The sequence below is a fragment of the Perca flavescens genome, chromosome 21 (genome assembly GCF_004354835.1).
Source record: "Perca flavescens isolate YP-PL-M2 chromosome 21, PFLA_1.0, whole genome shotgun sequence".
NCBI lineage: Eukaryota > Metazoa > Chordata > Actinopteri > Perciformes > Percidae > Perca > Perca flavescens.
The window spans coordinates 9481742-9585023 of record NC_041351.1 but is presented as its reverse complement, the minus strand read 5'-3'; the positions used below and the strand labels follow the sequence as shown (position 1 = coordinate 9585023).

Below are 103282 nucleotides of genomic sequence, written 5' to 3'. Positions count from 1 at the left end.
AGTGTGGGCCTCAAGATGGCGCCGTTATCCCAACAAAGTTAATTATACTGAACATGAACTCTGACAAATATCAAAATGCTCTGTTCCGATGTAAATCTGGATAGTGGATACTTAATAGAAATTAATACTAACTCGTGTCATTTCAAAACTGTAGCTATTTAACATAATCCAATGAATTATAATTAGCTCTTTTACTTTTACATACTTAAACATTGTTCATATTATTTAGACTTGGTAAATTATGAGGCTGGAGTTTCTTGTGGTAGTGTTGCACTGGACTGAATTACTTTTTAAAAGTTCCAGAATTAAATCAACTTCTTGTGGACACATTATAGGCTTCACAAAACTATTTTTTTTGTACTGGATCATATTATACTGTACAGGTGATCATTTTATATTTATATATTTTATATGTGTCTACTAGGGCTGAAAATAACAATTATTTTATTTACTGATTAACCTGTTAGTTGTTTTCTCAATAATCGGTTATTGCTTGTCTCCAAAACATCAGAAAACTATTTTTACTTTTAACGATAACAATTAATGACAAACCAATAACGATTATTTGATGATCCAAACAGGCGATTCATTTTCTTTACTTATTTAAAGCATTGGTGTACAGAAAACGTCTTTCATGAAAAAATAGGAACAATCTTTTCATGTGTGGTTTTCCTATCAGTGTTGAATGCTGAACATATTCATATTCACACAGATCATCTTGCACTATTATGATGGCTATCTGACTCTTTTCCCTCAAAATATTCTCAGACACATTCCCCTACTTTTCCACAATTGTCTTCAATCAGAATACGTCATGTTTTATGTAGAGTACGTTTTTAACTCTCACGTGTCCTGCATTCATCCACCCCAGTGAGTGAGGCATGCATGTGCGTAAATGTATTTCTGTGTGTGTTTGTCTGTCCCTGTCCCAGTGTGTATGATGTGTTGTGGCCATGAATGCTCTGAAATAACTGTGACACCCTCAGATTCTTCACGGGTCGCAAACCTGCTTTTGGCTTGACCTTTATCCCTACGCTGAGCTGTAAAGCTAATTCTACTTAGCTGTCACCTATCACCCATTTATCTTACTGTAGCGAGCGAGAAAGGAGGTGGAAGCATACCCACAAAATCCCCCCCCCCCCCCCCCCTCCCTACGCACACATACACAACATGATGGGGCTATAGGCTCAAGCCCAAACTGTACTGGTTATATCCAGCCCTATCCTCTATTATTTTCAGAAATAAAGCCCCAGGTCCCTCATGTCAATATTTGGAGGTGACGGCTTGTGGAAATTTATCTACCGTAGACTGAGCTTGGGCAACGAGGGAGGTGTACTCATTACAAAACAATTCCCTCCTCCCTTTTTTCATTTCTGGCCCACAATTGCTACAACTACATCCACAGCTCTCTCCCCTCACACACATTTCCAACTCCCATGCATACTCATGCTGTCTTGTCTGATGTTAATCACTCGATAAGTGTCCTAGTGTGTGTTATCATGACCGCACCACACTGTAGTTAAAGTTGATATTGCCAGTAACAGAACCAGGTTTTATGAGCCATAACAAGTCGTCATTAAAAGTCATTAGCAAACATCAGCATCGTAAAACGGCCACAGTCGGTCCCGAGAGCCCCACAAGAGCCGTGAACAGAGAGAGATAAAGAGGCATCTGTAAGCAACACAGTGCAGCGATGGGGAACTGTGATAAGCTGGAGAAAGTGGGAGACATCCTGAGAAGGAGTTTTTCCGGGATCACTGTTGGCTTCTGTAACATTAGCCTACACTTTTGTCTGTGTGTGTGTGTGTGTGTGTGTGTGTGTGTGTGTGTGTGTGTGTGTGTGTGTGTGTGTGTGTGTGTGTGTGTGCGTACGCTTGTGTGTTTTGTTTCTCTCAAATGCCTTCCAGCATTCCTTGCCTGTGCATGGAGAGGGGAGAGTGGTGTTTTGGAGAAAATATTGAATTAGAGAAAAACAGGCAGAGAGGGAGAAATGAAGGAGAGGGAGAAATATTGACTCCTTCTGGGAAGTAGCGAGACGGCAACGCCTTTCCAATAACCATAAACCCACTGGGCTGAAAATAGACGGGCCAAATGAATAAACGAATGTGTTCATCCCACATGAGCTCTTCTCTTTCACAGAAGGAGGGGAATAGAGGTGACCCCCCCCCGCACCCCCCTGTCCCCCGTCCCTCGTCCCTCTCCTCCTTCCCCTCTCTCTCTTTCTCTCCTCTTCACTGAGGCCATCATTTTTTCACCATGACGAGAGATATTAACCGGAACAAAACAGGTGTTTATGGGAAGCCTTCCCTCAAATGAGGTTTCTCATTCACACACACACACACACACACACACACACACACACACACACACACACTTGCACTTCCGTGGGCTGTGTAAAGGTGTCGACATCAGTGCCTGCGAAACTAGAGTAACATCTGTTTCACATTTCACATTATATTCCCCCCGTCACTTCATCTGTCATGGGACATGTGGACATGCTTTAGCACACGCGCGCACACACACACACACACACACACACACACACACACACACACACACACACACACACACACACACACACAACACACACACACACAAACACACACACAGATGGATTTCTCTTAAGATGCAGGGGAGTCTAAATTCTTTCTTTTCCTTTTTTTCAAAGCAGAATCAGGGTACTTCTCTGCCACTATGGCCAAAAGTATGTGAGTAACTGAACATTGCACCCATATGCAATTGTTGATCATCTCATTGGCTGTGGCTACAGGGATTTGTTCTCATGTCAAGTCAAGACAATTTTATTTATACAGCCCAATATCACAAATCACAAATTTTCCACAAGGGGCTTTTCAGTCTGTACAGCATACGACACCCTCTGTTCTTAGACACTCGATTCGGATAAGGAAACTCCCTAAAAAACCTTTAATGGGGAAGAAATGGAAGAAACCTCAGGAAGAGCAACAAAGGAGGGATCCCTCTAGCTGGATGGACAGACATGCAGTAGATGCCGTGTGTACAGAATAGACCAACATAGTAAAATTACAGTACAGACAATCATGATGACAAAATTAGAGATAGATTGTAAACGTTCCCATACAGCCTCAAGAGCATTATTGAGGCTGAGCACGGATGTTGCACACAACGCTCCAGTTCATCCCAAAGGTGTTTGATGGGGTTTAGTTTTGAGAGCTCTGTGCAGACCAGTCAAGATCTTGGAAACCCATTTCTTTATGTACTTCACTTTGTACAATATGGCCATTGTCGTGCTGAAACAGGAAAGTGCCTTCCGCCAACTGTTGCAACAAAGATGGAAGTACACTCTAAAGTATTGTTTGCTGTAGCACTAAGATTTCCCTTCATTGGACACCTAAAACTCAAACCATGAACCCTAGACCAAAAGCTTGCGTCCACATACTTTTGACCACATAGTTTAGTTGTGGTTGTGTTTACAAAGCTTTTAGATATTATTTTGTTTTTACCCTGAATCTATGGAAGTGGATTAAGTTTGTTAGTGGTTCTCTGAGTATTGGAAAATGACGTGTGAAAAATCACTTCACTTGCTTCCACTGAACTTGCTGTGAACAATTTTCATTGGAACCACTTTCTACCAAGTAAAAGTCCCAATGAAAACAAATGGCTTATAATAAGTAGAAAATTGCCTCTGGAAAGATAAAGGATTTTAAAATGCTTTGAGTGCTCAAACTAAATTTAACTATTCCGAACCTCTGCACATTAATTATTTACCAGTTTTATTTTTTTTGTAATTTGGGTGAAGTGTCCCTTTAAGCATTGTGGTTCAGATAGTTATTGTATGAGAGTATGAGGCAGGGTTAACCAGACCATCAAGATTACCCGCTGTAGTAATCAACTGCGACCACTATCGCCTGTGTGCACTTATTCATTTCATCCTTCATTCATCCACTCACTGACTTCTCCTCTCTCAGTCACTCATTTTGTTCATTCAGCTGTAATTATAGACCATCAACCGTCTGTACAATTTCACTTCCGAGAACAGTTGCATCTGTCTTTTTTTACCTCCTTTCTCCTCCATTCATTTACCAGACCTTCAGTTCACCCCTCACAGCGTTCCTGTCACCCTCCTGACCCTCTTTTCACTCCTCCATCCTGCTTTCCTACATTACCCACTCCTCTCTCTCCTTTCCCCCTTTCTCTCTCTCTCTCTCTCTCTCTCTCTCTCTCTCTCTCTCTCTCTCTCTCTCTCTCTCTCTCTCTCTCTCCCTCCCTCTGGGAAGTCATGTGACTTCTCTGAAGCTGAGCCCTATAAACCAGCAGTACTTGGGGGGCTCAGTGTCTATATAGCTTTCTGATTGGCTCTTGCATTTAGATGCTGTTCACTGCTTGGCCACGCACACACTCACACAAACACACCCACACACACACACACACACACACACACACACACACAGAGCGGACCCCCTGTTTTCTTCTTTTAGGAACAAATGTGCACATTAAAAACAGAGATTGTGTGTGTGTGTGTGTGTGTGTGTGTGTGTGTGTGTGTGTGTGTGCGTTCGTGCGGGGTGTGTGTGTGTGTGTTTATGTGTTGAAATGCCACCTATTGCAGGAAATGGAGTATTCGAATGAATAGTTTTTATTCTCACAACCACTTAAGTATGCACACACACATACACACTGAGCCTGAGAAGTGCCATTTGTTTCATTTGGGGGGATTCATGCCGTGGCAGGTCACTGGCTGAATGGACTCGGTGCAGAGGGCTCAGCATTGAGGCTTGTTGCTCTGTTTTGTTGAGACGAAACAGAGCAGCCTGTCGGTTATTGGCAGAAAAGCACCGCTTTTTCAAAATATTCAAAATGTCATGTTTGGATTGAAGGCTTCTGTAGGTTTTAATTTGCATTGTAACCCTTTTAAAATCGAATGTATAATTTTAAACAAAACTCAGAAAGCTGTTTTGGTTTTTATCTGACTCTGATCTTCCACCTGGTGCTGTATGTGTAGCTTCAGGGACGAAACAAGCTGGTTAATGATTTTGTCAAATGTGGAAACCACTATGGAAGAGCATTGATAAAGAAACGCCAAAGGGCAGTGGAACCGCTTTGATGTTAGTTGCCTCTTTGTTATGTAACTGATTCATGGCCAGAGACCAACACCCTCCCACATACTTTTCCTACTGGTGTCAATTCATACTCGGTTAAATAGACAATGTGTGTGTGCGTGTGCGTGTGTGTGTGTGTGTGTGTGTGTGTGTGCGTGCATGTGCGCAAGTGTGTGTATGTGTGTGAGTAACTACTATGTGCTTTGATTGAATATTTACTTATCAAAAGAGTGTTCTATAAATGCAGATGTTTTCAATTTGTTTATCTTATATTCCATTATTTTAGATTAGGGATGCACCAAACCCAGATTTTTTGGGGTTCTGCCGAATACCGAACCCACTGGTTAAGATTCTGCCGAACCCCGAACCGAACCGAACCCTACTCCCATTCTTAACACAGTAAACACGTTAATGAAGTAAACAACGTCCACAGCAGTGCATTTTTCATTGTATTTTAACTGTAAAAAATAAAAAAGAATAGGCAACATTATGCCTGGCACACAAGTGGGAAAAACTATTTTTGACAAGGCCTATGTTTACCCTATCTCAAGATCCAACCAATATCCAAAATATTAGCCTTTTAGATTTATAATCCCATAAAGTAGGCTGCCCCCACGCTCTATTCACATCGTAGGAAAGAACATCGCTATCGTCAGAAGAGTGACAATTTTAACTAACCAGTGTATGATGAAGGCATGTTGGGTGGGTGAAATTAGAAAGCTACCGTTAGCTAACGAGCAGCAGCCGGCCGTTCGGTCGCTCCGCACCCGCTGTAGGAAGACTCATTTACCGAGAGAACAGCTGACAGCCCGGGAGAGGAACTGTCTGGTTAACACCAGTTTTTAGCTGAGACTGTCCTTCCTTTGCCGTACCTGAAGTTGCTGTCTGTATATTCTTCCATGCACAACTCGTATTCTTTTGGATGTTTCATACGCAAATGTCTTAACAGCGGCGATGTTGTGTATTGTCTAGGGTCCTCGCCACCACGAGACAAATCGGCATTGCAAATTGAACATGTAGCTCGACTTGAATGGCCTTCTTCTGACTGAAAATACTGCCAAACAACACTTTTTCTGAACTATAGTTCCCGGTTTGTTTACAGTTAGAAGATGGCTGTGTCTCATGTTACGTTGTTTTTTTGTACATGCTGTGACTCTATAAATCACAACATGTAAATAGGAACATGTTGGCGTTATTTTGTCACTTATTCGGAGCAGTAGGATTACTGGAACCATTCACCTGCATGTTCTGTGCTGGCCTGATGCCGCTGGAGCCGTCAGACAGCATTACAGCACACATGGAGATGAGAAAGGTATGTATCGACTTGTCTAACTCTGGGGGTTACGGTGAATAAGCTAAATTCCCAATAAGTCGGCGTGTTCCTTTAAGTATTGCAAGTAGTTTATTTTAAAATGTACTACTCAAGTACTAAAAGTAATAGTACAAGTATTGTGTTATGTAGTTATTAAAGAAAGCAGTCAAATTTGGAATATCATATTGTTGGAGTTCAATTTACTTGGTATTAAGACGGTGTATACATGGGTTTCTCGGCAACGTCATCACTGCTTGCGCACGCAACCGGGGGGCAGAAAGAAGACGTGTTTTGTGCTTTTGTGTAGCTAGGTAGTAGTAGCGGCATAGCGTACAGTAAGTCAAAATGCCAAGGAGTTGTTGAGTAGTTAATTGTACAAACAGAGCCGGTGATGGGTGCCTGATGTTTAACATACCTAGGGGGAAGCATGCTTTTGCCAAAAACAGGCAGAGGTTATGGCTTCAAGCCATAAGAGGGGCAGATTGGGGTCATATGCAAGAGTCAGGCTCCCATTATATCAATCAGAAAAGTTGCAGCTTGTTGTTGTTCAGCTAAGTGATATCCAGGGTGTGGTACTCGAGTCCGCACCATAGACCGTTAAAGATCCGGACTCAAGACAAGTTTAGACAGCTAGCTAAAGCTACGCAGATGTTTTGCCAACGTTAGCGCAACAGCGTTAGCCTAGCCTACTAGGTACATATTACGACTACCTTCGGAGTTTACTATACTGTATCTGCTAGTGATGGTACAACCGACTCTTTTACGAGAGTCGGTTCAACCGGACGGTTGTTGGTTGGCCTACCGAGTTAATAGATTCGGTCACCGGTTCGCGTGCCCTCGGCGGCGGCGGCGGGGGGTGATCGCGTTTAACTTTACATATCTATCAAGATAACATTACGTGTATTTGTATGTGATATAGGCCTAATACTTTCCCCTTGGTAATGTAGCATATGAAGAATTTCCATGAACACAATTCTAAAATGCACGAGACATAAAGGCTTCTGCTATCGGTTGATAACTCATACTTGCCGAGAACCTAGACACCCGCTTGATTACATTAGAGTCGAGCGGCCTTTTCCCAGAAATCCTGGCTATTATTTTAAGGCATAAACCAACCATAAGGGTACACTCAGGAATAACCCTGCTGCTAACACGGGCTATTACATTAGCCTAAAATGATAATTATAGCCATACATATTTATCACAGTAACACTGCAAAATTAAAGACCGACAAACAGATGCTACTAAAATCATGTTTTATTTGAGTCAGCAGTTATATACAAACAAAAGGAATACGCCACCGGAATGCATGTCGACATTCTAGCAGCGATGTTTCCCCATTGGATGAATAGCAAACAGAGCTATAGCTAGCTTCCTCGTAACAAGACCTCTCCAGCTCACAAAAATTGATTAAATTGTAATCGGTCAAAAACGTTAGCTTTGTAAGACCATAAAGTATGTGTTATATAAATGCCATGACAAAATTCAAAGTGTAAATATATGCAATGTATGTCGAAAGTCTAGCCACGATGTTTCCCCATTGGAATGAATGGCAAACAGAGCTATAGTTAGCTTCTCATAAGAGAGCTCTCCAGCTCACAAACATTGATTAAATTTTAATTGTTAATTTGTAAGAGCATAGAGTATGTGTTATATAAATGCCATGTCGAAATGAAGTGATTAAGACATTATGTGCACTGAGACAAAAATGCGTTTGCATTATCGGACCAGCTCACCAATCTGGCTTTCTGCCCCTGGTATGCGCACGCACCCTGTAATGTTTGTAAACAGGAAACCCATCTATTACAGGCATTGACATATATACAATGGACCAATAGACCCTGTTGCTCTGGACGGACACCAGTGAAGGCTATTAGAAGCACTTTTCCGGTGATCACTTGCTTTACTGCGCAGCCTCCAACTGACAGAGACAACGTAAATGTGACGTGAGCAACGTGTCTGAAAGTTGTAAGTCTTCTGGTAGCTGTGACAAGAGAAATCTCAATCATTTCCAATCTTACAGAGACGGAGAGTGTAGGTATATAAAAAAAAAATGGCGGTCAGTGTAATCAAAGAATTTCTAATAAGGGAAGAAGTTCCCTTGTTACTTCCGACTTCTGAACTGGTTGCAGTTCCACGAGAGTTCCATATAGGGGGCGCTCACAGGCCAGTGCAGAATGAATGGGACTCTATGGAGCTATACCCCTCAAAACCCACTTTTCTCAGGATATAATTTTTTGTCTAGTAATTGAATGTTGCATTCGAAAGAGGAGGCTAAGAAAATACACACTGCTGGGTGTTAGATTTTTTTAAAGTGGCTTTTTTGTTCTAAAAAGCCTTTTAAAATGTCAATGACGTCATACACATATACGGCCAGAGATACTGCTTTACGTTAAGCTCTGAGTCGCTTCCTTTGTTCTCTCGAGGCATCGACAACACAGCTGACAGATTAGGCTCTCCCTGTCAATATACGTGTTAGAAAGAGGTTTGCTAATGTTTTAAAGACCACACCAAAATATTCACTCTGATATTCAGGTTCTGCTTCGGATGCCGTCAAGCGGGATCTCCGATCGTAATCAGTCCTTCACTGACCAATCAGCATTCATTAGCAGAATGCTAGCGTGTTATGGGCTACAACGACTCACCCTGTAAGAAATCAAAAGGACATAAGTACTCGTTCATTCAACTTTCGACCTATAACCCATGTTGAACTTGCAAAAACTACAATCAAATCTGAGGTTTCTCAACGACAATCGGGCGAAAGAGACACATTTAGCCATCTAGCTCCATAGAGTCCCATTCATTTTGCACTGGACCGCGATCACCCCCAGTGGAACTCTGGTGAAACTGCAACCAAATCCGGTACAATGGGGCTGGATAGGGAGTGGAACGGCTTTCCGTAGACCGGCTTTGGTGTAATGCTAACAAGAGGTGATCGCTTTGTAGCAACAAAATGGCGCCATCGGAGGTTCGCGTTCTGAAGCGAAGCTTACCCCCTTGATTACAGGCAGTCACAAGCTGTACATTGCTGGATATGAAGGAAGTATCTGAAATAAACCCCCAAAAGGTACATTAATGTCACAGCTGTTATAACTACTATTATCTGATATAACAGTGGGTTATTAATCACTTATGAACAAATACTGAAATAAAATGTGTGATGTAGTGGAAAGTTAGCAAGCTAGCAAAATACAGATAAACTAGCAGCTTCACATCACAGGGTGAAACGATTAACATTCAGTACTCATTACAGACTAAAAAACAACTCAGGAATAGATTCATCTGCTGCAACAATAGCTAAATAGAAAGAGTACAAACTTACATCGTCTCTGACTTCTGAACGGGCGACTGTAATGAAAAGCAACATGACGCGATCTCGGGGATTTCTTACGTAACTAGCGTAGCCGTAACTATGCACGTAACCTACACACTCTCCGTAGCGTGAGGAATTCACAACAGTAACGAGTACGTGTCTGTGCAGCACATAAAAAATGGATCGGAGTAACAGTATAGAAAATATGTACTCAAGTAAAAGTGGAAGTAGGAGAAAAAAATAATACTCCAGTAGAGTACAGATAGGACAGCTTTTTAGTACTTAAGTACAGTAGTGAAGTAGCTCTACTTCGTCACTATACAGCTCTGGTGCTGACAATCATGTGCTGTGTTGAAAGTCCTTCCTTATTTAATATGTAGTGCATGATATTTACTATCCACTATTGTAATGTAATGTTACTAGTAGGTTAACATATATATATATATATATATATATATATATATATATATATATATATATATATATATATATATATATATACATGTGTGTTAATTGAGATGAGATTTGTATATATATGGCCAAGGTCCACCTACTCAAGCCAAGGTCCACCTACTAGCTTTTTCTGGATTATTTAACTGCAGTTTAAATCATCACTGAAAAGATTTCCCGTAACACCTGGAAAGTCTAACGGATGGGTGTGCCTATATTGTTACTGGCTGGAAGAACAAAGACCTGGGGATGACCTGAAAGTGTAAAACAGGTTGTGAAAGGCAGTTGTAAGGCATGTTATAGTAGATACAGTTGAATTGTTTGTAGGTGGATTTTGCTGCTGTTATCGCTCTCTATTCACAGCTGTGCTGCGCAGAGATGCTCGGATGCCAAATGGCTTACTGTAACAGCATGGACTCAGACCAAACCCTCTAGTACTCTCAGGTGTCACTGTGTCCCCTCAGCCAGCAAACAGAAAGACAAACTTGAGACTGCAACACACACACACACACACACACACACACACACACACACACACACACACACACACGTAAGAGCACTAACAAATCCACATACATATGTGGTGAGTAAGGGGTTTGGTCATGGATGATACAGGCAACACCCATGAGGTACCTACAGTGATGGAAGAAATACAAATATAGCAGTGTTACAATGAAAATATACTACATTCTCAATTTAACTGTTGTAGTCGTACCATTATTAGAAGTAAAATGTATTCAAGTAACAAAAGTAAAAGTACTTATTGTGACTGAAGAGTCAAGTTGAGTTGCATCTCCAGTCTGGGGGATTTTCATTCTTTAAGATCAGCTGACAAAATAAATGTCAATCAAATAAAATAAGGAAAGATATGGAAAAAGCAAGGAAGAAATTAAAGAGTAAAGGAAGGAAATAAGATAATTGTAATTACAAGCTTTATCTAGAGCTTTCAACCTTGGCATAAGTTGGTTAGTTAAGTTAGTCACAATGAGTTTCAAATGTTGCAGTGTGTGTGTGTGTGTGTGTGTGTGTGTGTGTGTGTGTGTGTGTGTGTGTGTGTGTCGAAATACCACCAATTGCAGGAAATAAAGTATTTAAATAGAGCAATGAATAGTTTTTGTGTGTGTGTGGGGTGGGTGATGCTGCAGTCAGCTTAGAACAATATTGTGGTTTTAATGTGTCACAATGAGTGCAGGTCAAGACTGTGTGTCTTTACAGGCTCACACACAAATACACGCAGGCGTCTTTGAGTGCATCTGTATGCTTCCCATATGTTTTTTATTGATCCGTGTCCCAGTTCTACCCCTCCTGCTCCCTCTTTTTCTCTCTGTGCACTGATGGTAGAGGAATGATGGAATGCTGGAGGGTAAATCTCTGGTTTCCTGGAAGCTTGTCTGGCTTTATCAGAAGCGGCTGTGACAATACTTGAGCTGATGGGCCAACCAAACGTCTTTCCTATAAGCACAGATCAGCCAACAAAAAGCCTTCCTGGAAGAAATAATCAACAAACCGGAGCTCCTTCCTGGAACATCGCTGTGGATTGCTCGTTGCAGGGTATACTCCTAACCCTGTAATATTCTTTCCACCGGCTAGACATCGTTGACATTGGCATGAACTAAAAAATTAAATTAAAAAAGAAACTGTTATAGTTTTTAATCAGACTGCAAGCATGTTACCAATCACTTTAAAAACATTCTCCTTGTTTCTTAACTTCACATTTCCTCGAGTTGGTTTACAACACAATGTTGAAGCTATGAGGGGCAGTGGCCAAACTTTAGTGTGAATGTTTTGATTGTTGAAAAAAAAAAAAGAAAAGACTCCAAACCGAGCTCAGTTGTTTGAGAGCTGGGGTGTTGCGCTTGGCCGAGGACACTGTTGACAACTGTTGAAACACGGAAAGTCATTACCCGAAAATGAATCATGGTGGAAAGACTATGAGTGTGTGAGATTCACGAGAGAAGTGAAGGATACAGGCAAAATATTCCAGCCCCACTAACCAGGCAACTATGGGGAACATAATATGAGTCATAGTGAGCTGAGCTGGCTTATTTGGACTGTGTGTGTGTGTGTGTGTGTGTGTGTGTGTGTGTTAAACTAGATTATTCTGGTTGGATTTTGGGAAGAAGGCTCACTCATTCCTGTTTGTTTCATTTTTGTCTATAATTGCCCACTCAGTCTTCGTCCCATAGACAAACGCTGTCACATGCACGCACACACACAGACAGACACACGCACACACACAACTTGCGACACATTTTTTCCTGTAAGTGTCATAGCAAAATAAGGAACTATGGAACTGAGCTTTTGAATTATTGTTATTACCTGTACTGAGGTAAGCTGTAAAAACAGTTGTTAAACATTGTCCTCTCAATCCCTGTGGCGGTCTGTGGCTCTGGATACAGTGTGAGTGTGTGTGTGTGTGTGTGTGTGTGTGTGTGTGTTTGTGTGTGTGTGTGGAGGGGAGGGGGGGGTGGTATAATGTATGTATGTGTATGTGATGTATATGTATTTTTTTTAACCTTATCTACCTTAAAATAGTCAACAATTCAGTTTCACATCACATTTGTGAGCTGAACTTAATGCTCTTTCTGCTTCAGGTGGAGTCCCCATCACTCTCTCTCTCTCTCACACACACACACACACACACACACACACACACACACACACACACAAAGACACCTCATTCGCTCTCTCGTTTATACACGCACTATCACCAGTCAAGCCGTAAAAACTCAACTCAATTAAAGTGCCTCATTTCCTGGAAGCCAGCCCCAGACAGAACACTAGGTATGCAGGGAATGGGTACTGTGAGTGAGTGTGTGTGTGTGTGTGTGTGTTTGTGTGTGTGTGTGTAATATAGAAATGAAGAAACTCACCTCCTGCTTAATTTTACCAACAGCAATCTACACACACACACTGCATCGGCTGCACACTAAAACCACAGACCGTCATAAATCTCCACCACGTGGACCCTTTCACCTATTTGACCTCTCACACACACACACACACACACACACACACACACACACTCTAGAGGACACCATCCTCACTCAGACCCTCAGGATGTATAAAACCCCAGCTGCATTCCTTTCCAGTTAGGTCCAGCCCAAGTGAGCTCTCTACACAGTAACTGCTGTGTCAATGTGTGTGTATGTGTGTGTGTGTGTGTGTCATGGTGTTAACATAACTACATGCTTCTGGGAACCCTTTTGTTACTATGTGTTGTGTACATCTGCAGGGCATGACTGGCACTGTCTGAAAAAATCATGACCACACCCCTTCCTATATGTTCTCTGATGCCTATGGAATTTACCCACAATGCCCTAGCAGAGAAAACAAGAAGTGATGATTTTATCCCTATATGAATGCTTGAGCTCATAGCGACGGTCCAGCTGTTTAAAGCCTGCCGACAGAATAAACACTGCTTTGTTTAACTAGGAAATCCCATTTGACAGGTAATAATGTGGTAGTGAGGCCAGGCTTTGCTGGAATACAGACTGCCTAACAATACGTTACGGTAAGTTTATATCCTATCCAGTTAATATTGACTCAGTAAAGGAAGAGAGGCAAAAGAGAAGGAGGCAAAGAAACAAACAGTGAAGGAACACACAGGGCAAATGCATTGACTTTTCTAAAAATAGTGCTCTTTAATATAAATTATTGAAATATTTTAGAAATATAAATATGTGCAAGGTTTCCTTTTCATTTGTTTTGTTGTAATGCTTGTCATTTTAGATATTACAGCTTGTATTATGCCAGACTAGTGGCCAGCCTTTTGCGAGAGTCTTTATAAAAGACAAAATGATTCACATACACGTGTGGTCCAAATGGTGCAACACACACTAAAATTGATGTTAGAAAATAAGACTGAGATTTGACCCAAAAACTACTAGGCTATTACTATTTTAGCGCTCTTGTCTCAAGTGGCCACATGAGATCACAATATTGTATGATGTGAAAAGGCTACCACTCCAATATGGATCACAGGTAAGTATGAGCACTAGTCAAACACAGACAAAAACAATTCTGATCAAATCTTGTTTTACAAAAGGCTTTCTTTTTTTTTTTTTTTTTTTTTTTAAGAATCGCTTTAAGGAAGCGTTCCCTTAAAATTCAAACAGACAAACCCAACTGTCCGCTCCTGCTTCAGAGGTAACAATGGAAGGTAAGATGGGGGCGAGAAACCTTTCAGTTGCAGGGATTAAAACCGTCCAGTTCGTTTTCCTCTTTCATGAAAGGCAATGTAAGGAAATCAGGAGGGAGGGCGCAGATGCTCAAACACACAAAAAGAAATACGCTTGAGATGATCACGTTAAAGACAATCACTGTTAGAGGTTCTAAAAGACAGAATTAAGACTCAGCCAAAACTTCCTTATTCACATCTTCTTAGCGAACCTGGCTTTATATTTACAGGAGCAGCTTCCTGTTGAGCCTGTTGATCATTTCCTCTAAGCCTGGGACATCCATCACATCAATGTTTTTGTTTAGCTGTATACCAGTATGTCTCCTCCCCCTTCTCCCCTACCCTAGCCCCCCCTCCCCAGTTCTCTGTCCTTTTCAATTTCCCTTTCCTAATCCCATTTCCCGCTCTTCTTTTTCCTTCTCACCCCCACCCCCTAAATTTCTTGGATCATCATTGTCGTCATTACCAAGGAGCTTTTTACAGTGTCGCTGACATTTTTCCAGCCAGTCTGGATAAAAATAAGTTTGGCTGTTTTGTTTGGTGTTGAGCCAAGGCTTTTGTCTCAGTAACAGCAGTCTGTTTTCTGTTACTGTCAAAGCGCACATGCAACACAAAGGGTTGCAGGAGAAGGTAATGGAGGAGAACCATGAAACAAACGGAGAAGGAGAAGATGCTTTGCAAAGCTTTTTTTTTCCCACGCTAACAAAAACCTACATGCTGGCCTGTACCTGTGTGTGTGTGTGTGTGTGTGTGTGTGTGTGTGTGTGTGTGTGTGTGTGTGTGTGTGTGTGTGTGTGTATGTGTGTGGAGCTAGCGTGCATTACCACCCCTCTCGCTCGCCTCTCTATGAGGCAACATTTGCGGGAAGCAGCAATGGAAATGTGTGTGCCACCACAACACACAAACACAACACACACACACACTCAGACAAACAAATACTGTATGTTCTCTGTCTTGGGCCCCTCGTTTGGACTTTGCCTTTTCTCTGTAACTCCTCCTTCATTCACCCCCTCTGTTCTTTGTTGTCTTTCTTTCTGTCCGGTGATCCAAAGAGTTGTAAATGTCAGGCTGACAGAGGGAGAGGTTTCTTCTTGAGCACATTAAAACCACAGGGATCACTGGTGGCGTATTGATCACATCGTCACTGTCGTCGTTAATATCGACCAATCGGGTTAATCTTCTACGAGGCTCTGCTCTGCGTCAGTCATAGGAAACATTGACCTTTGACCCCTGGCTTTATTTGTCACTCACATTAGTGGTCAGTTTATACAAGGCAGGACGGACGAGGTAATCGTTGGTTACCTAAAATCACACTCCTCATCCCAGACCCCAGGTCAGTGGGAGACTCTAGGTAGGCGGTGTCCGTCAGTGTTGAAGCAGATCTGGGTCACAATTAAAAACTGACCTCACGTTGGCATCTAAGGCTAACTCTGGTCAGTATCTGATAGGGCACATATTCACGTATGCGCTGAGAGCTGGTCTGCAGTCCACCAGGCCCTGGTCCGTATCGTGGAACCTCTGCAGTTCCTGTCAGTCATATTGGAGCGTCGTACTCCTCCAGGAAGTCTCTAAGTGTGTGTGGGAGCTGCTCGGTTCGCTCTGACCCCCCCAGATTGTTCAGGGTCCTCCTGCACATGTGCTGCAGGGATGAGAGAGAACTTGAGAGGGGCCGGTGCAGTTCCAAGGGAATCCTCTCTCCGCCGGTGTGGATCAGATAAACGCTGCACCCCTTCTTTTCTGCCTCTCTTGAATTGCCCCCACATGCCCCTTCTCTGCTCCTTCCAGCATCTGGCCCTTTCCCCATGTAGTGCGTTATGAGTTTCAGCACGCAATCAAACTGCGGGGGCTCTTGGGTGTTTTGGGGGTCCGGCTGTAAGAAGAAGCCGCCTCCCTCGCTGTGGATGCGCAGGTTTTTGGTTCCTCGAGTCGTCTGGACAGAGAGGGTGAAGAAGTGGTGGTGGTCTGAGGAATCGCGGATTAGGAAGGTGCCTGGCGGTTCAGAGCGCAGCAGGGAGCTGGCCTCCCGGCCCCCCACAGCCCCCCAGTAAAACCCACTCTCCTGTAGCTTGCGCAATGCACGCATCACCTGAAATAGGTAGAAAAACCTGCCATTACTATGTGGTATCAGCCAGGGGGATTTTATTTCAGACTTCAATAAAACACAGCAAATTCTCTAAAGACTCAAATGTGACTGACCTGCTGGTAGTGTGCATGCGAGCTGAAGGGCTTGTAGTGATGCGGGGTAAAGTTCGACCCCTGAACCCTGCCCTCCGGAGGGGTCACGCTGCTCATGGCGAGGAGGTTGTGACCGTTGAAGGCTACCATGGCGCCATGGCCCCCTGCCTCTGCCCGTTGGTTGAGAGGCAGGGGGCCCAGAACAGGAGCGCCGGGGTGAACAGGTGGAAGGGAGTCTAGGGTAGAGGGAAAGGAAAGAGAGGGGGGATGGGGTGAGGGTGGCGGGGTCACACACCGGGTCCAGGTCCCGGGGGCAGAGGAGTCTGATGCATCCAGAGAGGGGCTGGGAGAGAGCACCTAAACACAGCTGGAGACAGGGAGCACAGATTATCTATCTATATATAGACTGATGCACACAATCAGGCTACAGTCTCCTCATTCATAAGCATGGGCATAAATACAGGACCACTTTTCCACGCTGGAGCTCTCGGTTTACCTCCATAAAATGCAGTTATGGCGACTGTGACAAATGCATAAAGCAAGACTGGGCAGGCAGGTTATATTTAGTTTGAATGAGTCCTCGCTTACTCGCGCTGAGCCGGCTGCTGCTGCTGCACCGTGCACCCAGACAGCAACTGGATCCTGATTGCTTTCAATTGTCTTCGATCGGGCGTACCGCAACAAGGGATTTCAAAAACGGGGTCACTGTGAAAGAGTCCGGCTCCCTTTTTCTCTCCCCCCTCTTTCACTGAATAACTCCTATTCCCTGGTCGGTCGCACTACAGAGGCCCCGTTCTCCGGTTTCACTGGGACTAAAAAAGGTGTCCCGGCTGGTCTAGTATGCTCTGATCCCCTGAAGGGGAACTAAAGGCGGCTTCACCGGACAGTGCGGGACAGAGGGAAGCAGGAGGCGCCATAACAGAGAACCGCTAACAGAGCCTCTGCTTTGGAAGTCGGTCCACTATATTCACAATATTGCAACAACCCAAAAATCCCACGTCCATCCCCCTCGGCTGCACTGCAACGGGAGTCCAAGCAGCTAAAAACAACTGCTGTGCTTTCACCTGCATTATAACCTCCCTCTTTTCTGTCATTTTGTCTGCTTGAATGATGCGTAAAGACCCTGCTTTTGATGTCTTTTCAGTCTTTTAACTTACCTTGCGGATATGTTCAGCCCCGCACCGCAGCCACTCGTCGCCAAAGGAAAATATATGCAAACTACCCGAGAGTAGTGCTAAATTAATTATTAACTCAGGCATTAAAATCCAAAAAAAAGGATCCAAAACGTGTGTGGGGTTCTTTCCTGAGCGGAGGAATGTGGTGGCGGCGATATCTGCCGTAAAGATCGTGTCTGTGTGTGGAGGAAGGTTACCGGAGGTTGTTTCCAGTGAGTTAAGCCGATGTTCGTAAGGCTCCACCTCCTCCGTTCAGAGGTTCTTCCCGTAAACACGCACGCTCGCGCACGCACACACACACACACACACACACACACACACACGCAAAGAACACACGCACGTGTGCGAGCTCTTTCTTGGCAGATTGCCAATAAATAATCAGCGTGACCTTTGCCGGGCTGTTTCCTGGTACTGGTGGGTTCCCTTCTGCTAAAAAGCTCCACATATGGAACAATACAGAAAAATATGTTAAATAATTATATGCATGTTACAGACTTTAGTGGCAGATATAGATAGGAGTCTAAATATTGTGCAACATGATAACTCCATATAACCTACATTGAGAAACGAGACACTATTATTATTATTATTATTATTTTTATTATTATAGGCGACTATATGACCCTATACTATATGAACCAACGGACTCATTATGTTTGCACGTGTTCATTCGCACAACTATTCAAGGGGAGAATATTGGTCTGATTTTGATCCTCTATTTAAGTAAAACCAGCAATACCACAATGCAAAAATACTAGTGTGATTCCTGCATTCAAAATTATACAGAGGTATTATCATTAAAATGCACATTTGCATCAGGCGTAAAAGTAGGTATACACATTAGGCATTATGCGTGATATATTAGCCTAATATAAATATCTTATTAAAGTTTCAGCGTTGCAAAATTAACGTATTTTAATGGCTTTATTTGGGTAGTTTAATCCATAACATGGATAGCATCATATTTTATAAAGATGATCATGTGTCTAGTAAGTCTAGTGGAGTAAAATGCTCAGTCTGTAGTGGAGTAGAAACATAAAACATAAAATGGAAATACTCAGTAGAGCTCAAGTACCTATAGAATTGTAGGCTTCTTATACTTGCTGTTGTAATGTATTGTGCTGCTGTAACATGTTGATTTCTCACTGAGGATCAGTGAATAAAGCCTTACCTTAACATCAGGCTTTAGAAGTAGAATTCACTTTCTTTCTTCACGACAGATGGTTTACGGGATACCAGCTTATGTTTAAAGATAATATCCCTCAGGCCCTCATATCGTGTCAGGAAGCAACTGACTTACCATAAGTGCTCTTGAGCAACAACCAGCTAAACAGCTGACATGAAGTACACTCTATTACAAGCAAAAGTCCTGCATTCAAAGTCTTAAATGTATTATCAGCAAAATGCACTGAAAGTATCAAAAGTAAAAGTACTCATTATGCAGAATGCTCTCTGTCAGCATTAAATTATCATATATTGTATTGTTTGATTATTTTTACTGGTACCTTCATGTGTACACAGTATTTTAGGCAGTGAGCTATAATTAGGTACTTATAATTATTGGGTTGCGGTTATTATTAAGTAGCCCACTTTATATTCTGTTGGGTAGTTTAATACACTGTATACAATACAATGCTTAGTATGCCCATTAAGATTTATTAAAACGTTAGCTGTCAAATACATTAGTGGATAATGGAACCTCTTAATTTGACTTTTTACTCATGACTTTTCTGACACCAAAACATTCCTGCACTATCAAAGAGGAAGATGCCTGAAAGTAAACAAAAATAACAACTATCTTGCTCTTACTCCTCTGTGTGGGCATCAATAAAATAACTATTACACTATAACAACAACATTAATACTAGTAATTAATGTGCATACAATGCTAACTATTATAACTAGCCTAACATATAGTTTCATTATAAATAATGAGCATCAATTGGGTGCTAAGTCTCATTCCTGGAACAAACACCTGTACACTTTAAACTCTGTAACGCATGACTGAAAACATGTAGTTAGAGCTGTGGTCACACCGTCAGTAGGTTATGCAAAGTGCAAAGATCAAGCAAGTGTTACCACAAATGCATTTGGAAGCCATGAATACATAAATCAGGGCTGGTGCTCACTCTACGCTGGGTGCCACTGAAGAGCTGTGCACCCATTTTTAGGTTAACTTCAAGGTAAATGTGATGAACAAAACTTTAACACTGAAAGGGACTGTGTCATACATTTTAGGCGCACCACATTAGGACAAACTGTTTTGTCAGTAAAGGGAAATAAATATTGGAATAGCCTGCCCCCCACAATAAGGGACCGTCCCACATCCATCCATTTTAAAGCTCATTTAAAATTCTGGCTTTTAGAAAACCAAAGCTGCACTCACTTTTAACTGCCTCACACATTTCACTATGTGTGACAATCACATGTTGTGTTGTATTTTGTCTTGACTGTTGTTGTTAGTGTTTGTCTTGCCTCTCAAACTATGAGGGTGTTGCATGCTTGTTACTGTTTTTATGTTTTTCCTTTTATGTATCTGCCTAGGGTCAATAGATGAAAATTAGCTGTGGTGCTAACTCTAGCATATTTAGATTGTGTACTTGTACTGATATCCATTAATATGCACTGTCCCTATCTAAATAAACATTAAATAAATAAAATAAGTTACAATGCAGTTTGCAGGTTGACCACTAGAGGCGATTTATAAGCATCACCAAATACATACAAAGAGATAACAACCGGTTATATATTATTTCTTTGATTTATTTACTTGTTGTTGCAGGTTAAACATAATACTTAATACGCTTCTCGGTGCATATCACGTTCTATCACAGCATACAGTTACAGCCAGTGTCTGCGAACATGGTTGTGTCAATAAAGTTTATTTAAAATCTCTTTGCTGCAGCAATGGCGGCTCCCATGTCCTGGAGAAGGCTGGTGTACTCCGTGTACTCTCCGGCCATCGCCGGGGTTTTCTCTCGAATATCTGACCGGGTCTTCCGCGCGCGGGACAGAAGAAGAGGGTAAGGGACAAGGCTCGTCCACGAAGACACAGACACGAGGATAAAACCGCGTTTTCTTCCTTTCGTAGTTCAGTGTGAAGCGTTCTATAATGAAGATGCTTTGCTAATGCGTCCATTATCGGACTTATTCTGGTGATTTTTGTTGTTTTTTTACTCAAAATCTTTAGCTACCAACTTGTAGCTCATTTGTGGTAAAACTAACGTTTTCACAGCAAAGTGTAAAATCAGATTTAGCTCATTTCCTCCCAGTAATGCGCCTCAAAAGAGAAGCTAACCTTCAGGGAAAGTAGTGGTTTCTATAACTGAAGGCTTGTACATGATGTTCTCCCTGATGTTTACCTAAGCTGAAACCCGACACCTATCCTGACAGCCTCAACTTCATGTGACACTTCCAGTCGATAACTACCGGCGATATATCACTCAATAACAGAACTCACCTGCGGCTATACTAGTTAGAGGAACTCATTTGTGTCGATGTAAATCAGCAGGTGGAAAAAGATTGTCACTTGTCTGAGCAAAAGAAGCTGTGGAAGCCCAGTTCCGCGTATTTGATGAAAGAAAAAAAAATTCTTTAAGTAATTTATAAGGACTTAGTTTATCAGAATAATGACGTAGTATGTCAAAATAATGAGAAACCTTCTCAAAATAATGAGATGAGATAGTATCTTAAAAAAAAAATGAGAAGCTTTCTTTAAATAATGACTTAGTATCTCAAAAATAATAACCCAAAATAATGACTTAGTATCTTTAATAATGATATAATTTCTCAAAATAATGACTTAGTATCTTAATGAGATAGTATCTCAAAGTTAGAATGTCAAAATAATTAGAAACTTTCTCAAAATAATGACTTAGTATTTCAAAATTAATAAGGATTTCTTAATTTAAGTTAAAATAGGCGGTCTGCGATAGGATAGGGCACAGCCATGAGTGTAGGAATTGCTTCTGTAATAGGAAGATAGACTTTTCCATATCTTCCAAAAGTAGTACGAGGCAAACTTTGGCATTTGTCAACAAGTAGGATTTGATATTAGCATCACAGTAATGAAGTAATAAGACTTCTTTATATCACCATTATCAGAGTATGGTACAGTATATGTCCAAAAGTAGACCCACACTTTCATGTATTTTTTTGTTTTGGGGCTCTTTTTCATGGTTTCACAGCTTTGTTCTGAAAAGATAAATCTTAATGCTCAAACATTTTTGGACAATAGTTTGCTTCCAACTTTGTGGCAGGCGTTTGAGGACAACCCTTTCCTGTTTCAACATGACAAAGCCACTGTGAACAAAGCTAGTATGATGTGAGCTCTGACCTCTCCTCCATTCAACACCTTTGGGACAAACTTGAGTGCCAGGACCTCTTACCTAAAATCAGTGGTTAGCCCCACAAATGCTCTTGTGGCTAAATGGGAACACATATTTGCAGCCAGGCTCCAAACTCTTGTGGAAAGTCTCCCCAGAAGAGATGAAGCTGTGTATAGCAGCAGATTAATGCTCATGGTTTTTAATGATGTAATATTTGGATGTCCACATACTTATGGCCATAGTGTACATGTGTGTCTTATTAACATCACTATTCAAATACGCTTGTAGCGTTAGGATATTATTGTACCTCCTGTGGATTGTACTAATATTGAATTATTGCTTGTATCTAAATGTTAAGAACCATAAAAGAAGACAAAGGGACGCTTTAACAATTTACTAACTGAATCTAGATTTGTTGAGATAAATGAGAATGCATATCTATTAAGGAAGCAAAGACATTTCCACCCTGGGAATTTTGAATTGTGAGAAAGACAGGCCAACAGCATTGTTTCCTATCACATGCTTCAAATTAAGAGGGATGTGGTGCGGTCACATACCAAAGTAAACAACTCCTCTATTCACTGAAGTTATTTGCAAGAGCCTTGCATTATTATCGTAGCCTCTTACCTCATTAAATATAAGGAAGTTAACTTCATCTCAGTTCCATGAAATCACTGTTCTTCGAAGTGAGCTACACTGCTCGAATAACGCACTTTATTTAGACCATATTACAGTATGTTGATAACGCCACCCTTCTTTGGGATTAAACATCCTCTTTGACTATGTTTTATGGAGGCTTTTATTTCCCTGTAGGTTCACTGCGGTTATAGTTGATTCTTTTATATTGTTCCACTCAGTCCCGAAATGAAAATCTGAAAAAGTCGTACATTATTTAAAAGTTTTTCTTATCTCCTGTCACACTCTTCTCTTTTACCATGTACAGAAAATTGTAAAGGCTGTAAAGGGACAGCTGAACGGTCACACATAAGCCTACTTTTAGATAACGTTAGTAATTTGCACTGCTGTAAAAAAAAAAAGAGATAATTCAGCATTTAAGCTGAATGGACACAAGGATGTTCTCTTTCATGATACAGTGGTTTTATGGCTCTTTGAATGATATGCGTGTTTATGATAGGACTCAAATCCTGAACCATGGGGAAACCCCTTTGCTGCAGAAGTTCTAACTCAGCAAAGTGGCTTTGGAAAGAAGCCCCGCGACTTCTCGTAGATGGTTTTTGTCGGTCAAATCCAAACCAAAATGTAAACGGTGTGTGTATGTGTCTGTGTGTTCTGGTCGTATTGAATGTAAAGGAATTCAGTAGACTTCTGACATTCAGCCTCCTGAGGGTCACAGTCATGTCTGTGGTTCACACTCCACCATGTCTTTATTTAATGTGGTTGCATTGTCAGACCAAGATAGTGAGATTATATGGCAGAGACAAAGGGGATGCGGTGTTGGGGGGAATTTGAGGACACTGAGGAAGAAGATCCAGACATACTGTTAAATCTTATAATGGATCTGTGTCCTTAAAGTTCAATGCGAACACTTAATCAATTAGTAGATCGACACACAAACATCTTTTTTTTGGGGGGGGTTGTCAGACAAAACGCAACATTTGAAGATGTGACCTGGAGCTGACAAATACTGATCATTTACAAAAAGATTAATCAAGAAAATAAAAATGTGTATCTTTGCAGCTCTAGTTTGAGGACGCTTAAATATGTCCCCTCGGACTGCAGAGCTTCCCTGTCATGGTTTGTGTTTGAGTCTGGTTCACCTTGGTAGACATCTTGTCACAGTGTTTCCTACATGTTGATAATTATATTATAAATAATGTGCAACGTTGGAGGTTAGTATTGTGGTGCAATTGTGTGCTGGTGGGGAGCTCTGACATCTGCCACTCGAGAGTCCGCTGAAGGGTGGCACAAAAAGACGATACACAGGAAACTAAATTTTTTCCTGTGATGTATGGCACACATGACCCGTTTTTGTTTGACGTAGTCTTCTCAGGCAAGACACTTCCATAGAGTCGTGATGTGTCTCATTTTCCACTGACGAGGTCTGCTGTTTCTCATGAATGCATTATTCTGGAAACGCACACTTTCAGATGGATTTCCATGCAGACTTTAAAAAAGGGAATAAATAAACATAGAAATAGTTTCAAAACCAAACAAACAAAACCATCCGTTTCAGTGGGAGCAAATCTATCCATTTTCGATAAGGGAAACATGGGCACATTCTCTCACGACTTCTTATTTGTCTTGACTTTAAAGTATCTCAAATCCAAGGACAGAATAGGAGGAACAATAAAAAGCTCAGTTACAAAAGCCAGACTAAGTTAAGTTAACCTCCGTGACAAGTACTAGCTGGGGCTTCATGAATGGCTGAAATCGTTACCACTATATTAATGGGAATATTTGTATAAGTGTATCATGATGATCATGATGAGAAACATTTTATATAAAATAATCAGAATGACGAAATTCAAAGTTCAAACTTTACCTTGGAAACAGCACAACAACAACCTCACCACAAAGTCATTGGCGGCGGAAGACTGTGTGATATGATCGAAAGCTCCAGAGCAGCTACTAAACGAACCTTCAGCTACTAAACAAAACTTCTCACGCATGTAAAACAAAAAACTAACAACAAATGTTAGTTTTTTATTCCAATTTGCTTCAAATAACAAACCAATCACCAATTATACAACAAGTACCCACCAATAATTCCTGTGTCTTGTTAATGTACTAAAAATGCAGATTTTGGCCGAAAAAACACAAAGACTTGTTGAAAACTTGTTTCCTCCAGTTCCTCGGTGCTGCTGTTGGCTCCCCTCCTGGCCGAAGCCGACCCGGCCCCCCGACATGTCTCTAGGCCCACCGGGTCAGCCGGAGCTCAGGGTACAGACGGCCTCTGCAGCCACTTCCGATGGATGGCAGAGCACGTACCCGCTTTCCGGGTGCCGGGCACCCATATCCACATCCTCACCTCACCTGACCAGTTCTACCAGACTATGAAGGTCGGTGTCACTGTGAAAATAAACATTTGTTTTCTGCTGTAACAGAACTATTAAAAAAAAAAACAACCCCAGGGCAGACAGCCAACATTTTCTTTGCAAAGATGTTCCATGTAATTATGTATTGTGGAGTAACCAACGAGGCAGAGAAACCGCTTGAGGTATTTGAGGAAGTATTTTTTTCCCAGCACTTATTCTGCAACACCTGAGTTGGCAGAGAAGCGAACTGCAGCTGACAGGAGTCAGTTGTTCAGCTCTATAGTTATTTGTCGCCTCTACATAATTGTGTTGAAACTAATCTGCGTTTTAATATATAATCAGCTTGAAAACGCAACCCAAAAAATGACCTTCCAGAAATTTATTTTTTCCCAGTTAGAACAACTCACAACTTTTAGAACTAAATCACCCTGCACATTTCACTTAATTTGTGGAGCATTCAAAAACAAACTGGGTTATTTCGTTTTTGGTTCTTTACGTAGTCCCACAACTGCTGTGTGTCACCACATTGGAATCCGTTCATGTTTCCTCTAACTTAAGCTTATTCAGCCACTCCAGGAGCAAATAAACTGAAATCTGCTGCAGTTTATATGCTGCAGTTTCCCTCCATACTAAGACATGGTTTAGCTTTAAGAGTTGACAAGCAAGAAATGGGCTCCTTGATGCTAATTTTGGAAGAATTTCTCCCCCAAGTTTTGACCCCTGGTATATTTATGTCTAAAAATACAGCATATTACACTCTTAATGCGCATGTGAATCACGATGTGTTATATGAAAAAAAAATGTTATGGGGTGTGATTCACAAAAACATGTCATGCGTTTTCTTTTTTATTGACACTTCCACATAACATCGAGAGCTGGGATGTCTCCATCTGAATGGCATTGTTGTATTTACAATAGATCACATTCCACAACACACACACACACACGCACCCTGAGCAAAATGGAAAGAAAATGACTGGTATTAAAACGACACAAAGAACGGGATGAAATATATAATGAAAAAAAAATGCAACCGCTCCTTTTGATCTTGTTGCCGTCGGGTGAAAAACTAGATTTCTAATTTTGAGGATTTTCATGCTTTCCATCAATGTGAAGGATGTCTTATTCCTTCATGGAGCAAAAAAATGCTTTAATCCCTTAAAAGGACAGTTCCCCAAAATAACAAAACATTATAGTATCTCATTTACTCTACAGTAAAGGTGAATGGCATTTTGTTGTGGTGCTCAAAGTATGGAAAAATTATATTTAATTTATTAGCACGTCCCTCTAGAAGCTAGATCTGCTTGATGGGAGATTAAACGGCAACTGTTTTAATAATTTATGTAAAGTCAATTTCAAGTGAAGGTACCAAACATACACAAACTTTGTATCGTAAGGGTTTGCGGCTAGTTTCTGTTCTAATATGATTGTAGTTTTTGGACTGTTGGTCAGCGAAAAAAAACAACAAATTTCAAGACGTCACCTCATGCTTTAGAAAAAGGGTTGTTACTATAATGTATTGTTTTATTGACCAAAACGATTAATCAACAATGAAAATAAAATTACTTACTTACTACTTTGGAAGATATAATTGCTGCCCTGCTGAAAAAACAATGTTCTGGGTACTCTTGATCATTTACAGACCTTCCTGTTAACTGTTTTCATTGGAAGTACTTTCTATTGAAGAAGCAGTCCCAATGAAAACTGTTCCATGTTATGTGGATTATCCAGAGTAACCAGGGCATTGTTCATTTTTCAATCCTGTGAGAACCTTTTTAAACTAAATGTCATTCACCTCTATTGTATTAGGGTGGAGGTAGAAATCTCACGGAGGGATATTTCAAAACTTGAGCAAATAAAACCCAAACTCCCCACGTTAAATAAAAGTTTCCACCTCTGTTGAACATACAAGAGGTAGGTGAGAAAATATGTTTCTTCACAATCTGTGGGTCACGCTCTACCCTTAAATGCCAGAAATGTCTGTCATTTCACAAAAAAAAGCACATTTTCTCACTTTTTGAAATGTTGATTTTGAGTGTTTTTTCTTTTGTTGTTGCTACTTGTGAGTTTGGGACGCTCTGGTGGCCACAGGAATCTGGGTAGTTTGCGTGTGCAGGCTGACAGTGGGTGCTCGTGACTGGGCAGAAAATGTACCTCTGTTGACAGTTAATCATTTCATTGTCATCTGATATTTGTGACCAGATTCCTGACACACACAAACACTCGCACATTCATTCACTGTGCGTGTTTTGTTTTTATCTTTCCAATTAGGCTCGCATCAAGACTGCGAAGAGGCGAGTGGTGATGGCCTCGTTGTATCTGGGAACAGGCCAGCTGGAGCAGGAACTGGTGAGGTGTGTGTGTGTGTGTGTGTGTGTGTGTGTGTGTGTGTGTGTGTGTGTGTGTGTGTGTGTGTGTGTGTGTGTGTGTGTGTGTGTGTGTGTGTGTGTGTGTGTGTGTGTGTGTGTGTGTGTGTGTGTGTGTGTGTGTGTGTGTGTGTGTGTGTGTGTGTGTGTGTGTGTGTGTGTGTGTGTGTGTGTGTGTGTGTGTGTGTGTTGTTCAAGACTTGGAGTTTTGGGCAGGTGACAACAACAAAATCAAACACAGGCGTGTGCCAAATAACCAGATGCCAGAAAATGTAAGTCAGAGTAGTCTTCCAAACGAACCAGTGTGGTTTGTACACAATGAAAATGTACTCCAGGCCAGCTACAAGGAATGACCCCAAATTGCAATGGTTTATGGTTATAAGGAGACCAGTGTTGGCATGTGATATCCTGCTGTTCTTCATGCTTGGAAGGCCTAGCATAACAACATTAACCCAGAACAAACCACAGTCTGGACTGATGCTCGTGTTTTTTTTAAACTGGTTTGAGCAGCAGAGAGGGTGAATTACAGAAAAAGGTAGGGACAAGTCAAAAATGTTTAATTAGAGGTAAAAGCATTTGAATCACTTGTGATTGCTGCCAAACTCTGGAACCTCACAGGATGATGGATTACTAGAAATGTTGAGTCCGTAAGGTACATTGAGTCCGTGTGAGTTTTATTTTCAAGCCCAGGTTTGCTTGTAATTGGATACAATGAGCTGAACTCCAACATGTGAGTGTGGTTTAGACTGAAGAAAGCACAGTGCGGGTGAGTCTTTATTGACAGTACTTACACAAGCTCGATCCCAGGCTCAGCACAAAAGGTGCTTGACTGATACGGAGTATCACACCTGTGCAGCGTGTTTACTTAAGCGCAGGTGTGGGCAGCAAGAATGATCAGAAATTCTAAAGAAATGTCTGGTTAGTACGCCATATGCAACGGTAATTCAAAGTGCTTCATTATTTAAAATTATTACTTTTTAATTGTTTTTTCTTAAACTGTACATCGTGAGTCCTACAGTGTTATATTAGTGCGGTGATAAATCAGCGGAGTACTCTTTAAAAGAAATTATTAACAAATACATTAAACACACAACATCGGATACGGATAGAAACAAATGCAAACAAGACGTGGGTAATTACCAAGGCGCCACTGGCCACTTTCTCCTAAAGGGCCGTTTGAACACTTGGAAAAACACATTTTTAAACGATAATTTATATAACTATATGTTCACTCTGAACACGAGCAGCTCGTCGTTTCCTGTCCTCTCCCTCGTACCTAGCGTACTTAGCTCTGCATGTTTAGTAGGGTAGTGCAGCTTGAGGTTGTATTCCTGGAGAACGTCAGCTTTCTCCGTACAGATGAAGGGGGAAGCAGACGCATTAAACTCCATTTAAAAGAAAAAAAACATCAAATGTCCACCTTGAATCTATCTGTCCTGTGGGTCAGTGTTTCCTGTCTACAGTAAATCAAAGAGCTGTTGGTTTGTAGCTAAAATGTTTTATAAGCAATGGAGAACAAATATTTCCCCCTGGATTTGTAGGTGGTTGAGCTGATTTGACATGACATAATAACTAAATGCTGCTTCTTTGCTTTAAAGGATAAACCATTTTTTTTAGTGTCCCCCAGAGATCCAACTCATGATCACATTTCTCCCCAGAGCTGAGATGGAAGTGTAGCTGGTGCACACATCCCCAAAGAGCTCTCTACTGGAACGAAGAAATGTTTTACAGGCATGTAAACAGGCACTCTGGAGTGACGTATAGTGAAAGCATTTGGGCACCAGATGCACAAATTAGCCAAAGTAATTTGATTTTTTTTAAATCAGGTGGGAAACAAATGCCAAGCTTGTCACGAATAAAGACTTTACGCTGGCTACCAGTGGTGCCCTCTGAAGAGAAGTCATTTCGTCTTTGTGCACAAAGAGTTTCATTCATGCTTTCACAGGCTCAGTTAACGAATAATAAAAGGCTGCCAGTGTTTGATAAATGCTGTCTGCTTCCAATTAATCAATAATCATTCATCTACTCCTGTATTTTGCGGCCACATCTTAGAACATTCACAAATGCACATGCAGTAGGACAAAGTGTAGAAAAAACAAGGATGCTAAGATCAGAGTCGTGCGTTCCACTTTGTGTGGTCTTACGTAGCTGAAACAGCTGTTTCAGAAAGAAATGTTCGACTGGTCTACAAACTGAAGTTAGCTTTAATTTAACATGTATACCAGTCCAAGGCAACTTATTTTAAGTCTAAAACTACCCAACCCCAGACTTTCAAAAAACAAGAGTAACAACAAATGGGACCTGCTGACAAAAAAAAGAGGAATACAAACCTCAGTTTGCTAAACAATGGCACGGATTGAGAAATGAAAACCTGACTACAGACAACAGGAAACCCTTTTTGTCGCTGGATTTATAAGTAAAATGTCCTTAACAGAAGTTTTCTGCTGCAGTGAAAAGAGCTGAGCAGCTTGAAGCTGTATCCCAGTTGCAGATGTTCTTCAGTTTGTTCAGTCTTAGTTTGTCCCAAATTCATAGAAAATGAAGAAGGGCTGCAACTAATGATTATTGTCATTATCAATTTAAATCATTCCTTTTCTTGATGAATTCTTCAGTTTTTACAGAAAATAGTGAAAAGATCCCAATGTGACGTCAGGCGAAAAGACCACAACTCCAAAGATATTTCATTTACAGTTACATGAAATAGAGAAAAGCAGTCAATCGTCACATTTAAGAAGCTGAAAACAATAAATGTTAGGATTTATTTTCATAAGAAATTACTTAAATTGGTGCTGACTACTTTTCTCTCCATCGATTAATCGATTGGTCGTTTCAGCTTTTCAAATGAGTCCTAATTAAAGGTGCTCTAAGCAATGTTGGGTGACATCACTTCTTGTTGACGTTCAAAGTATTTTCAAACAAAACAAGGCTAACTCGCCCGTCCCTCCTCCTCCTCATCCCGTCCCCTTCCCTTTTGTGCTTCCGCGCACTAACCCCCCACCCCCAAATCCTTGGCTGGAGCGCTGGAACACTGTTTGTTATGTTTCGTGGTGCAGGTTGGCACAGTTTGTTTTTGTTGCCGTTTGCGGAAACTGGGCTGTCTACAGAGACCGTGTTTTTTTTACAGTTTGTTCAGGGGACAGGCAGCTCGCAGATAGTGGAGGTGATGTTTGCTGTATGTGACAAAAAAAATTTGTAGCCTAAAAAACGCATGACATCACTTAGAGCACATTTTTAAGAGTGCTTTGTGCAATGGACGGTTAAACACTTGCCTGAAGGAACTGTCCATCGTGAGTCCAACAGTGTTGCCCACTGCAGCCAAATCGGTGCATTACACTGTGAATCATGTTTTGAGGTTTGTCCACTGCTTTCTTTTTTTCGTGAAGGTGGACTGCATGGAGGAAGCTCTACAGCGCTCACAGGAGAACCGCGATGCTCCTGACCTAAAAGTCTCCATATTGCTGGACTACACTCGCGGCTCACGAGGTTGTTGGCATTATCCACGTGATCTCTTCTGTTCGCTGGTTAGCACAGAGCACCGCGCTCATCATCCTGATGTGGTCGTGTTTTACGTGCAGGACAGGTTAACTCGAGGACCATGCTGCTGCCGTTGCTGCAGCGCTTCACCTCTCAGATGAGGGTGTCTCTGTACCACACTCCGGACCTGAGGGGCCTGCTGCGGCTGCTGGTCCCTCAGCGCTTCAACGAGACCATCGGAGTCCAGCACATCAAAGTCTACCTGTTTGACGACAGCATTATCATCAGCGGGTATGGTGATTACCGACTGTTCGCGTTTGTGTCAATGTGTGTGTCCTCCTCCTGGAAGCCCTTTCTCTTGTAAAAGCAAAACATTATACACAAATAATACCTGCAGAATAAAGCAGATTTCACATTAGTGTAGCTTGTCATACACTCACACACTCTTGGAAGCAGGATCAGAATGATTTTCAGCTTGTCTTTTGTTTCTTCTGGAGCTCTACGTCATCTGTGACAGCGTTAATTCTTGGCTGCTTGACCGGATGATTCAGCCCCTGTTAAATTTCTGCAGTAAAAACATTGGGACATTGAATTTATTTCCTCTGTGGCAGGGAAACACAGAATCTTCTGTAGCTTAAACTGGGCTAATGACAGATTTTTTAACAGACTTGAAGACCACATTAATGCTACAAATAATGCAACATCCTCTCTCAGTAGGAGGTGCCGGTACACTCTCTCTTTGTTAAAGGTCCCATGACATGGTGCTCTTTGGATGCTTTTATATAGGCCTTAGTGGTCCTCTAATACTGTATCTGAAGTCTCTTTTCAGCCTTGGTGCAGAATTACAGCCACTAGAGCCAGTCCCACAATGAGCTTTCCTTTGTATGTGCCATTTCTGTGTCTGTAGCTATTGAGGAGAATAGAGGGGGGGGGGCAAGGTGGAGGGTGGGGGTGTGGCCTTGACCAACTGCCACTTTGCTCGTTTGAAAGCCATCATGTCTCTCTATCATGGGTGGGCCAAATTTTCTGGGCGGGCAAAGCAGAGAAAGGGGAGGTAACCTTGCTCCTTATGACCTCATAAGGTGAAGATTCCTGATTGGCCCATCTGAGCTTTCATTTTCTTAAAGGCAGAGCAGGATACCCAGGGCTCGGTTTACACCTATCACCATTTCTAGCCACTGGGGGAACACATATTAATGTTAAAAAACCTCATAAAGTGAAGTTTTCATGCCATGGGACCTTTTTAAAAAAGACCATTTGATGTTGTGAACGGATATTATGCTTCGCGTCGGGGTCCTTAATCAGCCTGTCTGGATTCTAATTTGCAATAATGACCGGCTTTCTCTACTCTACGGTATCTGATGTGAACAGAGAACAAACTTTTCATTTTATCCGTTGCAGAGTTCATTAGCTATGGCTGATCTAATCTGAAAATGAGAACCCTGCTTCCTTTATGTTTTCCATTGCTCTTTTCTAATAAAAACTGAGGAGAGATGAAAGGTTTGATAACAGATTTGTTAGCATCTGAGCTTAAAGAAACCAAGTGTTTTGTAGACCTAGAACCGGATCCAAAATGACTTGGCTATTGGAACTTGTTCTTACACTTAGGTTCATATGACCAAACAAACCTTCTTTTTCATCTTTCCTGTGTTCTATCTCTCTCTCTCTCTTTCTCTCTCTCTGTCCCCAGGTCTCTTAAAAACAGTCTCTCTCTCATTTTTCAGGGCCAACCTGAGCGACTCATACTTCAGCAACAGACAGGACCGCTACGTGCTGCTGGAGAACTGCAGCGAGATCGCCGACTTCTTCTCCGACCTGGTGGGAGCCGTGGGAGATGTTTCCCTGCAGCTGCAGCCCGATGACTCGGTCACCATGCTCGAGGGCATGGTGCACCCGTACAAAGGTAGAAACCAACGTGTGTGTGTGTGTGTGTGTGTGTGTGTGTGTGTGTGTGTGTGTGTGTGTGTGTGTGTGTGTGTGTGTGTGTGTGTGTGTGTGTGTGTGTGTGTGTGTGTGTAAAAAACGCATGACGTGTTTGTGTATCACACGCATAAAAAAAATGTTTTTTTGATGTGTGTGCGCGCAGTCACATGTTTACCCTCTAACATGTTTTGACACTGTTTGACACTTCATGCTCAGTTACGGTGGCAGCAGCCCGGTTTTCAGCTAGAGGAGCCGATGGATTCCGCTAATGGAGCTTGAAAGCTTAGACAGGCGAATAGATGATTGTGTTTTTGTGTGTGTGTGCGTGTGTGTACATGTACAGTGAGAAAGATGGAGAGAGCTCTTGCGGTTGGCTAGTCATGCAGCCGGATGTGAAATTGTCAAGGTTTTCTATATACACACACACACACACACACACACACACACACACACACACACACACACACACACACACACGCTGGAACTATGTTTCCGTAACTGAAGCGCAGACTGCCAGGATGTTAGTTTGAGGGATGAATGACATCATGTCTGCAGGACTGGGCCGCCGTTGTAACGAACACCAGGAATAGAGTTATGATATCATAGTGTTGCTGGAAGACGATATGGAGTGGGAACTGACACACACACACACACACACACACACACACACACACACACACAGTTATTCAGAAACACACACACACTTGTGAAATTCTAATGAAAAAAAGTTTGCCAGCTGATAATATGTTATGTATCCTGACATACAAAAATAACAGACGATGAATTATCGTATTATATTTTCTATGGGACACGAATGAATCGCTTCTCGAGGCATTATGGGATTTACAGTGATGTGGGACTGACAAGCGAAGTAGAAAATTTCGTTTGCATTAACTTGAAAACGTTTATCATCAAACTTTATGCAAATGAGGGTAAAAATGTGCCTGGAAACCGACAAAGAAAAGTGACGTAGCGACATGGCTTGCGAGCGTTGACAAGATTTGTTTGCTCCCGATGGTTCTTCTTTGTTGTGCTGGGGGAAAATTTCGCTTTGCTTCTTCTGTCTGAACACACCTTTTTAAACTGATGGTTGCTATACAATATACAATTTTAATGACCGTTTGCCAGCCAATCAGAAACAAGCATTTTCCAAAAATAGCATGTTCATTCCCATCAACATCCTCCTCTCTCATCCTCCTTGCTCGTAAGTGGCAGTAAATTCTCTCCCAGCCCAGATCACCGTGACCCAGAGATCAGGTCGACCCGCCTCCCACTGCACCCACTTAGCTTTGTGTACGCTCACGATTTTGTATCTCTCTCCACCCCCCCCCTCCACCTTGGCAACCAGGCAACAGGCAGGACTTCTCGGCGGCAGCGAGGATGCGGATCATGGAGGTGGTGAACACGGCGCGCGTGAGGCAGCGACTGTTGAACGGGTCGGAGTTCTCTGAGGACGAGGGGATGAGCGAGGGGGAGGAGGACACCTGGGTGTTCCCTCTGGTCCAGATGAAACCTCTGGGGATCCAGGTGGACGAGCAGGTCACACAGGTGGGCTGCCACACCGGGCTGTATAATGACACTGACCTCTTCTGATTGGTCATATTTGAACCCAAAACTTACACAAAACACACATTTGGCTGCATGATGCCAATTAAAAAAAAAAAAAAAAAAACTATTTAAAACTAATATAAACTTTTACCATGCTGTTATTTAATATTTTCTTTTTTTTTTTTAATATACTAATGTCTTCCATGCTTTGTTAAACTTTTGTTCTTCTTCCTTAATAACAAGTGATAAATACAGTTAGAAGGATGTTCTCCGTAGTCATTATGGGATGTTGCGTGACTAATAAATTACCGCGTGACTAACTGACCCTGAAGAAACATTTGAACATTTATTAGTCACATCTTCTGGGAATGAAACCAATAAATTGATCATCAGAGTGATATACTTGATATTTAATGAAACCGCTAATACTGTGGGTCCATAAAAAGTTGAATCAACACGGTCTCCGTTAACAAGGAGGGACTTGTTGCAACGAGTTGTATTTATTGCATGTATACATACTTCGATGTGGCTCTTGTGCAGGTTTACTTCTAGTAGTGCACATAAAAGACTTGTCAGTTTAGACCGACTCTTACTAAGACATACTGGCCTTTCTTCACCCAGATGTTATGTCCTCATGCACCCACAAGTTGTAAGGGCTTATCTTATCTTGATTCCTTCTGCAAGAAGAAGCTGACAGTCAACAAGGTTTTCTTGCATCAGCCACAGAGAATATTCAGAAAAATAGGGAGGATTATGCACCAGAAAATGCATGAAATCATTTTTAACTACAGAGCGGTTGCATTAAAAGTTTTTGTTTGTTTTGAATGAGAATAAACACCAATATATTCCAGATTTGAATAAAAAACCAAACCGAAATAATAAGATAGGGCTGGACAATAAACAAAATATAATTCCTGACGTTATGACTCTTTTACAGACCTAAATGTACTTGATTTGCAATAAATCCAGTTCAACCAGTAAACCCGCCCAAACTCCAGTCAAGAAGTAAAGAATTTTAAACTAGTCATACAGCAATTATTAAAGACCAAATCATCAGACATGAGCAAGCATGAGGAAGGAAATATAATAAACCACATGTTATCATATGGTTACATTTATGGTTATCAAGATAAATGGGACTAATCATCCTGACAGATTTTAGCTCTATAATGAGCCCTATGTGAACAGCAGTAATAAAACACTAATAACAAGCTCTTTTAATAGCATAGCAACCAGTTTTATTTTTTCACAATGTCAGGAAATAGAAACGCGACTTTCTTCACTTTCCGTTTGTTATTGAACCTCCAGCGCCTGCTGACCGACGCCGGGCCAGACTCCACTGTGTTTCTAACATCGGGTTACTTCAACCTGACCCGGGCGTACATGCGGCTGGTGCTCGGGGCCGGAGCCAGCTACCGTATCCTCACCGCCTCCCCCGAGGTCAACGGGTTCTTCGGAGCCCAGGGCGTTGCCGGAGCGATCCCTGCAGCTTACATCCACATCGCCCGGCAGTTTTACAACCAGGTGTGCCGGCTGGGACAGCAGGAGAGAGTGCACCTGCACGAATACCACAGATCACAGTGGACCTTCCACGCCAAAGGTGGGGTGAACTAAAAGCACATGTACCCGTCTGTATGCCATTAGGGCCGCAACTAACGTATCGTAGTCTTCTGTTGATTACGTTTTCAATTTGTCGTCCGACAAGAAACACACGGATAAAATCGCAAGTGGTCGATAGATAACGTTACGCAGACCTGTTGGAAAGAAGGGGGAAAGTAGCTTGTAGCATTACAACCCGTCAGGAAAGCACCATGGACGGTGAAAGCGCGTCGCCAAGCAACACTGGCTCTTAGTTGGGAAACGCCCACTCAGACACCAGAGTGCTTTCAAAAATGTATAATTGTCGCTCACATTTCAAAAGATTTAAAATGTCTGTTGTTCCACTTTCTGTGGAGCGAGTGTTCGACTAATAGTTCCATCACTAACTCTCCCATCAACATGGCTCAGAAGAGGTTGCGATCTAATCCAGGGCTCAGCGTCCCAGACTAGCTTTGTTTGGCTGGGTGAAAATAATAAAAACGCATTACTCTCCCTGCTCTGCTGCTCTTCTTGTGGTCACAGCGGTATGTAGCGTGAGAGAAGAGGTCTCGTACAGTCATTCTGCCGTAGCCTCGGGACATGGATGTACAGTACACTCACTCTCTGTCATGCTTTGGGGTTTTGGATCCACGCTGGGGATTTCTGCATGTGCTTCCTTTTAGTTGTGGTCTGCGCCGACAGCAATCCCTGCTGGAAACGGCTTTCTGAAGCATTACCTCCGCGCCGGCTCACATCCCTTTTCCCCTCCTGCCCAGGTCTGTGGTATTACCTCCAGGGGCAGGATCGGCCTTGCCTCACTCTAATTGGCTCCCCTAATTTCGGATACCGCTCCGTTCACCGCGACCTGGAGGCCCAAATCGCCATAGTGACGGAGAACGAGGAGCTGCAGAGCCAGCTGCAGGAGGTGAGTTAACCGCAGCCACAAATGATGATGAATGAGTGTGTAACTCTTTACTGAACACACACCTGCGTGTTAAACCGTGTGCCTCTCAGGAGCAGGAGATGTTGTACCAGCGGTCCACGGAGGTGTCCGACTCGACGTTTGAGCAGCCGGACCGCCACGTCAAGCTGTGGGTGAAACTAGTCACTCCCCTCATCAAGAATTTCTTCTGAGACGCCACAAGGTGGTCCCCACACAGACATGTACACACTCACGACACATTACATGTTCTCATTTGTTTAATTCTGTTAAAGGATCATTTCAGTTTGTTATACGTACAGTTTTTTTTTAAACATATCTTTTTCTATGCAATATGGCCTTTTGTCCACACAAACTGTGTTTTGGAAGAATCCTCCTTTCCAGGGTGAAGATTTTCAGAAACTCCGTTTTCAGTGTTGTCGTGTAGATGAGGAAAACTGAGTTTTTTTGGCGTGTAACATCAGAGTGTGCACCGTTATCTCTCATTGTGAGGCGTCACAAATGAGGCGACATTTGGTGCAAAGGTGGAAGTGGGGACCAAAATGGTACTGGTGTGAACTGTTAACACTTTTTACATGTTTACACATAAATGCACAGTTACTCTTCCACTATATTGAGGAACAGAGGTGTCCGAATGTGCTACGGAGCGATCAATGAGATCAGCTGGCTTCTGACTGACCAACATAGCTTTACGGTTAGGGTTATATTGCCGCCTGTTGGTTTGGCATGCTCTTAACAGCGATTCAACTGTGCTTTTGCCTTTTCATTTAGACAAGATTTATTATTGATTTTTTTTTTTAAAGGAAGATTGGAAAGACCTGTTTTTAAGAAATATCCGTAGACTGGGCCATCTCTTAAAACCCACTGTACACTACCTGCTCAGCATCAAACAGCAGATTATCTGGTGAACATAGTGGAGCATTTAGAGTCGGATGTTTCCCTCAAGAGTTGAGAGTGACCAAAAACAGAGTTAATATTGGACTTACATTAATTAGGTGGACAGAAACTCATTATTCATCAGAATAATAATGTTGCTTTTTTGTCTGCTGGATGTGTACATCTGCAACTGTTTGCTAACCAGTTCAGTTCATTTGTTGCCTTTGCAGCTCATTCCGCAGCTCTGCGTGGCCAAAAAATGAATTATCGCTGCTTCAAACAAACCTCATGGTCAGCCAAACATTAGAAAGACGAAAGGCAAAATTACAGATTCAGTTGTGCTCACTTTTGGTTCTTCTCTCCAATGAAAGTGTGGTTTAGATTATCTGGCTGAATTTATTACAACCCGTCTGATCGGCTGACGCCCTCGCAAATTTGTGTCATCAGTACTTTTGCAGAGTACAATGCTATTGTAGAGGTCTGCTAGTTTGCCTGTATTCATGTAATAGAATATAATGCATGATATATTAACACAATATAGTGTAATATGATACATTATGATATAGTGAAGGATATGAGACATTGTATAAGGTGAAGTGTATGTAAATGTCTGATAAACTCAGCATTGGAAGAAGTACTAAGATCTCTTACTTACGTAAAAGTAGTATAATTGCATTTAAGATTTTCCTTCAGTAAGACTTTAATTGAAGGTATCTACATAAAAGTGACATGACACTGTCATGAACGTGTGATAAAAATTATAAACGGTCATAAACATTTATGACATAACGCTTCTTTTAGTAAGAGTCATTCGGTTTTTGTCATGACAAGTTAGGGTTAGGATTGAGTTAATGTGTCATGACAGTGTCATGTCACTCTTATGTAGATACCTTCAAGTAAAGTGTTACCATACAAAATTATTAGCATCAAAATATACTTAAAGTAGGCAACTCATTTTGCAGAATGATCCATTTTCAGAATTGTGTGTGTGTGTATGTGTATGTATATGTATATATATATTAGGGCTGTCAAAATTAACGCGTTCATTTTTGCGTTAATTGTTTAATATTTAACTCGTTAAAAAAAATTAACGAAATTAACGCAGCTGTGTTTGTTTACTTCATGTGGCGGCTGAGAAACGTAATACGTCTCCATAACACCAGGCGTCTGTATTGTTGCCCAAGTAATGAAAACCGGCAGCTGATTGGACGAACGCGTCACATGGGTTTGTTTTCTCCGGATATTGAGAGCCAGACTGTTATGCCGGCCGTTCAGAATACGATCTCATATTGTACTAAAATAGTTCACTGAAACATGTTTCTGAAAACATTTTAAGAGAGAAATAGGCCGTGCAGTTACTGAATCTGTCTTCATTTCAGCTCAACAAAGGTCAGTTTAGAAGATTTTCGTCAGATTTTGAGAGACTAGTCACCTCATTCCGCTCGCCATTTCCGGGTGAGTCCCGACTGCCCTGCCGCCGACTGAACTCTCGGCTCGTTGGAGATGAACTGCGCCTCGCCTGTAAAGTGTTTATTATTAAAGGAGAAAAGCAGGCGACAGCAGCCGTGGGACGGTGACAAAAATCTGCTCTCAAGTCAGACAGTTTCTAGCCGTTTCAGCAGCCTTCAGCAGGACTAAATAAGCCAAATTGTTGCTGCTGTTGTTGTGAAAGATATTAAACATTCTGAACTTAGCAGAACCTTTCCTTGTTTGGTTTGTTCTTCATATTTGCAAAGTTAAGTGATTTAGCATTTAAATATCCATTATTATAAGCTTCAGTCTCAATTTTAAAAAGCGATTAATCGCAAGTCCACCACCGAATGGCTGAAGAAAAACAAAATGAAGACTTTGGGGGACTAGCCAAAGTCCTGACCTGAAACAAATTGTGCAATTATGACCTTAATTTTTTGCTTAATTACAACAAATTGTGCAATTAATTAGTTAATGAACATCAAACCAATTTAAACAAAAGTCAAGGACAACACAAGTAAACACAAAATGCAATTTGTAAATGAAGGTGTTTATTATTAAAGGGAAAAAAAAATCAAACCATTGATTGCCCCCCTTGTTAAAACATACTATAACTGTGGTTGTAACCTGAGTTCAATTAGCCACACCCAGGCCTGATTATTGCCACACCTGTTTTTTTTAATGGAACCACAGTGAAGCCGATTGACAGCCTTTAATATCATATATATATATATATATATATATATATATATATATATATATATATATAATATTATTATTATAGCCTAGCATACACACACACACACACCCTTACAGATAGAGTAAAACAGGCTGTGGCTTCTTAGAAATGCCTGCAGTCATTGTGGCATGTGCCCAAATCGCAGGTCCCGTCCTCGTCTTCCCAGCAGCCCAACTCACCAAAGTGAGAGCGGGGAAAGCGTGTCAGCTGATTCACTCCTGTCAAGAAGTGAGTCAGCGCTGTGTTATGGTGATGACCTGACAGTGTGGTCTGTGTTACCAGGAGTCCTGTCAGGACTTGGCGAGGTGAGGGTCAGAGGGTTCTTCCTTGAGTCAACTGGGAACATTTTTAACCGATACTCAGAAAAAGAAAAAACCAAGATATGTTCATTTCATAAACCCAAAGTCGAGCCAAAAGGAAACCTGTCAAGCAGAAGATTGAGGTTGTTGTTTTTTGGTGGTTCCTCAGAACGGGAAGTGTCATGGCTAAATAATGACTGTAAATGGGTGGCGTCTTATTGCTACCTGAACAGAGACAAGAAAAGAAGTTTGTGTGATCTGCTGCCAGAAGGAAGCAGCCGTAAATAGATCATCTTGCAGAGCTTGAGTGGTATTCACAAGTATGCACGCAGTAGATGTGAGAATACCTCTCAGACAATGATGTGAGCAGCAACCCATTCTGGCCTATTGTTGTAAAATGTTGAAAAGACGTGTGGAAATCCTTGTTTTACCGGCACAGTGACGCATACACACACAGTTTTGGCCACAGGAGGTTTGGCCTGCGAGTCTTCCGTGACCTCAGGCTAAAAGTCCTATTGAACTCGAACCATATTTAGATACCAACAAATAAAGGCTCTTTAGTGTCATATGATACAAAGAATGTGAGCTGGGAATACAAAACGCCGCGAGATTTGATCATAAATCTTATCAGAATCAGTCCGGACAAACAACTTATTATGTAGAAGCACAGTGATTTTCTTTATTTATATCCCACATGGCACCAGAGTTTGTCTCCCAGTTTTTTTTTTTTTGTTTTCCTAGTTGGTGCAGCTGCAGTTGGTTAGTATGCTGCAGCAAGATAACACAGTATATAGTTTAAGTTAGTGTTGAACTTATTAGAAAGCTGTTTTTTTGGGGTAACACTTTACCTGAAGGTATCTACATTAGAGTGTCATGACACCGTCATGACACATGAAGCCTAAAGGCCCGGACACACCGAGCCGATAATCGGCCGTCGGACAGTCTGGCGAGATCGGTGACTCGAGTTTGTTTCGGTGTGTCCCGTGCCGCCGTCGGCCTTCATTTTGGCCGATTTGACATGTATAATTGGCGGGGCGGGCACTGCCGGCAGTCGGACTCAAATGACCCATCTGATTGGTGGAGTGCTAACCCGGAAACGGGGAGCGGAATGAGCGTGACTAGAGTCTCTCAAAATCTGAATCCCAAAATCTTTTAAACTGACCTTTATCGATCTGAAATGAAGACAAATTCAGCAACTGCACGGCCTATTTCTCGCTTAAAATGTTCTCAGAAACATGTTTCGGTGAACTATTCTAGTACAATATGAGATCGTATTCTTAACGGCCGCCATGACAGTCTGGCTTTGAATTTCCCACGTGACGCGTTCATCAAATCAGCTGCCGGTTTTCATTTTTGGGGCGACAATACATGTGTGTTACGTCTCGTCGCTTTGGTGTGTTCCGAGGCACTGTTTTGACCAATTTGAGGAGACTGATCAGCCCAACTGCCTTTTCTGCCGACGTTTGGCCGTCGACTCTGTGTGTCTGGGCCTTTACTCTAACCCTAACCCTAACTCTAACCATAACATAACCATAAGAATAATGCTTGCCTCATCCTTCATGGATCAGATCCAGCAGTTTAAGTACATACTAAAATACATGTTTCTATGTCTCTAAACTTTGAGAAAGCACATCTATTGTATTTTCAATTGTATTATACCTTTTAACATACGGTATGATTTAAAGATTTTTTTTTCGGGCATTTTCGGCCTTTATTTTGATAGGACAGCTGAAGACATGAAAGGGGAGAGAGAGGGAGAATGTCATGCAGCAAAGGGCCACAGGTCGGAGTCAAACCCGCGGCTGCTGCGTCAAGGAACAAACCTCTATACATGCTCTACCAGCTGAGCCAACCCGGCCACAACATTCAGCATTATTTAATGTCCAGAAGGACATGGTTAGATTCTCAGTGTAAGTGAAGTAGCTTTTCCTCCAGTTTTCAGAAACGTAGTTTTCAGTGTTGTCGTGTAGACGAGGACAACGGAGTTTTTTAGCCTGTAACATCAGAGTATGCGCCGTTATCTCCTTATCAGGTCTTCTAAATTCAGATTAAAACAACTGAATACGATGCACACTTCAGTCTATTTAATAGAAAGGCAATAACGATCACAACACAATAGAAAAAAGCTTTTTTTTTTGTCCCATGTTTAATTCCGGCCTGTGATTTCCTAAGTTCAGTTATTTATTATGAGTCACACTTTTCTACTTTTTTGTAACATTCATGGAAAAAACATACAGCCACTGGCTTTAGGTTTGTAGAGCAGCTGTTCATATTCGCATTGTCATCTGTTTTTAGCTGCATATCTTTTTTCCTTTTTTTTTCCTGACAGGAAAAAACAAAACGCAGCCCTCCAACAATAGCTTTGCCGGTTTAAAGGATAAAAAAAAAAGATAAAGTCCTTATCAGCAGCGCAGGCTGTCTATTGTTAGAGACTAGTGGCAACAGGTTGGCGCCTCTCCAAACATGTTGAACAGCCTCTTCTGACGGTCAGCAGGGTTATAATACAGCTGATGGCCACACAGTCATGATGGAGACTTGTTGCAATGGAGCTGCCTGCCCTCTAGTGGTGGAACTTTGATTTCCCACTGTGGTTTCACACATTGAACTAACCCCTTTTTTATGACTTTTTTTTTTTTTTTTTTTTTAATGACATACACTATACTATGAGTTTTTTTCAACATACTATAGTATGACTTTTTATGACCATTTTATTGCATACTACACTCTATACTATGGCAACTGCATCATTCATATTCACGTCGTAGGAACATTTATAAACTAAACTAAATGCTGTTCTGTGTGTTGTGCGCAGGAGGCTTTGGTGTCCTTCGTTCTTATGGTTCGAGGTCTTGTTGGAGGATGGTTGGCTCGTTCACACAGGACCCTCGAGTACCACCGGCATGCTGGGAGTCTTTAGCCTCGCCTCGACTATAACCCTCATCAGTTTGTCCCAGGAAGTGACTCGCCCACACACAGGAAGGGATGTGTGTTGTAAATTCAGCGGCTAAATCCTGTTTTTGTTTTTTGTTTCGCTCCAGAGATTCTGTGATTTACCTGCACAACCCTCACTCCGTTAGATTGTTCACCTTTTAACAGCTGACGTCTTCACACTGTGGATTTTTTTTTTTTTTTTTTTTTTTTTTTAAGTATAACTAACTACATTTCAAAAAACTACTTCTACTACTGCACATACATCTCTACAGCTACATGCTGCATGTATAACATAGTAATAGAGAGTGTGATGGTAAACAGACGGGTGTGGTGAAGAATTACAATCCCTTGAAGAGCCTTAATAACTGTTTTAAAAGAGTTTACAGCCGTAATCAAACTGTACATTGTCTGTGTTATTATCTTTGTAAATTAAAGGACTATGTGTTTTTAAAATGACTTCAAATATGTGAGCTTTTTTGTTTGGTGCAATAGCTGATTTTTACCTTCGTCGTCATACCAAGACATTTTATTTTAAAGGTGTCATGACGTCATGTTGACAAAGGTTACACCATAAGAGGCAACAGGCACCAAAAAAAAGCTCTAAAAACGTACTGTACCCAGCGCCAGACAGTCACAGCCACAGTTAGCAAACAGCTGATGAACATAGTAGAGCATTAAGCAGCTAAAGAGCCAGATATTTCCCTTTCGAGCTTCTAGAGAGACCAAAACGAAGAGACTTCGATTCATCAGGTGTCTAGAAACACCACACCAATAACCGCTGGATGTGTAAATCACAAGGTGATATTTTGTCAGTGTTTGCAGTGTGTCTTTGCTGCCCCCAAGTGGCCAATAAGTTGTTGCAGTTATTGCAGGTTTAAGGAAATACTTAATTGATTAGGTTAGTTTTAAAAAGAATAATATTTCTCATTTCAGGGGAACTAAAGTTATTTTTACATCCTCCATCCATAAGTGTTTTATACAGAGATATTAAAGTAGGCGAGTAACTGTGAAAAAGACTAGGGCTGTCCTCGACTGAAGAAATTCTTAGTCTACTAACACTTATAGGATTTTGTCGACTCATCGATTAGTTGATTTAATTGACAGAGCTGTGCGCTTTGAGAGGTGGTTAAGACTAGAAAAGCACAATATAAATGTAGTTAATTAACCATCTGTAAAACTGAGTTTCTCCACAATTAATCCTGCAAAAGCACCACTTTAAATCTTGAGTTTACCATAAATGTTCTCAGAGGTTTCTTGGAAATAAGTAATTAAGCATGAATAAGCATAAAAAAATGACTAAATCGACTAAAGAAATCTTAGTCAACTAAGACCAAAATGACCGATTAGTCGACTAATCGACTAAGAGGTGGCAGCCCTAAAAAAGACCTTGATACTAACATGCAATTAAAAAAGGTAAATATCTTTTTCAAATCTGGTTTTGCTATTCCTTTTTAATTATAGAAACAAAAAAAGCCCCTTGTAACTTCAAAACTTAATCTTTTCAACTTGATACATTTATGACTAAGGAAGCCATCACTCAAAGCAAGAAGCTGACTAAAGTAATACGTTTAAGTCTTTTGTGAGATGCCACTCTGATCTTGTTTGTTTTTACACTGAAATATTTGATGGGTTGCGATAAGTCAGCTTAGCACGCACTGTTTTGTTAAAATCACACAAGTCGTTTCTGGGAATCTCCCCGCTCTGCCAACAGCGTGATTGCTACATTTGAAATGATTAGATGTAGATAAGAAAAGCAGGAAATAACTGTGTGGGGCAAGATTGATAGTGTGATATCTGGTGTGCACGAGGGACTGTTTGTCTTAAATGAGTTCACAGATGGTTTCATCAACACAATGTTGAATGCTTGAGCTGTTGAAGCTCTACGGTCAGATTCACACTTTAATACCTGATTAGAAGTCTAAATTTAGTTTGATCACAATTGATTTTAACACAGCAAGGTCTGAGTGAAAAGGGAAACTTGTGTCAAACTTACTTATTGAATTGTCTAAATTAACAAAGCAATCACAATACTTTAGACAAAACAATTACAGTAATTCTGGGTTTGAAATGCTGCTACACTTTAATTTCATGACAAATGTCAAACATGAAAAACAAAGTTGAATGTTGGTTTGCAAGCCTTTAATGACACAAAACTCCGAACAATAAATGACAAGAAATCTGGATAAATAAATAATTAGCTATTTATGCATGACCTTCATTTTTATAAACAGTTCTTTGACAAAATACCAACAGCAGTAAGAAAACTGGCTTAGAAAGGCGCTTTTTATGGCAAATCTGACTAAACAAAGTCCAGCGTCACAGACGAGATGACTAAATTGGTTTTCCATCCGATATCTTCATCAACGGTTTTAATGTGGGTTTAATCCATGTCTGAAAAACACCAACTGATCAAAATGAAAGTGTCTTTCACAATGTGAAGAAAGGCTTTTATCAAACATCAGCAAGTGTCTTTTTCTCACCTTGTGTTCAAATGTGAACTCAATTAATGAATGTATCAGTAAGTTCCATTCTGACTGTAAACATCTCCTGTTGAGACCAAACCGAGAGTATGTATGAGGTGGCTCTGAGGGGAAATCAGACATTACAGCAGATTGTAGGTGGAGCGGTACTTCCAACCAGAGAGCACAGCATCGATACAGTACCGCAGCAGTAGAGTGTTCAAAAGGAGGATAAATAAATAAAATAAAAAAAAAATAGGTTTTCGACTGATTTTATCTCTATATGGGAAATTAAACTTTAAACAAAAGCTGTAGAGAACGAGGTGTCGGTACTGAAAGTGCGCCAGTTAAAAAAGGTGACAACAGCTTCTTTTAAAGCTGAATCCTCTCTGTAAGGTCCACGTGTCGCTGCAGCAGCAGCAGGAGTATCAGGTCCACATCCAGTCAGCGGCGTTAAGTCTAAACTTTCAAAGTTTGATCCTCAGCAGCTCTACAGCCCCTTCAGAGAGGAGACCTTCTTCTTCCGAGCAGCCAGCATCTCGTAGAACGGGTCTTTGCTGATGGCGGCTCTGCAGGTGGAAGAGGAAGGAGGGTTAGATACGAGACTTCATACGGACCATCTGCAGAGCAGAGGCAGTTTAAATGTGGCTCACTTGATGCTGTTGATCCATTCATCCTTCTCCTCTGCCGTCGGGGCAGAGATTCTGTAAAAAGTGTGGTTTCCCTCGACGACGCGTCCGTCTGCCTCCGTCTTGCATGCTTTGATCACCTGATCTTTGTGGTCGGAGATGAAGAGCTCGAAGCAGTTCTGTGAGAGAGCAAATAACAAGATGACTATACTATGACTTTTTATGACTATTTTTCCCGACATACTGTACTATGACTTCTAATGACTTTTTATGACATAATATACTACACATTTTTTATTACTTTTTTGACATACTATACTATGACTTCTTATGACTTTTGTTCCCCGACATAGTATTGTATGACGTTTTCCAACTTTTTCACCGACATACCATACTATGACTTTTTTATTACTTCCGACATACTATACTATTCATAATATACATACTATGACTTTTTTCGACATACTTTTTATGACATACTATGACTTTTTTCCCCCGCTATACTATGACTTTTTTCTACATACTATACTATTACTTTTTTTATAACTTTTTTTCGTCATGCTATACTATGACTTTTTTTCGACATGCTATACTATGACCTTTTCTGACATACTATACTATGACTTTTTTTCGTCATGCTATACTATGACTTTTTTTCGACATGTTATACTATGACCTTTTCTGACATGCTATACTATGACTTTTTTTCGACATGTTATACTATGACCTTTTCTGACATACTATACTATGACTTTTTTTCGTCATGCTATACTATGACCTTTTCTGACATACTATACTATGACTTTTTTTCGACATGCTATACTATGACTTTTTTTCGACATGCTATACTATGACTTTTTTTCGACATGTTATACTATGACCTTTTCTGACATACTATACTATGACTTTTTTTCGACATGCTATACTATGACCTTTTCTGACATACTATGACTTTTTTATGCCATCTATTTGAATTATGTCGCATTGATACAGTGTTCCAAGGAGTTACCGCAAACTTAAACTATTTAGTGCCATCTTACAATCAATATTTACTATTATAGTAAATATAAGTGTGTCGCTGATGTAACTAGTTAGAACTCTAAGTGGAAATGAGGTCTTAAAAGGCAGAAATGGTCAGTTATATGATCAAATGTGGCAAAGAGTGAAGAAAGAGTTTACCGGTTTCTTGGAGTCATCGACTTCTCTGACACTCAGATTTTCCAGTGGAATAATTCCTCTGGGTTCTTTATCCTTGTAAAAAGCAGAGAGAGACACAAGTCTAAGTACTTACTTCAGCCTACATACAGCATTTATCGGATATCTCTTCTCTTATATAGCCAAACCGTAATTACTTACAGTCGTGTATTCAAAGTAGTAGAGGCAGTTATCTGTAAGAATAAACCAGCGTCTCTTCCAGGTCTTAACTCGTCCACCTGAGGAGAGATTACAGGTGAGCTACGTTTTCAATAAAAGACACAAAACTTGAGTTATTGGAGCAGAAAGCTGAACTTTATAGGATGACAGCGACACTCTGAAGCACACTGACTGCACAAATCTGCAGGTCAAATATCGAGCCTACTGCAAAGGCGAAAGCGGTTAAAACTTGGGTCAGTGACCAGCAGTTAGAAACTACTTTTTACATCCGGGCTTAACAGCACATAGCGTGAATGATCTTTCTTTAATCTAAATCAAACTGTGATGTGAGGGTGAATGCACACAGCCAGTGGGAGTAGAAAGGCAGGGAGGGGGGCAGCTCAGAAGCAAAGCAGTGCAATAAAGCTGTGGAGTTTAAGGGTACATACCTCCTGGAGTCAAAAACCCATGAAACACAAACAAACAAGAAGAATGTCAACAAAAGAATATGACAAAAATACAATACTATAAGTTTGTCCTCCTCATGTCAAAAGGTGCTGTTACACACCCAGTCCACTAAAGGGCCTTCCAGCTCACAGTGACTAACAACAGGATCAAGATCAAGACTGAACAAGTTAAATTAGGTGAACTATGTCACCACATGGATGCACATACCGAGTTTCAGCAGCCATCCTTCTCGGTCGGGGTTAAAGAAGGTGTGTGTGAGGTCATTTCCATCATCCTCTGGGATCTTAAAGGGTTCATTCTTGATGCTGTCGTACAGGTTCTACAGGCAGTGATGGGATGCAGCATTTACTCAAGTACTATACTTAAGTACAGTTTGGAGGTACTTTACTTGAGTATTCCCATTTTATGTTACTTTCTACATCTACTCCACTACGTTGCAATGGCAAATATTGTACATTTCACTCCACTACATTTATTTTACAGCTTAATTTACTAGTTACTTTGCAGTGTCGCATTATTGATACAAGATATGATAAACTAATAAATTATTACATATTTTAATGGATTAACATCCTCGGCAGTACATCAAGTAATTAAAATGAGCCCCACTTTTACTTAAGTAAATATTTGAACGTTTGTGTTGCTTTTTTATGTCAGAAGCAGGAAGGTTTTTAGGAAAATCTACGTCTCTCACCCTGAGTAGCTCCTCTGGCAGGTCTCCTCCATCATTGATGCCTCTGTTCATCGCTGTGAATCTCTGAACGGAGGGTTTGTCCTTCACATTAGGGTTGTGTAGGCTGGTGTTCAACATGATCACAGCAAACGACAACACATAACAGGTATCTGTGAAAAAAAGCATTGAGCTATCATTTTCTTGGTTGCAGTTGAGCCAGCTAGCCAAACTTTGTACTTTTTCAGGACTCAACCACTAAAATAAGAACAGAGTTTAAAATGTCATGTTTCTCAGTACTATTATGTACCTGATGAGGATAGTTCCTCTTACTAGCATACAATAGCTGGTGTCACTTACTTATGCATTAAAAATGATTTCAACATGGAGGAGATACAGTTGTCTGTGATGTGAATTTGTGATTGAGTCTGAACATTTTCAGAGCCCTTCATACATTATGTGACCAGAATACAAACTATGAAAAGGACTTTTTGGGAAGAATAATTGTTTTACTGCTGACCCCTGAATTAAATTCTGTATTTTTACTTTTTGTATCTTACTCAAAAAAGAAAAAAGGTACAAAAAACTGTGACTGTAAAGGCGGTTACACACCAACCAGACAACCAACCGTCGGCAGAAAAGGCAGTCGGACTGATCAGTCTCCCTGAGTTGGTCCAAAAAGTGCCTCAGAACACACTGAAGAGACAAGACGTAATACATCTCCATAGCAGCAGGCGCCGCTAATTTGTATTGTTGCCCACAAAATGATAACCGGCAGCTGATTGGACGAACGCGTCACGTGGGTTTGTTTTCTCCAGAAATTCAAAGCCAGACTGTCATGGCGGCTCGTTCAGAATACGATCTCATATTGTACTAAAATAGTTCACTGAAACATGTTTCTGAAAACATTTTAAGCGAGAAATAGGCCGTGCAGTTGCTGAATCTGTCTTCATTTCAGATCGACAAAGGTCAGTTTAAAAGATTTTCCTCAGATTTTGAGAGACTCTAGTCACGCTCATTCCGCTCGCCATTTCCGGGTGAGTCCCGACTGCCCTGCTGCCGACGGAACATGTCAGGTCGGCCAAAATGAACGCCGACAGCCCCTCAGATGGACGACGGCACGGGACACACCGAACAGACTCGAGTCACAGACCTCGCCAGACTGTCCCACGGCTGATTATCAGGTTAGTGTGTCAGCGCCTTAAACTTGTTTTTTTCCTATGGTCTTTTTTTATTTCTACGCTCTGAACGGACAGACAGGTACCTGTGCTCTGAAACACTCCAGGGTTACAGCGACAGTATCGCAGGGCGAACGCCTCCATCATGCGGTCAATCTTCTGAGCCTCACCCGGCAGCCTGAAGCTCCACAGGAACTGCCTGAGAGCCTGAACCAGGTTCAAGTCTGTGAACTCGTGTAACTCCAGGAAAGCGTGCAGAACCTCAATGTTGAAGTCATCTCTGCAACACACACACACACTGACTGAGGTCATCAGGCACTGAGGAGACAAGTACACGTAGCACTCAAATACAAAGATCAAAATATATTTTTCTTTACACACACACACACACACACACACACACACACACACACACACACACACACACACACACACACACACACACACACACACACACACACACACACACACACACACACACACACACACACACACACACACACACACACACACACACACACACACACACACACACACACACACACACACACACACACACACACACACACACACACACACATCAGGAACTGAATGCAGCTCTGTTTAGCTCCCCGAGTTGGAGTTGAGTGGAGTTGGATGAGATGTAACAACATGGATAAAAACTGATTAATGGATGATTTTTTAGAACTGCTAATGCACCAATAATGTTGGACACATACAAACATGAACAGCTCTGGAAAAAGGGTTCTGTGGGTCTGTTAATATTTTTTCGGAAAACCTTTTGAACATGTCTCAGTAGGAGAAGCAAAGGTGGATATAATAAAATGAATGATGGCTGAATTCCATTAAGCTGATTTAGTTTCAGGGTCCTGGTATTGTGCATGCTGGATCACTACTTTGGGACATTTGAATAGAACAAAGCCATCTTTAATGTTATAAGTGACGCAGTTTTTTTTCTTCTATGACAAATCAAAATGTCTTAGTTAGAAGGGCCATCTTCAGTTCCGCTTACCTCTCCCCTAGGTAGTCGCCGATAGCGGTTTTATTAAGCCCCTCGCCCTTGTAGAGAAACTGGGCGATGTCATGGCTGGTGTTTTTCAGCAGGGAGCTGTCAATCAAGAAGCGAATCCCCTGAGGGAGAAAATCAGAACACACAACTCAGTCTGAACATCTTTTACACAAAATACAATGAATATGAACTTCTTCAATATCAATCTTGTCCAATGAGGTACGAACACCTAGTGATTATATGTATCACTTGTTATTATTTTGAAAAAAGTCCAGCTTGTCAGTTTCCCCACTGTCTTAATATTGATCTAAAGCCGCAACCACAGTCAATCATTTTCAGCCAGTTTTTGCAGATTCTCCTTTGTGAGGATTTGCTTCTTTTTTCTGTCCATCATTGCAAACTAATTATCTCTGGGTTTTGGGCTGTTGGTCGGACAAAAAGAATAATCGATAAATCAATGAATCAAGACATAAACAATAGAATTATTGACAATGAAAATATTGTTTAGCTGCAGCCCTACACTTATCGGTTACATTAAGGAGGGCAGAGCCTGGTTGGTTCTCACCTTCTTGGGGTCCATGTTGAACTTCTTTCGGCCCATGGCCATCTGTTTATTCCTCTGCATACTTTTCCTAAAAACAGATAAAGAGAACAGACACTTAATACATGGCTCTGCAAAATAGACAGAAAATTAATTAACAGCAATTTCAATAAACATAATTGAGTGTGGAGATTCATATCCCACAGCCATCTTCAGCTGAAGAAGGTGAAGCTTTCAAATACGGTTGAAATCTCCCAGAATAGCCAAGTAAGTGGAACTTGTGTTTAGAATATTTATCACTGAATATATTTGGGGTGTGAACTGTTGGTCAGACAAAAAGCAATATGAGGACCTCAGCTTTGGCTTTGGGAAAATGCAAAAGCCATTTTTACAAACTAAACGATCATTGGACAAAATATTCAACAGATGAACCGATAATGTAATTAGTTGCAGCCCTAATTCCCACAAGGCAGTGGGGCTGTGTTCTGTGCGTCAGGCAGCTTTCCACATGAACACACTTCCACTAAAACAAAGGTTGAGTGGACCATGACTGCCTACACACAAGCACAGAAATGGTTGAGAGATACTTTACCGCTCTTCAGTTATGCCCAGGTTGTCAATCTCGCTGGTTACCTCTGCTATCTCATCCTTCAGCCTCTGAAAGCAGACAGACAGAGAGGAGGAGAGTGATGAAACAGAAAGCAGGAAACAACTACAGACATACACAGTATACATGTGACATGTGTGTGATGTCCGACCCTTTCACGTACACCTCTGGAGATGCTTGATCTCACCGGCAGCCCAATCCATTACACATGGTTGTCTGTTCCAGCTACATCTCACTGACCAACACATCGAGACAAGCACTTCTTAGAGAAGAGATGACCCAGAAGAAAAAAACCTAAAAGTGCAGACGTGATTCTCTCTCAGGCCAATTCATTCTTCCTCACGACTTCCTCACGTTTTGTGGAACAGCCGCCCTCTGCACAAAATCCTCTCTGGGAGCTGCAGCACCTGTTCTGTGGTCAGAGCCGACCACCCTTCCCGTTTCCCTGTCCCCGCTCCTCCTCTCCCCTGTGCTGACCCAGATTTATCAACGTGCCTTCCCCCCATGACGCCCCCCCTGGGCTGTTTGAGTGCCACACTGGTGTGGAGACAGGAATATGCCGGATCAAAGACTTTGGCTGGCTTAGCGGAGCTGCCTGGAGCTAACCCGGAGAGCTCAGAGGTTATGGGAGGAAAGAAGAGAGGAGAGAAACAGATGGAGGAACACTGAGCCCAGCAGAAAAGATAATGAACTAAGATTAGATAATTATAGAAGAGAAAGAGAAGTAGACGAGGCCGGTGTCCCAGATTAGAGCTACAATAAGTGAGTGTGTGTAATATGTAATATGTGTGAAAACCAGGTTAACAAGGTAAATAACTTCACTTGTCTGGATTCCTACATGGTTCCTCCATGGTTACACCCCCTATTAAACGAATAGCGTCCTCTGTCTCCATTACTGGAATACTTCATGGCTCATTACCCATCAGCCCACCAGGGCAACACAGGGCGGGGCTTAGAGGAGAGAAGCACCGAACGAGAGTAGACATCTGTAATAAACTCCATCAATCTAGTTGCACAGCGTCACTCCAGAGGCTGTGTTTGTCTTTATCTTTGTGTGTGTGTTTTCTTTGTGTGTGTGTTTTTTTTGCTGACTGAGGACGAGGGACTAGTGATGGGGTTCAATAGCATTTTAGCTAATTTTAATCCTGTTCTGAATCCTTGTAGAATCTTTTTGAGTAGTTTGTTTAATGAGTAATGATAACATCGACGTTAAATAATATATGCACTATTGTTATTTCACTCAGTATCAAACCTAAACCACTGAGATTCTACTGTGTTAAAAGGGTGTAGGGCTTTCATCACATACTTTCTCGTTGCTCTGTTGCTTCGCATTTGCTCAGCATATCCATCTGGGAACTTTCCATTGGAGAACTGTTGGCCAAATCAACCAATCAGATCAAACTCTTGCCGAAACCAGTCGGGAGAAGAGCAAAAACATTTTCCTCCGAGAAAAGCCTCCAGTGATGTTTTTTGCTCAAACTTTCAATGAAGGAATACTTTCTAATTTGGATAAAACTTGCGCGATAGCTACGCTCATCTCATCCGTAAACCCGCCTCAAAACCAACGCTGATTGGTCGGTCGTTTGGCGAACGACTCCAAATTTTCTCTATCTCAAGATGCCAGACTGATCTACGAGTAGAAAAATGGAGCTTGCGAGATCCGGACAATCTCACGAGGCTATAATTTAATATCTTGAGCTTTGCATTTAGTCGAGCAAAATAAGCAATTTATGTACAATTAATCAGAAATAATTGACAGATAACAAACACGTCAATTATTTCCTCGATTCATCTTTTAGATGTTTTGTCTTTAAAATGTCAAAAAATAGTAAAGTTTCTAAAACTCATGTTGATGTCATGAAACTGATCTACCAACAGTCCAAAACCCAAAAATATTGGTTATTTTATTTAACATTTAGCATTTATTTATCTACAATTTTGTTCATGATAATAAGGCAAGCTATTACCCACAATCTTGCAAAACAAATGTACCCAGATAAAGAGCTGACACAACAATCCCCCTAATTTATTTAAGGTTGAAGGGGGACTGAGGCAGGGGGGTCAAACTGTCCCTCCAGGCAGAGAGAGCGTGAGGACACACACACATACATACATACATACATACATACATACACACACACACACACACACACACTAGGTCCACCCCCCTCGTACACATGCAGCCCACACAAAGAGGATCATCCGTCTTGAATGCATACAGTAATGCTCTGGTGGTCATACGCCTATACCCCCACCCTCCAAACACACACAGACCTCCCTAGGCACACTGGTCTAGACACGGAGGTACGGATCTACCCAAGGACACAGGGAGAAGAAAGAACTCCCAGAACAATGTGATGTTCAGACAAAGAGATAAAAATGGAAAGCAAACAATGCACTGTGGGATTTTGTCATCCCTACAATTCTCTGAAATAATTCAAATGGTTTAAAAGGATAGGCTTACTCTTTCAAGTGACTTTAAACTTTTCAAGCCTGTCATTAAAACCGTTTTTGCTTGCTGTAGTCATTCCTCCTGTTCATACTGACCATTAAAAGATCCCTCCCTAAATCCAGTTTTCGTTCTGTGCAAAAATGTATTCAAATGTTTTACTGAAGTTGGCAGACAAATCAAGTGGCTATCTTCCAAAATGAGCATTTTTAGTACCAAACTCCCTCTTTGTGTTATTTTCCTTCTTTTTCTTATTTCCTTCCTCTGCAGCTCAACAGAGAAACACTAAAAACACATGTTTTTCACAGAAAGGCCCAAGAAGTTGAACTCCAGAAGAAGGTTAAACAAATGTTTTAAAGAAATAAAAAGGTGTAAGGGAGTAGAGTGTGTGTTATTACTTGTATGTCCTGCAGTAGCACTTGTTTTCTGCGGCGGATGCTTTCCAGCTCCTGTCTCTCCTCTGGACTGAGGTCATCAGGCACTGAGGAGACAAGTACACGTAGCACTCAAATACAAAGATCAAATATATTTTCACACACACACACACACACACACACACACACACACACACACACACACACACACACACACACACACACACACACACACACACACACACACACACACACACACACACACACACACACACACACACACACACACACACACACACACACACACACACACACCAATCGTTAATAACTGTACAAATGAAACATTATTTCATGATAGAAAGCCTGGAGGTGGAGGAGGCTGAGAGAATGAACTCTGCAGAGAAGAAGTGAATCTATAAAGTTGGTACAGATTAACTCCTACTTTTAGTATGATTTTATCAGACTAAAAGTAGGAGGACTAAACAATACAGTATTCATATTACGTATTACTGCCTTTTATTTAACACACACACCCTAAACTGTACATGGCCAAGGGTGTACTCTGATAGAGCAGTTCAGACACACATGGGTTTCTGCAGAGGAACGATAAGGTGAAGAGGGAAATGTGGATCTGTCAGTCATCGACCTGTGGTTTTTCTTAAGAAAACTTGAGCGAGAAAAAAAAGAAAGTTTCAATTCCAGTAATGAGAGGGAATGCAGCAGGTAAAAGTACTGTGCTGATCTGCATATTTCAGCAATGTCACACCTCTGCACTGTCAACTATAACTGGGGTTTCTCTCCACTGGGTGCCTCATAATAAACCTTCTGCTATGGCTATTCTAAAAAAGGCTCTAACCAGTGACAAAGGGTGAAGAAAAGGCATAATTAGTGCAGAGCTACAAGAAGTCTTAGAGGACATGTCGAGCTGTGCTGCTGCTGTTTTTCTAGTTTTCTGTTTTCTCTGGAGCAACAAATAAAAAGAGAGGAATAACTCCTCATGTTCCATCAATATGTATTACATTTTACAATGATTTTAGTCATTTCAACAATATATAAACTCTAAAATCAATATGTCAATCAAAAATGTGCTTTTTATTGGTCAAATATCTTCAATGTCTAAGCAATTTCAAACATTTTTTTTTACACCTCATCATATGGACTTGTGAGGCACTGAATTACAGCATTACTGTATATCATTTTGGCTATAAGACTTGAAAGTTCACCTTGGACAAAAAGAAAATCCTAGCTCAAGGTCAACTTACTAGCTTTTTCAGGGGCTTTCAACCACATCTTACAGTCTTCCTCAGCAGATGGAGTATACAGGGGCTACAATCTACCTATACAATCAGATAATATACAATGATCTGATATAGAGGGCTACGACTAACAACTATTTCCACGATCAATTAACCTTGACGATTACTGTAATACATTTCATAATTTTTAGTTCAGTTTTCTTTGTGGGTCTCTATATCTGTGCTTATTCTATATCTTACCTTGTTTTGTTGATTGTTGATTAATTAATTGGTCTAAAAAATATCAGAAAATAATGAAGAATCATAACCTCCCCCAGCCTAAGTTGACAAAATGTTTGTTTTATTCAACTAAGAAAACTCAAAAGTTTATCTTCATAGAAGACAAAAAAAGTAAATATTGACATTTGAGAAGCTGCTGATTTTGGCTTAAAGTGCTCATATTATGCTTTTTGGCTTTTCCCCTTTCGTTTATTGTGTTATATATCTTTTTTTGTGCATGTTATAGGTTTACAAAGTGAAAAAGCCCAAAATCCACCCCAAAGGGACTTACCATCTTGCAGAGAAAACGCTGTTCACAAACTGCTCCAAACAGCTCTACTGTAGTCCAGCCTTTACTTCCGTGACGAACGTGCGTCACTTTGTAACACATGTTATAATGCTCGCCTAGCTGCTAGCGTGGCACGCCCTCATACTCTGCAATTGACTAGCTAGCAGTGCTCACCTAGCTACTGTGTGACTCCCAACAAAGATAGGAACAGAAGTGAGATGCCTCATTCTGTAGCTAAAACAGAGAGCTCAACACACAGGGTGAAAAGAGGAGCTGCAGCAATGTGCAGTACAACAAAAATATGGTGTTTGTTGAAAATTAAACCACATAAACCTATTCTGGTACAACCTGCAAATACAATTATGAACTTGAAAATGAGCATAATATGAGCACTTTAAAGCGTAACCTAAACTTTTATCCAATTCCCTAAACTGGTGCCGATGAATATTGTCTATCAACTAGTACATTAATTGACTAATTGTTTCAACTCTACATATGATAACGTTATAATTCATATTGTGAATCTGTTGAACTGCATCTCAGGAGATGCAGACACCTCTGACTATGTTTAAGGCAAATTAAGTAAAGCTCAACAATCTGTAATGATTGTTTACATACTGCAAACATACAGACAGTGACGCATTCGCTCATCACATATACAGACCCCTCGCCCACAGAGAAAGGTTTAAGTAGGCCGGAGCAGCTCTTATTATAAACCTGAGGACAAGAATAACGCACTATTGTGAGCAGAGAGAGGCAGTGAAACTGACATTCATCCTCACTTCCTCTTTCTGGCTTTTCATTGAGAGGAAATAAGCAAGTAGCAAGTGGATTCATGACGGCTTATGAAACGGTCATATCCTCCTCCTCTCAAGCAAATAATCTCACACATTCTGACGTAAATAACAACCAGCTGCTCTGCATAGTCTGAAGGTCACGAGTGTCCGTTTGTGTTGACAAGTAATGGGACACCTTGTCTTAGCAATGCTGCTGATGATCAGCTGCTACGGACAACCAACATATCCAGGCCTAAAGTTCATTATCTATCCTTCTTTCACCCTCTTCTTTGTAAATTATACAACACATCACATCCTCTGAAGACACAATGACAAACTAAAACCACAGGTATATTCTGGCTTGGTTTCCGGCTCTGATGAGATTTTCTGACGAAGACATGATGACACATGCACGCACACACTCATTCAGATAAGTTTCTGCAAAAAAACTCTAATGCAGAAGTTATGACGCACTTGAACACCTACACATTTGTGTCATAATCCTGAGGTTCATACCAGAGAAAGCGTCTGTCTGCTGCTGAGTGGCTTCACCACCAGTCTCAGTGGTCCCAGTACTCCCAGTGCAGCTAAAAACAAGCTTCCATTCTCACCCCAGGTTTTTTCATAGAGTCCACAAGTCTAACTGAGTCACCAATCCCAGTAGAAAACAGCCTGTTTTCTGCAGTCCAATCTGGTTTCTCCAACAATAATCCAGTCCTGCCCGAGCCCTCCAATCCCAATCCTGTGGTCCTCTAGTCCAGCCTCCCTGCTTCTTAATCCTCAGGCACTCATTCCAACAGAGGGGAGAGGAGGGGAGCGAGCCTGCAGCTAAATGAGGACAAGTGTGTATCTGAGTGTGTGTGTGTGAGGGGAAAACGCTTGAACTCTCATCTCTCTCCCCCACCTCCCTCTGTCCATCTTGACTCCTCCCTCCCTCCCTCCCTCAGTGAGCAAAGCATCAAACACAGACTCCCCCACGTGGACACCTGTGCCCCAGAGAGGAAGAAGGGATGCGCAGTTTTCCCATCTTCAAAACAGTGTTTGGTAAAGAAATAAGGACAGTGCAGACATGACTCACATTCTCCTGGACACCAGCAACAACCAAAATGACAACAAATTACCAAACAACAGCTCACTGTTCTGGCAGAATTAAATCATTCATCATTCTCTGCTTATCACATGTGTTTGCTCATGTAAAACAACACACACATGCACCAACAACATCTCCCTCAGTTTGTTTCATTGTCTCACCCACAGGATTGCAGCTGACCCAGGACCTGAGGCAAAGCAGTTAGGACTAGACAATTATCTGTGTTTTGAGAGTGAGATTTTTAGTGTCTAGCACTGTTCACAAGGCAATAATTGTCTATTTCAGTGTTTATCAGGCGATAATTGTACACTTTAACGTGCAATGTTCCCTGGCTCAGAGGATAACAAGCTCAACAGAGTGATATAATCCTGCGGTTATGGTAAACTCCCTGGTGACTGATCGCATTCACACAGCCTTAAGGCTCAACAGTCCAATAACGACGCAGAAACAAATCCAAGCAGCAGGGGAAGAACAGGGGAGAAAAACTGTGCCTTAACACAGAAAAGGAAAAACATCCTTGTACGTGACAAAGAGAGGAAGTGAAGAAAATTATGACAACTTCAGCTGCTTTTTCAGGGTGGTGAAGTATTTTAAAGTGAAGTATATGTCAGGTGGGAAAGCGCTTAATGGACTACCAGTATTATAACAATGCTTAAAAACAAGGTATCACTCACAAGTGGGGAAAAAAAACAAACTATGAAAAGCGTCCTGTACTACTGGTAGTTCTGATATTTCCTACTTGAAAGCAGCTACTATTGAGTAGTCCATTTTGATAGCTTTTACTCAACTGACACAATGAGCCATCTTATTTTAAAGCACATTTGGTGAAATTTGTTTTGACAGGTTTTTTCCCCAAGCTGTAAAATACCTCATTGTAAAGCACCTCCTGTAAGAGTGTCTCAAACGTTTAGAGGAAACACTGGTGCAGTTGCGAGGAAGCTGATTTAGTTAATTGTTATGTTTTTGTGGCAAGTTCTCCCTCTCTGTACTGACCTTTTGCGGTCTCTCCACATCGTCCAACATTTTGGTCACAAATTGGGAAAAGAACAGAGAAGTGCATGCAGCCAAGTCAACTAAAAAGCCTAAGTATTTTTGAGGACATTTCCGTAATTTCCAACCGATAAAAGGGGGCATTGATTGCATTTATAAGGGGGCATTGATTGCATTTATAGACACGTGAACTAAAGTGCTGTACAATAAGCACAAACCCCCATGAGGTCTGGCCTCACTCCAGATTAATAATAATGAATCCCTTGTGCCAGTTAATAAAGACTGCCAAAGAGCATTAACAAATTAGTCAGATGAGGACTTGTTGCTTTCGCTCTGTCCTTAAGAAACGCAATGCCAAAACACATTAAACTACCAGCTATTCAGACAATACATACCTGCTCACTTTAGTTAGCGTTATATTGCGTTTCATATAAAGTTACGTTAGCTGGCTAGTTAGCGAGCTAAACTGGTTTACGTTAGCTAGCTAGCTCACATTAACTAAAGCGGGGGTCAGGCCAACTTACCAACTCCGTCTTCCGACTTTAAGACCATGTTTGTGCTGTAGGTCAACGCTGGCTTAGATAAATTAAATCTTTCACTTTAAAGTAACTTTAAAGATCGAAAGGTGTCTGTATTCCCTCCAAGTTACCGTTAGACTGGCAGTTAATGACAACTGTCTGTGCAGAGAGAGACAGCCGGTGTTGGGGCAGGATGACGTAGCCGCGGCTTCAACGGCAGCAGCCAATCAGAGAGCGGATAAGCACAAACATCTATCTATCTATCTATCTATCTATCTATATTTATTTCTATCTATCTATCTATCTATCTATCTATCTATCTATCTATCTATCTATCTATCTATCTATCTATCAAAAGACACTGATATAGGTTGGAATTCAAAATTATGAAATACTAAATCAAACTGTGACTTTTGAAGTTAAGCTTATGACATTTTAAGTCATAATTATGACATATTAAGACATTTGAACTTAACTCAGTAACTTTCTGTCCTTCTTTTGACTCCGAGTTATTGTGGAGTGGAAGCCTGTCTTGTTATTTTTTCAGAATTTTCAAAGCTTGTCTAACATTTCACCTATTTTTATTCTGTGGTGGAAGCGGTTTTCTTTAGCATATGTGTGTAGAGAGAAAAAGAGAAATGAAAAAAGAAATGTGTTTGCATGCTAACATCTGTGTGTATTTATAGATGTGTGTTTATATTGTGTATCTCTGGTTTGTAGCGGCATGATCACAACATCAATTTTATGTCTTTTAGCCGGGAGATATGTGTAAATGTTCCACTTTATTCTAGTTTTATCACTCCACCCTGTTGTGTACAAAGTAAGGAAAAGCATTCATGCAAGCAGGAAGAGGATACACAACTCAACAAGTAACAAGTATAAAATAAAGTAATATCCACCCACCTGCTGAAGAAGAGAGATATATTTACTGTATAGAAATAAGTGTGAAGACGGTGGGTGAAGGAAGCAGGGTTGATATCAGAGGATGGGTGCATGGCTTGTGTGTGAGGAAAGAGGAAGGTAGAAGAGAGGATGTAGGAAAGGATAGACGAAAGAATTGCAGCTGTGCGCTTGAATCAGTGCTTTATTCAGAGTTTGGACACACCAAAAACAGGATATGCTGAGGCGGGGCAGGGAAGAACTGCTGCAATTTAACAGTTTAAAGGGTCAGCTTATGGAAAGAGAATGGGTGGAGACAAAAATCTCTCAAACAGATTCTGCTTTCCAAAATTTGGTTAAAGTTAAACCAAAACTATCTGCATGACTAGAGATGAGTAAGAAAATGAACCAACATTTTATAAAACAAACAGTAAATGTAAAAGATATTAATCATTTAGTGTTTCTTTTCTTTTTGAATGTTTCAGGGGAAGTCTATTAGATATGACACGTGTTTGTGACTATGATTGTATGGGGCTGAGGGAAAGGAAAATAAATAAATAATGAATAAAGGAAAAAAAAGAAAAAAAACATTTAACATTAATTTAAAAAATAAAATGGAAGATAGTATGTAAGACATACAGGTCATGCAGAAGTAAGACAGTTGTTAAATGCAATTAGGCATACTATACCAATAATAATAATAATAATAATAATGATATTAGAAAATGTACTTGTTATTACATTCATTCTATAACCATTATTATAATCACCACCATACAACTAGCTATCACAAATGAAAAAGATAAAAGAAAGAAAATAAAAAATAGTTAGTAATAGATAATTGTCCAAAAAGCAATAGCTTATTGAGTAAATCTGCCTCCCAGTTAAAGGGTTTATTTGTGAAATCATCACTGTTGCAGAGTTGCTTGAGGCCCCTGAAGACGGGAAAATTAAAAAGAAGAAAGCAGAGGAAACGACAAGAAAATAAAAGGGGAAGTCCAGAAACAAAGCTCACAAAAGCTGTACAGCGAGTGGAAATAACCTGCTTCAGCACCATGCTGCTTTCATTGCGTAAGAATGACTTTTAAATGAGCACATTGATACAGTATGAAAGCACCTGAACAGAGGGAGATCAGTGGGCAGCGATTGAGATTATGTCACTCGAGCACCCACTGTAGAGGAGGATCCTGGACCAGAGGATGATGTCTGTGCGTCATGTTCTCAAAACAAGCCCACAAACACAAACACACACACACACACACACACACACACACACACACACACACACACACACACACACAATACAGAGCACTCTGTGTCTTGATAACCTAACAGAAAATCACCACGGCAACCGAACACTGATGGCACTTTATGCCAGTCTTGCTCTACATGTTTGTCTTTTATTTCTAGGCTATCAAGAGTCACACAAAACCAACAAAAGACAAGTAATAATGATGTCAACTGAAGGTTTACTTATCAAGGCACACACACATTTTACACACAAGCTGAACAACACATTTCTATTTTCTAAGATAACAGAAAACGACAAGGTTTAATATTTGCAACACTCACCTGTGGCTGCAGCAGGTGCCCCTGGACGCACTGTAGCACAGAGAAATGCCTGGAAACTGGAGGCACACAGCTCACTTACAGTCCCCATCACAACACAGTGTGTACTTAGGAGTTTGCAACAAAACAGCGTTTGAGGCTAAGGGTATCCTCTCAGCATCTCTGTGCAGGCAACTCCACTCTTAAGTCGGCTTCATACTTGACTAAAAGGCTCAAGCTGGCCTCGGCAAGAAGCTCCTTGAAAAAGCCGGGCTTTAGGTGTTTTCCCTCCCGACTGCCACCAGACTCTGACAGACTCTCGGAAAAATCACTCTCCACTCTCCACTCTCACTTTCTCTCCTCCCTCCTCCCTCGTGTTCACACACTTGACCTCACTCCTGAATTCAGCCTCACACATGACACACTTTTACCATACACAAAAACCTGTCAGCCTTATAATACATGTTATATATATAATACATTCTTCACATGAAAAGGAGACATATACTGTATTTATAGACACCCACCCACTGCTGTGTCACTTTGAACAGTTGTTAATGTATTCCTGGAAGTGATGACAAATGGACAAAACTATCCTCCTGTCCCCCCCCCCCAACACACACACACACACACACACACACACACACACACACACACACACACACACACACACACACACACACACACACACACACACACACACACGCTGACACACATAAGAGGCCCTATTAGTTTAGTCAGAGCTGAGCTAACACATACAGACACATATCCTACATTATGTTGCATATCAGTGGTGAAAGATATATTAATACCTTGAATTTGAGTATATTAAGTATATAAAAAGTACTTTAATTGGAAAATGTTGTATTCAGTGTGTTTTTTTATATATACCGTATAAACATATGTATGCCAGTCTTTATATATTTTGTTTTTGTTTCAGTTTTTATCATGTTTTTTTTTGTGTGTGTGTGTGTGTCATTATGACAATATTGACTACATTATTTAGGGATCTTGTGGCACTATCCTTAAATCTAAAGTGAAAAATGTATCACAAAAGGTAAAGTATGCAGAGTGTTATATTCTCATATAAATGTTATAATTTGCTTTATACTGTTGTTGGGTAGTTTAATCTAAGAGAAGGCATCATATTATGTAAATGTATATGTTTGTTATAAAAAATAACCAAGTAACTTATAACCATGGCTGCCAAATTAATGTGGTGGAGCAAAGAGTGTGCCTCTGAAATGTTACTCTATGAAGTACAATAAAGTAGCATAAAACAGAAATACTCATGTAAACAACTAGAAGTACAGCACTTGAGTAAATGTACTTATTTTCACCACAGTATGTAATCCAACACAACAACAACACCAACTATTGCCCCAAAAACTCGTTAAAAATCTAGTACAGATGGAACCTATCAATAACCAATCTAATGTGTTGCAATGGAGTTGCAAAAAGAAACAATCAATAATCAATTAGTATCAGTGGTAGTAAATTTGCAATATATTTACAAATGTTGACAACATCTAGCTCTTGTTTCTGTGGAGGTTTAATGCACTAACAGAAAGGTGCCTTGCCTGCCAAATGGATTTTATATGGCAGTAGCACGCAGTAGTCTATACTTGTGGAGTTATGGCAGAAGTAACAGTATTAGTTGTTGTATATGAAAAAAAAAAAAAAAAACAGCAGAAGTGGAAGAGGTAGCAGCTATTAATCAAAACCTGATTAATCATTTAGCTGATTAAGTATCAGCACAAATGTGGCAGTGATGCTAGCAGTATTAATACAAACGTACCCATTTAAGTAATAGTATTGGTAGTAGTAGTATCACTACAACTGATTATAATGACTTTGTTACAGAATGAAAGTGTTTCCTATAATGCATATGTCTTATAACGAATCACTGTAACACTGTGTGCATGTTGCATCAAGTGTTTGAGCTGCTACTCTATATTCCTCTCTACATATATGAACTATGGCTATTTATATACTGCATCTGACGTTAAGGACCAGGGCCATTTCAGGTGTGAGTGTGACATCATTGCCCCTTCAGGCTGCCTTTGAATTTGATTTTGCACTTCTGATACACAATATAGTTCCTTATTATTCAATGTTCTCCATACTTTAACTTGCACTACATTTCCTATCACCATCACTCCGTGTATCTCGTTCACTCATTAAATCTATTTGAGTCTTTGATTATCTCCTTTCCTCTCCTCTCTCTGTAGAGCTGACCTCTTTCTGTTGACCTCACACTCCCGACAAACAGGAATATCATGTTCAACTTTGACAGCTTTTTGTGGCTTCATAAGATTTAGGACTCACAAAATACAGCAAGTATACATAAATATATGCACATGTAGTTCCAGAAACCCGATATCCCCGGTGGCAGGTGGTACTGAAAAATAAAGAGGAGTAGGTGGTGCGATGTAAGCAGCCCAAGTGAACTTTTATGTGATTTGCATATAAAATGAAAACAGTGAGAGAGAAAGACTTTCCACAGTGTCCAAATGGACCTTTCTAAATATATTCAGTTGGATTTAGTTTCTTGTGTTGCACTGCCTGCTCAAACCATGTGAACACAAAATCAACAGCATCTTGTCTTTCATTGAAATACACTTGAAATCAACGTGTTTTTAAATAACCAGTGGTGGAAGAAGTATTGACAAGTAAAAGTAGCCATACCAATTAGTAGAAGAACAGACATATTATCAGTAAGTATCAAAAGCAGTCATGATGCAGAATAGTGGTATATTTACCATATTATTTGAAACATATTACTGTTTCATTAACACATAAGGAGCCTTTTAATGTTGAATTATACCGTTATTCTAGAAGAATGTATATTTTGTACTGATCATATTTTTTAACATATGTATATAACTTGAATGTGAATGGAATAAAAAATACAATATTTCCATCTGAATTGTAGTAAAAATATCAATGGAAATACTCAAGGAAACACAAAATATAAGTAGTTGAGTGAATGTACCACAAGCATTGTGTTGAAATCCATCAACAGTCAGCTTCCTGTTGTTTGATTCACATGTAGGGTGATTAATGATTTTTTGGCATGCTCAAGGCAAAGACAACGTGATTCTTCTGAGTGACGCTCATCTCTTGAGGCATTATCTCTCTCAATATGAGCGGTATCTGCCAGGACAATAACATAACATAACATAACATAACAATAGATTCCAGATATCCAGTGCACTCAACCTTATTTTTTACTTCTTTCAGAGAAGCTCACTCCTCACTCAAATGCATCTGGTTGCCATGACAACTACAAAAAGCCCAGCATATAAGTAAAGAGGAAAGTGTAATAACTATGGTATTAACCAAGACACCTCATTAACCTTTTTCTTGCTCATTAAAATGCTCATAGGGCTGATTTTTGTTTCTGAATGAATTATAACATATTTAAACCACAAATATTGTCACTTTTTGATCTTTTGACACATTTTTATAACAAATGTCTGCCATGAAGTCTGTTGAGAGGAATTCAGAGTTAAAAGACAAGGTTAAAAACCAGTATGTAAACTCTAAAACAATGCTAAACATGATCTGAATTTTATCAGGTTTAAGGTAACAGATTAGTCTGAACTGCTGCCCACGTAGAGTATATACGTTTTTCAGTGATTCAAATAGATTCAATTAGAATAGTTTGTGTGGGGGTGCAGATTCCTTTCACCTTGGCTAAACTGCACATCTACAGTATGTAGCAGAGGAAAAGAGTTTGAAATGCATGGTTCAAATTCTGACCGTTAGCTTTATGACCATTTGGGTCAATGTCAGGATATATTGTAGATCATTTTGCTTTAAATATGTGATCTCTCAATATTTTTAATTGATGAACACTTCCAGAAGTGAGAGTATTACAGGGAGGACATTTCGAACATAGTGCTTATAGAAAGACCAGACCTATAAGTATCTAAAGAAATGAGCCTATGGCAGACATAACGTCCCAGACAGTTGAACAAAAGATGCAAAGCAATCTTTGTAATAGAAGTACAGTAGACGAGATTAAAAAAGAAAAAAGGATTGCTAGGCAAAGGACCTTGGAAAAGACGAAAGATGTAACCCAACCCTTATGGTGCAGAGAGAGACATATTTAGGGAATAATTCAGCTCCATTGCAACACATTAGATTGAAGTACATAAAAAAAGATCTGACTGAGAAAAAGAACAAAAAGAACAAAATGATCCAAGTTATCTTGTTGTCAAATTGTCTTATGGTGCAAATTCTTTAGATGATGTGAGTGTGAATGATGCAACCTTGAACTATGATTGCACAAAGACTCACATTAATAAAACTTGAACACAGTTTATCTGGAAACCTCAAACTATTTTGGGCAGTTTGTTCTCGACTTGTAGCATCTCACAAGAATGTCTGTGTTCCTTATTTAATCCTCTGAAAGCCGGGTGGGATACTATAGATGAACCACATGTTTTTTTATACCAGTAAACTATTTCCACACCCTCATTAGCAATGTATTCGAGAATTTTCTTTTTGTGCTTTAAGTTGCTTCTCAGGCTTATGATAAGTTACTATGTGTGCATTTGAGCTACATAAATCAGAGTTGTAGAAGTATTTTTTTAATTTATTTAATGACTTTAGTTACTTTGCAGATTCTGATTGATACAAAATTGAATCAACAACTAAATGATGCTGTATTATTATATATTAAGATAAGACTGTATTGATCCTTTGGTGAATTTACACGCATGCTACCTGGCAGTATATACATTTACCAGCTGCAACATTAAAGTGATGTACACATACATGCATCAATAATTATAATTCAATAATATAATACAAATTATTCTGAAATGGGTCATTTTGCATGAAGGGTACTTTTACTTTTTGTACTATTAAGTATATTTTGATGCTAAATCTTTATTACTATAGTAAAGATGTTGAATGAAGGACTCAACCTGTGGTATTGCTACTTTTACTTTAAATATCTGCGTACTTCTTCCACCATTGTGTATTTGTGTGTGTCTCTTTAGTTTATGTGATGGTTCTTTGGGTAGGCTGGTGTTTTTCCCCTTTGAATTTTAAATATTATATTCTTCTGTATATGTATTTTAATGTCAAACACATTGAGTGTACTCGTGACACAATGAGATACATAAATCAGAGTTGTAGAAGTAAAGTTGGCTTGTTGAAGTCTTTAGTGAAGCATAAAGAGGCTGCTTTGTCCTCTGGTGGCCACCGGGTGGCATCACAACTACAAGGGAGTCAGTCAGACAATGTTGTATGGAGGATATAGTTATTCATAATTCAAATTCCAAAGTCCAAAGAGAAAACAAAGCAAGATCAAATTAAAAATATTATTATTTTACTACGCTACAAGGAAAAATCATGCCATAATTGAATTTAAAAAAGAAAAAGGAAACTGAAAAAGCAAAGTAAAAATGTAAAATGATAATTTGACATGACTTAAACAAACGTCAACGTTTGTAAACGTTAAACGCTGATGCAGTTTTACATGTTTTTTAAATTTCATATCCATAAATGCAGCTTTCAAAATTATAGACAATTAAAAAGATTTAGCCTATAATTAAATATTGGTTAACCTCCTCTTATCTAAATTTTTAGATATCAGATCCCCTTCTAATGGGAGACATGAAAACCTTTTCATTACAAACTCTCATATGTTATAATTGTAAAAGAGTAGGGAGATTAAAACGTGACGAGATTTCTCGTCGAGGTGAAAAGTTGTCTCGTGAGGCGATGTGATGTCAGCGTGATGGAGCGTGAAATTACTATTGAAGATCCCCCTGCCACTTTTAAATCATTTGTGTGGCAACATTTTGGTTTTCCCGCGGAAACAATAAACGGCAAAAGAGTGACAGACAAGACGAATGCAATATGTAAACATTGTAAGAAAAATATGCCGTACTACTAACTACTGCACCCGCGAGTCGCGTGTGCAGTAGTTAGTAGAGAGCTGTGGTGGTGCTGTAAGTGTTTTTGCATAGTGCTCGTGTTAGCCGCGGTATCTGACATTTTTTCTTACAATGTTTACATATTGTGTTCGTCTTGTCTGTCACTCTTTTCGCCGTTTATTATTTCGAAGGAAAACCAAAATGTTGCCACACAAATGATTTAAAAGTGGCAGGGGATCTTCAATAGTAATTCCACGCTCCATCACGCTGACATCACATCGCCTCACGAGACACTTTTTCACCTCGACGAAAATCTGTCTCGTTCTCGTGAACCCAATCTCGTGATGTGTCTCGTCTCGTGGAGTAAGCGTCTCGTCACACCCCTATAAAAGAGTATTCATTTTAGTATTATGTGGGTGGCTTCATAGTTGAGCTATGTTTTTTTCATTTTTTTCACAATTTGCAAATAAAACAATAAAAAAAGTCATGGCAGCTTTCATCAAAAAAACAACAAACATTAACATCAGGGAGACAACATTAACATCCGCAAATCTGCCAACAATAGGCTATATGGCTATCGTTAATTTAAGAGTTTAAACAGCATTTAATTAATTGCATCATGCTCACTTAACTCAACCGTGACTTAATTTAGAAAATAATTCACGATTTCGTGTTCTGAACATCTGATTTTACCGTTGGGCACGCCCAGGCATGAGAAGGGAGGCATGAGATGGGAGTAACATGAGACAGGAGGTCAAGGTCAAGGATGAAAGACCAAGGCCAATTCTATTCAAATGTACAGGGATATGCATTTCTTTTGTTCTAATCTAGTCTCAAGACAGCAGGGTGTTGGCTCCAAGACAGGTTAAGGCTATGCAAAATAACAGACATGATGCAATTATTCTTTAGAAGATAAGGATGGTGTGAAGCAGACAGTAGTGCAGTGTAATGTAGAATACATTTAAACTAAAAGTATATTGTTTATCAAACATCACCAATGTTTTAACTTTTTTAAACTCAACAACTACCAATAAACTATCAAAAATTAAATGATATTATCAAAAAGAAAAAAAGAAAAGTAAGAAAAGCTACAAATCGCTGCAGCTCACTCACACACGCCAGCATGCTCTCACTCAGAGAGAGAGAGAGAGAGAGAGAGAGAGAGAGAGAGAGAGAGAGAGAGAGAGAGAGAGAGAGAGAGAGAGACAGAGAGAGAGAGATGCAAAAAAAAAATCTTTTATTAATATTTGACTTTTCCTGACACTTCAATATTGGAACCCACGTTATGAACTAGGTAACAGCACTACCTTTAACTGGGTGGTCTGCCTTCCTTTCTCATTTCCTGCAGCGTGTGTTAGCACCATGCTAACAGTATCTCTGCTGTTTAGAAGATCAGACAGTCAATTTGGTTTATAACATATTCCAAGTTGACTATTTAATTTCTAGGAATTTTCTCATAAAATTGATTTCTTTTGGTAGAATTTGCAAATTGTTTTACTGGTTAGTTTCCTTACCAGCAGGGTGATATTATGGGCGCACAGACCAGTCAGTATGTTATGCGATGTAGTTACTATCTCAGGTCTGTTTGTAAATATCAGCTCAATTTGTGTCTGTATATGTAGAACAAGTTATGAAAAGTAGCCTACAGTTGCTTCCATAGTAACATTGTAAGCAACCGGCACAAATTTTCCTTCATTTTGACATAAAATGATTGCATGAAGAGTGAAAATTGTGTAAGTGAGATCATGTCTTCAAAGGCTTCAAAGAAGGTTGTTCACTAACTCTCTGTTTGTCTGTTGCTATAGAAAGGGAGAGGAGGAGAGGGACTTGAATGTCACCGCTGTCAGCACTGACAAATCCTTCACAACATCAAAATATTTGAAGATTCATCAGAAAGTTCACACTGGAGAGAAGCCGTACAGCTGTGATCAATTTTCACCGCTGGAGTTCTCTTCTTTCATTCTGGTCGGTGTTTACATTTCACCCCAAGCCGACGTGAGCGATGCACTTCAAACTCTCACCGATTAGGTAAACTTTTCAGAACACAAAATATCCCAAAATTTAAATCTGCAAAGCCTGCATTCAGAATAGTGAAGACGTGGACAAATGAAGTGAAGGAGGAGCTGCAAGACTGTCTTGACTGTACAGACTGGAGTGTTTTTGAAGAAGCTACAGGTGACTATAGGACGAACTTACTGACACTGTGACATCCTACGTTAGTTTTTGTGAAGGAGTGTGTGTGCCAACAAAGACTTTCCGCATCTTCAACAACAATAAACCATGATTCACTGCAAGACTGAGCCAACTCTGCCAGGCCAAAGAGGAGGCCTAGCAACGGAGACTGGACTGGATGTGTCCTCTCCCCACTGCTCTTCTCCCTCTACACAAATGACAGTACATCCAAGGACCCAGCTGTCAAACTCTTAAAATTTGCGAATGACACCACTGTCAGGATGGTGACAAGTCTGCATATCGGCAAGTGGTTGATAATTTGGTGCTCTGGCGCAGTCAACACAACCTTGAGCTAAACACTCTAAAGACTGTGGAGATGGTGGTGGACTTTACGAAGCACCCCACAGTGCTGCCCCCCTCACAATATCCAACAGCCTAGTGTCAAATGTGGACTCATTCAAGTTTCTGGGCTCCATCATTTCCCAGGATCTGAATTGGGAGTCCAACACCAATGGCATCCTTAAAAAAGCTCAGCAGAGGATGTACTTCCTACGAGAGCTGTTGGCCATCTTCTACACTGCTGTCTCTCAGTCCCTCACTGTGGAAAAACTTCTACTTTGGACTTTAAAATCAAATCATGTCAACTGACGAGTTAAACCAGGACGCCGCAGCTGAAGAGAGATAAGATTTTAGTCTTGAACTGATTTGATCTCATTTATAAGGGACATTTTGTATCTTTTAAATAATGTCATCCAACTTTTTGTGGAACATGTTTGTCAGTTTTTTAAGCTATGTTTTGTATTTAATTCATTTAATCGCACCTCTTTCTTCCCTGAATTACTGTAAAGCCCACACTCAACAGTAAAACACTTTTACATCCATTAAGTGACACTCACCTCATGTATCCATTTATTACTCCTTGTCACCTCCAACTGTGCAATATGTCATCTCTATTAATTCACACCTTACTCATCTGTTTATATATTATGTCTGCTTATATAAGGTTGTTTATTGTGTAAATACAGTTGTTTTATTACTATTATTATTATTATTATTATTATATTATAATTCTATTATATTTTTCCATTTCCTATAGTTTATGTATATTTTTTCTCCTATGTCTAATTAATGTGTTATTCTGATGTGTGTACATTTTTCTTTTGCGCTGCTGTAGCACAGGAATTTTCCCCAGTGTGGGATTAATAAAGTCTATCTTGTCTTATCTTATTTTGTTTGTGCCCATGCACTTGTTAGCAAGAGTATGAAGTTAGCTGGAGCTTTATAGTTCTTACAGTGTCAAACTTTGATTTTATAGTATGGAATTCATTATATACACTAGGCTACTTTTCATTGCTTTGTGTTAACCAGGTAACATGCATGCTGTATTATAACCGTTTTATTCAGCTCTGGCTGGCTGCTAACATTGTAAGCAAACTGCTGTCAGTTGATGGTGCCTGTTTTAAATAACGTAACATTAGGTTACCTGCATCGTTTCAGTAGAGCTGTTTTACCCACATCCTGCGGTCAGAACATGTGTGTGTAAAACTGCTCTGATAAAAATGTTTTTATGCTTTTATTTGGTATTTATGACATAAACATGTGAGTAAAGAAAACCTCTGTAATATATAATAGATTCTGGCCACCAAAATGTCGCTCCTGAGGTTCAGCTCCTCAGCCGTCCTCCCCAGACTCAGAGGTGAGTTCACTTATTCACCCCTGCAGTAATAACACAGTTGCCAGGATTTGGCCCAGCAAATGACTGATAGAAGCTTCAGCAGCAGAGCAAGGATGGAAGATAAAAAAAAAAAAATCCAATTGCATATTTAACTATTTCATTTTTTACATACATTTAGCAAAAAGATCCATATCGCCACCTGGCTCTGACAATATAAATAATGATAAAATAACTGCATTTTTCTTTTGGATTGCAGAGTCCTGCTACAGCCAGCTCCCTCCATGGAGTCTGACAGCAAGCATTTCCAGCCCTGGAGAGACTACATGGGACTGTCGGACACAGTCAGTGAGATCCTGGGCCAGGACACGGCCAATGAGTCCTCCCTTCCAGCCTCTAAGAATCTGATGACCTGTGCGAGGCACTGCGCATAGGGCTAACATAGTTTGTGGCAACCTCGGGGCAGACTGTGCGCCAGATCTCTCCGGTATATCTACGCTGCCAGGCTCTTTGACTCATCAACGCCCACGTGATGCTTTGTGGTATGCTACCGACCCGTTTTTGTGTGTGTGTTTGACTCTTCACTACATTGGTATAGACTGTTTATTCATGTATATTGTGTTATTACCATATCACTTTCGCATATCCATCGTCTTACTTCCTACACCTCACTTTTGCACCGGCTGTAATGTTGACTTAATCTGCACTTTATGTAGCCTATTGTATCCTGTATTCCTGTATTGTAATGAATGTAAATAAAAACTAAAACTGCAAACAGTTATGACGGGGTCCAAGCCTCCCCGGCGCCAGTCCCCCCTGGCGCTAGTCACTCCTGACGATGCTAAGAGCCCATGAAAGCGGAGCCCACGAAAGGAAAACCCAAAGCACAACTGCGGCGAGGCATAAGTTAGGAAATTTGACTAAGTATTCCTAAGTGCGAGCTCCAAAGTCTGCAGTGAAATGCTATGGCAAATTTCCCATTCATTGAGTAAAAGGCCAAAACGCTTCTACCTCAATCATAGTGCCCCCTCAAGGGCGATCATTACCAAATCTGGTGTAGAACCACAGAGTGGCATGTCGAAAAATAAGCTCAAGTTTTGTGATGATAGCAGAGATATTGCCATTGCAATTTTTTCCCAAGTTACTAGTAGACAGATGCTGCACCCTCAGATACGTTCAAGTTCAGGGTATTTAGGCTACGTTCACACCGTAAGTCTTAATGCCTGATTCAGATTTTTTGCTCAGATCCGATTTTTTGTTTGGCTTCACCTCGGAGTGATGCCGACATCACCTTTTTACGTGAGCCGATCCCCGCCCTGGTGATGCGACGCGTGGTTGGGTAACAATGAGGACAGTCCGCCCCGGTTAACAGCCGCACTGGAAGCAGGGGGCCCCGCCCCTCCCCGCGGGGAGAGTGGGCGCAGCGAGGGTTTTTGAGGTAAAAGTCACATCAAATCCGCCTTGGCTGTTCACACTGCGGTCGCATTGAAAAAAATCAGATCTGAGTCGGATTCAGGACCACATGTGGAAGTGGCCTGAATCTGATCTGAAAAAATCTGATCTGGGCAAGATTTGAGTGTTCACACTACTTCTGAAGAAGCCTGACTTGGTCACTTAACCCCCAAAAAATTTGGGCCACTTTGGCCTGCAGTCTGAACGTAGCCATAGTGTTTCGTTAAAGCAACACTATGTAACTTTTAGCTGCAGCTGTAGTTCCAATGAGACAACCTGTAGGGGGACGGTCCCCCTAGCGATATTACGAATCCCACTATGGCCACGCCAAGACCCGCCCTTCAATAGCATTTATTGGCCAGGCTTTCATGAGAACGCAAGGTAACGTAACCCCATTTGTACAGGTCCTATCCCCTGACCAATCGGCTATCCTAACCTTAACCACTCGAGATGCTTCGTAGGGTGGGTCTTGGCGTGGCCATAGTGGGATTCGTAATTTTGCGTCCCCCTACAGGTTGTCTCATTGAATTACAACTTGCGGTACCCAACGCGAGTTGTTGTCCAATGAGACAACCTGTAGGGCTAAAAATGAAAATGACATAGTGTTGCTTTAACTAGTCACATTAATATTACCCTATTCATGTGTTTCCGCCCAAAATGCAACAAAACTCTCTTCAGCTCATCATTTGATTCATTAGAAAGATACCACCAGATATAACAATGAGTAAAAAGTAAAATATTTATGAGTGGGAGATGTGGGGAGTCAAAAGACTTCTTGTTGCCTCAGACCAACAATGTCAAGGTTTTCTTTGATTCATAATTCATAATTCACACATGCACATTGTGTGTTTTCTTGTAAGTATTACATAATATCCTGTGTCTCTTCCTCTCGGTCCTCACTGTCTTGGGTAAGCGTGATTGCAAATCAGAGGTTGCATCAACAATTCACTGACCTCACATACTCAAGAGTTATCCAACTGGGTTTCAAACACAAAGGGAGAAGTCAAAAGCAACTGTCGATTTAAGATAAGTGACAGTCATGTACACATCTCACATCAGTCCACTTTTTCTAAATACACTTATAACTGAATTCACACCCTCGCTCAGACACAGTGACCTCTGATTTTAGGAAGACGTGAAATCCGCTCTGACACCGGATGATTATTACAATCCTGTTTGACATCGAGGAGAGAATGAACAGAGATGACAAAACCGCCTGGTCTGGGCTCTGCCTGCACATTTCTCAAATATTTTCCTAGTTGAGTCGATTAGCCTACCACATCTCTTCATGAATATTTGTCTGCCCTTCTCCCAGCACATCCTCTCCACTCTACATACACGTCCCTCACACACCAACGACCTCAGTGGGAAATTAACAGCTGCCAAATCAAGGCCAGGTTGGACTGCTAAAAACACCAACATTATAAATGCTTTGAGGTTAAATCTGGAATGGAATGGGCACAAATAAAAAGCAACTCATTATAGAAACTGTTTCAGTGGTTCTACAGATTAAAAGTCAATAAATAAGACATTATGAAATATAAAATCATGAATAACATGATGAAAACAGTGGTCTGTCCACCACTTTGAAATATCTTAAATATTGGATGTATTGCCATGACATTTGGTTCATTCATGTACCCCTCAAGATGAATTATAATACCTTTCCTCTAGTGCCATCATCAGATACATTGCAGCAGGTGTGTTTAGTGCTAATTAGCTAAGGTTAGCATGCTAACATGCTAACGATGCTAAGACTGTGAACAAGGTAAACATTATTCCTGCTAAACATCAACATGTTAGCATCGTCTTTGTGAGTGTGTTAGCATTCTGATTTAAGCATTTAGCTCAAAGCACCACTGTGCCAAAGAACGGCCTCACAAAGTTGCTACATGCAGCATAGCAGTAAACCAGATTGGTCTCGTTATTTAATTCCAGCACTTTTTACTTGAAAGTGTTTAGATTTCAACACACCATTTTCCAAATGACTATTTTATTTCATCATGTCCCGTTTGTCAATCATGATAAACAGGATGGAGCCCGTTATGTGATCAGACCAAAGCTACAGCCTATTACATAACCTTCTCTGCACGGTTTGCCTTGAATGACAAATGGACTTTTTCATCATGATTGAAATGGTAAGAAATAAAACGGTTATTGGAAAAGGTAGCTTTGTAAAATTAAGACATTTTAAAACCAAACCACTCGAAATATCAAGACTAATCTAGTTTAGAGCCATGCTAGCTAATCTGTGAAGCTGTTCAGTAATGCTTATATACAGTACATTATGAAACAAACCTTTGCTTTGTGCCAACATCAACATTTAGCATAAAGCAAAGGTTTGCTTCATAATGTATTACTCTATTAATTTACTCATTTTTGAACACTTTGGGCCTCCATACTTTTAGCCTGCATCACGTCACTGAAACCGTATCAGCAAACGCCTAAAAAGACAAAAAAGGCAGCGTTTATTTTTTTTTTTTCAAACATGTGGTTTTTATTTGATAATACTGAATATTTTGTCCTTCGCCCGGACTTACACAAAGCATCAAACACATGCACAGTCCTCTATTCACACAAGGTACCCATTTCTCATTTCTCTACACCTCTCCAAAAAGGATTCATCTCTCTCACTCTCACGTTACTCCAGCGCAAGAGGACCTTCTCACCTCGACACTACAGCTAAAGACATCATAGACAAAGACAGCGAAAACACACAAAAATCATGACAGGTATAATAATAACACTGAAAAAATACAAAGTAATGGAAAATGGAAAGAGTTTACTTTTAAATTATGCCTCTAATACTCCATCATATATATATTTGTTTGTTAATGTAGCTTGAGGTGTATAAAACAGCACTGTAAACTTCAATTGAGTAACTTGCTTTCTATGACAGCGATGAAGCTTTCATTAATAACTGGAAGGAGCAGGAAAGACGAGTCAAAGCTAACATTAAGCATGTAAAGACCCTATTACTCATGAAATGAACCGTCTGCGAGAATATATTGGCAAATCCTGAAACTGCTGTTGGCATTTACAATCAACAGGTAATACAAAGACACTGAAATAACACCCAACAAAGCTCTTTTTGTTTTTGTCTTTCACACATAAAATCTGCAAAAATCCCTTATATCCGAACCTCTCACACGCCACTTTTTTGTTTTTCTTTGATTGCAAGTACTATTTTCTCTGTTATGACAAAGATAGCGAGAATAAGTTTGTGAATATGGATCACCAAAAGCACTCAAAATAGGAGAAATCTGCACCTGAGGTGGATCTGTCGGTCTCGGCGAACTATAATCACTGTCACATCAGAGTGTTCAGGCTCTTGTCTTTACTGGAACTCATCCTCAAAAAGTGCAAATCTAGTTCTAAAGCAGTAAATAATAATCATCAAGTAACAACAAAAGTATATGCATAGGTACTGTACAGCTACATAGTGGGGATAACAAGGGAGAGGGATGAAGATGAGAAGAGAAAGAGACATTTTGGATATTTCTGACTGGACTGTGGGGCGGTGAGGTGGTGTTTTACCTCATGAGCAGGTTTAAATTTAGAGCGCTCCTCTTTACACAGCATAGACTGGTCCAGTGAGGCCTGTGACGGCCACAGACTTGAGTTAAAATCTCCACGAGAAAAGATTTTTCACCTAATCAAACCAGGAAAGATCAGCCAAGATGACTCATGTTCTTTTTAAACAAAACAGTTAAGCATGCAGTGGGCGTCCGACGTCACCGGTGGCCAAACGGCTCCCAGCAGAGAAGATGAGGGAAGCAGTAACTAATAGTGTTCAGAGAGAGCGAGACAATCATTTAAAAAAAGGCAACTTGGAATTTGGCTTTGGAATAAAATGGAGAATGAGGTAATAAAAGTAGAAACACGATGGGCAACGAATGATCGTCCGTAGATCGGGATTGACTTGTGAAGTTGGAGAACAGAGCTGTTAAAGCGCTTTGCGGGGCAGGAAGTGCTCTGTCTCACCGAGAATTTATATCCTCCTGACGCCAGCCTCAGGAGGAAGTTATATCATCACTTGACCAGTCTATGTCTCATGATGCTAGGTTTGTTTTTACAGAGAACAACCCGAGTCTGAGAACAACCTCCGAGCCTCTTCAGTTCAATTTGAGCAATGCTGAAATTGAAAGCGGCCTTGTGTTGCTTTGTCTAACTGAAATGCTAACGGACAACAAATACAAAGAGAGGCTGAAGGTTGTTTTCGGACCAGCAGGTCATTTTAGTCACATTAGCTTTCCCTTAAAAAAAAAAAAAAAAAAAAAAAAAAAAAAAAGAAATCAAAAATCACATTGCCTGATGTTGTTATCTTAAATTTCAATGGAATCATTTACATTTATTTTCCAGCCAGGCTGTGCAGTGGGCAGTCAGGCGAGCCAAGTGATTAAGGGTCATCGGCGTCCAGGAACTCCTTCTTGGGCGACGCGATTCCGCGGTACCAGGAGCAGGAGCCGTCCGCCCTCTTGACGCAGGCGTAGTGGCTGGCCTGGCGTCCGTGCACCTGCTTCTCGATCATCATGTCCGTCCACAGACACTCCTCAGGAGCAGAGATCTCACAGGGCAGAGAGGGACAGCGCACAATCTGCAGAGACACACAGAACAATCTCCCTATACTGTGTGCACAAACTGTGGAGTCATGTTAAGTCAAGTTATGATATTATTTGAAAATAATTATAACTTATAACATTTTATTACAGTATATACCATATTATATTTCTATATTAATATCCACACAAACACTAAGCATAATTACTTTTTCATATTATATATTATTTACAGTTTACATACAATAAACTTGCTGATCACATCACGGTCACTTTTGCCTTCTAATTTTCTTTAATTACTCTTGTATTAGTTTCTATTTTTACTTCTGTTCTTATTTTAGTTTTATATGTCTTTTTGTATTTAGTTTTTATAGCGCTGTCAGTTAATCACGAGATTGGCCCAGCAAACTTCGTAGTTTTTGGGCTTGCGAGTCGGCCCAAAGAGTAGTAGGCTAACGTTACATTTTGGGTGGATGGCGGGCACGCAACGCCGAAATGGACGCCAGTAAGATTCTGAATGGAAAGTTTACTTTTAAAAAGTTTTTTTTAAACTTATCTTATAATATATTATATCTTATATAGTTTCGGTAAAAATACCAAAAAAAGCTCACTGACTGACATGTTATATTTTGTTTGTTTAATCCCTACAAAAACAGAAAACAGGAACAAAAAGAAATGCAAATCCTCTCATATAAGAAGCTGAAACCAAAAAAGAATTGGTTTATCAAACTCGATTTTCTGTCAACTAATTCAAATCAGATAAACCATACATACACAGACAGTCCTTTCCTGCCTTACCTTGCATTCACAGCCCATCTCGTAGCGTTGGCTAAGGCCCTTCTTCTGGGTGTTGCTCAAGGAGTCCCAGGGCATGATGTAATCACACAGGGTCACATGCATGCTCCCGTCGGCCTCGGCCTTGCCTGCAAAAGAACGAGACAGCGATAAAAGCTTCACAATGACAGGATATTCAGACACAACATCATAAATGCAGCTGCATCAATATAAATGCTCATATTAGACAAAAGGTCAAACTATGAGCGTCAGACAACGGGTAAAACTGATCAAATCTGTTACTTTTCAGACGGGTGCCTGCAGGCATCAACACAGACCACCTGTCCTCTGTGTGAAAAAGCTGGTGTTTATGTTTCATGCATGAGTGGCACCAGTCAAAATAAGAAGATATTTCAACTTGAGTTTACAGATCTGCTCAGGCTGCATCCTCCTCACTTCCCCGCTATCTGTCTGTCAGAGCAACTCTCAACATGTTGAAGTCTTTACAGCATGTCCTCGCAGACGGGACTGACTCACGTTTCACTGGAACTCTTCCAACGGTTAACCCTTTAAACTAAAGAAAGGATGAATCGTTTTAAAAGATGCTCCGGTCTGCAGAAAGTTAACTGCCTTTCCCACTGCTCAAGTCCTGCAGTCTGAGAGAGAGGAAACGCTGGCTTCAGCAGTTCCTCCTCTTACAACTCTCTGTAATTAGGGCCGAGTGTTTGCGGGTGCATCTCTGTCTGCGATGGGGAAACCAGAGCATGAATGACATCATGATCCTCTATGTCTCCTCTACTCACTGCACTATGTCTCATTCTGCTGCTTTTAGTCACAATACCACCCAGATTTAGCATACAAAACATGAAAAGGTATAGTTTGACATTTTGGGAAATATGCTTATTCAAATGAAAAGATTGATACCACTCTCATCTGTATGTTGAATGTAAGTCTCCAGCCAGCAGCTAGTTAGCTTAGCTTAGCATAAACACTAAAGGCAGGGGGAACAACTAGGTAACACAAGTTTTATGGGGGTTATGTGCTGGACTATTTCTTGGGACAGTCACAGTAACTAGTCGGGCACTAAACTCCCCATAAAACGGTAAAATTGACATTTTTACACTTTTTTTAAACGAATTAAACAAACGCAATACAATGTGTTAATAAGTGAGCTTTAAATTGGATTTAAAACTGGATTTTGTTGCCTTTGGAGTCATGCTAGCGTTTTTTTCTTCCTGTTTTCAGTCTTTATGCTAAGCTAAGCTAACGTCTCCTGGCTGTAACTTCATATTTAGCAAACAGACATGAGAGTGGAAGCAATCTACTCATCCCACTCTCTGCAAGAAAGTGAATAAAGTGAATTCCCGCTTTTTCTTTAAACTTCGCAAAAGCAAAACATTTTTTGCAGCCTTATCTGTGAAAGCAAATATGAATACAAGGACATGGACAGTCACTGAGTCACAGTATATCCAGCTCCCATCTCTCATGGTCATCATCACCTCGAGCAGGGTGAACGAGATATACAGTACGTACATTTACAACTCTCAGGAGCTCAAGCTGTAGCACGACAGACAAGGTCACTGCCAGTCTCCACAGGGTTTAGTCTGCAGCGTATCATTACCCATAATAACATAAACAGTTCCTCCTCCAACACACAAAATGGCCCGCTAGTCTTTATCCAATGCCATGTTTGTCTGCCTGGCTGTTTACACTGGGAGGTTGATATCTGATTATCTGTCTGTTTGTCTTGTTATTCTTTTGCTTTTTGTTTGTACGGTTCCATCTTAGTATAATTATAAGTATAATAATATTATATAATATAGTATAATAATAATTGCCCATTAGAAGTTACCAGAAATACAAGTTTATTATAATATTTCAACAATAAAATACTATTTACAAAGATATAAAACAGAGAAAGTCTGGAGCAAATAAACACATATTTGGTATTTTTCTAGATAAATGACTTACGGTTGTTAAAATTTAATGGCAATCTGAAATAAAGTAACTGACTAAATGTCAGTAAGTATAGTGTATGCCTAATGTAACCGTTCAACATTTTGGAAAATATGGTTATTCACCGTCTTGCCAGAAGTTAGATGAGAATATTGATGTCGCTCTCACTGTATGCTGAGTATGGAGCTACAACCAGGAGACGGTTAGCTTAGCTTAGCTTAGCATGAAGACTGTAAACAGGGGGAAAACAGCTAGCCTGACTCTGTCCAAAGGTAACACAATCTGCCTATCAGCACCTCTAAAGCTCACTAATTAACACGTTATTTCTAGTTTGTTTAATCCGTACAAAAAACTGAAGAGTAACAATGTCAAGTTGAGAAATATTTCCACAACATGTTCATTTTTACATTTCCGTTTGTGTATGGGTTGGAGAAATCTCTCCAGAAACAAAGCAGACATCAAATCTCACCTGAGATCAAGTACTCCTTCTTGCCGTTGACATCCAGAGTAACGCCACAGACAGCGGACATGGGAGCCGTGAAGACAGCCTCGATGTCCTGGTTAGGCCCCTTGAACATCTGGAACAAAACCACAGCGAGCCGGTCAAAAGGTCAGAATGAAGGAGTCAAAGTCTGAGCATCAAAATACTGGGAGGCATCTTGTGGATATTCTATCAAGTTAAGGATTCAAATTTGATCAGTGTATTCTTACCTTGATCTGTTTGACCTCATACTGGATCCTCTTGATGGGATTCCCATAGACATCATTCCCAGAATCCACCTCTCTCTCTCCCACCACCTTCGCTCGAATCACTGTGGAGGACACAGAGGACCACAGCGATACATGATCCCATCATCAAAAGACAGAAAGTAGATGCAAAAAAAGACTAAACCTTTGTCAATAAAAAAAAAATAAAAAAAGGATGCAAAAAGTTGCTGCACGCAACCGGATATGTGAACAAGGTGTTCACAATGAGTATTTTCCAGATCAATCAATTCATTGTTTTGGTCTACAAAATATTAGATAATATTAAAAAAATGCCCATCACAATTTCAAAAATCCCAAGGTGACATCTTTAAATTTCTTGTTTTGTCTGACTAACAGAGATATTCAATTCAATTTTATTTATAGTATCAAATCATAACAGGAGTTATCTCAGGACACTTTACAGATAGAGTAGGTCTAGACCACACTCTATAATTTACAAAGACCCAACAATTCCAGTGATTCCCCCCAAGAGCATGCATAAATGGCAAGGAAAAACTCCCTTTTTAGGAAGAAACCTCAGACAGACCCAGGTTCTAGGTAGGCGGTGTCTGACAGTGCCGATTGGGGGTGTGATGAACAATGGCAATGATAGTCACAATAAAGAGAATGACTAGAAATAGTAGTTGTAGTAGTTTATGGTGTTGCAGGGCACTGCAGTGCGCTATATTCAGTTTACAATTATATAAAAAGCAGCAAATTCTCACATTGGGTAATCTGACAGCAGAGAATATTTGGCATTTTTGCTTGGAAAATGACAGCAAGATTCTTGTTCACCACATCCCAGGCTAACAAAAGGTCAGATTGACAACAACTGACACAACCTCCACAGCTGCCTGAAGTCTCATGTCTCATGCCCAGTCAATGAAAACACAACAAGGGTTCCCATTTGGTCCAAAACTGCATGAGGGCCAGACACATAAACTGACTTGGCCTGCAGCACTAAGCTTCCTGCTTCCAAACATGACCAGGAAACCGTCAAAGGAGCAGAATTAAGGAATATAAGAGTACAAGTTGAAAGCTGATATGCAGAGAGAGAGAGAGAGAGAGAGAGAGAGAGAGAGAGAGAGAGAGAGAGAGAGAGAGAGAGAGAGAGAATGGGCCAAAGGCATGTTTCTTGACGTGTGTGTGTTTTTTTAATGGCCTAACTGACTACATCAAGCTTCAGCTATGCTTCGGGCATTTATTCAGAATGGAAAATATGAGCAATAGAGAGAGAGAAAAAAAAAAAACATAAAATAAGCAGGAACAGAGGACACGTACACATGGCTACACACACACACGACTTACACCCTTGGGTTCAGTTTATGACTTGGAGCAGACACAAATATGGGGGTTCATGGCTCCCACAGTTAATAACGTCTCCTTCTTCTGCTCCTTCCTCTTCCCTTTTTTATTCTTCCCTCCTTGTTCACGATGCGTGCTTTTCTGCACGTTACTACGACAACTGCTATCAATTGTCAAGTCTATAAAATGTCAAAAAGGTGAAAGGTTACATTTTCAATTGGCTTGATTTGTCCATAAACAAACCAAAACACCCAAATATTCACGCCTCCACTATAAAACACTGCAGAAAAGCCTGAATTCTATTCAATCTGAATGCAGCATTGAAACTAAAGTCTTAATTGAATCTATTGAGGTGTATGGTGGCTGGCTTTCCACTCCGCCTTTGACTTTCAGAACTATAAACACTTTGTTTTGTCGGCCCTGAATATTGAACTTACATTGCTAATTTTGGCACAAACACGACTCCAAACTAGTTCAAATTTAGCTTGGAGTTTGCCTGTTTGTATCATCAACCTCATGAGGTGATAATATGTCAACGTGTTTAAAGCTTGTCTCGCTGCCTACAAGTGGCCAAAAACAAATAAATTAATGTAAAAAATGTTGAATGTTTAAGTTGTTATCCAAATAACAGGATGTGTTATCTAATTAAATCTATTTTCTAATAAAGGAGAAGAAGGAGGAAATAAAAGATTTGATAAGAGATTTGTTGACTCTGAGATGAACAATTACAGGATGCAATGGAGCGGACTATCAACACTGATAACCGGCTTTATAAAGTCATTTATCAGTGCTTCAGAGAAACCAATCCTGGTTCCTCACAAGCAAACTTCTGCATTTTATTTCCTGATGTTTATGCAGCAACAGCCAGAGTGCACACACACACACACACACACACACACACACACACACACACACACACACACACACACACACACACACACACACACACACACACACACACACACACACACACACACACACACACACACACACACACACACACACACACACACACACACACACACACACACACACACACACACACACACACACACACACCTGGCTGGCACTCTCTCCTGCATTCCTCTCAGTTTTTCCGCTCTCATTTCCTGACCTCATTCTGAGCCACAAACTAATGAGCAAAGAATCAGCAGCAGGACACAATACTGAGGGGAAATTACCCTGTTGTTCACAATGCATTGCTATTATGGGAGCTTATCTGTCTACCTTGGTGTTGCAGACATGTTTACTTCTCAGTATCCCCCCTGCAATAAAGCCAGACGGATCATCCTGTGCAGTCTAAACAGCGTGTTGCAGAGGCGGCAGACTACACAGCGTGATGCTTAAATAGCACGGCTACCAAGCTTCACCGCAGATTGATCCTAAAGTCATCGGATCATCAGCAGTCAATCAGCAGCCAGGAGCCCCCCCCATAAACCACCAACTGACCCACATTTCTAGCCCCCCTTTGAACAGGACGACATTTTAATGACTTTTACATGAGTATCAGTTGCACTACGCAAGGTTTTCCATGCAACCCCTGTATGAAAACGCACACACACGCACCACATCCTAAATCCCCCGCACTCAATCCCACCGCATGACAATCCTTTTCTTTTTTCATACTCCAGTGACCACCGAATCATCCTCCACATTCCTGATGTGGTTTTTTTAGCTCCAGACGTATGTGGGCCTTCTGTTTAACCTGTCATTTGACCAGAGACAATTTGGCCGGCTTGATGACCTATGACAACATCTGTGTGAAGACCTGTGCCGCAAAGACAAAGCTCTGGTTTCCTTTGAAAAGGTCTTCATGATGACAGCTGCAGATCAACGCATCAATGGAATTATCATCAAATAGTATACGTTTTTTTTAATTCAAGTATAATATATTGTTATTTGTGTAGTGTTTAGATTTATGGATCATTAAAAATGTAGGAAGATTGGGAAAAATGTCCATAAAAATCTTCAAAACGCCAGTCCAAAACACAAAAGTATTCAATTTGTGAGGATATAAAAAACAGAGAAAAGCAGCAAATCCTCACATTTGAGAAACTGGCCTTTTTGAACAGCCAAGTGGTTTAGCACTATAATATTTAAAGCAGCATTAATTATATTAGATTATATATTATATATTTTTTGGCCACTTGTGGGCAGTGGAACATGTAAACATCCTTTTAAGTTGATATGGCAAACTGTTGTTTATTTACATCCAGCAGATAAAGAACAACATTATCATTCATTTGGAGTCATGTTTCAGGTTACATGATGAATGGAAATCCAATATTTACTCTCTTTTAGCGCTTAGGTCTATACCAACTCCTGAGGGAAAGATCTCTCTTTAGCTGCTAAATGCTCCTCTATGTTCCCCAGCTAGTCTCTAACTCGGTCTGTCTGCCGTTTGTTAGGATTTTCTGAGCTTTTTCACTGACAACAGCTGCCTGCTGCTGCTGGAAACAATGTGGATTGAGAGCGGTGAGACTGAACCAAAATGTAAGCCAGAAAACCAAAACAATGAGTTGAAATGTCCATTAGCGCACCTTTAATTTCCAGTGAAGTTCTTGTAAAAGAATGTATATGTAAACACAATTTAAAACACAAATATATGTTACCCAAATAGTTTCTACTCTAAAATGTATTTCAACACAGCAACTTACGGTGCATGTTAAGTACATTTCATGAAGAAAATATTTCTAAGAAATGAGACATGCACAGTCAGTGTTAATGTGTTGCTGCATGTCCACTCCTGTAGACCGAAGGGGGGACTCTGGTCTTCCACAAAGTTCACAACGCCCAGCCTCCGGCCAGTCTGACAGGGCAGGGCAGCCGGGGAAGTTCCCCTTTGTGGGCGACAGATTTACGAGGATGTTTGTGTCTGCACATGTGTGCGAGTGAGTGTGATTATTGTAGATCACACTCACTAGGTGCATGACACTGCTTAATTTCAGTGGCTTGTGGGCTTAAAACACACACACACACACACACACACACACACACACACACACACACACACACACACACACACACACACACACACACACACACACACACACACACACACACACACACACACACACACACACACACACACACACACACACACACACACACACACACACACACACACACACACACACACACACACACCTGTTGACAAAGTCGCTTTGTTGCCTACATGCACATTCTGGGCAACCAGACAACCAACTCCATTCTGATTATCTGCTCTTTGCAAGCCTGCAAAACCCATTTCACCTCCATCTACAGTCCTGCCTGTGCAGTGTCTGATCTGGGTGTTTCTCCCAGCAGATTGGAGTTTTTAGATTTGCCAAAACCAGAGTTGTTGTCATGTTCACTCTAAAAACCATCGCCGGACAATGACATTGACCATTGCACATTTTGTGTGCATCCTCCTCCTTCCTCTGACAAAAGCTATATTGACTCATGCACCCTTAAAAAAAACAACATGAGCACACCAAACACAAATACACCTCTGCTGTTAGACAGGCTGTCTCTAAGTCCTGTAGGTGAGAGATTGAGTCACACCTGAAAATAGAGATGTCATTTTGCAACATGAAAATACACAGTTACACATCTTATCCACAAACACACACCCATGCATGTGGCAGTGTGTGTAGGCATGTTTGAATAAGTCAAAAGGAAGAAATGCTAAAGTAGTGCCGCCTTAAAGTTTCTCATTCTGAAGAATACCATTCATATTTTAACTTGGACTGTGACTTTTATTGTTTTTTCCTTCTAAAACACACCCTGAACTGACAGCCAGATGTCATCTGTAGCCAGAGTGTGCATGTGTGTGTGTGTGTGTGTGTGTCTGTGTTACACCGGAGCAAAAGTTGGGAAAATCCCAGCAACATTCCTGTAATTCCTCCCAGCACCACCCCTCACAGGAAGAAAAAGGGCAGGAATGGAAATAAAAAGAAGAAGAATAAGAAAGCTTGTGGTGTGACATATTCTGTGGTTTAGATTCAACCCCTCACCCCCAAAACAAATTCTCTTCACATTCTCCATCTCTTGTCCTCCTCTCTGCTCTTTCCCTCCTTGTCTCTTTTGCCTCTCTTGTGCCACGTTGCCCTGCAAAAGTCAGGCGACGCAGCTTCGTCCCAAAACAGCTGAGGGGTGAAGCCACACTCTGCTCCAGACCTAAGACATTATGTACAGTGATGGTCCCAGACTCCTTCCTGTGTATTACACCGACTTGCACAAACACAGTGCACTTACACCCCTACAACAATATAGTCTTCTTATTGTGAGTTTCTAATACTGATATATTCCAACAAAATCAAAATAAATAATTACCAAAAAGTTAATTATCATTTTAACAGGTGCACTTTTAACTTTTTATGGTGGTGTACAATAAATGATAAGGGGACTTTATTTTAAAATGAGCTTGCGTGTGTTTGTGGATGTGTGTCCCCCTTCATAACATGCCTCCATGACACCTAAAAAACTTTAACTCTTTTTTTTCTGTGCTTCCCAAATGGCTACTTTGGTATTTTAGAGGTGTCATGTTGTCATCATGACCAACTATGACAATGGGATCTGCGTGTGTTTGTGTATGCGCAAGTGTGCAATCTGGATGCAATGCAAACTGTCTGGCCATGGCCTTGAGGACCCTCCACCTTCAGGCTTTCCAGCGGTTTCCAGAAGCAGAGCATACTCGGCGCGCACCGGAGGCGGGCAGAGGGGCTGAAACCCGCCGCTGTAGCTTCCGGTATCTGCGCAGGAGCCTGGTGCAACATGGGCTAGGTAAACAACAACAACAACAGTCCCTGGTGCCGTACTCACCTACATCGGCGTTGCAGAACGCCTGTTGCGGATGTACCGGAGCGCAGCTGCACGCTTCAGCGAGCTCCTCCGCCCGCCACAGGACCAGCAGCGCGAGCGTGCAGAGGATGCCGTTAATGGAAAACGGCATTTTCATAAACACTGATGCGACGTTTTTTCAGCCTCTTCGTTGCTGTGTGCTGCGCAGATGCGTCGCAGTGTAGTTCCAGCGGCAGGCAGCAGCGTCCCCCTCCGCTTGTTTTTGTTTAATTTTTTTGTTTTTGTTTTAACCGACAGAAACCTGGTTAACAGCACCGGGCGGTGTGCTCGCTCAGCTCCGGTGTAAAGGTGAGGTTTCACTGTGTGCTCGGTGGCTCCCGGATATGTCTTGGCTGGTGTCAGCAGCTGTCTGTCTTTAGGGAGTGTTTCCGTTTTTCTAGGATCAAGGCGGTTTTATAAAGCAGCCCGTGCGGCTCCTCCTCCCGGCAGTACCGGCTGAACCGGCAGGGGGCGCTGCCTGCTCCGGCTGGATCCAACCGGAGCCGTTGCTGCTTCAAAAAGGTCTCATGTTACAGTTATATTTACGAAAAATGATTTAACCCCATTCCCATATTTTAGCATTTATAAACAATAGCCAGGAAATTAAAATATGTAATTTGAACTAACAGTTTATAGTTCATATGTGTATTGAAACAGGAGGACATTTAATGAAAATTACTGCACATAAATCTGTCCCTGAAGATGCTGAGTTTCTTCAGTCTGTCTGCGGTGGTTGATTGTTTACTTTAGTTCAATTCTGAAGTAGCATTTCAATTGAGTATTTCCATTTTATGCTAATTTATGTGTCTACGCCACTACATTTCAGAGGATAATATTGTACTTTACTGCACTACATTTATTGGACAGCTGCAGTTACTTAGCTTATTGTATATATATATATTTTTTTTACATAAAGCTTATAAAATACAACCTTTTATTAAAGATTAAACCAGTGGTTCCCAAAATGTTTGGCTTGCAACTTCTTACAAAAAGAGGTATCCATGAATTTTGAGATAGCAGTTCCACCAAAGATTTTCCCACCCAACTTCCCAGATGATTTGATTTAAAAAACTGTTGGAGGCCCAAAGACGTCAAAATTATCTAAAATGTCATAATAAAAACACACATTAAAGGAAATTCTAAAGAAATTAATACATTTGTGAAGCACAACCTTTTTGTTTTCGGTTTCCTCTTTCATCTTCCATTAATCCTCAACCCCTTTAGATTTATCTGGTGACCCTTTGAATGGGCCCGACCCCTAGGTTGGAAACAACTGGACTGAACTACCTAACTGTATATAAAATAGTGATGCTTCAGTATCTGATAAAGTCATATCTATCAGTCACAGTGCCCATTTTACTGCATAAGTAGGCATACTTATATTTTAGATAAATACATTGCCAATAATACTTTTGTATTTCTACGAAAGATTTACAGAACTTCTACTTTACACTGTGGTACTGGCATTTTTACTTAAGTAACGGATCTGAGTACTTCTACCACTGTGTCCAGTGTGTCACTGAGATGACATAAAAATAAATAAAAATAAACACATTACAGGGCACTATATTTCAAATATTGATGTTGTTTTATTCCAGCCCACACGAGGATCATGGCACCAGTCTGAGTTAACACAGCGAGATGATGCGACCGGCAAACTTTTAGATAAATCATGCAAATAAGTCGTACATCTACCTCCATTCTGGCAGAAGAGGGCAGTATCCTCCACTTTTAATCACACAAAACTTCCATACACACACTGAATGGCCATTTTAGAAGTTTAAATACACGCATAGAAGTATTTTTCTGCTTTTGAAGTAAAGCCAATTTTGGTTTAAAAAAATAAAAAATCCAGCTCCTCCCGTTTTATCGAAGGCACAGATTGTAAGGAAGCTTGGCAAACAGAAGGAGCATGACACCATTTAAAAGGCATTGAGACACAAACAAACAGCCAATGAAAACAATACTGACAAGTCACACCATGAAGGACAAACTAACAGAGCTTTAATCTGACAAAGTAATGCGCTGTTCCTGAGAGGAGATCATTGGGTTTCTCAACAGGAGTACACAGTGCCCCTTGTATCTGTTTAATGTAAGAAAACAGACATATGTTGAACCAAAGAAAGAGAAACAGATACAAAGAAATAGTGACACGATTGATCAAAATCATCCCACAGATAAGCAACAATTTGAGAGATGTAAGGAAACAAGTATTTCATCATGACTAACAATTCGAAGATGAACATTATTACATAAACACATATGTATTCAGGCTTGTGTGGTGAACAGATAATGCTAATCAGCCCTCTCAGCCTCAGAGGCCTTTGTTAAAGTAGACACGTTGTACAGCGTCTCCGTATTGAGACACGATGGCGTCTCTCAGCTCAGGCTCCAGCTTCGACGCGGCCATAGAGCTGATGTAGACAAACAGAGGGAGATTTTAGGACGAGGGAGGGATATGTGGACAAAAGGGAAAGAGAGAGAAAAAATTAAAATGTTTGATTAAACAAGCTAATGCAGAACACTTCTGACTAAACAAATTGTCAGAAACATCACTAATGAGAACATGAGTTGGGGAGAACACAGCTGTTTCAATAAAAAAGTAACAAAATCTACTCATATTTAGGAAAGTAAGTTATTAGACTTTATTATTACACTTCCTTAACTTGAGTAATGCAAGTATAATTCCATTCATTTGCATGCCTGTATTCCTAAGCTTAAAAAGGGCATACTTTGTTTTGTTTTTGCACTATTCTTTGTTTCTTTGTTCGTGTACTGCTGCTGTGACATGGATGGATGGTTAAATAAAGTAAGTATTTGCAACATAGTACGGCAAAGTACATTTTCTACAACGCTTCATAAAATATACATTATTGTCAGTACATATTAAGAAGACTGTCAGTGGTCCAGTTGCATTGTTGGTAATAATAATAATAATAATAATAATAATAATAATAATAATAATAACAAAAACAGCTGACATCTCTGGTTCTGCTCCAACAGTTTTGATCATTTTAACTTTCCATCCTAAGGTTGACAATGTTACAGAAGTGCACTGATAAATGAATGGAGTACAATATTCATAAGCTACATGTGTCAGAAAGTGAAAGTACAGAAATAAGTTTGTTACCATCTCTGAGGGAACAGGGAGCAGGCAGCAGGCACCATGAAGACCAAACTTTAAAAAATAGAAAACAAGTTACTTTTTTTTGCCATAATAATTAAAAAAAAAAACAGTCCTGAGCACATTAAAACTCCTGTGACCCTGTAAGTCCTCTGTACTTACAACACTCCCACCATCATCACTTGAATTGGTCCGTGGAGATACGTGATTCTCTGTGAAAAGACAGAAAGAGTTTGATGACAGACGCACACCTTAGCAGGTTGGTGATGATGGTAATGAAGGTCTAACCTGCATGAACTTGTATTTTTCCATCCTCTGCATGATGATGGGGAGGATGACTGACAGAGGAGAAGAAAAGAGGTTAAGAGAGGTAGAGGATGACGTCAAGAATTCAACATAATATATTTCTAGGATTGAACTTTTTTTGTGCATACTCATTCCTGGTGCAGCCATGGTGATCCGAGAGATGACCACCTGAGTGATGCCTTTTGCGGCTGCTTTCTACAGGGGGACACGAAGCAAGATTTGAAGACACGTTTTGAATAGTAAAAGAAAGCTATTGTACGTTTATTTTAAAATGAACTAATCATAAAAGTGTCTTAAAGTGTGTCCAGAGTGCAGACCTTAGAGTGGCCCAGTTTGTTGCCATTTTCATCCGTGACGGCAATACCATTAAGAATTTCCCTGAAAAACAAGAGAGACAAAATGAAGGTGAAGTAAAAAAAACAAAAACAAAAACTGCGGTGATGGCGCAGTGGATATGACACATTGGTTTGATTCCCACTGCGATACATCAACCAACGTGTCCCTGAGCAAGACACTTCACACCTAGTTGCTCCAGAGGTGTGCGGCCTCTGATATACTGTATAGCAATTGTAAGTTGCTTTGGATAAAAGCGTCAGCTAAATGACATGTAATGTAACATGAAATCAAGGAGAGGGTTAACTTTTCCTGCTAAAGATGTCTCACAGTGGTCTGAAAGCACAGGGGAGACACCTTTTTCTCTCACTATGACTCTAGAGTCGGTACTCGCTCTGGAGCTAATCGCCGTCGCTCTCTCACTTCTCCAGTGGCCATCACTGCAGGAGCGTTAGCACGTAGGCTACTTCCACAATGCGTATTCATGACTCAACCAACTCCTTCTTGTCAGTTATTGGCTGCAACACTGTTTGTTATGTTTCGTGGTGCAGGTTGGCGCAGTTTGTTTTTGTTGCCATTTGTGGAGCCTGGGCTGTCTACAGAGACCGCGTTTTTTTTTACAGTGTGTTCAAGGGACAGGCAGCTCGCGGATAGTGAGGAGATGTTTGCTGTATGTGACAAAAAAATGTTGTAGCCTAAAAAACACGTCACATCACTTAGAGCACCTTTAATATAACAAGTTTTGGTGGCACTACAGGAAATGTCAGAGAATCACCAGAGACAATAGGATTTATCCCCTGGGAACCATGGCAAACTATTCAAGGTTCATGGTCAATTTATTGTCATTCTACAAGACAGGGTTACACATCCAAGATGTAGTCCCTTTATTCTAAACAACAACAACAACAACTACAGGTTTCACCAAGTCAAATTTAAGACTTTTTTTGGGGGGAAATTTTAGGCCTTTATTTCTGACAGGACAGCTTAGACTTGAAATGGGAGAGAGAGGGGGGAATGACATGCAGCAAAGGGCCGCAGGTCGGAGTTGAACCCGTGACCAGTGAGTCGAGGACTAAGCCTCTTTATGTGGGCGCGCGCTCTACCAGGTGAGCTACCCAGGTGCCCTAAGGCCTTTTTAAGACCATTATGAATGATATTTCAGACCTTTATCACAACATCAACTAAGCTGTACATTTTTTTTCAAGCCAAGTATCGCTTAACCTGCATTTCCCCAAAGCTGAAGAATAAAATCTGTTTTATGTCTGTGGTACAATCCGAAAGAGACTCGCGCCAATCACACGAAAGCGGCTTGGCTGCATTGTAAGTTGCATGTTGGTCTCATTTGTAGTTGTAATACAGCAAAATTATATTTGGACTAGCGAACACCACAGGATAAAAAAAAGTGTTGCATGGATGTAGGAAAATACAGACCTGCTTAAAATTATTTAAGACCTAGAACACAATATTTCAGAGAATGTAAGACTTTTTAAGGCCTAACATATTGAATTTGAAATTTAAATTTTAGACTTTTTAAGACCCCGCAGAAACCCTGAACAAGAACATAAACAGCGGAGTACGGAGGATGATGTTGCGGCTGGGGAGTTGAAGCAGTAACACAGCAGGACTTACTGTTGCCTCATCATAGGAATGTTAACACAGTTGGCTGCTGCCACTGCTGCAAAGGGGACCCAGCGAGCCACGAGAGGAGGAGCTTTCTGCAGGAGAAAGTCAAGACAAAAAAAAAAAAATCATTTTTACTTTATGATGGCCAGCTTTAGTACAGAAACATTTAAATCAGAGAGATAAGGACATGAAGTGACAACTCTTTCAAGAGATCTCTCTTATTTTCCCCAGAGCTTTCACCCTCATATGCTTGTGTGTGACTGTCTGTGTTTTATCACTTTTTTTCCTATGCTGTGCTCTGGGCCCATTAAGTATTTATGAAGTGTCTAAGAGTAGAAATGAACTCCTAACAGGCCAAAACTTCTCTAGAGTGATGCATTTTTTGTCCCACTATTAGTACTAGTAGTAAAAGCATTTTATAAAATTTTCTAACTAAAGAAATCACTCCCATTTCGGCTATAATTCAGGAGGGCTCCAGAAGTTTCCTAAGCTGTTCAAAGTTGCCAGAAGATGGCGTTAAAGCAGAGGTGTTCCGCAGGGGGAGAGCTTCTTTGGGAATGCTTGATGACAATAACCTTCAAAAGAAATCAGTTTTTAGACTATGTGGAGACGCAGAGGAGAACACACGCCGTCTCAGCTGAAACCAATGTCACTTTGCATAATGGAGGATAGATCAACTTGATTACAACAGGTCAAATTTAATATCTGCATATTTTTACAGAATGAACTTTATTGGTCGATATTCACAATTCTTTTGGTCAAGATCATGTCTTGTTTCAGAAGTGCACTCCCGAGGCAGGAAACACGTCTGACTGATTCATTGTTTCAAGTTATCCAGATAAGTTTGGTGACAAATTAAGCACAATAAAGCCAACTTTGTGCAGGAACTGTAAACAGTCATTGTCGTATGAATAAATGTCTGTCTGTAAGAAACGTACCTTTGTGTAGAGGTTAAGGCCGACTGCGGTTGCTAATGCTGTGCTGGTTGCTGTGACGTAGGCAACTCCAATCTGCCTGAGAGAGACAATGAAAGTCTTTTTTTAGACGTGGAATATGTAACATAGCTGGCTTTATCTCTGTTAAAGTGATGGCCTTTTGTCATTTAGAAAATACAGTAGGTGTCTGTTACATAAATGTCACGGCACCTGGGGGGGTGGTGTCAATGCTGGAGAACAGCAGCGAGTTGAAAAGTTAACGATATAAAAAAAATAATGACGCTGGAACCCTCTTCTCGCAGTGAATCCACTAATACGATCAATTTCATCACAGGGCCCCAGCATTGAATGTCAGGATGACTTTTAACAGTTACATTCCTGCAGAAAATATAGAGGGAGTGCTGGTCTGATTATTATCGTGGTTGTGAGGGTTTTATTATTTCCTCCTCCCTCCCCCAACACGAAAAGGTTCAAAATATGTTTATACACTGATCGGATATGAGAAGAATCTCCTCAACAACTTGAAAATCAGCTCATTAACTGTATTATGTGGTTTAATGAACTGATTAGATTTTCTTTGTGGTAAACAATATGTGCTTCTAATCTTCCTCTGTGCTGCCGTTACCTTTACGGTACAGGGATAGCATTGAATTCAGACTTGTTGGAAGAGTTGTGGAAATGTAATTATCTCCGACCAAGCATGATTACCGTTGTGACTTAGGTAAAAGTGAGGTGAGACCAACATAATAAATTGCCATCAGTTATGTAATGAGGTCTGTGTCTGGTCACCTCTGTATATATATATTTTCACTTTTCATTATGCATATATTCACTACCAGTGTTGGGTGTAACGCGTTACAAAGTAACGTAACTACTTTTTTGGGGTAAAAAGTAGTGTAACGCGCTACTACTGAAAATTAGGTAACAAAATGTTGTTCCTTTTTCAATTCGGCGCAACTTTACTTTTCCCAGGGACAGATTTGACAGCGACGCTGCCTTCTCAGCTGCGCGCTCACAAGCTCCACACGGGACGCAAGGATTTCCAGAAAAGAACCTGCATGTGTCTACGACAATGCACGGACCATCGTGGCTGCGCGACCGGTACAAGTCAATACAGACATTACATACACACTAACACAGTGTAACACCGATGACCTGCTGGTAGTTCATTCAACCCGCGCTGGACTCGTTCATAATGAATCAGTGGTCACACTGTGAGTAGAGAATCCAGTCTGCAGTGTAGACTTTTATCTCTGATAAACCACAGATTGGCTTTATGGTCAAAGATAGTTTTTGCATAATTAGCTTCAGTCTCTGCCAGAGACGCCTGCTTTTAAAAGTAACGAGTAAAGTAAAAAGTTACTTTCCATAGGGGGTAAGTAAGTAAAGTAACAGATTACTTTTTTAAGAAGTAACTAGTAACGAGCAAACACTACTTTTTAAAAGTAACTTCCCCAACACTGTTCTGTTTTACATTTTGTCCTATTCATTTGGAATACTGTCTATACAAATGTATTTACAATATAATGATATTACTTCAATTATATTGTATTTGTTTATACTTTAGCCGTATATCTTAACTTGCACTTGCTTTTACTTGTGTGGTTTGAGTTTTTGGTTATTTAAATGAGAACTGTTGGAGGTCCCTGAGGCCAAAGATTTTTGATTGACGACGACGACTATTTCTGCAATTGTTGTGAACCTGGCAATAGAGAACCTTGTTTCAGGTCTGAAAGAGGCTACACAGCAGGATTATAGATCCTTTAGAACAGTCCACATCCACTGAAAGCTTACAGAAAATTCTTACTTGGGAGTGATGGGGGAGGCAGCGTTACGGTTTGTGTAGTTGACAAGAGCGTTGAAGGACTGATTCACCCACTGCCAGAACACCACAGCAGGAACTGTCCTAGAAAACACACAGTTATGAAACATCTAAAGCTTCCTCTGTGAAACTGTAGAATGTGGTAGAATGCAGCTCGTCCCGTTTGATCTTCGGTACCTGTAGAACTGCAGCATGCAGCCGGTGATGGCCATGCCTCCAGGGACCTGGAAGGACATGCGGCCGATAAGGTTCATGCGGTCTCCGGTGTCTGGGTGGAAGGCCGAGTCGTACAGCTTCTTAGCGTAGTGGAGCTGCTCCTCTGTGGTGCCGGGAGGGATGGATCCTGCCCTACAGAAGGCCAAAAACACACCAACACATATTCATACCATCAACTACATGGGGAGACGTTCTTGCATTTCTTGCAGTTAAAATGCAGACCCCAAGGTATGAGCCAAATATTAAAAAGGGAAAATCCACCCAGAAAATAGATCTCACATTATGGACGCTATATTTACACTTCTGTCCGATATATTACCTTGATTAAAACTCATTTAATCTTTAAAAATCTGTATAGGATTAAGAAGTCAGTCAATATTTCTGTGTTTTCGCACCAATAACAAACAAATTGTTACCTGAAAAGCTTAAGATACAGTTCATAATATAAACATAAACAAAGATATTGACTTTAATGTCTGAGATTAATGCAAAAGCCCGACATATATAATGTTTAAGGTTGTGTTTTCGCTCAAACTGCTGAGTTACGATACAATACGTGCCTGAGAATTGTCATACTATCAACAATTAGTCTCTGTGTTTACATGCATCCTCTTACCTGCAGCTTTCCACTAAAGCTTTGGCCTCATCCAAGCGTGAGTCAGGTAAGAGCGCCGTTCGCCAGTCTGTGATGTTGAAGAAGTGTTTAAGTCGGCCCATAAATGTAGACTGATCCCAACGTGGCGCATCAATGTCGAATGAGCTCAAAGCCATTGTGGTTGTTAAAAAAGTAGTCCCAACTCAATGCATTAAAAAGTTCAAGTCTGTGGACAACCTCTGCTTACTCTGCAGGAGGTTACTCAGCAGCTGCAGTCGAAACCTGCAGAAAAAGAGGAGAATGATAATATAATTATGTAAAATTTGCTGTTGAAAATAAATAAATGGTAATCAGAAAAGTACAGGTGACTGACCGGGCTGTAACTACAGTAAAACATATTGATTCATAGTTAATGAACCAGACAGACCTGGTTTGAGCTGATGTAACATTTTTACACAGTGGGCCAGACTATTTTACCCCAACTCCCATTCCCACAAGGTTTCCCCAAAGACATGTGTGCAAAGCTTCAACGCTTAGTCGATTGGAAAAATTATGAATTGGCGACTTTTTAGATAATTAGACAATTAATCATTTCAGGTATATTTCATATTTGTTGTTAGTAGCTAGCATTTTAGTTTTAATGCTTTTTTCTATGTAGCACTTTGAGATTTGCTTAAATATAAAGTATGTTACAAATAAAATGTATTATTATTATTATTATTATTATTATTATTATTAATAAAAATGCCAACCATTTGCTTTTTCAGCTTCTTAAAAGTGAGAATTTGCTGCTTTTCTTTGTCTTCTATGATAGTTAATGAAATATTGTTGGGTTTTGGAGTGTTGGTTGGTCAAAATAAGCATTCTCATTCCATTTGGGCTCTGAGATAATACAGGACTCTTTTGCCAATTATTTGACATGTTATAGACTGAATGATGAATTGAGAAATCAATCAGTGGATTAAACAATAAAAAAATTGTTAGTTGCAGCACTAAAGTACTCATGTTGGTAATGAACCTTGGCAGGTCTGGCCGGCTCTAGCCCCCTCCCAAAACACAAACCCAGAACAAACACAAACTCTTGTTTCTACCTAAAAAAAATCTCAAGGGCTAAACTTCCCCCATAAATCATTGACCACCTCCTGGTAAATGGTTCCATGGGTTGTCATTTTGAGTTTTTGCAGCTGCAGCATTGTGCTTCCTAATACACAACCAGAGGAACCAGAACCTGCTGACTTCAGCTCAAACTATTCAAACATCCCACTGTGCATCTTCACTACATTACATTAGCAGTAATTTAATGTAGGTATTCTTCACTGAAATCTCACAACAGAAACCTGCCTTGTGTGGTTTAAACTTTTGTAAATGAAGGGCAAATGAGGAGAGGCGTATATCAGTGCTCTTTGAAGGCTCAGTATGGCTGGAACTGGGTTGTTTCTGCAGCTGTTTGTTTGGAAAGTAGGGTGAAGGCCTGCAGAACCTTATGGGGAACACTGAACATAAGCCAAAAAGTCAACGTGACCCTACATACCAAGACATATCAATAAGAATATACAAACAAAGACATGTTCTAAAGCAAACGATTCATTGAGGAATGAATAAGAAGAGTAATCGATCATGAGAACAACAGTGAGCTGCAGCCTATTAGATGCAAGGGAAGGTAGAGTTAATAAACAGGGATTTAGTACATGCTGCATGACAATTAATCAAACTGGATCTGCATGCAAGAGCACAGCCAGCATCTGAATACATCTGGATAACTAGCTAACACCTATAAACAGAACGATCTCAGCAGTTTGAAGCTCACACGTGCATAACATGTGTTGAATTTTATATGCAGATCATCTGACAAAGACATAAACTCGATATGGGGACAGAGTGGTTAGTCTTATGTTAAGACTGGCGAAACTGCTGTCAAAAGAGTTAAAACATGTCAGTCGGGGGTCAGAGTGATGCAACTCATAACTCGAGTTACAATACTTCTGCAGGCAGCAAGAAACTAACAAAACACGAGCACGAGCATCAACAGAGCTGCAATCTTTAGAGATAAAAACAAAATACATACCTTTAAGAGATTTCTCCTCAACCGCCCTACAGAGCAACCTGTCAGGTAATCAAATGTGCTCGTGTGGCATAGTAAAGACACGTGGCATGCCGTCCTCCAATCACGGGTTGGGGCAGCTCCCTACGTGAAAACCGGCGAAACTAAACCTGGCGTTTTATTATTTTTTACTGACTAAAACATAAATACTTAAGGGACACGATCAATATGTTGGCTGAGTTTAAGTCACCTACTGAACTCATGTAGAAATACGACACATTTACGTACAGTAACTAATTTTAACGTCAGTTGGAAATAACCGTACGCTAAATTAAACGTTTAGCTGTTAGCAGGCTGCTAACATCTAGCGTCTGGTCTAACTCTTCTAACTGGGTCAGGTGGCCATTTTTTCTTTTCCTAGGATGATGGCAAAGTGGCAAAGGCATGACCCGCCCGACTCTCCCTCTGATTGGCTAACACTCTTCTGCCTGCTCTGGTTGAGTTGGTTAGCTAGGTTTAGGTAAGAGGAGTGGGATTGGCTAGGGTTAGGATAAGAATGTCAGAATCAGCCAATCAGAGGTAGAGTAAGGCAGAGTAGGGCGGGAGATATCGTAGCCATCCTTGCTTTTGGGGGTTGCGCCTACGTAACTGTGCGTCTGACGTCACCCTCCTTAGTAACCCTCGGCGGCGTCTCTAGGAGAGAAGGCATCAAGATGGTGAGTTTAATTTTGTCGTAATAATTAGCTATTGACTGTTAACAACGGGCTAAATGTGGAAAATATTCACATTAAGTAGCGCTCACTGTATACATTTGCACGTTAAGGGCTGCAGCTGTCCGCTGAGAAAAACATTCAACTGCAAAAGTGCCTTGTTATTTCGGTCAGTTATCAGGGGAGATTAGCTTAGCACGTTAGCTACGTTTAGCTCCTGTTTGCGTGCCGTTAACTTACCCTGCGCTGAAAAAACTACCCCGCAGGGCACAACAAAACAAAAAAAGAAGATGATGTGACGAGCTAACGTTAATCACTCGACCTGTTGTCTTCATATATTTGTAACGTTACCGTTAGGCGAGTGTTTACCCATCTTTAAAAGCCACCGTGAGGACTAGAAATGCACTTGTACGGCCTTAAGTGAGGAGTCCGGGAGGATGGAAGGAATATGTGCATGTCTACAATGGTGGTTAGCTGCAACAGTGCTACCCCTGTTCCCCTGGCAAAGTTACATTACATGGCTGTTTTTTTTTTTTTTTTTTTTACTGATTGTTGCAGGGATTGCTGTCCATCCTACGTAAGCTAAAGAGCACACCAGACCAGGAGGTCAGGATACTGCTGCTGGGTCTGGACAACGGCGGGAAGACCACCTTACTCAAACAGCTGGCATCTGAGGATATCAGCCATATCACCCCCACACAGGTATAGAGAAAAGTTTTATACATGCACCACCTGTTATTGGAGCAAACCGATATAATAGAACAGGAATGTATACATTTTTGGGACCAGGATCTACATCTGCTACCCCTTTGTAACCTGTTTTCTGTTCACTCCAGGGATTCAACATTAAGAGCGTCCAGTCTCAGGGGTTTAAACTGAATGTTTGGGACATTGGAGGCCAGAGGAAGATCAGACCATACTGGAGAAACTACTTTGAAAACACAGATGTGCTGGTGAGTTGTGCTTGATTCACCAAACACAGCTTTGTTTATTTAAATCAAAGTTTACATTACTGTTTTAAATCTGTTCTGAAGTCACAGTTTATTACACATGCGCTGAGGATCTGCTGCACATGCAAACGAGGAAAACTTCCATTTTGTTTCAGATATATGTCATTGACAGTGCTGACAGAAAGAGATTTGAGGAGACTGGTCAGGTATGTACAATATCAATGTGTTATTTTGTGTCACTAAGATACTGTAGGGCACAAGTGATGTCTTCAAATTCCTTGTTTTGTCTGACCAACCCAAAAACATTTAATTTACTGTCATAGAAGATAAAAAACAGAAAATTAATCTAATTGTAATTAAATATTCAAGGTTTAAGGTTATGCCTGTCTTTGTGTCTTTTTTTCTGGTTCATTTTAGCAGCTCAAAACAGGATTTGAATGTTTCAGCCTTTAAGTCTTAGGTCCAGTTAAGTCTCACAGGAGTCAATTCTTCATTTCTGTGACTTAACTATCACTGGAGTCCAATTTTCAAGTCTACAGCTCTGTTTTTTTTATTAACATGAAACACTGGAGTGTCTATTTGTCTGTGACAATATTTGTGTGTGTGTGTTTATGTATAATTGACACATTTTGTGTGTGTTGCAGGAGCTGGCGGAGTTGTTAGATGAAGAGAAGTTGAGTGGCGTTCCCGTGCTGATCTTTGCAAACAAGCAGGACCTGCTGACAGCCGCCCCGGCCTCTGAGATCGCAGAGGGTCTCAATCTGCACACCATCCGGGATCGCATGTGGCAGATCCAGTCCTGCTCTGCCCTCACTGGGGAGGGGATTCAGGTAAGCATACGAGTTGAGCTTTTTTTTTTTTTTTTTTTATCTCTGTGTCTTTATTTTCTTTTTCTCACCGTGCTGCTATTTCTCTTAAATTCACTCTCAGGAGGGCATGAATTGGGTGTGCAAGAGCGTCAACTCCAAGAAAAAATAGCTTCACTTCTAGTCTTCTGCTACTCAGGAGGAACAGCAGCAGCACCTACGCTGACACACATTTCACCCTCCGGAGCCTTAGTACGATGGGATATACCTGTGAATGTAAACACACTACTAATCCAACATGGACCTGGAGTATTTAACCCCCTGCATTCCTGCATCGCTGATGTTTACTAATCTCAACACATCTTCCTACGTTGGCCTCTACAAAGAGGAGGGCGGTTTGACTTCAAAGGGATCCCATGCCAGGAAATCGACCTCCTCCACCCAGACTACCCACGTCACCATCACTGTCCCAGCCAATCCCAGCCACCATCCACAGCCTATCACAACCTCAAACATTCATTCCCATTAAACTGCGGTCTTTCATTGGAATTCCAGCTACACACTGTCCGGGAAACCCCCACCCCCCACCCCACCCTGTCTCATCCATCTTATTCTTACAGGTTGATATGTGTTCTTTGTTTTTTATCATTCCACAATGGCTGTAAGCTCTTTTACTGCTATGGCTCTGTTTGAAGTGAGGTATATTTTTGTAATTGTTTTATTTATGGTGAAGTAGAGTGCTTTCAAACAACAGCAAGTGTGATGTGTGTGTGTGTGTGTGTGTGTGATTTAAAGGATGTTGGAGAAACCATTCCAACTCCCCCCACTAAAGAATAATGTACATGTTAATATGTATAAAAAAGATGAGATTACATGGTTAAGAGGAACTACATTTTGGATTAAGTGTAAATAGCTTGGCCCTGTGATCATATGTTACGTTATGCACGTTATAGAGTATAGGTTACCCTGCTGTACTTTGTAGTCTATAATGTTTGCATATCTAATATATTTAGATTTTTATCAGAGGTATACGTACTGTACGTCCCAATGCATTTCTTTGTGCTCTTTGGGTTTGTGAGGGAATTCACTCTTGCATTTCCTTTTGATATTCTTGAATGTAATCTGTCCAGAATTGAAGGTACTGTATGTGAATAATAAAAAGACAAGAAATCCCGAAATCATTGAGTTATTATTGTTAAATGAAGTTGCTTCCTGCACTAACATACTTTAGTTTGCTCAGATCTCTCCAGGCTCTAGTGGTCACACACCAGCAGCAGGTGGAGTCAGCTGTTCATGACAGCATTAAAGCCTCTGTGGGAGACAGCCGCCGGGGTACAGGGCATTTTATTAAACTGAAGTCAGTATGTACTGGGAGGGATATAGCACTATGATATCCTACTCATGTAGACATATTACTTGTGTATATATAAATAATATTTGTCTCAAAACTATACATGTAAAGTTTTGAATATAGCTCTTTTGACAAGTGAAGTTATGTAATTACACACAGTCAAAGTTGGAAAAAAACAATACGGTATCACATAATTCAGAGATGATTTTCTAGGCTAGTGGAGACAAAATTTCTCCCCAAATCTGGCTTATTTTTCTGACTTCCCCCTAATCTTTGCCCTTTTTCTGTAACAATATACTGTAAGTGAACCTCTTGCTAAGAATTTGACTATTCTTAGATGTGCACCCTGTGACAGGAGGACACCGGTACACGCTTGACTTATCGCTTGAAGATTAACATGCAGTTGAAAAGTTTGACTTCATAACTGAAAATAAAAGCCTGTGTTATTCCTTACAGTTATGGATGCAATCAAACACTTAACTGCCTCAGAAACAATTAATAACTTAGATTTAATTGTTGTCAGTCCCTGGTTATATCCGAGTAAGGGCTGCGAAATATGAAATAAAGTTTTTTTGCTCTAACAGGCAGATAGTGCTGTATCCACCTGGTTGTGTACGTGCCTCATG

At 40.6% G+C, this 103282-nt stretch overlaps 7 protein-coding genes across 9 annotated transcripts in view; 2 read left to right on the top strand and 5 right to left on the bottom strand.

The window, feature by feature from the left end:
• The window catches only part of tha1 (threonine aldolase 1), a 3796-nt gene extending 3290 nt beyond the window's left edge, over positions 1 to 506 (bottom strand). The window contains exon 1 of the mRNA XM_028568056.1: positions 1 to 506. This exon is cut by the window's left edge and continues 426 nt beyond it. The gene's annotated coding sequence lies outside the window, so the exon portion shown is untranslated.
• A 13266-nt stretch (positions 507 to 13772) lies between these two features.
• On the bottom strand, positions 13773 to 17920 carry socs3b (suppressor of cytokine signaling 3b). Its single transcript, XM_028567411.1, has 3 exons — positions 17666 to 17920; positions 16530 to 16875; positions 13773 to 16419 (listed from the first exon to the last, which is right to left on the bottom strand). Exons 2-3 carry the CDS (start codon positions 16656 to 16658, stop codon positions 15868 to 15870), a joined length of 681 nt encoding a protein of 226 aa, XP_028423212.1. The 5' UTR covers positions 16659 to 16875; positions 17666 to 17920; the 3' UTR covers positions 13773 to 15867.
• A 2534-nt stretch (positions 17921 to 20454) lies between these two features.
• Positions 20455 to 43607, top strand: pgs1 (phosphatidylglycerophosphate synthase 1). 2 transcript variants are annotated; one of them, XM_028567730.1, is made up of 11 exons: positions 20455 to 20706; positions 24821 to 25031; positions 27279 to 27356; positions 30757 to 30856; positions 30949 to 31138; positions 32572 to 32750; positions 34119 to 34318; positions 35627 to 35918; positions 36673 to 36821; positions 36911 to 37041; positions 41949 to 41985. In XM_028567730.1, exons 1-10 carry the CDS (start codon positions 20591 to 20593, stop codon positions 37028 to 37030), a joined length of 1635 nt encoding a protein of 544 aa, XP_028423531.1. In that variant the 5' UTR covers positions 20455 to 20590; the 3' UTR covers positions 37031 to 37041; positions 41949 to 41985. The 2 variants fall into 2 exon arrangements, with proteins under 2 accessions (XP_028423531.1, XP_028423530.1); XM_028567729.1 differs by lacking the exon at positions 41949 to 41985 and adding an exon at positions 43033 to 43607 and having other exon boundaries at positions 20456 to 20706.
• Positions 43608 to 45268: 1661 nt separating this feature from the next.
• On the bottom strand, positions 45269 to 60199 carry LOC114548161 (cytohesin-1). 2 transcript variants are annotated; one of them, XM_028567923.1, is made up of 12 exons: positions 60072 to 60199; positions 54913 to 54995; positions 52051 to 52115; positions 51483 to 51549; positions 50921 to 51039; positions 49995 to 50188; positions 48755 to 48903; positions 48268 to 48379; positions 47596 to 47672; positions 47419 to 47490; positions 46264 to 46418; positions 45269 to 46179 (listed from the first exon to the last, which is right to left on the bottom strand). In XM_028567923.1, exons 1-12 carry the CDS (start codon positions 60097 to 60099, stop codon positions 46101 to 46103), a joined length of 1200 nt encoding a protein of 399 aa, XP_028423724.1. In that variant the 5' UTR covers positions 60100 to 60199; the 3' UTR covers positions 45269 to 46100. The 2 variants fall into 2 exon arrangements, with proteins under 2 accessions (XP_028423724.1, XP_028423725.1); XM_028567924.1 differs by lacking the exon at positions 60072 to 60199 and adding an exon at positions 57984 to 58004 and having other exon boundaries at positions 47596 to 47674; positions 48267 to 48379.
• Positions 60200 to 76315: 16116 nt separating this feature from the next.
• Positions 76316 to 88230, bottom strand: timp2a (TIMP metallopeptidase inhibitor 2a). The gene is made up of 5 exons (XM_028568396.1): positions 87827 to 88230; positions 81683 to 81783; positions 81441 to 81549; positions 79040 to 79164; positions 76316 to 78279 (listed from the first exon to the last, which is right to left on the bottom strand). The coding sequence occupies exons 1-5, from the start codon at positions 87960 to 87962 to the stop codon at positions 78082 to 78084; spliced, it is 669 nt and encodes a 222-aa protein (XP_028424197.1). The 5' UTR covers positions 87963 to 88230; the 3' UTR covers positions 76316 to 78081.
• A 1317-nt stretch (positions 88231 to 89547) lies between these two features.
• On the bottom strand, positions 89548 to 99353 carry sfxn2 (sideroflexin 2). The gene is made up of 12 exons (XM_028567871.1): positions 98864 to 99353; positions 96820 to 97080; positions 96165 to 96335; positions 95973 to 96071; positions 94169 to 94244; positions 93237 to 93322; positions 91592 to 91652; positions 91403 to 91469; positions 91257 to 91306; positions 91131 to 91180; positions 90975 to 91022; positions 89548 to 90258 (listed from the first exon to the last, which is right to left on the bottom strand). The coding sequence occupies exons 2-12, from the start codon at positions 96972 to 96974 to the stop codon at positions 90159 to 90161; spliced, it is 963 nt and encodes a 320-aa protein (XP_028423672.1). The 5' UTR covers positions 96975 to 97080; positions 98864 to 99353; the 3' UTR covers positions 89548 to 90158.
• On the top strand, positions 99272 to 102483 carry arl3b (ADP ribosylation factor like GTPase 3b). Its single transcript, XM_028567873.1, has 6 exons — positions 99272 to 99555; positions 100108 to 100251; positions 100386 to 100502; positions 100655 to 100705; positions 101144 to 101329; positions 101430 to 102483. Exons 1-6 carry the CDS (start codon positions 99553 to 99555, stop codon positions 101475 to 101477), a joined length of 549 nt encoding a protein of 182 aa, XP_028423674.1. The 5' UTR covers positions 99272 to 99552; the 3' UTR covers positions 101478 to 102483.
• Positions 102484 to 103282: the final 799 nt, after the last annotated feature.

Bases quoted from the DNA above. Each gene is read 5' to 3' on its own strand.
- sfxn2 (XM_028567871.1), bottom strand. From the start codon at position 96,974: ATGGCTTTGAGCTCATTCGACATTGATGCGCCACGTTGGGATCAGTCT. The intron at 93,323-94,168 runs GTACGTTTCTTA...TTTCTCCTGCAG, and splicing joins GCCTTAACCTCTACACAAAG to AAAGCTCCTCCTCTCGTGGC. The intron at 90,259-90,974 runs GTAACAAACTTA...TGTCTACATCAG, and splicing joins TCCCTGTTCCCTCAGAGATG to CTCTATGGCCGCGTCGAAGC.
- pgs1 (XM_028567729.1), top strand. From the start codon at position 20,591: ATGGCGGCTCCCATGTCCTGGAGAAGGCTGGTGTACTCCGTGTACTCT. The intron at 25,032-27,278 runs GTCGGTGTCACT...CTTTCCAATTAG, and splicing joins AGTTCTACCAGACTATGAAG to GCTCGCATCAAGACTGCGAA. The intron at 31,139-32,571 runs GTATGGTGATTA...CTCATTTTTCAG, and splicing joins GACAGCATTATCATCAGCGG to GGCCAACCTGAGCGACTCAT.
- socs3b (XM_028567411.1), bottom strand. From the start codon at position 16,658: ATGGTAGCCTTCAACGGTCACAACCTCCTCGCCATGAGCAGCGTGACC. The intron at 16,420-16,529 runs GTCAGTCACATT...TACCTATTTCAG, and splicing joins CGCATGCACACTACCAGCAG to GTGATGCGTGCATTGCGCAA.
- LOC114548161 (XM_028567923.1), bottom strand. From the start codon at position 60,099: ATGGTCTTAAAGTCGGAAGACGGAGTTG. The intron at 52,116-54,912 runs GTAATAACACAC...GTCTGCTTTCAG, and splicing joins TGCTACTGCAGGACATACAA to AGGCTGAAGGATGAGATAGC. The intron at 47,673-48,267 runs GTATGTGCATCC...ATCTCTCCTCAG, and splicing joins AGGATGGCTGCTGAAACTCG to GTGGACGAGTTAAGACCTGG.
- arl3b (XM_028567873.1), top strand. The intron at 100,503-100,654 runs GTGAGTTGTGCT...ATTTTGTTTCAG, and splicing joins TTGAAAACACAGATGTGCTG to ATATATGTCATTGACAGTGC. The intron at 100,706-101,143 runs GTATGTACAATA...TGTGTGTTGCAG, and splicing joins GATTTGAGGAGACTGGTCAG to GAGCTGGCGGAGTTGTTAGA.
- timp2a (XM_028568396.1), bottom strand. From the start codon at position 87,962: ATGAAAATGCCGTTTTCCATTAACGGCATCCTCTGCACGCTCGCGCTG. The intron at 81,784-87,826 runs GTGAGTACGGCA...TGTCCTCCACAG, and splicing joins GTTCTGCAACGCCGATGTAG to TGATTCGAGCGAAGGTGGTG. The intron at 78,280-79,039 runs GTAAGGCAGGAA...GTGTCTCTGCAG, and splicing joins AGATGGGCTGTGAATGCAAG to ATTGTGCGCTGTCCCTCTCT.